The sequence below is a fragment of the Eubalaena glacialis genome, chromosome 4 (genome assembly GCF_028564815.1).
Source record: "Eubalaena glacialis isolate mEubGla1 chromosome 4, mEubGla1.1.hap2.+ XY, whole genome shotgun sequence".
Taxonomy (NCBI): domain Eukaryota; kingdom Metazoa; phylum Chordata; class Mammalia; order Artiodactyla; family Balaenidae; genus Eubalaena; species Eubalaena glacialis.
In genome coordinates, this window is record NC_083719.1 from 117,374,035 (window position 1) to 117,514,439 (window position 140,405).

General features: G+C 53.4%; 2 protein-coding genes and 1 long non-coding RNA gene across 5 annotated transcripts; 2 read left to right on the top strand and 1 right to left on the bottom strand.

Annotated features, from left to right (window-relative positions):
* Nucleotides 1-690: 690 nt before the first annotated feature.
* On the top strand, nucleotides 691-17,705 carry UBE2D2 (ubiquitin conjugating enzyme E2 D2). Of its 2 annotated transcripts, XM_061189670.1 has the most exons (7): nucleotides 792-831; nucleotides 1,874-1,958; nucleotides 7,017-7,048; nucleotides 7,128-7,205; nucleotides 7,290-7,395; nucleotides 14,539-14,632; nucleotides 16,054-17,705. In XM_061189670.1, exons 1-7 carry the CDS (start codon nucleotides 826-828, stop codon nucleotides 16,097-16,099), a joined length of 447 nt encoding a protein of 148 aa, XP_061045653.1. In that variant the 5' UTR covers nucleotides 792-825; the 3' UTR covers nucleotides 16,100-17,705. The 2 variants fall into 2 exon arrangements, with proteins under 2 accessions (XP_061045652.1, XP_061045653.1); XM_061189669.1 differs by lacking the exon at nucleotides 1,874-1,958 and having other exon boundaries at nucleotides 691-831.
* Nucleotides 17,706-20,255: 2,550 nt separating this feature from the next.
* Nucleotides 20,256-38,852, bottom strand: LOC133090967 (uncharacterized). Its single transcript, XR_009700835.1, has 3 exons — nucleotides 38,642-38,852; nucleotides 38,225-38,492; nucleotides 20,256-20,395 (listed from the first exon to the last, which is right to left on the bottom strand). It is a non-coding gene; the product is annotated as an uncharacterized LOC133090967 (long non-coding RNA).
* Nucleotides 37,607-71,735, top strand: CXXC5 (CXXC finger protein 5). 2 transcript variants are annotated; one of them, XM_061189671.1, is made up of 3 exons: nucleotides 37,607-38,151; nucleotides 68,053-69,131; nucleotides 70,690-71,735. In XM_061189671.1, the coding sequence occupies exons 2-3, from the start codon at nucleotides 68,214-68,216 to the stop codon at nucleotides 70,732-70,734; spliced, it is 963 nt and encodes a 320-aa protein (XP_061045654.1). In that variant the 5' UTR covers nucleotides 37,607-38,151; nucleotides 68,053-68,213; the 3' UTR covers nucleotides 70,735-71,735. The 2 variants fall into 2 exon arrangements, with proteins under 2 accessions (XP_061045654.1, XP_061045655.1); XM_061189672.1 differs by lacking the exon at nucleotides 37,607-38,151 and adding an exon at nucleotides 38,299-38,320.
* Nucleotides 71,736-140,405: the final 68,670 nt, after the last annotated feature.

Genomic DNA, 140,405 nt, shown 5'->3' on the forward strand with positions numbered 1-140,405 from the left:
CAGCATCTTGTCAGATGGTTACGTGTAATTTGGAACATTTATGACTTAAAGCGTTTGTCTCAAGTATAACCTAATGGTTTTGAGGTACAAAAACCAGCCTATGGGGACTTTCCCTGGTGGCGCAGTGGGTAAGACTCCGCCTGCCAATGCAGGGGACACGGGTTCCATCCCTGGTCCGGGAAGATCCCACATGCCGTGGAGCAACTAAGCCTGTGCGCCACAAGTACTGAGCCTGCGCTCCAGAGCCTGCGTGCCACAACTATTGAAACCTGCATGCCTAGAGCCCGTGCTCCGCAGCAAGAGAAGCCACCGCAGTGAGAAGCCCATGCACTGCCACGAAGAGTAGCCCCCACTCGCCACAACTAGAGAAAGCCCGCGCACAGCAACGAAGACCCACCGCAGCCAAAAAAATAAAATCTTTAAAAAAAAAAAAAGCCGTTGATCTTTTTTGAAAACTAATAAGTTTTTACTTAAAAACAGTTTTTGTGGTTCTTTAGTACGATACATGTTTACCTTCCTTATATTTAATACCTACTAAACTCCAAAGAAAGCAAAAATGATTATTTTATAAACATATATTTGCATTCAAGAATCCCAAATAATGAAATCCTAAAGATTTCGTTAATCTACCCTTCTCTGACTTTGAAGGAGTGCTCCTAAAAGAGCTTTACTGGTGGGACAGAGAATGTTGGTAACAGTGACAATTTTATTAATGGATAAAAGTTATATTTATGTTGAATACATTTCTTTTTTCTCTCCTTCTTAAGGAATTGAACGACCTGGCGCGGGACCCCCCAGCACAGTGTTCAGCAGGTCCCGTTGGAGATGATAGTAAGTATGTAAAAGGAATGATAGAGTGAAACATAAAACAGCATAACAGTCTGCCTCTGGGGAACTCTGGGACTGATAAATATACATCTCTTAAGGTTATTTTGTGTGAAGAGATAATTATGCAGTAGGGAAGAGGCAGTATTTACCTTTACTTGCCCATGAAAGGTGCAGTTTTACGTGTATCCCATCATCTTCTGTACTGTTTATTACATTTTGAACCTCTTCTGCCAGACATTGTCTGTGTAGTTGTCCTGGCTCCTTATCTGTCCTTCGTCCCTTCTGGGTATTTACTTGAGTCAAAATATTCGAGCTTTTACCTACAGCAAGCTACTGTTCTTTCAGTAAGCTAATACTAAAGATGATGGGGGGGGGGTATGTGTGTGTATATGTATATGTGTATGTATGTATGTGGGTCTGTGTCTGTCTTTCTATTGACTCATGAAGACAGCTACAATTTATTTTTAATGTCCAGTTTATCTCCTTAATCCTGTCTAAAATAATCTATACTTATCATACATGTTGGATAATAATTTTGCTTTTGTTCCAGTTTGTCTCAACACAGCTTTTTCCCCTTATACCATCTTTCATCCTTTTTAAAATGGAGGATATTTGAAGAGGCTGTGCCTTGTAACACAAAACTAATTCACACACAGAAAATGCAACATTTAGCAAATAGGGGAAAAAATGGAATATACTTGGAGTATACTTGGAAACATTTGTGTAAGAGAAGTATATAGATTAAGACAAAAAAATAAATGAGGTTATATTAGCTTGTGTGTAAATTAATTTTTTCCTTGTTTTTCTTAGATTGCTGTTTTGGTCTCCTAAATCCTTAAGAACCAAAGCAAAGCCCTTGTACAAGGACTGCTTTATAGATAAAACAGACGTTATAAATTATAAGACTAAGTACTTGTGATGAAAAATCCCATTTATGGTATGTTTAGACCTGTCCAGTATGAGTAACTATAGTATTTGATACCAAACAGGACAGGACAAGTACTTACACACACATTATCTCATTTACGCCTCACAATTCTTTTAGGTCATTGGGATAGAAATTGTAAACTATTTTAGAGAAGAATCTGGTGAGAGGCTTGTGGAGGTTCCGGAAGTGGACTCATTCTCAGGTTTTCTGATTCTACTTTTGTCACTCCACGGTTATCATATAATCCATCTGCATCAGTGTGGTCATTCAATTGAAAGAGTGTTTTTATTTCAGGTAAATTCCTCAAAGTTCAGAGTGGCTGATTTTTAATTAAAAGCATTAGAAGTCTGGGGATTAGATTTCATTTTTGAAGTTCTGTGGTGTGCTAAAGTAATTTGCCTTTGCTTCTACCATAGTTAGTACTATTACATTCCTTTCTCAGATTGAAAAAAATGGTTACCCTGGAGAGTTAAACTCCCCCAAAGCATAAGCAATAAAAGAAAAAGATAAATTAGACTTCATCAAAATTTAAAAATTAGGTGCAACAAATGATACTATTAAGAAAGTGAAAAGACACACAGAATGGGAGAAAAATTTTGTAGGTCATATATATCTAATAAGGCATATTTATCCAAAATATTAAAAAAAAGTCTTTATATCTCAGCAATATAAAGATAGATAACCCAATTTTAAAATGAACAGAGGATCTGAATAGCTGTTTCTCCAAATAAGATATACAAATGGCCAATAAACACATGGAAAGATGTTCAGCATCATTAATCATCAGGGAAAGGCATGTCAGAACCATAATGAGATGTCACTTTACACCCACTAGGATGGCTAGAATGAAAAAGTCAAATAATAACAAATGTTGATGAGGATGTGGAGAAATTTGAACCTTCATACATTGCTGGTAGAATGCAAAATGGTATAGCCAGCTTGGAAGACAGCCTGTCAGTTCCTCAAAAAGTTAAACATAGAGTTACCATATAACCCAGTGAGTTCATTCCTAGGTATGTGTCCAAGAGAAATGAAAACGTATTTCTGTACAAAAACTCATACATGATTGTTCATAGAAGCTTTATTTATAATAGCCAAAAAGTGAAAACAACCCAAATGTGCACCAGCTGATGAAGGGGTAAATAAAATGTGGTGTATCCATACAATGGAATATTATTTGACGATTAACAGGAATGAAATGATATATACTACAACATGGATGAGCATTACAAACATTATGCTGGGGCTTCCCTGGTGGCGCAGTGGTTGAGAATCTGCCTGCCAATGCAGGGGACATGGGTTCGAGCCCTGGTCTGGGAAGATCCCACATGCCGCGGAGCAACTAGGCCCGTGAGCCACAACTACTGAGCCTGCACATCTGGAGCTTGTGCTCTGCAAGAAGAGAGCCTGCCACAGTGAGAGGCCCGCGCACCGTGATGAAGAGTGGCCCCCGCTCGCCACAACTAGAGAAAGCCCTTGCACAGAAACGAAGACCCAACACAGCCCAAAAAATAAATAAAATAAATAAATAAACATTAAAAAAAAAACCATTATGCTGAAAAGACCTATACTCTGAAAACTGTAAGTTGCTGGTGAAAGAAATTGAAGACGACATAGACAGATATTGTTAAAATGACCATACTGCCCAAGGCAATCTACAGATTCAGTGCTATCCCTATCAAATTACCAATGGCATTTTTCACAGAACTAGAACAAAAAATTTTAAAATTTGTATGGAAACACAGAAGACCTCGAATAGCCAAAACAATCTTGAGAAAGAAGACTGGAGCTAGAGGAATCATGCTTCCTGACTTCAGAATGTACTACAAAGCTACAGTAATCAAAGGGGTATGGTGCGGAAAACAAGCATATAGATCAGTGGAACAGGATAGAAAGCCCAGAAATAAACCTACGCACTTATGGTCAATTAATCTACAACAAAAGAATCAAGAATATTCAATGGAGAAAAAGGTAGTCTCTTCAGTAAGTGGTCCTGGGAAAACTGGACAGCTACATGTAAAAGAATGAAATCAGAACATTTTCTCACACCATATACAAAAATAAACTCAAAATAAACACCTAAGTGTAAGACCAGATACTCTAAAACTCCTAGAGGAAAACATAAGGAGAATACTTTTTGACATAAATTGCAGCAGTATTTTTTTGGCTCCATCTCCTAGAGTAATGGAAATAAAAACAAAAATAAACAAATGGGACATAATTAAACTTAAAAGCTTTTGCACAGCAAAGGAAACTGTAAACAAAAAAAGACAACCTATGGAATAGGAGAAAATATTTGCAAACAATGCAACCAACAAGGAATTAATTTCCAAAATACACAAACAGCTCATACAGCTTAATAAAAGCTTTTTGATAAAAAACAAACAACCCAATCAAATAATGGGCAGAAGACCTTAAATAGACATTTCTCCAAAGAAGACATACAGGTGGCCAATAGGCACATGAAAAGATGCTCAATATTGCTAGTTATTAGAGAAAAGCAGATCAGAACTACAATGAGGTATCACCTCACACTAGTCAGAATGGCCATCGTCAAAAAATCTACAAACAGTAAACGCTGGAGGTGTAGAGAAAAGGGAACCCTCCTGCACTGTTGGTGGGAATGTAATTGGTGCAGCCACTATGGAGAACAGTATGGAGGTTCCTTAAAAAACTAAAAGTAGAGTTACCATATGATCCAGCAATCCCACTCCTGGGCATTTATCTGGAGAGAACTAATTGGAAAAGATATATGCACCCCAGTGTTCATAGTAGCACTGTTTACAATAGCCAAGACATGGAAACTAAATGTGCTCCAGAGGGAGACCTAAGTCAGTGATTCCAGTAGGTATTCTTATATTTAACCAGTGTGGCAGAATACTCAATTAAGATTTAAATAGTAGGTCTTCAAATGCTTTTGTTAATTAAATTAATGTGTTTTTATTTTGTCTTTCTCTGCCTTTTGTTGGTATTGTAGATTCTAGATCATTTTAACAAGAGACATAATTATTGTTGATCTCAGTTGCTACATCAGCAATTTCCTTATTCCTTTCCCCTCTCACTCTTAAAAGACAGCCCTGTGTATGCGCTTTTGCTCATTTTTCTGGTGACAGTATTTGACCCTTTATTTATAAAGACGAAAACAAATAAGTTAATAAAGGTTAGCATTTGAGTGTTAATGGGTTTTTATTTAGAACTAATGGTTTATATAAGTTTAGTTCTGTTGGGGAATGTTAAACAAACATGATTTACTAGCTAAATGGATATGAATTACATATGAAATAGCCTGTTGATGTTGCTTATAAGAGTTCTCAGTAATATAAGATTCTTGCTTAAATATACTAGAATATTTTCAGTTTTCCGGAGTGCCAGATATGAAAGAGATTGCATTATTACTTGAAAATATTGATCTTTTCACATCTTCTTCTAGGAGGGGTATCCTTTATGTAATTGTAAATGTTCTAGTTGCCAGCTTGTCTTGTCAGAATTTCTGCTCCAAGCCTTTTGGGTTTCTATGTTGTCTAATTTTTAGTCGATTTTAATCATAAAGCATAAAATGGGCTTTGTTTTCTGTAGAGGAAGAATAGGAAATCACCAAAAATAAATATTTTACCTTGAGCCAAGAATTTGTTCTGGTTTAAATTTTCCTAATAACTTCTTAAGTCTGGCAGTATTTTTAGCAAGAGAAAGATTGATCTTGAAAAGACTCAGAAGAAAAAGTTAGGACTTAGGTAGTTTAAAAGAAATTTAACTAAATTTTTTAGCATGTCTCGATATTTGTATATTTTATCATCTAAGTGCTTTAGTCCTCTCTTTTTATTCCTTATCTGATTCTTACAACCTTTAACAAGAATGCAGGTATAGATATATCTTCCCATTTACAGCCACAAATTTTAAAAATAGAAGGATTAAATGGAAGAATAAGATCTGCTTTAAAACAATTCCCTTGACATGTAGCTTGGTCATTTTTAATAGTGTTTTCAGCTTTGTCATTGGGATCGTTTACTCCAATTATCAGTGTGTTTTGTTTACTCGAATTGTAAGTATATTTATGATTAAAAACAGAATGAGACTTGTTTCTTTAAACAGGACCTTAGGGCTCTTTTAATAGGACCTTTGTTAAAGATATTGAGACTAATCTTAGTGACTCAAAGTGACTTTCTCCTTAGCTGCTTAATCCATAAAAAATTGGTTGGCAGAAGTTATGAGGAATTTTTCTCAGTACTAATGATGGGTAAGCTAAAAAGGAGAGCCTCAGCAGTACCTATCCTTTTTTTTTAATTCCTAATAAACAGACTGCTCTTTGTAGAATCAGGCCCCAGTGAGGGGCAGGCCAACCATAGGGTCAGTTCTCATGCAGGTGGTCAGAAGGAATTTAAGGATTTGGCCTGATATCCCAGTGGATTTTCGTGTGGTTTTTTAGTCTTCACATTTCCTCTTTGTGTCGAGGGTTAGGTGGTTTGGGTTGCTCATGTATAATCCCAGTGACAGCTTCCCTTAGTTTGCTCAAATCCTAGTGTAAATGTTAAGTGCTAAGTAGCTTGCTTAGAAGTGAAAACTGGCTTTTTGATCTTTGTGTTGTCCTTAGTGGCATCACCTTGGAAATGGAACAAGCACCATTTTTTGCAGTTTGAAGAGAAAATTTCCTTATTAAACAAGTATATAATTTATTGGGATTATCCCGAGTTTGTAATCAAGCTTGGGGCTTTCAGCTGATGTTTTCTTTATTTACTGAGGTACCAGCAATTCTAAAGACCTACACGTGAGAACTCTTGGAAATTTTTTTCTCGCTGGAAAAAAACCAGCATTTCCTAATTTGAGTATTGTCTACTTTAAGTTTACTGTTCTGCTCTATGCCAGTATTATAAAAGGAGTATATTATATATATTTGTGTTGGGGAAATGATACAACACATGAAAGAATTGAATATTGTGGTTCTTTTTTACCCTTTGAGGTGAGGAAATGCCTGTTTAAAAGTGAAATTTTGGACCTTCTCAAGAATTTTGTCTCCCTGACATGAATTTTCAAGATGTTTTAGCCCAAATACTTATTTGTTGAGCACCTTATCAGTGTTCTATACCATGCTAGTCATTTTTGTTTTCTCTGTTCAGACTCCAACTTAATTTAGATTCCTCATCCTGCTCAGGACTCATCATATTGCTAGTAAATGAACTGAGATTACATGGGGAATGATATGTTATTATGGTGTAGGTATACTGTGGATATGGCTTCATGGTGATTTTTTGTTGTTCTTTTTCAGTGTTCCATTGGCAAGCTACAATAATGGGGCCAGTAAGTATTCAGATTAATTTCAGAATAAATAGTTTATGTAATTCACTCATTTTAATCCACCTTTTCTTATTATCAACAGAATGACAGTCCCTATCAGGGTGGAGTATTTTTCTTGACAATTCATTTCCCAACAGATTACCCCTTCAAACCACCTAAGGTAATTGGGATATGGCAATTGTTTTGTATCTACTTTCGACAATACTATTGAAACAGTTTACAAAAAATTCTCCTTTTTTGATAGGTTGCGTTTACAACAAGAATTTATCATCCAAATATTAACAGTAATGGCAGCATTTGTCTTGATATTCTACGGTCACAGTGGTCTCCAGCACTAACTATTTCAAAAGGTAATAGAATGAGTATTTGATATCAATATAAAAAGCCTACTGTGTTTTTTGTCTTTTTAAGATTACTTATTCTTGGAAAGATTGCTCAGATTCCTTTTTTAAGAGGAGGTAGCAATCCCCCTTATTCTTAAAAAGACCTTTAGACCCACTGGAGAGAGCTGGATTTTCAAGCATAGGTATTCCTTGGTGTCGTGACTGCTCTCTGTCCATTGCTCTTGCTATTCAAGCATAGGTTGGAATATGGCTACTTGGTATGAATTTTTTTTAGAGCATAGTAGAAGTAGAAGACAAACAGCGTCTCTTCCAACCTTGAGATCCATGAATGGAAAGGATAGATATTGTTCCAGAATAAGAAAAAAAGAGCCATTGTAGAGGAATGCTTGTATACTATAAGCATAGACAGTAGTTTCTTGAAGAGCAAAGTATAGGTGAATTCATATTCACATTCTTTAAGGTTTTACCAGCTCTTTTTTTTTTTTTTTAATTTTATTTATTGTATTTTTTGCTGTGTTGGGTCTTTGTTGCTGCACGTGCGCTTTTCTCTGGTTGTGGCGAGCGGGGGCTACTCTTCATTGCGGTGCGCGGGCTTCTCATTGCGGTGCGCGGGCTTCTCATTGCGGTGGCTTCCCTTGTTGCAGAGCACGGGGTCTAGGTGCGTGGGCTTCAGTAGTTGTGGCAGGCGGGCTCAGTAGTTGTGGCACACGGGCTTAGTTGCTCTGTGGCATGTGGGATCTTCCCGGACCAGGACACGAACCTGTGTCCCCTGCATTGGCAGGCGGATTCTTAATCACTGCGCCGCCAGGGAAGCCCCTACCAGCTCTTATCTTTAGGTTTCTGTCAGGAACAGAATCACCCTCTAAGATAATCAATTTAATAAAAATTTTTATTTGAGCATCTTAATCTTTGGTATATTGTGTGTGTGTGTGTGTGTGTGTGAGAAAATGTGTAGAGAAAGTTAGTTACCAACTTTGTGATGGAAGATCCAGTAGTTCTTTCTTTCTTTACTTACTTACTTATTTGGCTGCGTTGGGTCTTCGTTGCTGCATGCGGGCTTTCTCTAGTTGTAGTGAGCAGGGGCTACTCTTCGTTGCAGTGCACGGGCCTCTCATTGTGGCGGCTTCTCTTGTTGCGGATCACAGGCTTTAGGTGCGCGGGCTTCAGTAGCTGTGGCACACAGGCTCAGTAGTTGTGGCTTGCGTGCTCTTGAGCGCAGGCTCAGTAGTTGTGGCACACGAGCTTAGTTGCTCCACAGCATGTGGGATATTCCCGGACCAGAGATCGAACCCGTGTCCCCTGCATTGGCAGGCGGATTCTTAACCACTGCACCACCAGGGAAGTCACAGGGTCCTTAGTTGTGGTACTCGAACTCTTAGTGGTGGCATGCATGTGGGATCTAGTTCCCAGACCAGGGAGCAAACCCAGGCCCCCTGCATTGGGAGCGCAGAATCTTAACCACTGCGCCATCAGGGAAGTCCCCCTCCAATAGTTCTTTAAAATAAGACCTAGTTATATGAATAGGTTGGGGATTTTTTTATATCCCTGAACTGAATATTATCTTATTTGTTGATTTAAGATTGTTCAACCCCTCAACATCATACCCAAATGAAATCACAAGTGGATTAAATGTTGTCAAAATACAGATACTAGAAATAGGCTGCAAGTATGATAATGGGCCAATATGTTTAACAGATATGAAGAACATATATAAATCAGTAAGGAAAAACCTAGATCCCAGTGGACAGAAAGGAACAGAATAATCAAGGAAATAAAAATTAAAATAAGTTCCCATTTTTCACCTTTTTAATTCACAAAGATCTTTACAAAAGAAAACTAAATGTTGGTGAACTACATTGAAATGAGTGCTTATATATGCTACAGATAGAAGTATAGATTTGTATAGTCCAGTCTGCCAGTATGTATTAAGAAATAAGAGATTTAATCATTAATACCCTTTGACCCAGTAACTCTAGGTTCATTCATTTGTACTAAAAAAATAAGCCCAACTGTTAAAAAAAGTTCTCTGTGCAAGTGCATTTGCAACAATGTTATTTCTGAAAAATAGAAATTACATATAGACTCAACAGTAGAGGAGAAAATATATTGGTTCTGGCAAATGCATTCAAAAGAGTATTGATCCTTGAAAATATTGTGGGAAATAGGAAAATACAATGTTTGAAAAAAGCAGAAAAGAGATAAAGTGTTACACACTGTAACTTGCGTTGTACAGAAAGTATATTAAATAGCTAGAAAGAAATAGTTTGGGTATTTGGGGATGAAATTTGGTACATGAAAATATTTTTCTTTTCTGTCTACTTAAATTTTATCATTTCTTTAATGCATACATTTAGACAAGAGGCAACATAGTTTCATGGTAAAGAACATAGATTCTGGATGCAACTGCCTGTATTAGGATCTCAGCTCTACCTCTTATTGGATGAGACATGAGACAGATTGGCTTCTGTATTCCACAGAGTTTTCATCTGTAGAATAGGGATGATAAAAACTATTTCACTGTTATTATGAAGATTAAAAAAGCAAAAATGCATAGTTAACTGGTTCCTTGTAAGCACCCATATAACTGGGATAAAGGCACTATTGCAAAAAGTATTGGAGGGGACTTCCCTGGTGGCGCAGTGGTTACGAATCTGCCTGCCAATGCAGGGGACACAGGTTTGATCCCTGGTCCGGGAAGATCCCACATGCCGCGGAGCAACTAAGCCCGTGCGCCACAGCTACTGAGGCCACGTGCCTCAACTACTGAAGCCCAAGTGCCTAGAATCCGTGCTCCGCAACAAGAGAAGCCACCTCAATGAGAAGCCCGCACACTGCAATGAAGAGTAGCCCCCGCTCGCTGCAACTAGAGAAAGCCCGCGCACCGCAACAAAGACCCAACGCAGCCAAAATAAATAAATTTATTTTTTTTAAAAAAAAGCAAAAAATGCATAGTTGACTGGTACCTTGTAAGCACCTAAGGATAAAGGCACTATTGTAAAAAGTATTGGAGGGGACTTCCCTGGTGGCGCAGTGGTTAAGAATCTGCCTGCCAATGCAGGGGACACGGTTTCGATCCCTGGTCCGGGAAGATCCCACATGCCATGGAGCAACTAAGCCCGTGCGCCACAACTATTGAGCCTGCGCTCTAGAGCCCACACGCCGCAACTACTGAAGCCCATGCTCCTAGAACCTGTACTCCACCACAAGAGAAGCCACCGCAGTGAGAAGCCCGTGCACCACAATGAAGAATAGCCCCCCACTCGCCGCAACTAGAGAAGGCCCACATGCAGCAACGAAGACCCAACACAACCCAGAAAAAGAAAAAAAGAAAGTACTGGATAGGACTTCCCTGGTGGCGCGGTGGTTAAGAATCCGCCTGCCAATGCAGGGGACTTGGTTTGAGCCCTGGTCCAGGAAGATCCCACATACTGCGGAGCAGCTAAGCCTGTGCGCCACAACTACTGAGCCTGCAGCCTAGAGCCCGTGCTCCACAACAAGAGAAGCCACCGCAGTGAGAAGCCCGCACCCTGCAATGAAGCATGGCCCCCCGCTCGCCGCAACTAGAGAAAGCTCATGCGCAGCAACAAAGACCCAGTGCAGCCAAAAATAAAGTAAATAATTAATTTTTAAAAAATTATTGGATATTTGTCATGTTATAATTACGGTAAGACTTGCGTACTTTTTTTTTTTTTTTTTTTAATTTATTTATTTATTTATTTATTTTTGGCTGTGTTGGGTCTTCGTTTCTGTGCAAGGGCTTTCTCTAGTTGTGGCAAGCGGAGGCCACTCTTCATCGCGGTGCGCGGGCCTCTCATTATCGTGGCCTCTTTTTTTGCAGAGCACAGGCTCCAGTCGCGCAGGCTCAGTAGTTGTGGCTCACGGGCCTAGTTGCTCCACGGCATGTGGGATCTTCCTAGACCAGGGCTCGAACCCGTGTCCCCTGCATTGGCAGGCAGATTCTCAACCACTGCGCCACCAGGGAAGCCCCTTGTGTACTCTTAAAAGTTAATTTTTTGAAGGAAACCGAAACTCTGGGGCATTAAATTAAGATTTCTGGGGTCCTAGGCAAAAATACAAACAAAAAATCAGAGGACCACATTTTTCAAAATTGTGACTGAAATAGTTTTCCAGATAAGTGGCCCCTTTTCTTTTTGTAGGCCTCCTTGCAATTCATGGGCTGCTTGTGAAAGTGTTCATATGCCTATTGTTCTTGTGATTTCCTGGCCTGGTTGTTCTTCTTTTACCAAGTAGCTGTAGAGATGGAAATCTAGATATAAATGGGGCCAAAGAAGTGGGACTGTGTGTGTGTGTGTGTGTGTGTGTGTCTGTGTGTCTGTGTGTCTGGGAGGAGGCCGGGGGGGGGGCGGGTCTAGATACCTGAAATTGTTACCATAGCTTTTGTTTTTTTTCTTTCCCTTCTGTGCCTGGTGTTGATTTTTGCAGTTGTAATAAATCATAAGGGATGTTAGTTTATTTGACTTGATATGTTCTGTCTAGATAGCTATCTTTGAAAATAACTGCAGTGCCAGTTTGTTGAATTTGGTTATATCAACATACCTGGGTTTAGTGTTTTAAAGAAGGCCTGAATCCTATGTGTGATATAATTATCCCTTTAACATAGTCCGTTTTTTTCTCTTTTTTAAAATTAATTAATTAATTAATTTTTGGCTGCATTGGGTCTTCATTGCTGCACGCAGGCTTTTCTCTAGTTACGGCAAGTGGGGGCTACTCTTCATTGCGGTGCGCGGGCTTCTCATTGAGGTGGCTTCTCTTGTTGCTGAGCACGGGCTCTAGGCACGCGGGCTTCAGTAGTTGCGGCACGCGGGCTCAGTAGTTGTGGCGCACGGGCTTAGTTGCTCCGCGGCATGTGGGGTCTTCCCAGACCAGGGCTCGAACCCATGTCCCCTGCATTGGCAGGCAGATTCTTAACCACTGTACCACCAGGGAAGTCCCCATAGTCTGTTTTTGAGGGCAGTAATCTTGACCCGAAATGCCCTCCACTTTGAGTATATAGGTAAGGGACCTAAATATACAGAAAACTTAAAGGAAGCAGATTAAGTGCATCATAAAGCCACTTGATTATATGTTTTTAGAATTGGAACTGACTGTGGGTTATGACACTAATGAAAATGGGTATGTACTGATGAGGAATATATATATTGGTGAAAATTTAGTTACTTCAGTGAAGAGTCTCTACACGCTGTAGAAATAGAAGTTATTCTCTTTATAGAGAAGGAAGGTATAGTATATTGTAAGCCAAAATCAATTTTCTACAAATTAAAGGATCTAAGTAGTGTACTAAGAACCCTTTCACCAGGTCCAGATAACCACCATCCTACCTTCCTTTCCTGGAAAGAAAGAAAAGTTACTTACTTAAAGCTTATCTTTTTAAAATGATACAAATGAACTTATTTATAAAACAGCAACAGACTCACAGACATAGAAGACAAATTTATGGTTGACAAAGGGGAAATGGGGCGGGGAGGGATAAATTAGGAGTTTGGAATTAATAGTTACACACTACTATATATAAAATAGGCAAACAAGGACCTACTGTATAGCACAGGAAACTATATTCAGTATCTTGTAATAACCTATAATGCGCAAGAATCTGAAAAAGAGTATATATGTATATGTATAGGTATAACTGAATCACTTTGCTGTATACCTGAAACTAACACAACATTGTAAATCAACTATACTTCAATTTTTTAAAAAATCTTGTCTTTTTAAAGTTGCCTTATTGAAATAGTTGGAAGAGTAAATAAAGGGAACTTATAACAAATACTAATTTGGTCGTTATGTCTAATTTTAGGTGAAGAATCAGTTGTATTCTTGCCAGCTTGATAGGCCAGATAAGTTTCTTCTTCTATAGTCAGTAATTTCATGAACATTCAAAGATCTATAACTCCCTGTTGTCATTTCCAGGAAATACATGAAATCTTTCCTAATTGCTGTTAGAATGTTCTGTGCTTGAAGAGGGCATCAGGTGATACACCTGACAATGGGAAAAGAAGATATTTTGGGAATGCCATCTGCCATTTGTGGGCAGCAGGAATGAAGAGTCAGAAAACATCTTGCCTGATGTTTTTTGTTTTCCATATACTCTTAAGGCAAGGAAATAGCTTTTTTTGTTAACAACTGAATGATAAAGGGCGTGTAAACTTTCTCATCTCTCAGAAGCCCTTGATCTCCATAGAACAGATTTGATAGGAAAAGGAATATTCCTTTTCCTGATGAATTTGATGTTTGGGGAGTAACGTGGGCTCTGAATCATTGTCTCTTGCTACAGAACATTAGAGAGAAATAAGGTAGCTGAGTTCTGGTAGCATCAGAATAGAAGGATTGGAATTTATTTCAGTATGTCAGAGACCACTGGATTTAATGTAATTAGTGGCCTTAGCCTCCTCTTTGCTTTCAATAAGGAATACGTAAGTTAATGAATTTGAACAGAGGAAATTGTACTGTTGAGATCTGTCTGCTACATTCCAGGTTGTCACTGAGGAAATGGCTTAGATGAGATTCTAAATCATTACTGAAAATAATTTGAGACTTTAGTTTGAGATATGTTGTATCCTCTGTAATAAGTGTGGCCAGCCCCATTTGGGAGCAAGTACTGGCCTTTATGTTCTTAGACTAAATCGTTTTCAACTAAAAATGAAACAAATCCATTGCATCTGAATATATAGTACCTGCCATGGAGAAAGCAGTGATTGTTGGATTTCATAGTTGTCATTTCTTACTAAGAGCATTCAGTAGTGTGGTTGTCTTTGAAATTTTGAAAGCCATTTATCCCTGAACATGGGCTTCTAAAAATTGAACTTCGTAAGCTGGGAAAAGTGTTATTGGTCTAGGATTTGGAAGATCTGGATTCTAATTCCACTCTAATTTTACTGACTAACCAGGGACATGAGGCAAGCAAGACACTTCACCAGCCTGGGCCAGCTTCCTCAGGGGTTCAAGCATAGAGAAATCTTCTTAGAATCTTTGTTGATTACTGTTACTGTAAACTTAGGTAGAGCTTACAAAGCTGTTAGGCACTACAATATAAATAGGGTCTTAGAATTTTCTCTTGTGTTGGCATCTCATGTTTCTTTCAACCTTTTTGCTTTTGTTCCTCTACTAATTTGTATGTTTTTTTCATTCTAGTACTTTTGTCCATCTGTTCTCTGTTGTGTGATCCCAATCCAGATGATCCTTTAGTGCCTGAGATTGCTCGGATCTACAAAACAGATAGAGAAAAGTAAGTATGGTCTCCAGACAGCAGAGTATCTGTGGTAGGGTGGAGATGTTTTTGTCTTAAGGGCTGAGTATGGGTCAGATACTTAAAATGAAGTCCTAATATACTCACCTGGGGACAGGAAAGAGGAGTATTTGCATCGAGTATCATTATAAGTAAATGATTTTATATCTGATTGTTTCATGACTCCTACTGCCTAGAAAAACTTTTCTATAGTATATTTTCCAACAGCTTTAGGTCTTCTGCTTGGCTTTTGACGTGTAAAGATTTTGCATCAAGAGCCCATTTGTCTTAGGTAGGTATTTATAAATTAATGGGAAAGAGAATTGATTTTCTACCATTTGGAATAGTGTAAAAAAGAAAGTGAATAAATGTTACAAGACACGAAAGCCCCAAGTTTCCTTTAAAACAAAACTTGTAGAATTTACATATTTTAGAATTGTATTGTGAATTATTGAAGACTGGTCAGGATATCAAAAGAGATAGTAACTGAAAGTGTTGTAATCTTTTTTTGTCTGTTTGTTTTGTGTCTTATTCAATAAGATTATGAAGGAAATAGATGGTAGGTAGTGGATAATTTTCTAAAGTTAAAATATAAAAGATTAAACAATTAATTGAATTATTGGTTAGAGAGGCATATAGATAGGATATTTTAAATGGAGCTGCATTGAGAATGGGGAATTCTAACAGCAATTGGTTCTTAGTTTAGTTTTTTTCTGTATTTAGGTCTGAATAGTATCTATAACTGTATTCTTGGCTGCATTCAGAATAAAATTAGATCATGCTTTTTTCAATTTGGGAATTTACTTAGAAATACATTTTTTGATTAGAGAACCATTTTGTCCAATATTTAGAATTATGGGCATTTTTCCCAAGTCATTGTGGCGGTAATGGTCAGCAGAACTTTTTAAATCAAAGAATTAAAGATCCTTTTGCCCGCTTATTTTACTACTAGAATGTTCTTCTGGAGCAATAAACCCATTCATTTTAGCAACCAAATTGTTAAAATAAGTCCTGCCAGAACTGGTTGTTTTATTGATGCAGGGGAAAGTATTGTGTCAATTTAATCATTATTATATGATTTCAAGAACCATATAATGTAGAATTATATTGTTCCAAGAACTCCAAATAAGTCAAACAGGGGTTGAAGATTGTCTGTTAGAAATACGTCGATCAAGTATAGACTGAGGGTATGCCAGCAAGTGCTAAAATTCAATTAGAATCCTGTATTAGTAGCATTTATAGGATATTTCCCACTATCATTGAATAAATGCTTGTTAGAAATTTGGAGTAGGAAGATGGCTTAGCTTGAATATACTATAAGTTATTCCCTTCAAGTTACTGGATAGGATAATGAATGAACTCTGTTGCTTTCTAACTGACTCCTCACCTATGTTAAGCTAAGCTTCTCTTTGTGTGTACAGGTACAACAGAATAGCTCGGGAATGGACTCAGAAGTATGCGATGTAATTAAAGAAATTATTGGATAACCTCTACAAATAAAGATAGGGGAACTCTGAAAGAGAAAGTCCTTTTGATTTCCATTTGACTGCTTTCTATGAGCCCACGCCTCATCTTCCCCTGTGCACATGTTTACCTGATACAGCAGTGCTGCGTGTTGTACATACTTGGAACAACAAACTAGAAATACTGTACTTCTGTACCAACATTGCCTCCTAGCAGAGAAGTGTGTGTGTGACAAGCCAGTTCTCCAGGCATAACCTAGGTGTGAGACTAAAAGCTTTCCTTATTGACTTAAATTTGGATAACGGCAGAGTGAGGGGTGGTGGGTATGGTGTGTGCTTGGATGGGGAAGAAAAGCTCCACTGACCTGTAGGAGATTGTTTTTTAAGTGAAATCCCATTAAACTCAAAACAGTTATGAAAAGCAAGGCGAAGAACATGAAGCTGTTTCTGTATTCATTTTATTCCGAAGGACTTAACGTCTTAGGTGAAAGTTATGACCAATCAGATTAAACTCTACCTACATCCTGTATTTTAAGGTCTAAGTTTAACTGGTCAACATTTAAATGGATTGGAGCTATTAGTAAAGTGTGATGGGCTTTGTTTCCAACTCTTTTACATCTCCCCACCCTTCAACCTTCGTCCTTCAGCCCCTCCTTCTCTCTTCCATATTCTTTGGTTTGTATGTGGTTTCTCAGTTAATACATAGCTAATAGCTCTTATTTTTCTTATGTTTTTAACTGCTTAGGTCTATCTGGATGTAAGGGTGAAAATTCATTCGATGGAAATACTTGTGTATATTTAAAGACCCAATTGCTCCTCTGGAGCCTGTACGTTCAAGAATGATTAATCTGTGTAATAAACTGATTACTACAGTCATTACATATAATTTTGTGTGAATAGGCTTTCTGATTTTAAGAATTTTGTCTAGCTGAGATTAGTGGTGGATTTTTTCCCACCCCTGAAATGTTTTCATTTATACTGGTTGCATTTCAAAATCATGAAACAATTCAGTTTACATAGTAAAAAGGATATCTTGAAAGTAATTTTACTGAACAAGATAAACGCATAAGCTTAAAAGAATTTTCATGAAACTTATATGTGCAGTATTCCAGGAACATGACTGTTAAACTAAATAAGAAATTTGTTTTATTATTGAAACTAAGCTGCATTTCACCGAAACCTTGTGACATTCCTTTGGTACATAGGACATAAAACAAAGGCATTGCTATTTGGTAAGTTAAGCTTCTGTGATTGTGATTGTAAAAACAACATTGACCAAACCTGGGAAACATGAGCACAATCTTGTATTGGAGAGTCTACATAATTACTTTGCACTAACATTGCAGGATGTTCATCCAATTTTAAATTGTACTGTATGTGGCTTTTTGGTCTTCCCTTGACGCTAGTAAAATGTAGTTTGAAACTTGTAAACAGCTGTGTTTGCCAGAAACATCGTTCCTGTGAACTAGGCAAGTTACTTTTTTTCCCCCTACTTCTCCTAATCTAATTGTAAACCAGGCCAGCCTGAAAGCAATGGCTGATGCTCTCTAGCTGTCAGCTTCTTTCAAATGCATCTTTACACTCTTGCACAAAAATTGAGGAATAAATGTCCACTGCTTTTGGTTTTAAACTTGTTTAACTTGTCTTATCTCTCAGTGTCACTATTCCATCTCAGAACTAAGGTGTGATACCTGAAACCTTTAAAGTGCTGCATTTTAGCTGCTGGCTACTTATTATTAGCATTTCTAGCATCCTTGACCTTGCAAAGAAGTTTGACTATTAATAGTTGTGGGTAAAGGAATTAGAATTGAGCTCTAACCTAAAATTACCCTCATTCTCAGTATCATGGGTAAGTGGGAATTCAGTTTTTGACTGTTGACCATGGGTTAGTTGCACAGATCCTGAAAGCCCCATTCTTTGTCATCTTAGACAGCAGCCAGCTTATTACCATTTATTAGGTCATAATGTAGATATTTTCACAAGAGTACTTTAAAGTGCTGAAGTAAAAGTCATCCTGGTGTTCATGAAACATTTGGCTTTTGAATGCAGTTTGGTCTTGCTCATTTGAGTTTGGAACATATTTGGTCCAGTCTGCTTACATATGCCTTGGCCAGAATGAAGGCTCAGTGAGGGAGACCACCTTCCCCACTCACAGAAAAAGTGTGTAACTCAGGATGGGTCTCATCTGGGATCACATTGCTTTTTACAGAAGTGTCTCTAGTTTTATCACATGTGAAAGCTTGTTTGCAGTAGATTTGATTATCTTGGTGAGGCAGTGGTTACAAAGCAATGTCAAGTGTATGGGTTCCCGTTGCTTCTTTTTTGTTTTTGTTTTTTTAAATTAATTAATTAATTTATTTATTTATGGCTGTGTTGGGTCTTCGTTTCTGTGCGAGGGCTTTCTCTAGTTGTGGCAAGCGGGGGCCACTCTTCATCGCGGTGCGCGGGCCTCTCACTATCACGGCCTCTCTTGTTGCGGAGCACAGGCTCCAGACGCGCAGGCTCAGTAATTTTGGCTCACGGGCCCAGCTGTTCTGCGGCATGTGGGATCTTCCCAGACCAGGGCTCGAACCCGTGTCCCCTGCATTGGCAGGCAGATTCTCAACCACTGCGCCACCAGGGAAGCCCTTCTTTTTTGTTTTTAATTGAAGTATAGTTGGTTTACAGTGTTGTGTTAGTTTCAGGTGTACAGCAAAGTGATTCAGTTACATATATATATATATATGTATATATGTGTGTGTGTGTGTGTATATATATATATAGATTCTTTTCCCTTATAGGTTATTACAAAATATTGAGTATAGTTCCCCATGCTATACAGTAGGTCCTTGTTGGTTATCTATTTTATATATAGTAGTGTGTATATGTTAATTGCTTTGCTTTTTTTTTTTTTAATTTATTTATTTTATTTATTTATTTTTGGCTGTGTTGGGTCTTCGTTGCTGCGCGCGGGCTTTCTCTAGTTGTGGCGAGCAGGGGCTACTCTTCGTTGAGGTGCACAGGCTTCTCATGGCAGTAGCTTCTCTTGTTCCGGAGCACGGGCTCTAGGCACGCACGGGCTCTAGGCACGCGCGGGCTTCAGTAGTTGTGGCTTGCGGGCTCTAGAGTGCAGGCTCAGTAGTTGTGGCGCACGGGCTTAGTTACTCTGCAGCATGTGGGATCTTCCCAGACCAGGACTCGAACCTGTGTCCCCTGCATTGGCAGGCAGATTCTTAACCACCGCGCCACCAGGGAAGCCCCTGCTTTGCTTCTTAACAACATGGAGTGCTTGATCAAGTTATAGTTGGAACAGTCTCTTTTGGTAAAGCTACATGATTTTGGATACTTGCATGCTCTGTTACTGGCCAGTGGTCAAAGGTAGCGTTGTCCTGCTAGTTTCTACACTTTGGGTAATATAAAGATTTGGAAAGAGGACTCTTGGGGTGGGGAGCAGCAGGGAGGTCTATAGAGAGAAGGATGTTGTGGTCAGAGAGAGGGGCCCATGTTCTCTACACTGACCTAGCAATTGAGGCATTCCTTTTCTACTTCCAACAGCTACAGTATTCCACTTTTCCAGTCATTCCTCTTTGCCTCAACAAGTAATTTGGAGCCCTAGGTAGGTTGTCAGGAGAAATGAATTATTTCTAAACTACAGTTGGAATGCCTGTAAACCGCCCCTTGCCTGCAATTAGAGTGAAACTGTGGCTTTTGTCTCAGTCTGCTGTACCATACCTATTAACAGCCAGTGGCTAGGTTTTAATAGAAGAACTTTCTTCAGTTCCTAGATCTTCTGAATTATGAGCACATCTTTCCTTCCTTCCTACTCAGGAATAGCATCTTTATTACACCTGCAGAAAATTGTCACTCATGTTAGGAACCCATCTCCATTTCATTCCCTTTGTGAAACAGTCTTTATTTCACATGATGGGTTATTCTGGTGATTGTGATGGTAGAGAAAGCAGATTTTTTTTTTCCCATTTAAGCAAAGCACAAATGCTGACTCAACGTAATATCACGTAAAACTTTTTCTCTTATGTTTATAACTCAACAGATTGGTAAATCCAGAGGAACTGTTATAATCACTATATGAGACATACTGTATTAGTATTTCAAAAGTTTATTCCAACCCATTTCTTCTTTTATATTCTAAAACATCTTCAAAACATCTTCATTATGTTTGATGAGATAGATCCACAAGAAGATGGAGGTAGCCAAGGCCAGTCCAGCTTTCAGCCAGTCAGGTTTGTCATCTGGTAGCTCCCAAATGTAGAACTTGGAGCGTGCTAAAAAGCCATTCAGGATCCTGGCCGGGGCCAGCAGCCTGGAGAGGGTGGAGAAAGCAGACTTTTAATATGAGAATAACTATGAAGGTAGCAAACTATCAGAATATACATTCATATCCATCCAGGAAGAGAAAATAGACTTCCTTTGGGACACTCCTGGAGCCTGTTTCCTGTTTCATCATTCCTTTGTTGTGCGTGCGCTTAGATGAAAAGTGGCTCTGAGTTCTCTGTACCAAACAAAAGCCTTCCTTAAAAGCCTTTTCCTAACCTTAGCCCCAGCTGGTATAAGTGGTTGGTATTCAGGCACCTCTGAATATTTCCAGGGATATTCAGAGGTACCTGAATACAGTTCCTGGGATGGGGTTAGAAATAATGAAAACCAGCCATGGGATCACTTTCTCAGGGTGATCCCGAAACACATACATTCCCCCATTGTTGCCATATTTTACCCTAGTCAATATAAGTGGCAAAGCTCAAAGCTTGGGACTGACTGTAAAGCCTTTAAGGCCTTTGGTCTCAGTGGCTGAATGTGTGACACAGTCACCAGCCAGCTTTGCCCTTTCTCAGTGCCTCCTCCTGGGCTGATTGACGAAGAGGCAGAGTCAGACATTTTTGTGACAATTGATTACTTTTCATCTTTGAATTTTTTGTGGAGCTGCACCTTAACTGGAGGCAAACTGTAGCCTGCCTCTTATCGGATGAAGAACTATATGAACGTCTTAGCACCAGGATAGCACTTAATAGTTTTCAATTGAGTGCGGGTTTTGTTTGCTTTTAACCTCCTGTGTGAGTTGTTATTAATAGAATGGCCTTTTCCAGGGCTGGGGTTCCTGATAACCCTACAGTGTATACACTGAAAGCAAATGGTTGATCACTTTTGGAAAGGCCAAGAAGAAGTTACTGAGTGCCCAGGCCTCTGGTGACCGATGTCCAGAGAAGAGCAGCACCAGCCTCAGTCAGTGTGCCATGTTCCTTTTCAGACTTCTCCTAAGGATATGAGGGGCGACAGCAGCCATTTTCCCAGGAACCTCGCTCCTTGCCCTGAGCCACTTGTTCTCCTGTTTGAATTTCTTCCTAAGTACTTAAAAATCTTGACTCTTAAAGGGTACACTCCCCTACCCTAAATTGTAGGGCCTCTAGAGAACGAGAGTGAGTAGGGAGGATTTGGCCAGCTTTCTCACCTTTGAAGTTTTCCATAGGAAGTGAGTAGCTTTGAAAGCTCTAAAACTGCTACTTAGGCTTTCTGACTTGGAGGTTTCTAGAAACAGTACACAAATACAACCTGACATTTGGGCTCCAGAGCCAGCTCAGGGGTGAGAAATGTTCCATGCTTGAGGTAGTTGGCAAATCTAGGCTACCTACCTGACAGGGGCATCTGGAGCTTCCCCCAGCTAATTAAGGGGCAATACTGGTTAGGTCCTTCTGGGCAGTCTCCCCCCACCTCCATTCCACATCTCTGCCGTCTTTGAAAGGTGTGGCTGCTTGCAGGGTGTTGCAGTAGAAGTTGAGGGGAGCTGGCCTTGTTTCAGAGGCGCCCAGGACTTCCAGTCACCTGCTGCAGTGTAACAGAAGGAACCAGGGGAACAAAGGCTTTCTCAGACCTGCCAGAGAAGTTGAGCTTTTTCAAAGGATGGTTCCAGATCATCTAAGCCTGGCCCTCCTTTGGGGGGGACAAAGAGAAGGCATAAGACAAGGGGTAAAGGAGAGGTTCTGGTGCATTGCAACAGGTTATGGGGCAGGCACTGTTTCCATGAGTGTGGGGTTTTAACCTCTAAGCTGGGGAGAAAGGACAGTTGAAGTTTTGGACGTAAATTTTGGGAAGAGGGGCAGAATTCCTTTGTGATTTCTCCTCTGACACACTGTGTCCCCTGGGTTCCTCCCTGCTAATCCTGCCACCTGGCACCTTCTGACTTAAGTAACAGTTGGGTAGGCTTAAGTTTCTATGCCCACAGATGGAGGAGGTGACTGAAGTGCATTTGCTTGGGTAGGGAGCGAGCTGGTATCTGAGTGGATGCTAGTGCCTGAGTTGCCAGCAGAGGGCAGTGGTGACCTATAGCTGTAACAACCATGAGGTAGGTGGTCAGTAAATAGGCTTGGACAGAACCTGGGAGGGGCTTTGGTTGGGGTGGGGAGGCCTGTTTGGGTTTGGCTTTGTTTACTGTTTATCCAGAACTGGATGGCCCAGTGTCTAGCTCATTATGCTCCATCATAGGCTTAATCACAATGAGGGAACAGATTAGTATTCTAGCCCAAGGCCTGCCAGAAGTGTCAAGCCACCAGCTCCCCATTCCCCTCACCATTGGTATAGTAGCCATATGCCTGTGTGTGGACAGGTTCGTAGGGACCAGGCCACGGCCTTTGCCCACCTAGCTGCAGGTTGCATGGGGACAAAGGCCTATCTGTTGCTTCATGTGAACAAGGGGATCTCATATTTCTGGCACTTCTCTGTCTGGTGCCCACTCTTACCTTTCCCCAAAGGCAGGCAATCTCTGCGACTCTAGCCAACTAGCCCTGTCTCCTTTGCCTGCCTACCTACTCTGGGCAACCAGGACATGACGTTTTATGCCTGAGCGGTGGAGGGCTGGGGACAGGAGGAACAGAGCTGGGGGCTGGTGATAGGGCCTAGGAGATGTTCTTCCCTTGTCCTTTTCAATCTTATCTTGTGTGTTGGGGCCCCAGACTCCCCAGTCTTCCAGCCCAACAGCTGTGAGCCTCCAGGGCCACTACCCGGAAGCCAGCTGCCTCTTCTTGGGGAATTCTTTGAAATTCCAGGCTCAGCCATCTGGGTATGCAAATATCTCCAGATTTGCTGAGCCCCACCAAGTGGCTGCACCCCAGGCAGAGCTGTAAGAATTAACTGCCACTACCCCCAGATGGGGAAAACTGCTAGGGGCTGTTGGTGCATGGAACCTGCGCTTTCACCTGCTGAGAGACTCTTTAAGAGTGGGAGAGAGAGGAGTCCTGGGGGCTCCCCAGGTCCTGCTCTAGTTACTAACTGTATAAGGGATTTTGCATATAAGGTGTATACTCACTGTATAAGGGTGAGTTGGGAGACCCTTGGGGGCCCTTCCTGGAGTGTGAATCTCTGAGCATAAGAAAGTCCCTGGAATATGGAGGGAAGCCTTGGGTCTAGCGTGGCTAGAAGGGTGGGGGCTATCTGCAGGGAAAGCTCCTAGCTTCCTACCATGCCAGATCCAGGCAGTAGAGCTGGCTTAGGCAGCCCAGAGTAGGCCCAGCAGTCTGGCCCCCAGAATGCCTTGCTTTCTCCCAGGCCTCCCCCTGGGGCTGGTTATCTGGCTGTAGCAGGAGGAATGTGTGCTTTGAGTGGGGAAGGGTGGGGGGGCAGGGTCAGGGCGGAAACCTGGGAATGTGGACTCCCTGCCTGTCCCTGTCCCTGTTGGAGGGAGGGAGCCATGGAGAATGTGGCTGACAGGCCCCAGGCGTGGGAGAGTGTAGGCCTGCTTGTATGTGTGAGTAGTGCGGGAGGGGGCTGCCCATGTGTGTAGGAACGTGTGAGAGAATTGTGAGCATGGACATTCCTTAGTGTTTATGCATATGGGTGTGAGCCTAAACTGTGTAGCCTTTGAGGAACAGAAGTCGAATCTGTATTTGAATCACAGGCCCATGACTTTTCAGTTGTATATTCTTGAGCAGCTAATTTCTCTCTCCTTTGCTTGGTTTTCTCATCTGGAAAATGGGCACTTGGCCCAGGCTGGCCCATAGGCAATGCTTGGTGGAAAATGGCCTTATCAAATTAAAGGGTTGCGGCTGTGGGTGCTTATGGATTCAGGGAAGTAGGCGTGGGTAGTTGGACATTTTTGCTGGACTCTTACACAAGCCAGATGATTTTGAGCAGGACCAGCTCCTGGGACACCCAGGGACTTGGGGCAGACTGTCTGGGCCCCTTTGGGGCCTATGCCTTTAATACCCACTTAGCAAGGCCTGCAAGAATGTGCCTAAAAACAGAATGGGTAGGCATTTAGATGGACATGCCTGGCCAGCCTGTGTGCCCCTGCACAGGGTTTGTGTCCCTCTGTTTCTCTTGGGGGACAAAAGGGGAGCTCGGCTACCCTTTCTGGTGAATAAAAGCCTGGAAGGGGATGCTGCGAAGAGCTGCCTCCAGCCATCTGGGAGTGGAGATGTTGTGGAAGGAGGCCAGACCTCCCCCAGCTGTTTCCCTGCCCTACCTGAAGGATGAGAGTAAGGGATGAGACATGGGTGATTGTAGCACTGCCCACAGCCCAGAATCCTTGCTTTCCCCCATTCTAGGGCACAGGCCACCAAGTGGTTCTACGCTCACTTAAAGAGTGTCTCTGTGTGCCTGTGTGTGCGTGCATGAGGTCTTGAAGGGGGGCAGCCATTGGAATCTTGGATCAACAGGCAGGATTTGGGATCCAGGCACAGAGAGGCTGGGGAATTAGGCAGTGTTACACAGCCAGGCAAAACTAGGAAATGTTTGAAGTCTTTCCGGGTGGAACCTTTAGGGGGAGCTCCCTGGCTGCAAGGGATTCCTGGAAGCCCCTGGGAGGTCCCAGGCCTTAACTGGAGGAAGTGAGGGCTACAGCCCAGCTGGCCCTACAACTGGAAGCACAGGAGTGGCCTGTAAGGGTGTGTGGAAGGAATGAGGGATCTTGGCCTTGTTCCTACACACATGTACCACTGAGAAATGATGGTGGTGAGGGGTGGGGTGGATTTCTGAGATCAGGGGCCAGCCCTCTTTCCTTCTTTAGATTTGGAATAGGGAGCGCTCTGGAACTGATGCCTCGGTTTCTGTACGAAAAATGGCGGAATGGAGAGAGAGACTGATTAGGGATGGTCCTTAAGGAGCTTGCGTGGGAGGTTCTGGACCTTGTTTTAACTGAGAGATCAGATCACTGCTGGGTGGGTGGTGCTTTGTGTTCTACAGCCTTGTGAGAGTGGCAGGAAATGGGGCCAGTAGCTATGTACTAGTTGAGTTGCACCTGATGAGAGATTGGGGGTGGTTTCCCCACGGAAGTCCCAAAGTGTGTGTGGCCAGTGTGGCAGTGTACTAGGGGAATTGATATGTGTGGCCACTGTGTGAGTGAGTGCAGCAGTGTGAGTGGTTTGTGACACTTGAATTGTGTTTCCCAGGTGTGTGTAATGGCTGAACTAATCTTGTTGTTGGGATGAATCAGGTTCCTGGAGAGGAATGGACCTATCTGGAGAGAGTGATGCTATTAAGTAGTTACAATCATTATATTGATATGACTTAACTAGTATACAGACATTAAAAATGATCCCACTACCCTCTGTGTTTTGAGTGCTTACCATGTGCTTGGCCCTGTGCTAAGTGCCTAACCTGCAGTAGCTCATTTGGTTCTGTCAGAACCCTGAGAGTTAATGCTGGTTTGCCTGTGCCACAATGTTTATTATGCCATGTTATATTCTCGTTGGCGGATGTGATACAGCCGCATCTCTGTCTTACTTGCTGAAGTGCAACTTGTGGCAGTGTGGGGTCCTGTTGTATACTTGGGCTCTCTGTCCTGTTTTGTGTTGCCAATATGGGGCTCCACTGTGTTGTTCCATAGTTTAAGACCCAATTTGACAATGTTTTTTGAGGTGATGGTGATGGTGTATAATTTGGCTGTGTGACTTTTTTGCTTTGTTGTGCATCCAGAGTATGTAACTCCCTTCTGTCCTGTAGTTGAGACCAGCTAGTAGAATGTATGACACATTTTGTGTCTTGGTGATGTGGGCGTCTAGTGTAGGGTCATCGGTTGTGGTGGTGTGAACTGGTTGTGTGATAGCGTGACTGGCTGTATTGTTATGTGTCTGTGACCCTATTGTGTGTGTCGGGGGAACCATTTGTTTGACCCCTTGACCTCCTGTCCTAACTTGTGTCAGAGACTGTTGTAGTGTGCTGTAACTCCGTGAGGTGAGTGGGGGCAGTGGTGGGGGCAGTGGCCCATAGTGGCCCATCCCTGTACAGATTGTGTGTCCGTGTGAGCCCATGTGCCGCTGTGCCCCTTTTCGGGTCTGTGTGTTGTCTGACCTCAGCCGCGTATGCCCCCACCCCTGCCAGCACCGCTGCCCCTCCCCCGCGCCGCCCGCCCGCGCGCCGCGCCGCGCAGCGATCGATCGCCATTGATTGTCCCTGACGAGCTGCTCCACTTTCCAGCCAATGTCAGGAGGGGGGATCTCCGCCGCCCTGGCGGTGTCATTTCCACACACTCCCTGGGCTGCCGCCAGCGCGGGCGCCACTAAGAGCCGGCCTGGATCGCCCAGAGCGCGGACCGGACCGCCCACGCCGCGCCAGGACGCCCGACGGAGAGGCCAGACCCCCGCCTGCCCGGCCTGCGGCCCTGCACCCAGACCTTCCTCCCTGGGTGGGTGGATGCTGTCGCTCCACCAGTTTGAGCTGGGCCCGAGGAGGGTGGGGGCACAGTCGGTGCGCCAGTGCGCTCGGGTGGGGGCGTGGGGGGCCGTTTCCGGCGGGCGGAGGCGCCTGCGGGCCAGCTTTGCCGTGGCCCAAACAGATGCTAATGATTTTCCGGGAGGCGCCGGTTATCTCTGGCCCCAGCCAGCCAGTGCTCGGGCTTGGGCCGGGCATAGACACCTTCCCACCCTCCCCCTCACCCCTATGAGCCTCGCCAAATGACCACCTGGCCCTGAGTGGACAGTGGGGGTCGCAGGCTCCCTGGGGTGCCCCCAGAACTCTGGCTGCAAGGGAATGTTTGCTCCTGTCCACCCAAGATGCTGCTGCATCCTCCTCTGAACCCTTCCCAAAGCACCCCCCCCTCCCATCTGAACAGGGGAAACTGAGGCTCAGAAAAGCCCAACCCAAGGTCATGCTGACCCACCACCTGCTGGGCTGAGTGGATCACACTCTCTCAAGGCCACCCCGTCGGGGACTCAGCCTTCCTGGTCCCCCCTTTGCCCAGGGGCCAGAGCCAGTTTCCAGGCTCCCCGGTGGAAGTGCTGACGTGGCTTTGGGCAGCTGTCTGGGGCCGGGAAGCGGGGCAGATGTCACAGAGCCCAGGGGAGGAGGCGGCTCCATGGGGAGGGCAGGCAGGGCCTCTTGCCTGGCGAGACACGCCTCCTCCCCCTAGGCCTGGCGGTGTCTGGGACTGGGGCATAGCTGCTGCCCAGGCTGACCCGCCTCCAATTCTAGCCCCAGCTCCTCTGTGTGCCTGCTGACAAGTGCTGTAACCTCACTGGTTCTCTTACTCCCCTGTGGAGGAATATAACAGCACCTGCTTTGGATGAGTGTGAGCCTCAGATGAAAGCAGAGGTGTGCAAAGCCCCCAATCCAGTGCTGGACATACTGTTCCTGCTCAACATGTGTTAGCAATTATTATTATTGTCTTTGCAAGTGGGAATTTGGTGTGTCCAGGAGCAAAACTGAGTCCTGAGAGTGCCTGCTGGCTTCAGAGGTCATTCCAGCCAGCCTCCTGCCTTGGTGCCCCTGGCCCTCTGCATTTCTCATGCCTGTCTAGCTTTGTTTCTTCTCACTGAAGTGTCAGCTCCCCTCAGCTCTGCCTGCTGCCAAGGTGCCCCCACCCCCTCTTATCGTTGTAGTTCCCTCCTATCTGGCCGCCACATTGGGTCCCTCGAGCAGCACAGCCCCCTGGGAACAGCAATCGATGGGGCGGAACAGCCTCCCTGACAGATGGACCCATGGAGGCTGGGCTGCTTCAGCAGAGCTCCCTAGGAAACCAGAGACAAGAGCCGAGCCACCATGGCTGCCTCCTAAATAGAAATGGGAGGAGGCAGAGAGATGAGGAGGAGGCCAGAGCTTCCAGCCAGCCCCATGCTGGGCCAACCCTCTGGGGATGGGTCTGGTGGGGCAGGGCAACCCCTATACTTTTCCACAGGCCCAGATCCTCTTGAGGGGAGGGCTCTGTAGAGCTCGCTTGGTAGGTAGGATGTGTCTGAATTCCCATCATGGGCAGGTGAAGTTTTGCCGTCCCCATCCCCCCATGGGCACTTTTTCTAACAAGCCCAGAGGCTGGTGGGTGGGTGGGCAGGCAGGCGGCTTACCACATTCCTCAGGCTATAAGGGGCCTTTGAAGCCAGAATGGCAGGAGGACCTTCTCTGCCTGTTGGGGGTGGGAAATGATGAGCCTCGGCCCCTGTGAGTGTGTGTGGAGAATACCTCCTATCTCCTACCAGGCTCCCAGATTAGTCAGGGTTCCCAGGGTTTCTCAACCTCAGCACTATTGACATTTTGGGCCATTTAATTCTTTGTCCTGTGCATTGTAAGATGCTTAGCAGCAGTTGTGACAACCAAAAATGTCTCCAGATATTGCCCAGTGCCCCCTGAGAGGCAAAATCAGCTCTAGTTGAGAATCACTGGTCTAACCTCAGGGCCAGCCCCCTGGGTTGGAAGGGGTGGCTGACCCCATGGGGATGCCATATATCCTCTTCAGTAGTGGAAAGGGAGGTTTCCAAAAAGGCTCTGTCCCCAGCTGTCTCAGGCCCAGGAGGGTGGGAGACACTCTCCCCCCTCCCCATGGCCCCTGCTAGGTTGGAGGGAACCATGCTTGCCTGAGATGGCAGAGCATTTGGCGTCACTGCTCAGCTGCACCAGGCTTGGTGCCAACACCTTACTGCTGAGACTACAGAGCATGGGGGCGGGGGAGCGGGGGCGTTCATGGGGGTACTCAGGCTGCCTGTGCGACCTTCTGTCCAGCCAGCTTGAGATGAGGGGAGCCAACATGGATGATCAGCCTCCTGCCTTCCCTTGGTGCCCTGGCAATGTCTCTGCTGCCTCCCTCTAGGCCAGTGTTGGGTTGGGAGTAGGTCTGGCAGGACTGAGAGCCAGTGGGGGCTACTGCCTGGAGCAGGAGGATTGTGGACACAAGTCCAGCGGGCCCAGCCAGCTGACAGCTGGGCCACCTGAATGCCGAGCTCTCCCCTCGAGGAAGGGGAGGAAAGAAGACACTGTGGGTTGGCTAAATGCTACCTGAGTCCCCCCCAACCCACAAGCCCTTGAGTCTGAGGACTGGGGAGGGAGCTCCCTCTGGAGTCATCTCCCTCTTCCTGCTCAAGCAGGTAGGCAGGCATTGAGGTAAGGGAAAGTTTTCTAGAGCATAGTGTCACTGCTGGGAAGTCCCTACTTATGTCTAACCTACTTCCTTTCTTCCTGTAGCATCTGCCCTATCCTGGGCTGTGTGGTTCTCTGGCCAGGGTGTGCCCTTATTCCTGGGGAAGAGAACCCCATGGGGGAATTTTCAGTCAAAATAAAGGTCAACGGGTCCTTGTGTGGGTAGAGGGATGAGGGTGCCTAACTGGGCTCAGCTAGGGGATGGAGAAGAGCACTGGTGCCAGTTGACAGACCAGGGCCTACAGAGAGCAGGGTTTCCCCGAGACACATTGAACCCAGCACCAGCCTAGGGGGTCCTAGGGTGGGGAGGAGGAAGTGGCTGGGAGGTGGGCAGTGGCTTTGTAACCAGAGATGGGCCAAGCGGTATGAGGCAGCAGCTTGGAGCTGGAGTTTAAAATAGCGCCTCGGCCTGGCCAGGATCGGGTTCAGGTCACCCACAAGGCAGTGTGGCCACGACCATCCGGTTTGGGTTTCTTGCCACCCTTGATGATTTAATGGAGGAGGGGGCTACCCGGGCAGATGGGCCTAAGAAAGGGGGTCCAGGCACTGCCACTTACAGTCCCCTGAGCAGGCTCTTGCCTGTCTCCTTTCTCCTCCACACCCACCCCCACGGGACAGATTGCCCCAGCTGCATCCTGATGCCCTCCCTCCTCTTCAGTAAATATTTGACACCAACTGAGGACCAGGTACTTGACAGAGCATGGAGATGAGTAAGACCTTGACCTTGTCTAAAGCCCAGGAGTTTTGGTCCCCAGGAGCGCACAGAAGGGGGAAGGTGATAAGTATTCAGCAGAGACCCTCCACTGATGTCCTAGCCTCAATCCTGAAAGTCCTAGGCATTGGGAAAGGAAGAGGCAGAAAAACCCCCACAGGCTGCAAGAGAGGAGGGTTAGACCTCAAATAAGCCTTCCAGTGAAGAAATGGATTATGGCTACAATGGAGAGGGGAGAATGTCTTCTCAAAAGCTAGTGATCATCCTTGAAAATTCCCCGGGGTGGTCCACTCCCCCAGTGTTCCCTGGCCTGCCCCTCCCCCAAGGCAAAGCCCTCAGACATAGATCTGAGAGCACGTTCTGGTCCTTCTCTGTCCAAGTAGAGTGATCACTTCCTCAGGCTGACCCAAGCAATAGGGCAAGGGGCCAGGGGATATGGGGGTGGGGGGTCCCCTCTTTAGTTTTTTGAGGGAAGTAGCTCTAGCTCTGCCACGTCCCATTTTGCTGTTAGAAAGTGGGAAAAAACTACTTCAATCAATAAAAAGTTCTAACCATAATCCCTTCTGCTCCACTCTCCCTTGCCAGAGAGTCTCTGGGCCCCTAGGGGCAGTAACAACCTCTGGGCAGTGGCCCTTGAGGCCTGGCAGGTAGGGTTTCTCCCCACTTTGCCCTCCTTCCCCAGCCATGAGTCCGAGGAGGTGACCCAGCAGGCCAAGCCAGCTCAGGGCCAGATCTCTCTCTAACTGGAGCAATGGCCATCTCTCCTGACGGAGCCCACATATATCTAAAAAAGCGTCCTGTATATCTTAATGATTTCTCAACAGCCCCTGATTGAAGCATGCTCAATTTAGCTGTGCCGTAAGTAACTTTTTATATTTCCTCGGGGAATCATTTCATTTATGAATCTTTTCTGAATCTGCAATTTCGATTAAAAGTTGATTTTTTTTTTTTTTGGTCTCTGTCTCCTCGGCTTCTGAGACGCCTCCCTAGCGAAAAGGGTGGTAGCACCATCAGTCCTCCCTCCTTAGCCTGTCTGGGTCAGGAGAGTTCTTCCTGAGGTGTGGGGGGAGCAGCAACCCAGCCTCCCCTGTGGTAGCACCTGGGGCTACGTGACCTGAGGGGGAGTCGCCCTGGAGGAGGGGCTTACAGAGAGGTTGGGGGCATTGCCAGTCTCCTGCCCACATACCCTCCCCTACCTGCCTCATATCAGCCCCACTACAACCAGTGTTACACTGGGGGGATTGTCCTGCCCATTCTGGCTTTAGGGTGTCTCCTCACCTGTAGTTTAAGAATTTAAGAAGGAGACAGAGAACACTTCAAGGGTTCAGCTTGAGAGCACACAACGGGTTCAAATCCTGGCCCTGCTCCTGTACAGCTGCCATAGCCTAGGTAAGTCACCTCTCCTCTCAGAGCCTCAGTTTCCTTATTTGCAAAATGAGAATGTGATTGTTAAACAGATTACCAAGGAGGTAAATGGTTTAGCACAATATCTTCAGAGAGGCAGCCTTTATTATTTCCCTTGGGGGACCCCAGCACCAGGAAGCAGGGTTGGAACAATGCTGAGGGTCCTATCCCAATTCTGAACAGTGTCTAATTCTTTTCCTCAACCCATTCATTATCTAGTCCTGGTGATACCCCTTGAGGTGAAGTGGGTGGGACTGGCATAGTTATCTCCCTGAGGATAAGGGTCTGGTGGGGTTGGGACTTGCCCAGGGGCTGCCCCAGGAGGCCCACCCAGAGCTCCTGACTCTCTCCTAAGAGGCAAAGGTCAGGGCTACAGTAGGAAGGCTGGAGGGCAAACTAGGGTGAGAAGCTCTGAACTCAGAGTGAAGGGCCTTCCCCATAGACACCGTCCCCATCTGCCCTCCCCCCACTCCCTCCAGATAGTCGGGGGAGGGATTTGTCCAGGTGCTGCGACCTCTGGCTCTGACCTCTAACCTCTGACTCTGGCCTCCGGGGGGCTGGTGGGCTCTCTAAGCGTCAGAGTCACAACTGGGGGTGGGGCTGAGGGGACCCGGCAGCAGAGGCTGCTCTGGGAGTTAACGATTTACGAGGGGCCCCTTCCTGAGGCCTCCCTCCTCACAGGCCCAGCAAGGCAAGCAACCCGTGACTGCCCAGGTGGCTAGACACAGAACCAGTCCCGCCAGTTCAAAGAGCAGTTCATCCTGGGCCTACCCCCAGGCAACTGCCTGAGTACCCCATTCTCTGGAAGAGGAAGGCAAAGTAGGGGTTGGTAGGTAGGGTCTGGTCTGAGGAGGGAGGCTGGGTCCTGTTTTCCAAAGTCTCAGTGTGAGGGGCATTTAAGACCCTGCTTTGCCTTCTGGAGTCACATCTGTGAGGGGAGGCCTAGCCCCACCTCTCCACCTCCAGCAACTTTTCTCCATATCACCCCACCCTAGCCTGCAGGTCTTGGGTAGAGCACTTTCTGGCCAGGCTTCTGGATGCCCAGGGCACACCACCACCGGCCCCCCCTCTTTGGGCCTGGTCTGTGGCCTCCAGGTTTGGGATGCTGTGTCCTCCCCTCCCCCAAGGCCCCTTTCTGTTACCTTGCGGCCCCTCCCTCTTCTTGACCCTGAGGCCATGGAGCCACAGCTTTGGCCTCTGGGAGCACACAGTCCCACTTCCTGTTGGAGAGACAGTTGAACCATGATTGTGTCTAGTGAAGTCAAGAGTTACTGTCAGGGGACTTCCTGGTGGCGTAGTGGTTAAGAATCCGCCTGCCAATGCAGGGGACATGGGTTTGATACCAGGTCCTGGAAGATCCCACATGCCGCGGAGCAACTAAGCCCATGCGTCACAACTACTGAGCCTGCGTGCCTAGAGCCCGTGCTCTGCAACAAGAGAAGCCACTGCAATGAGAAGCCCGTGCACCGCAACCAAGAGTAGCCCCTGCTCCCTGCAACAGAAAGCCCAAAGCCTGAGTGCAGCAACGAAGACCCAACACAGCCAGGGAGAGAGGGAGGGAGGGAGGGAGGGAGGAAGGAAGGAAGGAAGATCTTAAGAAAAAATGAGTTACTGTCAGGGGCATGACGGACGCCCCCACCTGTCCCCACTCCCCTTCCCTTACCACATAAGGGCTGAGTTCCCTGGGCCTGGCAGAGCATGGGGCTACTGCTGGTTGTCTGGCACATGTGTAGCTGTGCCTGGGTGCAAGCGGAAATACAAAGTGTGAGTGTATGTGTTGGCCTGGTCTCTGCTCCCTCCCAGCCTCACCCCAGAGTCATTTTATTCTGGGACTGGAGTACCCCTTCTGCCCGCCTCCCTTCCCCACTGTTTACACAGCTCAGGGCCAGGCTGGGCCACCAAACTGACTTCTTAGGGATGGCTGGACATTGGCCTCCTAAGAAACAAGATCTAGCTTTTCTGAAATTTCCTTCTAGTTTCACGGTTCTCTTGTCCCTTCGGAGGTCATGGGGGCAGGGGTGGGGCCGAAGGGCCAGTGGTCAGTATGTGAGGGCTGAGACCCCAGAGGCGTGGGCCCATGTCTAGGCAGTCAAGCTTCTCTCTTCCCCTGCCCATGTTTGCACCCCCAGCTCTGCTCTGGAATTTTGGCCAAGGTCACAGTCCAGTGTGACCCCACTGAGCATTATCCTGCACCCTGCCCTGAGGCAGGGCTCCAAATGCCCTGGCTCTCATTTTCTGTGATACAGATGCGGGAACTGGGGCCTCAGGAGAGGCGTAGGACAAGCTCTGGGTTGGCCGTCTTTATTGGAGACTAACTCCCACACTCCTCTCCATGCAGCCATTCCCAGTCACTGGATGTTTAATCAATGACTGACATTAGCTGATAGATGGTAGTCATGGAAAAGGTAGATCCCCACACAAGGCATGGGTTTAAATCTTGGCTTTGCTACTTTGTAACATTAAGCAGTTATCTTGAGTCCCGGGATTAAATAAGCATATTCACAGAAAGCAATTAGTGTGGTGCGAGACACATAGTAAGTGCTCAGAAAACTGTTGGCTACAATCCTTACTACTGGTACCTACTTAGTGCCAGGCTTCAGGCCCAAAGCAGGTAGGAGACTCTCCCTTACCCTCAACAAATTTTTGTGGATGGTAGTAGTGAGGGGACAGGGAGACCATGAGGAAATAAAAGCTATTTCTGTGCAGTGTGGTCACTGTGGCCACAGGAGGGGACAGATGAGGGCCCCCAAAGCCAGGCCGCAGAGTACAATTGTTCAGTGCATGCACTGCAAAAAAGGCACCTGGCCAAGGGGTCTAGGAAGACTGGAAGACAGTTTATGACCTGCTGCCAAATGGGGGTACCTATATCTGCCAAAAAGTGGTAGCTTTTTCTAATTTGCACAAAGGCTAGTGCTGGCTCTGTAGATATAAGCCAAACTGAGGCGGGGAGTAGAAGTCAAAGAAGGTTCCCAGTGGAGTGATACATGCTCTTGGGCTTCAGTGAGGACTTCAGGAGGTGAGCTTGATTAAGGCCCTTCTGGGCAGAGGGAACAGTGCATGCAAAGCCACAGATACTTGAAGGGAAGTTTTGGGGTGTCTGAGGGAACCACCAGTGTTGAGTGGTGTTGGTCAGCAGGGCTCAGGAATTGCAGGGAAGAATAGGACCAGTTAGGGAAGCCAGGCCAAGTTGGGGAAGGGGCTTGAGCTGAGCCCTATGGGCTCTGAGGAGTCACTACAGGATGAGGAACAGGTGAACCCCAGGCAGATCTGTATGTGAGAAGCCTCATGAGGATAGCAAATCTCTGAGGTTAGGAAAACAACTTTGGTGCCAGTCTCATGTCAGTTTCCTCATCTGAAAAATGGGGACAATACTACTACTGGGGCTGATGTAAAGATTAAATGAGATAAGTTACCTTAACTATTTAGCTTAATGCCCTGCTCAGGGTAAGGGTTTTGTAAATGCCAGCTATGGATATTATAACCAGGACCAGGAGAGCAGGATCCAGGGTACTGGACTGACACATTCCTACCCAGAAGACAGGGCAGGTGGGTGCAGGGCCCTTCTCTCCCCGACAGGTACTGGAGACTTATGGAATTTGCTTCCTGACTCTAAGCTGATTGATTGAATAGCAATATGAAACTCCAATACTCCTTTTTGGAGGGATTGTGAACCAGGATCCCTTTAGTTCTTCTTGTGGAAGGGGCCTGGGGTGGGGATAGTCTCTCCCAAGGCCAGAGACCTCCCGCCCAGTCCTTCCTGGGTGTCTCCCCCTTGTCTTACTTGTTATGGTAGAGAGTTCTATGTGGATGGTTTGCACATGGCATTTCCTGTTCATGTTGCATTTTCCATGTGGACAGTTCTGCCACTCTCCTCTCTGGTTCCTACCTGGGGTGGCTAAGTGAGGACCTGGGTCTCCCTCCACTTCTTAATTTCCAGGAGAAGGGGAAGACTCCAAGATCCACTATCTAGACTAGGCCAGGCACATGCCAACACCCCTTCCCTGAGAAAGTCACCATTGGTATCACCTGACTCATCTCCATTGCAGCCTGCAGCCCCTTGGGCTTTGCCCTCCTGCGATCGGGAGGGGACAGAGGTCTTGGGGAAAAAAGTGGATAATTAATAGTAATTCCCTAAGGTGGAGCTACTATCCCCGCCCCCCCCATGGATTTCAGCATGAAGCTTTTTTCAGGTATGCAGGGCCTGATTCTGCACTCACCCTAGGCTTCAGAAGCCCTGAGGACTGAGTTTCATTTCTTGGGTCCTAATCCTCTGAGGCCTGCTGCTGACTCCTGGGCAACAGGTCCCACCTCACAGTTTGGGCCTCAGCTTCCCCAGAAAAGGTAGATAGTGGTGGGCTAAGTGTTTGCAGATCCTTGAGCATCTAGGCCTGGGACCCTGCTTCCTTTCGCCTTGTATGGTCAGTGCCTAACACCGTACCGTACCTGACACTCAGGGTGGGGCCCAGAATGTCTATCTTTAAGCAGTTTAGGGGTGATAATCTGGAGGTGTTCGTTTGTCTTAAACTGTGTTCTCAGAACAAGTACCTTGCTTTACTCACATGGTACGTTTGGTGTGGCTTTGAGGAAGCTTGCTGGACAGGAGAGGAGAGGCTAAAGGCCTCCCCTAGGGAGCCATTCTTTGACACACAGTTAAAGGAGGACACTTCTCAGCTTTTGTGGAAGGGAGGGGGTGTCCAAGAGAGGGTCATTCCCTGTGGCCTGGGAGGTCAGGGCAGGTAGAGAGACAACACATTCCAGATGAACTCTGCCCTCTGACACCTCCCTCACACCCCTATCCGCTGGCAGGGTCGAAGTCCCAAAGCCAAATTTAGAAGGCTTGGAGGGTGGGCACCAGCGGCTGCTCCCATGAGACCCAGGCCCCAGGCCCTCCAACACCGAGGCAAGCGGCACAGAGGAGGAAACAGCGAGGTGGGAGCTAGTTCTGCTTCTTCCACTGAGACTGCTCCAGTGACTGGAGGCACCAGGTCGCCGCAGTTAACTCCCTGTTATCTGGGTCCCAATCATTCTCAGGCTGAGAACGATTAACCCTAGGCAGACTTCGCAAACCGTCCTGCCCCTTTCCTGTTAGGGTCTCTGGTCTGGGGGCTGTGTTTTCTCTGTCTTGTGGAGGCAGCACAAATCCACCCCCACGAATTCCACAGAATTGAAGAAACTTTCCACTTTGGGATTATACGAGTGAGCCTGGGGCTCGCTCTGTGAGTCCCTGAAGTGGCGAGAAGACGACATCTGCAGCTTTAGGATTAGCCCAAGCTGGGCAGATGGAGGGGGCACTGAATGACGGCGAGGCTATGCGGGCCCAAATCTGTACCCGCTGGGCTTTTGTTCTCTCTTTCAACCAGTGTCTATTGAGCGTTTCTCTGTGCTAGGCACTGTTTCGGGCTCAGAGTTCACAGGCCACGGTCTCAGGGCACCACAATGTAGTCGCTTTAGCTCCAGGACTCAGGGTTTCGGTTGGGGCCAGCGTAGGTAACAAAATATCCTTTCTCGGATCAGTTTCCTCATCTGTGTAATGGGGACAGGAACCTCCACCCCCTTTCTCCCGGGTAACTAGAGCCCACCGAGTACGGGAATGCGCTCTGGGAAGGCTGCAATCTTTGAACACGCGTCTAGCTCCAAGAGTGCTCGGCTATGAGTTCTCGGCCCTACGCGCACCTGAGCTGAGGGGCGCGGCCAAACCCTTCCTGCTGGTCCTTGTAGCTTCGCCGCCGGCTGGAGAGAGGGGGCAGAGGGATGGCGGATTTCCCCATAAGGTGCGTCTCCAAGCCCATGCACTCCTCACAGAACGGGAGAGGTCCTCTTATTTTTTGTAAAGTTGCAGAAAAAGAGGTTAAGACGGGGCGCGCTGGGGAGCTCAGCCTGGGCCGACCTCGTCAGAGCGCGGGGAGCTTGAGGCGCAGTGGCTGCGGCTCCGGCCTCAGAGCCTGCGGCGTCCAAGTGGCCAGAGCTGCGTCGGGAGGGAGGCGGAGGGAGGAGGGAGGGGAGCCGAGGTTGGGGGGGGGGGAGGAAGGAGGAGGGAGCTTTGAGTCCGGTCCGGGTTTTGCCGGCAGCCCCCGGGCAGCGTTCAGAGCTCCTGCCCGGGCGGGCGCGCGGCGGCGGCGGCAGAGGCGGCGGAGCCTGAGCGGGGATGTAGAGGCGGCGGCGGCGGCGAGAGCAGGCGGCCGAGCCGAGAGAGAAGAGCGGCCGAACCTTGTCCCCCGAAGCCGGGCCCCGCGTCCCTGCCCTGCCCAGCCCAGCCCAGCCCAGCGCCCAGCCATGCGCGTTGCCTGCTGAGTCCGGGCGCCTCACGCTGCGCCCTCCGCCAGCCGCTCAGCGCTACGCTTGGGGGTGATTAGTTGCTTTTTGTTGTTTTTTAATTTGGGCCGCGGGGAGGGGGAGGAGGGGCAGGTGCTGCAGGCTCCCCCCCCTCCCCGCCTCCGACCAGCCGCGGCGGCGTGACTCCGGCTCCGGACCCGGGCACGGCGGGCGGCGCGGCTGGAGCGGAGCGCACCGCGCCGGCGGTGCCCAGAGCGGAGCGCAGCTCCCCGCCCCTCCCCTCCCCCTCGGCCTCGCGGCGGCGGCGGCAGTGGCGGCTTGGACGACTCTGAGAGCCGGTAGGTGTCGGGCCACGGCCCTCCCCCGACCCCCCCCCCCCCGGAGGCCGGCCCCCTCCCCTTCCCCGCCTACCTCCCTCTCCTCCCCCGGGGCCCGGTGCGCGGCCGGGGCCGGAGTTCGCTGCAAGTCTGCGGAAAGTTTGGCGGCGCGGGCTCCCCCGAAGTTCAGGTGCGGAGAGCCAGGGACGGGAAAAGAGGGGTCCGTGTTTGGGTGTGGCGGGGGGCGCCCGTAGTCTGAGCCTCGGAGCCCCGGAGGCTGGGAGCCCTAGCTCCGGTGATCGCTCGATGGCCTCTTCTATACTCAAGCCTCCCCAAGCCGCAGTCAGCTCGGTCGCAGATCACTGAGTTCAGACAAAAAGAGGGGTTTTAGGGTCGGGGACGGCGGCTTGGGCGCCATGGATTGGGGTCGGGGCTCTCCCTGAGGGGTACGGACCCCTCCCCAAGTACTCGCGCTTGAGGGCACAGGGGCGGCGGGAGCCCGTGTCCTCACCTCTCGGTGTTGGGCGGGCGCTCCGCCTGCGGGGGCGGCTGATTGGAGATCTCCGGCGCGCACTCCCCCCAACAGACCCCATTCGCAGCCCTGTGTTTTGGGGGCATTACTGCTCTAATGCCCAGGACGACGCGTGGCTGAGTCTCCCCCTCCACTTGGAGGGGGCGGTGGCCACTTCTACATTTCCCCTGCGGCTCCTCGCCCCCGCTGTCCGCGGGGTGCCTGGCGGGCTGACCAAGTTTGACCTTTTTTTTTTTTTTCCGTCAAAGTATCACCCCCGACCACCACTGCTCCCCGCGGCCTCTTTCTCCCTTCCTCCCTAGCCTTAGGGAGTCTTTCAGGCTGTCTCCTGAGCCCCGCGTGGCCAAGCAGCATGCAAAGCCAGGGAGGGAGAATGGGGGTGTTCCTCTAGCTGCGGAGCTGTGGGAGGCGGGTGTTCCAGGCGCCTGCTTCGCTGCTCTGGCCCCAAATTTACCCGTGAAGTTTGGCCCCGAGCCCCCTCCTCTCTTCTTCCCCAGAGCGAGGGGCCGAACCGCAGCGAGAAGAATGTGTTAATTTTCTTGCTGGGGGAAGTTGTCCTCGCCCGTAATGGGCTGCTTTCCGGCGGGGAGTGCAGGGTGCGCCTGGCTTTGTTTATTTGTAGGATCAACAGAAAGTGAGTGACCCCAGTTTTTAAATGGGGGGCCGCCTCCGGGACCTGTCAGAAGAGCTGAAGCGCCCAATGAGGGAGCAAGATCGCTTTTTGGTCTCCCACCGGCCCCCCCTTCAGGAATCGGAAGGGGTGCGCGGAGTTGGGCTGGTGCCACGGGCTGCAAGGAGGAACCTTGCAGATTTGGGGGGTTCTGTAGGGACTCATCCGGGAAGACTTGCTCCCTCCTCTTGTCTCCTGCGACGGGGGTCTGAAGGGTTGGCAGCCGCGCCCTACTTTGCCCCCTGGACCCTGGGTGGTCTGAGAGTCGCGTCCTCGGATAGAAGGGGCTGAAGGGGGGGTTCTGGCGAGCCAGCCTCTTGACCTCCGCCTTTGCCTGCGCCGCGGGCGCTGTTCGGAGTCCTAGGTTTTGTGGTGGGCCCAGCCCCCCCCCACCCCCCCCCGCCTCTCCGCGTTTGCGCAGGAAGCGCTGGGGAGGGGGCGTGTACGTTGGTTCGGCCCTCGCCCCCGCCGGAGCCGCCCCAGGGCGGCCGGCAAACAGAGTCCCTTTCAAGTTTTCCGCTGAGGCCGCCTGGCGGGGGCTGCGTGCGCGGTCGCTGCGGACTTGTTTGGAGCGCTATTTGAACGCCCGGCGCCACCTCAGCTGCCCTGGCCCGCGGGGGCGGGAGGCGGGGGGGCTGGGGGATGGCTGTCCATGTAACTGAGAGCATTTAAATTAGATGTTTTTAGGGGGCGTGCTGGCCTAAGCTTGCCCTGATCCCCCTCCCGAAAGACCCTCGTACCGTAGGTGCCAACCGTCTTAGGAAACCCGGGAACTGAGACCCGAAGCCTCCTCCCAAACCCCTTTTTGAGAGCGATGCGGGGAGACTGAGGCCAGCGCTACCTACTACTGCGTAGTGTTGATTTAGCAGTTTCTCTGGATGAGACTCAAGCAAGAGCTTGGGGGGGGGGGAGCGGGTAATGGCCCGCTCTGCAGCTGTCACCCCCTTCCCAGAACGGAAATTGTCCTCTCTCCTTGGGGAGGAGGGAGAGGGGGTGGTTTTTGCCCTGGGAAGGGGTGGGAACAGCTGAGGGAGGTTGGCCTCTGAGTTTTCAGTCAGCCCTGGGGCTCTCGGTAGAAGCCCACCGCTCCCACATACCCACCTCCAATCCTGGCAGGACCTGGGGCTCTCCCAGGGAAGCAGGAGCTAGCCTTGCACCTCCCTCTCCCATGCCACCTCCCTTTCCAAGGTGGGGGCAGAGGTTCCTCTGCAGAAGACAGACCCTTGGCTGACTGGCTGTCCGTTGGCGCCTTATTTATGTGTGTATTTGGGCCCGGCTGTTTTCCCGGCTCAGCAGGTGACCCTGGCCAGGGCCTCCTATCTCTCCCCCGACAGAGCCTGTTGACTTACCCGTGGGCCAGCGGCCTCGTCTTTATCACGTGAGGCCTGGAATGTCCACCCGGCAGGGCTGGGCTGGGTGGGGGAAGGGAAGGGGAGGGGACGATTCTGCATCCAGGGCCCAGGCCAGCTCAAACCTGTGTTCTGTGGGTTCCTACTGTGGCCCCTAACTCTTGCTGCCTCTTTCCAGCTTCTTGCCTACCTTCTACCCATTTGGCAGATGTGAAGCTGAGGCTTATGGGAGTGTGGGGGGCAGGGTTGCATCTGGATAAAGGATCAAGTCTCTGGGAATTAAATACCCCACCTTCTTTAGGACCTCATCTAGTTATTCATGGGAGAGTGGAATGGAGATGGGGGTCTCTCTGGGAGGGAGGGATGTAGGCTGGGCTGAGGTCAGCTGACTTTCCAGGGTGCAGGATAGGGTGGAGGAATGGTGGGATACTGATGAGCCAGACCCAGGCCTACTTTCTTAGAGCCTCTGGTGGGGTGATCATGAAGTCAGAACTAGCTCCCCAAGCACGGTGTTCTGAAGCATGCCTTAATTGACCAAGGATGGGGTGGGGCTCACTTATTATTACTGTTGTTATTATTATTGCCCACTGTTTATATATAATTTACTTATTCATTCATTGGTCCAGTGTGTATTTATTGAGTACCTACTGTGTGTCAAGCCCCACCCTTCTGGGAGTGCAGAAGTGAATCACTGACTCTGCCCCTGCTCTGGAGGCAGGCCCAGGGTAGAAACTCCGCCCTCTTTCACTACCTCCTGGGGCCCTGAATGGGGCTTTCCCATTTTTTTTCCTGGGGCTCTACCTCTCTTACCCCCCACCACCTGGTTCCATCCTAGCCTGTGTGTGTGGTTGTATGGGTGTGCGTGTGTGTGTGTGTGAAGTGCCCTTGATTAAGTGTATTAATAGTTAAACTCTCGCTCATAGCTGGAACTCACCAGACCACAAAAAGCCTCCCCAGTTACTCACGCGCTACTGCCCAACAAGAATATCCCACTCAAGTTTTTTTTGCTTTCTCTTACTTCCCCCTTTATTCCCCCCAACTCTGAGCCCACCTCCCAGGCTGCGGGCAATAAGAAAGGACTGCCCCCTCAAAGACCCAGGAATCTCCAACCATTCCACCTGCCCCCTAAAGTCAAAGGCAGTGTCAGCTGCTGGATGAGGCTGTGTGGGTCTAGTCTGTTGGTATGAGATGTGGGAATCTGGGTGGTGAGTGTGCTAATGACTCAAGACGTTTATCTGTGACTCTGTGTGTTGAATGTGTGTCTGTCTATCTTGGGGTGTAGGAGTCTGAGCATATGTATATTTGTGAATCAGGACATGTGTCTGTGGATCTAGGAGTTTGTGTATGCATCGCATATATACCTGTGTGTTTGTGAACCTGAGAGCCTATATCTGAAAGTTGGATTTGTCCCTGTAAATCTAGGAATGTGTATATTCTGAGTTCTGTGTGCTTAGAATTTTGGAGAGGGTGTGTTCATGATTTGTGTATATCTGTGTGTTTTATATATGCTTGTAAATATCGGAGTGTGTAGCTCCCTGAGTGGTGTATCTGAATTGAGAAAGTGTGTGTGACTCTGGGAGTGGCATATCTGAGCTGTGCTGACAATGGTCTATGTCTGTCTTTGGTGGCTGGTGTCTATGTTCCTTTCTCTTTCTGAGTCTCTCCCTCCCTGATTGAGGCCCTGAGTGTGTGAGTGTGTGTAATGTTGAACCTCTCCCACCCAGTCTTTCCCCTCCCCTGCCCTCCCTGGCAGTAACTGGGCAGCCTCCCCATCTGCCTGCCTGCTGGGAGTTTTGGAAGCCATGGAGGGAGACAGGCTGGGGCCGGGGTGACAGCACGTATCCACGGCGATGGCAGCCTGTGATTATGGGAATAAAAGGATTTTAAGGTCATGGGTTTATTTTTCTGTTTTGTTTTGTGTTTTTCCCCCCTTTGCTGGAGCCATTGGCAGCAAAGGGCCATTGCTGTGTGTCTGCAGGTTGGGAGTCTGTCCCCCTGCAAGTGAACATGGATCTGCAGGGCTTTCCTGGGAGCATGAACACATGTGTGTACATGCATGAGTGGAGCCTGTGAGAGCGTGTGTTCCTATCTTCCTGCTCCCCATGGGAGAGTCCACAGGACTGTTCCCTGGGGGAGAATTCTCAGGAAAACTTCTTGTTTCTGGGTGTTTCATGGAGCTGGAACCCTGTAGTCCTGTGTGTGCTGAAGAGCGGTCTGGCCTCAATCTTTGCCCACCTGTCTCCCCCTCCCCGCCCACTCCCCCCATAGGGTGTCTCTGGCCAGAGACTGGCTAGGCCCAGTCACCTGGGCCAGGCCACATCTCGGGGTGTCAGTGCCCCTGGCCCTGCTCCAGCCCCTGTAATTGCATTCTGCCGCCTAATCCCCCGCCAGCTCAATTAGATCGCAAATTCTTCTTCATTTCCTGCCTCTGATGCTGGCCTCCCTCTGGGCTCACAGGGCCTGGGAGGGAGGGAGGGGATCTTGCCCCCTCTTCTGCCAGCACTGAGGGCTCTGGAGGTGGGGGTGATTAGTTCCTGGCACACTGGCCCTGGGGTGCTGGTTGCAGCCCTGGGGGCCAACAGGACAGGGCTTTTTGGACCAGCCTCAGTATCCCCATGCTGGGGGAAGGGGCTTGTGTAATCTGGTACATGAGCTCTGGGTAGACCAGGCAGATCACTCTGGCCAGGCCCCTAGGCAGTGCCCTCACTCTGGGTCCCCACAGGCTCTGCCCATCTCCTGTTCCCAGAGCAGTTGCTGACGACCCCTGGCATAGCAGTTGTGACCTTGTTTTTGACCTTTTCCTGTTGGCTGTTCCAGGCACCAATAGGATCACTGAGCTCCCCCCTACTGGGTCCTCCTAACCCCTTGCCTTGACCTTGCCTGGGCAAGTGTATTTGACCACTGGCTCAGGAGTCAGAGCTGGCTCCAAATCCTGGCCATGTCACTGCCTAGCTGGATATATGACCTTTGGTCCATATGTGTTCTTTCTATGATCCTCAGTTTCCTTATCCCTGAAATGGGATAATAAGAGTGCCTGCTTCACAAGGCTATTTTCAGATTAACACAGGGATGGCTGTGCAGTGCCCAGCACCAGTGGCTAACCCACAGTCAGCATTCAATAAAAGTTGGCTTTTATGGTGATGAGGACTTCGTATCCCCCAGTGAAAAGGAAAAAAGAACACATGGCTCATGGTTAGCATTTCTGTCTCCATTCTGCTAATTACCAGGTGTATGACCTTGGGTACATCACTTTGCCTCTCTGGATTTCTCTTCCCTATCTGTAAAATGGGACCGATAATGGGTCTGACCTCACAGGATTATCTGCATGCAGTTGCTTGGCCCCAGCTGCCCCTGCAGGTTTTCAAAGTATTACTTGTCCTCTTATTTCTTTCCTCACACCAAGCCTGGGTGGGGTGGAGCTGGTGAAGGCACAGGCTCAGAGACAAGGGGACTGGCCAAGGTCATGAGGCTGATAATGGGACCTGGGTGGGTAGGAGGGCTAGGGGATGACCTGCTGGCTTGCTTGCCCGTTTACTAGCTGGCTCAGCTGAGCTGTGAGGCATGGCCTTCCCTCCCACTTGTCTCTGTGGAAAGTGGTGGCTTGGCTGATTTTTTTTCTGTAAAGGGGAAGCTGGATGTCTACCCCCTTCTTCCCCAGGAGGCGCCTGTGGCAGCGGCTGTGCTGACAGGCCTCCTGGCCCTCTTACTAGGGTGGCTGGCAGCTCTGGAAGGCCGGCTGCGTGCAGATCAGCCAGAGGGAAGAGGGAACCGCAAAGGTCCCCTGCCATCACTAATCCCTACGGCCCCTCCCACCCTCAGCCTGTCCTCCGTCTGGATGGAAAGACAGAAAGCAGCCACAGCAGGAGGAGAGCTGGGGGAGACTGGCTCTGCTCAGGAGGTGATGGAGGGCGACAGGCACGGGTTTGGGAGGGGATCTGCTTCAGGGTCCCTGTATCTCCCTGGCTAGTCTCCTTATTTCTATGACCTCTGTCACTCATTGGCCTAGGGTCTTTAATATTTCATGGCCTTTGGAGCCGGCCCCCTGCCCCAGCGCACAGGCCCCCTTTGTCTGCCTGCTGCCCCCCGCCCCCGCCCGGGGCATCCGTGTCGCTGAATTGCGGAATTACTGACCCCAAGGCTGCCTCTGCCTTCCCCCAACCAGCCCTGACACCATCCCTGTCCCTCCTGACCTGCCTCCCCTGCACCTCTGCCTGTCACACCCTCCATCTCTCCTGCGCATTCTCTCCCCTCCTCTCCCGTCTCTTGACTATCTCCCTGCCCTTTCCCTCCATTTTCCTCTTTTGTTGGCCTCCTCCTTCCCAGCAGAACAGAAACCGCAGCAACTGGTGCGCCTGTCTGCCCCCCCTCCTGGGTCCACCCCTTCCTGCCCCCTCCCCCCAGCTGTGCTGGCCATGAGAGCTGGTTTTATTTATTTTTCTGTTTGTTTGGGAAGAGGGCAGTGGCAGTTCTGGGCCCTGGCTGCTGCGCTCTGCCTAGAGCAGCGGGCAGGCGGGCCGTACTGGCCTCCCAGGAATGTGGCCGGGACGCCCCACGCTATATTTACTTCCCTCCAGCTGCTGGCCCCAGCAGGGCAGAGCCAGGCCTGCCCGGTGGCCCCGGGGGAGCCCTGTACCCACCCTCCGCTGTCCAGCAGACCCCACATGGCCCTTGGGCCCACTGTTCCCTCTCTTCCCCATGACCTCCCTTGACCTCCTTGGACTTGCCCCGTCTGCCAGCAGGAACCCTCACGTGCCGTGCCAGGACAGGCATGAAGTGCGGGCGCTGGGGCCTGATTCGTGTGGGACAGCACCTGGCAGCCTCCACACCTCCACCTAGGGGCCTAGCCTAGGCCTGTAATCTGGTGGTCAGAACTATGCAAAGCATCTTTCCGGGCCTCTCCCTACTGGGCCTGGTCCTTGCTTTTGCCATGATCCCCTCGGCTCTGCTATGATCACTGGCAGGGGCTGGGTAGGGTAGGGTGGGGGGCCTGAGCCGGCGTCAGCAGCTGCGTTCTGTTCACTGCTACCCCGCTTCCCACGTAACCTGCTGGACCGCCCAGGTTTCCCATGTAGACGCATTCATATGCATAACTAAGTTCTTGCACATACATGTGCAGCATACATGAACACATGATGGAGTGTACCTTCCTTGGAGGCAGGGCCATGCCTTTTGTCATTGAGTCTCTCATTCATCAGATGCTTATGGGATTTACTGAGTCCGCTCCTTGCCAGCCTTGCAATGGGATGTGGCAGTGATTCCTTCCTGTACCCCCCAGTGCCTGGCACCAGCTAAGTGTTTGAAGAGCTTTAGCTGCTGCTCTAATCAACTGCTGTCCCCCAATTATTACTGTAATGATCATAATAGGTCGTAACAATGGTGATGACAATGGCTAACCCATCCTAAGCCCTTCCTGTGGGCAGGCACTGTGTGAACAGCTTTCTAGCCTTCACTTCCTTTAATCCTCACAGTAGGCCAGTGATTTGGGTGCTGTTAGCATTCCCATATACAAATGAGGAAACTGAGGCTGGAGAGTTTATGACTTGCCTCAGGACTTGCTGCTGACGAGTGGGATTGGGTCCTGGCTGAGCCCTTGACTGGCTATAAACACCAAGAGGACAGCCAGGGTTGGTCTCTGTGTGGTGGTCCACACTGCCTGGCACACAGCAGGCACTCCGTAAATGCCTACTGAATACAGGCCGTGCTCTCTTTCCTTCTTGAGGCCCCCAGACTCCTGGCAAGGGGCCTGGCATCTGGTGGGAAGATGGGCTGATTGGCTAGTTGGGTGAATGAAAGAATGAATTAATGAATGACCAGGTGATTGGCTGTGGAATTGAGTGTTCTCAAGGGACACCAGAATGGGAGATGTGCTTATGCTGGTGATCAGAATGGTCTGTGGAAACCCACTGGCCCTGTAGAGGATTCTGGAAAGTGAGCTTGGGGGGCAGGGCTGAGAGATGCAGCCAGAGACCAGTAGGCTGCTGAGGCTGAGCCCTTGGGGCAGGTCATGTCTTCTCCCTGGACCTCAGTTATTCCATCCATCAAATGGGCTTGGGAACCTTGCCCTGGCTGGCTGCCAGCTGGCCTGGGAGCCTGAGAGGTGAAGGGACTGTGGTGGGAAGGAGGAAGCAGTGGGTGGTAAAGACAGGAAGATGAAGCGTGGAGCTTGGCTTGGAACCTGAGAAGCAGGGAGACCAGCCCTGACCTGACGCCCGTCCTCCCTCTGAGCTACAGGGTGAGGGTGCAGGCTCACAAACCCCTACCCACCCACTTTTGCTCTGGCGAGGGCTGGGCTTCCTGACAGCTGCAGCGTCAGTGGCTGTGTGTGCCACGAGGTGGTGGCCTGTCCTCCAGGACTAGACCGGCTGTATCCCCAGGCTTATGACCCCCACGCCCACCCCACAGCCTCACGTCCATTTCCTGTTGACCCTGATGGGAGAGCCCAGACCCTCTCCTGCCTGAGCCACCTCCCCCAAAGCTAGATAGGAAATTGGTTAGCTGGGCGCATAGCAGCAGGTAGGAGCGGGCTTGGCCCCCTTTCTTCCAGGCAGCGTCCGTTCTTGGTGGCCTAGAATTTTAAGTCACAGGAGTCTAAAATCATAGAATGCTTGGAGCTGAGGGATTCTTGTCAGGATTCTTGTCGTGTTGGGATTCCAGAATCACAGAACCATGGGCTTTACTGCTGGAAGGATGCATGAATGGTCATGTTTCAATCTTGTTTGATGCTAGGAACGTTGAGGATCTGAGGGGAGGGGCTTCCCTGTGGTGCCCTCAAGTGACATGAGTACATACCTTAGACAGAAACCCAGTTCTGCCTTTGGTCTACCCCTCTTTGTAGATGAAGCCGGCTCGGGGAGTGGGCTGTGTGGGCCCAGTCAGGCAGCACGGGGATGCGGCTGGCCTGCAGGCGCAGGAGGGGTCCTCACGGCAGTGCCTGCCCGCCCGCTGCCCACGCTTCCCCAAGGCACCAGTGTGAGGAGGAAATGCAGGCTGTTGCTTCCAGCGACAGCCGGCAGGGCCGGGCGGCTTCCCAGCTCCCCCTCTGATTCACGGCTGCCTGCAGCTCCCCCCTCCCCTGGGGGCCTCAGCAGCCCCATCTGTGCAATGGGGAGAGGAGGCTTTACCCCACAGTCTAGCGTCACAAGGACAATACGGTTGGGATTCTTTTTAAGACCACCCTTACGCTGTGGGAGAGTTGGGCGAGTAGTACTGAATAGCCAGCTGGGCATTTGGACCCAGAGCACTGAGAAGTTCTGCTTGGAGTCGTCCTAATGCCTCCAGTAGCCTGGGAGGCTGAATGGGTTCCTGGGGCAGAAAGTGTGGCAGGTGGGAAATGATAGAGAAGGGCCCTGCAGACAGAGTCTCCTTCAGGAAGAACCCTGGATGGGAGACCTAGCTCACTGGGCTCTCTCCTGGCCTCGGTATACCCATCTGCAAAATGGAGCGTGTCATTCCATGAGGCCATTCATTCATTGTCTGCTCTGTGCCTGGATATGTGCTGGGTACTGGGGATGCTGAGGCAAGTAGTGGGGAGAGGAGGGGTGTCCTTGGCTGCGGGGTGGGCGTATGATTTGGCTAAAGGGGTGACTCTGGGAGAAGGAATGAGTGTGGTGCCGGTGGGGGGAGATAAGGGGCTGGCCAGCGAGGCGCAATGTCCAGCGGAAAATCCCAGCTGTTCTCAGGAAGTGTTTCCTCCACTGGTCCCCCGGGAGGGAGGCGAGGCAAGCAGGAAGGAGGATAGTTGGGGCAAACAAGGCCCCCAGCCAGTCGGATGGAGACGTCCCAGGCCTGGCAGTTGGGCAGGTGTGCCCCTCACACTGCAGGAGGGCTGGAACACAGCCCCCCACACTCTGGGGCTGGGCCTGTGGTGGCGGGCCGGGCTGCGAGGAGGGGCCGGGCCATAGTCCAGATTTCAAAGCCTTCCCCGGGGGCCTCACGGTGCCCTCCGCCCTGTCCTGAGCTGCCACCGCAGGAGCGGCAGATGCTGTTTCATCGGCTGAGGCGAGTGGGAGGCCTCCGGAAGGTCCTCCTGGGAGGTTCCGGGGGGCAGCGGGGGCGTCAGCAGCTGCCGCCCAGCCAGGGCTGGCTCATGGTGGCCTCCCAAGTCCCTCAGTTCCCCCAGGCCTGGGGGCCGGGGCTGGTGCTTCGGAATTGAGACCGGTTCCTCCCGCCTTCACTCCCCCTACTGCCCACCAAGCTTCTTGGCTCTGGCCCCCCTCCCATTCCTGGCTGCGTCTGCAGAGCCCCCGGGGGAAGGCAGGGGAGGAGGCGCAGCGGGCTCAGAACAGCGGGTGCCCGCGCAGCCAAGTATTTGCGCGAGCTGTCAGAGACAGACAGGCATGTGGGGAATTTGGTGCGTGTGGGGCTGGGGGAAGCAGCCGGGTGGGCAGGCAGGCAGGAGGAGGGAAGCTGGGGCTGCGTCCCCCGCCTGTTGAACCCTGCAGAGACCACCATTCTCCCCAGCCCAGGCCAGAAGGTGCATCCGGCACCTTCTTCCTGCCTGTATCAGTAGAGTGGGAGGAGTGGGACCGGGACCCCGGCTGATGACGGTGCTGACACTGGGGAAGGGGTGCCCTGTTGAGGGCCGGAGCCTGGGAGAGGCTGTCTGGTGGAGTGTGGAGCCAGGCAGGAATCCGGGTTGTGCCCAACTGTGGCCTGCAGGAAATAGCAGCTGTCATGCTCCTGCGTCTCCCCCCACCCAAAGCCTGGCACGACTTGTATCCTGGCCAGGGTCCGGCTGAGGCAGGTCAGAGGAGCCTGGTATTGCCCAGCCTGGGCAAGGAATAGGCAGGGTGAAGGGGGCCATGTTTATAAGCCTAAAGGTACTTGGGGTGCTGGGGAGGGCTCCCCCAGGCTTTCTTTTGCTGAAGCAGGCTGGGGTCATTTTGAAGGAGGGGACCTCAGCCCCTACCTCCCCGGACAAAGACCCCAATTTAGTCACCTTTGTCTTCTCTCCGATAGTTCCTGTTAGGCAGGTCAGGGCCTAGAGCTGAGTAATACTTGATGTTTCCTAGCTGAGAGCCCAGAGAGGGACATACACTGGCCCAGGGTCACACAGTGGGCTCCCCGGCTTTCTCCCTACCCTTGTGAGGGTGGGGTCATTGGGAAGAGGTGAACATTGGGGGTTGCTAGGGTGGGGGGCTATATTTAGTCAGTCCTGCAGAGCCAGGGGGCCCCTGGGAGCAGCTGTTGGTGGGGGGGCAGACAGAGGCCTAGAGCTGCATTTAGTCTGGACAGAAATATCCTCCCCCCACCCACCCACCCACCGGCTGGGCGGCCAGGCTGCGGGCTTGTCCCCTGAGGGGCAGCTTGCCTGGGCCTGGCGGCCGGCAGGACAGCAAGATGACCCGATAGGCTTTTCCCAGCTCAGGTTTCGATGAAACAGGAACCGGAGCCGTAGCCTGGGCTGTGGGGGCCAGGGCTGCCTCCCCCCGCTTCTCCCCTTCTCCCCATGATGCAGCCTCCCCTTCTCAGAGGCCTGGGGAAGCAGCAGGTTATTTATCAAGCTGGCCTCCCTGCCGCGTCTGCCTGAGCCTCCCCCCCACCCCCTCCCTTGCGCTGGCGGCATGAGCCCAGCAGAGCAGGGTGAGCTAGGCGGGCTGGCGGCGGGATGAGCTCAGGAGACGTGAGTCACCCCGTCCCCAGCAGCCCCACGAGGCCCTGCGGCCTGGCAGGCAGCGCGTACTCACGCACGCCCCGCGCGGCACCCCTGGGGGTGCACGCTTGGGACAGACGGTCACTCAGCACACGTCGTTTCACACGACCCAGCACACACGGCTGACCCCCACGGGCACGGCCCAGTCACATTCACTGTGCACACTCCAGAAGCACGCTCTCTGTCACACTCACGGCCCCAGCCTCTGGCGCACACGCACACTGGCATGCGCAGAGGCGAATGGATAAACAGAGTCACACGTGGGCGTGCTGGGGCCCTGGGACACGGCTCCATTAAGGCAGTTGTATGTCTGCTCCATCCTGTCACGGCCTCAGGCCATCGTCCTCCGGCCACAGCTCACCCAGATGGTGCGGAGAGTTGGGCCAGGGCCGCTGACCGCACCAAGCCTGGCACGCACACGCGCGCTCGCAGCGTGGTTGAGGCTCCATTCACTCAAAGGCCCCTGTGTAGGCTCACACAAAAGAGGCCCAGCCCTCGGCCATGTAGAGTCAGCTGAATTCTACAAGGTGGGCACGGGAAGGGAGGCGTTTTCCCACCCCTCAGGCTGGCTCTCTGGGGGAGGAGGCCCAAGTCTCAGGCGTGGAAGTGTTAAACCCACTTGCCCTCCAGTATGGGGATCCCTGGTCCAGGCAGAGCCGGTTGGGGGTCGATGGGGGAGGGATGCAGAGGAGCTAGGAAGAGGAAAGGCTGGAGAAGGAAAGCCGTGGAGAATTGATTTTCCTGGGAGCGCCAAGTGGCCAGCTGCTCCCCCCACTCAGGGAGCTGGATCCTTGGGAGATTGGGGGTGCCAGAGACTGGGGAGGAACGAGACTCCCTTGATCTAGGGGGCTGCGCCTCAGGAGTCTGTCAGCTCACACTCCCTGCTCACCCTGGCACCCGCTTTCCTCTGTCCTCTTGGTTCCCAAGCTCCTCATCATCCCCTCCTGCCCTGCAGCCAGCACCCTGAGACTTAGAATTCAGACTTAGCCCCTGGTTCTTAGTCCCTGGCCTGCAAAATGGATACAGATCTGGCCTGAGTACAAGGAAGGGCTGGGCTGCTGCGTTAGAGGGATGCCCTCAGGGAGTCTCTATGTTTCTGCTGCCTGTTGGGGCTGGTGCCTGCCTTCCCTGGAGTGAGCAGGACTGGGGGCATACCCATTTTTCATACACTGAAAAGTACATCATTTTTCAGATGAGAGAATTGAGTCTGATGGGGATGGCTTCATGGTCATGAAGGGCTTTGGACACAGTCACCTAACACTCAGACTGCAGATCATTCTGGGCCCACAGGATTGAGACAGCCTAGCAGAGGTCAAGGGGCAGGTGAACTCGGGCCCATGTTGGCTCCCATCTCCTGGCCACGTAGGTCTCCCCCATAAAGGCCTGGTCAGTGGTCGAGGAGAAGAGAGGGGCCTAGGCATCCTGAAGAAAACAAACAGCAGTGGCCAGTAAGGAGGACTGGATGTCTCCTGAGCCATTGACTCTGGAGTTGGACAGGGCTGGGCTCCACACCTGGCTTGGTTACTTGGAGCTTGATTACTGCCTGCTGTGTAAATCATGGCCCAGTGTGCCAACCTCTCTGACCTCACTTTTGCCACTTATAAAATGGGTATGACCCTTATCTCTGTGTCTTAAAACTGCAAGAGCTGAAGTAGGTGGTGGGGTGTGGTTCTCACCACGTCACAGTTGGATCTCCAGGTGAGTCCAGCCCTCCCTTCCACCTGTCTGCTCCACCAAAGCTGGCATTTTTCTGGGAGTAGTACCCCACAGCAAGGACTCCTTAATTAGAATGTCTTGGATTTACCCTTCTCTAGGACTGTTCTTAGATGACAATGCTGGGGTGTGGGAGTGGAGAGGCTGGGCTTGGGGCCACAGAGAAGGGGAGGGTTGGGAATAGATTGGACCCGGGGCAGAGGAACCCGGGGTCCTTGGGTGGACATTCCTGGGGGCTTCACAGTATGGGTGGAAACAGAGAGCCAACCATGGTTCCAAGACTTTTTCTGTCCCCTAACCCCCAACAGGTAGCAAGGCCACAAGTTAGACTCAAGCAGGGACTTCCAGGTGGCAAATGTGGCCTTGCAGGGCAGTGAGGGGCTTAGTATACACCTGTGGAAGGGCTGTTGGGACTGTGGGATCTTGAAGAAGTGCTGACATAGAGCAGGCAGGGCTGGGGGGCCAGGGAAGTAGGAGGAAAGGTTGGCAGGAAGTAGAGGTGGGTTATTCCTGTGGCCAGAAAAGGACAGCTGAGTGCTGCCCTCTTTGTAGCCTTCAGACCCCTACCGTGTGCTCACCTCCCCGTGTTCCTGCAGGTAAGAGGACAGGGCAGGGAATGTTCTGTTTCAGGCTGGGGAAACTGAGGCATAAGGGATTGGCTCAGACTCAAAGGCAAACAGTGGCAGAACTGGGGCTGCAACCTGGATTACCCAGCACTCCTGGCTTGAGCTGTCCTTGACACTCATTCTCGTGTTGGCTGATGATGACAGTAAAAATAACAACACAGCTCTCACTTATTGAGCGCCTGTGCATGCTGGCCCCGCACTGAGAACCTCACATACATCCTCTCTAAGACCCTGGTGGGGGTGGGGCTGTCATGGTGGGCATTTCACAGATCAGGGAATGGGCTCAGCAAGATCAAGCCCCTTGTCTGAGGTCACCTAGCTGGAGGCTGCAGAGTGGGAGAGGAACCCTGACTCCAAACCCCACTTGGACCCTTTCATGGCCTGAACCTGTGCCTCTGGGGGACTCCTACCCATCTCCCATAATCCACATGATGAGTAATGTTCTTAGTTGGGCCATCCCCTTCCCCACCTATGCCCAGCCCCATGACTCTCCTAGGGCCCTGTGTTATCTTGGACCCAAGAACCTTGGGACTGCTGACCCCTTAAGCCTGGGGAGGGTGAGCCCTGTTGCCCTTGTCTGCTGCAGACATGATTCACTGGGAGTGGGGTAGGAGTCAGGGCATGCCCCAGGGAGCAGATTGATGTTCCTTAGGGTTGCAGGGATCTCCTTGCAGACAAGTTCTGGGAAGGTCAATTGCTAGTCTTGTGAGAGCTGCTTAGGGGCCTGGTCAGCGTCACACCTCTCCCGTCCCCACCCCCCACCTTCCTGGGGACTCTTTTCCTCTCTCTGGAGAGCCCTACAGGGAGTAGTTAAGAAAGTGCCCTTGAGCTGGAGCTGTCTTCCTCTTCTGTACACAGGGGCCACAGTGACATCCCCCCACCGCCCCAATCAGTGTGTGCTGGTTAGCTAAAGAGAGCACCAGGCACAGCGTGGCCCTGGGTCAGGGCTCACTAAAGGTCACTGAGTTGGGTTTATATTGCTGGAAGTTGGTGCTGGCCTTAAACGGAGGGGCAGAAAGTCTGGGTTTGGGGCCCTGTGCTGTGTGGCAAGTTACTTCCCCTTTCTGGTCTCAGTTTCTGCATCTGTAAAATGACTGAGAGTCTGCCCTGCACATTCTCTGAGATGGAGGTAAGTCACAGTCAAGACAGACACACTCACAGGCCCTGCAACTGCAACTGGTCACCAGGTCCCCTAGGCTCAGGGCTCCTGCAGACCTCACGTCAGCATGGGATCCAGGGGGAGCAAGGTGGGCTCTAGAGATGGGCCAACTTGGATTTTAGTCTCACCATCAACAACTTGGGTGACTTTAACTCAGCTCTGAGCCTCAGTGTTCTCATCTGTGAAATGGGAAGACCATGGTGCCTACCTCTTTTGGCTGCTGGGAGAATAAAACAAGATGGTGTGGACAGAGCACCTGGCACAGACTCGATCTATGGTGACCTACCACACCCACCAGCTGTCCTCTTGGTTGCTGCACCACCACCGCCCCCCCCCACCCCCCGTCTTGGTCTCAGGGCTTCTGGGAAGGAGACAGTGCCAGTCTGCTGGCTCAGCCGGCTTGGCCACTGACCTTCAGAGCACCCAGGCTGTCAAGGCCACCTGACTGCCTGTCGGGCGGGTGGGGGGAGCGCCAGCCAGCTCCTCGCCTGACGCTACCCGCCCCAGCTCCCACTCTCCTCTCCTCTCTGCGCCTGTGTGTGAGCTAATTAATCTCAACCCCTTTGGGAAATTAGAACGCTGCAGTCGCGGCCTCCTCAGCCTTGCAGTGCCGGTGCTGCTACTGGGCCCTGCCAAGACCCACTGTAGTTTGGGGGCACCGGGTGGGGGGTGGGGGCAGCAGGATGAGCTGGGCAGGCATGGGTGTCCCTGAGCCCTCCACCTCCTGGCTGGGGGGCTCTGGCTTCTTGGCCCCCTCCCCTCTCATTCAGCATCCATAAGGAGGCCAGACAATCACCCTGCCAGGATGAAACCCAACCCCCAGTGCCTCTCTGACCTCTTCCTGGGGCTAGTATGGTCACCCCCTAGTATGGTCATGTTCCATCTCATTGCGGGGTCTTCTTGCCTGCCCAGCTCAGGCTGATGGAGACAGATGTAATTATGGAATTTTGCTTGGGAAATTAATTTGAAAAAGTTAACTAATTGGTGGTTCCGGAGGTGGCAGGCTCCACGCCCACCTGGTCCTACTGACGTCAGTGCTGACCCACCTGGGACGTGCAGCTTCTTGGGCAGGCTGGGGAGGGAGACCCTGGTGACCTGGCTGGGCAGACCAGTGTCCTGGCCCAGAGGGGACACCTGGGAAGGGTGTGTCACCTGGACTGGCTAAGCTGAACTCTGAACTCTGAACTCAGCCACTTGTTTGTGTGTTCACCAGGCCATTGTCAAGCTTCTACTATACACTGACCACAGTGTCTCAAGTGCCCCCAGCCAAAATAGACTACTGAGTGTTTTGTCCAGTTCTTCCGAATCCCTTTTCTCAAGGGAAACCTCTAAACCTATTCCCAAAGTCTTTTCCATAGAGCTCAAGGGACATTATTGGGCCCATTGTACAGATGAAGCAACTGAGGCTCAGAGGGTGTGACAAGGCATTCAGCTATATTCTCCAGCAGGATGGAGTAGTGGGTGTATAAAAGTTAGGCTTCTTCGCAAGGGATGAACACTTCCACAGGCAGCCCCCTCCCAAGTGTGTGTGATAGGAGCCTTAAAGTTGACTGTACCCCAAAGAGAGGGCCAGAGAACATGGCCAACCCCTTCCTCCCTGGCATCATTGTGCCGCCTCCTTCCCCTTCCTCAGACATTTGTGTTACCCTGTATGTGCATATGGGGACTTCTCCCACCACCCCACCCAATCCTCAGGATGACCCAGCTGGGCTGAGGCAGGAGGCCCCATACCCTAGGGCTCCCTGGGTTATGTAGGGAACCCTACTGCCTCCTGAGTCCCCTGCAGGGCCCCGGACCACAACAGCCTGACCAGGTTCTAGTGTCTGGAGGAGTGTGGACTCGGTACACAGTACCTCAGTACCCAGTCTTTGTCTAGACTGAGGATAGGTTGGGGCTGGGGCAAGAGGTGGCCAGGCCTGGGACAGGTCAGGGATATGACCTGTAGGAGGCCAGCAAGGTGAGGCACATGGGCTTTTAAGAGGTTTGGGTCTGGGTTCCCCTAAGCTGTGTGGCCTTGAGTAAGTCCCTTAGCTTCTCAGAGCCTCATTTTCTTCATCTGGGAAACAGGTGTGATCGTATATGCCACGCAGAGGGCTGTGGTGAGGCACAGGGAGGTATAACCACTTGAAGCATCTGACTTTGGCACCAGACTATTTCACTGCCTGGTGAGGCCGGATGGGTGGGAGAGCAGGGAGCCAATGGAACTGTGCAGGTGCCAGAGCCTGAGAAGGCCAAGATTTTGGAGGGGAATCTGGTGCATGTGGTTGGGACTGGAGCTGGAGGACACACGAGGAGGTGATACTTGTGAAGCACCCAAGAGCCAACAGCTAGCGGCCCAGAGCCCTGGGGCCTCTAGGGGGAGTCCATACAGCATCTACTCTTGGATTTGTTTAGTGCATTTCCTTAACCTCCAGGATGTCCCCAGGGACCAAGTGGGCCCTGCAGTTAATTGTGTAGGCCTCACCTCTCATAGTTGTTCAGAATAAAAGTGACTCTCATGGGCAGGCTGAGCTGGGCATTTTGCATCCCATAGCCCTCTGATGTAGTCTGTAGTTCTGGGTTTCTTCAAGGTCTGACCTCTAGCCTAAGGTTTAAATGGACCACACCCATTCCCTGAGCATCCTGTGTGGGCTGGGTATGGGCTTAAAGGGGAGAAACTTCCTCTGCCCACCTTACCTCCAAGAAGCTCCCAGCAGGCGACTGGCTAAGCGCTCGGAGTTCTATGCACAGACTCTTATTAAACCCTTCTCTGTGTGTGTCCATCCATGTTCCCCTAGACTGGGAGCTTCCTGAGGGTGGGGTCCATGACATCTCTCTAATCCCATGCCCAGCACAGAGTTAGCACTGGGTGGGGGTCATAGGGCTCCTGCTTGCCTATTTGACAGCTGGGCCAATTGACGCCCTCTGAGGACATTGCTCAGCCTTGTGAGGGGCAGAGCTAACCTGGCCCAGATGGGTGTGGGGTCTTCTGCAGGCTTCCTTGGGACCTGCAGCTCCTAACTCACCTGGCAGGCAGTGTTCCCAGTGTCCAGCCTTGAGTCCCAGGCTCCTGAGACCTTGGGGAGCGAGGAGTTCTGGTATCAGAGGGTCAGAGGAGAGACCTTAATCTCTCCAAGCCTCAGTTTCTTTATCTGTAAAATGGGGATACTGGTACCTCTTCCTGGTAGTGCTTGGGAGGTGTAGGGTGGGTGGTTAAAAGAGATGTTCTTAGCTTCATGTCTGAAACTTTGTGAGAACTCCTTCTTAAGTGTTCACCATCTTTATTATTACTATTAACACTGTTATTTTGTTATCATTACATTATTATTCACCCTCCCAGGGCCCCAGCAGCTGCGGTGGCTCTGGGCCTGGATGCAGAGCTCTGGTCTACAGAGAAGTTGCAGTTCCTAATTAGTCAGTGCCCCAAGGAGAGGGCCTGGGTTTTTATTTTTGCTGGAGGATCCCACCTGCCCAAGGCTTCCCCAGGCCCTGTCATCAACTGGGCTAAGGCTGCAGCCCCCTCTCCAGCCTCAGGTAGGGGGCCTGGCTCCCAGCAAAAGCCTCCCCAAATTTCCCCTGCCACTCTCTCTGCCTCCCAGACCTCCAGGGCCATGAATCATTTATGAGGCAAAAATGAAACCAATTAAGAACAAACTTTGAAAGCCTCTAATTGCTGCGCCTGGTGGCACCAAGGAATGAGGGAAGCCAGGCCTGTTCGGTGCGGAATCTCCGCCCGGGCCTTCCCAGGCTGCCTGTCCCACCGCGTCCCAGGGCGCCGCGGCCTCCCGGCTCCCCGGCTCCTCGCCGCCTCCTGGCCGCGGACGTGCCTGCGCGGCTCCGGCTTCTGCGTCTGCTGCCCCAGCGCCCGCCCGGGTCCCTGGCCGGCTAATTAGGGCCGGCTCCCCTCCCCGCGCCACCCGCCGCCCGCTCCAGGCCGGAGGTGATGGCTGCTGTTCCTGCCGTCCTGGGGCCTGTGCCCCAGACCTGGCCGCCTTGCCCGTGGCGGGAGCCAGCCCTGCTGGCCTAGCTTAACCCAGACGAGCCCAGGGCACCCTGTCCCTGAACTGGGAGGCTGGGGGTCCCGGCGTGGGTAAGCGCTGGGAGGTGCTGGGTCACCTGGCTTGAACAGTCCCGTTCAGTCTCGGGGAGAGATCTGCTCCTCCCAGCGGGAGTGGAAGGGGCTGGGGGATGACTGATGAGATAGGGAAGCTGGAGGGATACAGGGGAAGGGATGGGGATGGGGATGGGGATGGGGTTGAGTTCCTGAGCTGTTGCGTTGGTGAAGCGGGACCCGACTCTTCCTCTCAGCGTTGCCACAAACACAATAAGCGTATACAGATTCCTTAGCCTCAATTTCCCCATTTGTCCACTATCAGGACAGGCCAGTTTTCTCTTGGATTTGTAATTTGAGGAGCTGGGCTTTACATGTCCCCCGCCCGCCCACTTGGGGGCTGCTGACGGGGTGGAGGTAGGGGTCTGGAGTATGGACCCAGCAGGGCCTGCCTCACTGCCGGGAGCCTTGGGCACTGGTGACCAGCCTGCTCACTGTGCTGAGGGCCAGGCAGGCCCTGGGCACTCAACGCACGTTGTTTGCTGAAACCGAATTTCTGTGCTTGTGTTTTTCCATAATTATATTAGCAGGTGGGATTTTTCCTCGGGGAAGCGGTGGGAGGGGGAGCGCCATGGCAGTGTCCCCACCCGCTCTGAGTGCGAGCTCACACTCGGCTCTGCCCGCCCGCCTGCCGTAATGATTTTTTAATTATGCAGCCAGTGCTCAGAATTGTTAATCCGCCTCCAGCCCAGCATCCCCTCCAGCAGCTCATACCCCAGCCCCTCACTGGTGTCCCCAGAGTGGTGGTGTCCAAGCCCGAGCCCATCACTGTGCCCGGGAGCACCACCATGGTGTGAGAAAGGGGAGGCCCGGGCAGGCCACAGGGCCACCTCTCCTCCATCTGCAAGTGACAGAACTTGGTGGTGCGGGGCGCCTGTGGCTTTCTTCGCACCCCGCCACCCCTGACCCCAGCATGGCTCGCTCCCACCAGCATAGCTGTGGCTCTGGAAGGGGGCAGGGGAGTGATCAGTGACCCCAAGGACACGTGCACCCAAGTATGAGCTTCGTCTCTGTCACACCCGCACTCACTTGGCTTCTCTTGCACACACACCCTCAGCCTCATAGCTACACAAGCACAGTAGCATGCTCTGTGTGTCTCTCACACACATAGCCGCACCTGAGGGCCAGGGTGCCCTCAGGAGACCCCGGTTGCCGCCTCCGTGCCCTGCAGCGGCCCTGCCCCCACTCTCTTGCCTCCATACCCCCCCCCACCCCCCTGCCTGACTGGGTTGCACCCTGAGGTCTCCCTGCTCCCACCTGGTGGGGTGGCTGCCTGTGGCTGGGGCCTGCCTGAACCTCCGTCGGCCCAGCCTGGGGGAGGGGGCGGGTTGGGGGGGGCTGTTCGGCAGCACTGTGGCGGCGGCTCCTCTCCAGGCGCCCAGCTGTGGCATCTGTCAAGGTCAGATAGCGACTCTGGAACCAGCCGGCTTGGCCCCATGGCCCCTCTCGCCTCATTATTTTTGTGTTCCGGGGCTGCAGCGCCACCTCCCTCCCTCCTCCTCAGCCTCCCTCCTCTTGCCTGCCTCCCCCACGCCTCTGCAGGGAGGGCCTGCGGTCTGGGGGCTTTTGTTTTCCAGTTTTTTCCACGCTCAGGCCAGGCAGATGCTGGCCAGAGCCGTCGGGTCTTGAACGGCAGACAAGGCAGGTGCCTCCCTCGGGGCTGGGACAGGTTCTTGGCCATTGGAACCCTGGGTTGGTTTCTCAGGGGGACAAACTGAACCTGGACGGAGCCCAGCCTCCACCACAGCCCAGGCGTACCTGTGGGCAACTTCCTGTTTCCACAGGGGCCCCAGCACCTGGCGTCAGTTCCTGTCTGCACCATTCCCACGCCAGGTGGGCCCCAGACTCACATCCCAGAACCCTTCAGAGGCCCTGAGACAACTCACAGTGAGCGCATGCACGCCTGCACGCGCGCGCACACCCTCACAGGCCAGAAGAACCCACAAACATCCAGCCACCACGTAAACCACTCTACTTGGACACACGCACACTCGGTCATACGCATACGTCCACAGATGCAGGTAGCCACATTCCACTCGTACACACACGGGAGTCACACAAAGACCTCCACCTCCACTGGTATCTAAGCCCCATGTGTTCATCAGTGCTCAAACCCACAGAGTGACAGCTGAGACTGTACACACGCACACCCACACTCTCATGCATGAAGCGTGCACAGGTTTCTGACACACCTCCCAGGTGGGCACACACAGATATACTTGTCCCTAGTGCTGCTTTCACCATACACACTCCAATCCGAGTGTGCTCCTTGGGGCCCGGTGTTCCTTGAGCAGTTACAACACCCAAGGAGCTTTTGTCCCCTGAGATGCTGAAGTGAGCTTGAGGCTTCCCTTTTGATGCACCCTGTGTGTCCAGGGAGCCCCTGAAAAGTAGGAAATGGTGGTTGACAGATGGGCCACCCTACCCACCTGGCCGGCCTCCATGGATGTCCACCACCTTGGGCACAAGAGCACTGAGATGGAGTGGAATGGGAAGGTTCTGTGTGGGTCAGGATGGGCTTGATGGCGCTGGCTGGGAGGTCAGGCTCAGGGGAGTCTCTCAGGCTCTGTCTCTGGGTCCCTCTGTCCACCTCCAGCCCCTGATTAGGGTGTGTAAGTGTTGGGGGAGTGAGATGTGGACAGACTTCAGGCCCACCGGGGTCTCTGGGGTAGCCCTGGCCGTCACTCACTTCCTCCTCCAGCTGCGGACTGCTGTGACCGCCCCTGAGAGGGGGAGGTAGCTGGAGGTTTAGCAGTGGTGGGGGCCCCCACCCCCCAGGAAACTCAAAACCCTGGGCCAGCCGCGGGTGGCGGGTTGGGGCCGGCACAAAGAGGGCCTCTGTGCAGGCCGGCTGGGCTGCCCGCAGGATTCTGGGGGAGGAGCAGGAGCCGGTTTCCGTCCCATTCTGCTTCCTGCGGAGGCCGCCGGAATGCCCGGAGCTCTGGCCCAGCCTGGCCCGTCCGGCCCACCCGCAGCCCCTTCCCCTGTCTTCCTGGGCCCTAAGGTACAGCTGCAGACTTCTCTGCAACAGCATCCCGACGTGTTTTGCCCAGAGCCTGAGAACCACACCCCCAGGACCCTTGAGAAACCTAGAGGGTTCCCCTAGGCTGAGAGCTGAACTGGACCTCACCCTCCAGCCAAAACGTGCCTTAGAGCCCTTGGCCAGTGTTGGAGAGCCAGGCCCTGGAGTCATAGAGACCTGGTTTCAAATCCAGACTCTGCCGTTTATTGACCTTGTGACCTTAGGCAGGTGAGCCTCATCTGTAAATGGGGCTAATACTAGTTAGCAAGGTACAGAGAGAATTCAGTGAGAAAATGCATGTGAAATGCTTAGCACAATACCTGGCAGAGAGTGAGTGCTCATTATTAGGGTCTGCTATTATCGTGTCCTCTGGGAAGATAGGAAAGGGAGGGGTCTGAATGCTTACCCCAATAAGCCTCACATCATCTGGGGCTTGGTCCCAACCCTATGGCCTGCTCAAAACCCTTCTCTCCAGGCCTCAGTTCCCCCATCTGAAAATCACATCAAGAGCCAATTCTGGCCTCTCTGATGGGGGCGGGGGGGTGTTCACTATCTGGAGTCTTTTTTCTGTATCTCTCCACCTCCTTCCCCATGGGCCCCTCTGGGCTCATGGCTCCTGCAGTTTGGGGTGAGGAGCAAGAACCATTCTTCTCCATTTTACAGATGGAAACTGAGGCTCAGTGTGGGGCAGGGTGTCAAAGTCAACAGGAAGGGACAGGATGGAGCCACAAACCTGGGCCTGCAGACTCAGTCCCCTGGCCAGTCCTATGGATATGTGCCCTGTCCCCACCAATTCCTTGGCCCACATATCTCTGAGCTGGCTTTCCCTGGCTTGTCCTGTGCTGAGGCCCACCGGGAGGGAGGTCCTAAGTAAGTGTGTGGGCTCTGATCCCAGGCTAGTGTCAGCTCAGACATCTCCACTTTAGGAAACCTTAGTCTAAGATCCAGGAGCTCCCAAACAGGGAGGCCATCATTTTCTCCAGATCACAGTTGCTTATCAAACTGCCTGTTCTAAATGGGGCAATCATAGTACTTCCTTCAGAAAGTGGGTATGAGGATTCGATGAGACAAGCCATGTCCATTGTCTGGCACATAGGAAGGTCTCCATACACGTTAGCTGTTATCCTCGTGGTGCAATGTTACAGATGGGGAAACTGGCTCAGAGGCCATATGCCACGGTCACACAGCAAGGAGGGCCCTCCAGGTCCTTTGACTTTTCCAGAGAAGGAACCTGGCCCAAAGGAGGTACCTGTTGAGGCAGGCCTTGTCTTTATCAGAGGTGTCCCAGGACCCCTGTCTTGTTCCCCAGAGCCCCAGGTCAGGGAATACCTCCTGCCCGGGACCTCAGCGTTTTTTGTCCATGAAATGGGTTTATCCCCTCCTGCAGCTCCTTTTGGGAGCTCTGTAAGGGCGAACAGAGCCCCCTATACTCCTGGGTTTTCTCAGCAGCATGTTTCAGTTCTCAGGCAAGGGGGTTGAGCCTGCCTTGAGAAGAGGGGCATAAAAGGCCAGGGGGTATGGAGTCAGGGAAATAGGATTGCAGCCCTCACCCCCATTCTGTCCTTGGCAGTTGGTCTTGGGGTGTTAGTCTTAGGGAGGCCCTAGTGGTATTGAGGGCGTGTCCCACCCCAGGCCATCTGCTGGGTGCTAACAGTGGTCAATGTGTCCTTGTATGTGTGTGTCCATCCATAGCTGGATATGTGCCCTGTGCTCTCCAGTGGGGCCTGCATTTCTCCTGGCCTCCAAGACCAGTGTCCCTATGTGTGTCTCCCTGGGCCTGAGTAGGGCTTTTTTTTCCCTCTGGAAACTCCCCAGGCTGAATCATGGAAATCAGAGATGGAAACCCCCCCCACACACACCCAATTGCTCAGCTCAGTTCAACCACCGTAGCCTGTGGTCTGCCCTCCCCGCCACCACTGGCCTGCCCACCATCAGTCAGTCTGTCCATCTTGCCTCCGTTGGAGACCAAGGACACCAGCCCATCAAGGTGGCTGGAGGGGCGTGAAGGGGTGTAGCAGGGATGTCAGGAGTGGGCACGGAAGTGTGGGGAAGGGTGCGATGAGCCAGGGTGTGTGAGTCTGCAACCCGGGCCTACATAGACGATGGCGGGCTCTGCTGGGCCAGTGCCTGGCGTCCTGAAGGCCCTGATGAAATGCCACCTCTTCCAGGAAGCCTTCCTTCAGCAGGCAGGACGGCTGGGAGGCTATTCCAGCCAGCAGAGGAGTAGGGGAGGGATGGTGCCTTGTGCAAACTCTGCCGTTGGTATTGGTGATAGTTGCACAACTCTGTAAATTTACTAAAAACCATTGAATGGGTGAATTTTATAGTAAGTAAAAACTGTACCTCAGCAAATCTGTTAAAAAAAATCCTGCCCTTGACCTCAAGCCCCACCCCGTTGGGACCCTGCCAACCTCATAGCCACACCTCGCACCCACTTCCCCATTTCTTAGGAACGCTTTCAGGTTCATGTCTCCTTTGGTAACCTCTCCTTATCCTTAACTCACAGGCTAAGCAGCCCCTTCCTCCAGAAAGGTCCCCTTGCCCCACTCAGTCCCCTTCCCGCTCTCTCTTTTCACATCAGTTCATGTGACCATCAGCCCAGCTCCTGCATACCCCTCCAGAGCTGTGCGTCTGTATCCTGCACTGTCTCCCCAGGACCACAGGGCATGGGGCCGCTATCGGGTAGGTGGTGCAGGCTGTGTGCAGCTGAACATCTAGAACATCTCACTGTGGCCACCTGTGTGCATGTCTCCATGCAGACAGCACTATCCCACCCCACAGTGCCTGCCTGTCCTGCCTCCCTCCCCCATTGCTGTGTGGCCTGAAGGGCTCAGGACAGAGCCCTGCTGGGGATGAATCCTGGCTCCCCTGGCACTGAGGGTGGAGTGAGAGCTCTGCCACCACCTCTGGTGACCTCATTGCCAGCTGGCATTATGATGTCACTGGCCCAGCGTTCCGGGTTCCTGCTTGGGTATCTCCAAGCCCCGCAGGTGGGGACACTCCCCTGGGGTCTGTGACAGCTCATCCCCCCGACCATGTAAAGGTGACGGGCATGGTAACAACCCTGGGGGGGTGGGGGCAGCCTCGGGGTAGCTGGGTCACCTTTCCCTGGCAGAACAAAGGCAGTCACAGAGCAGGGTGACTAACACTTGGGCTCTGGGTTCAAGTTCTAGCCCTACTGGGCACCGGCTGTTTGACCTTGGCCTGACAGCTTGAACCTCCCTGAGCCTCAGTTTCCTCATCTCTGAAATTGGTTAATAGTTCCTTTTTCCCTGAGTACTGGGGAGGAGTCAAGGAGGGAGAGAAGACAGGTAAAGCATAAGAGTACAGGGCCTGGGACACAGTAGGTGCTCAATAAATGCTAGCGGATAGGGTCGGTTAGTTAAGGGAGCCTGAGAGTCGCTTGGTGAGAGCTGGTTAGGGAGGGACGGTGTCCCGTGTCTTTTGGGGCTGACCAGGGCCTGGGGGTAGAGGCAGAGGTGGCTCCACTGTCAGGAGAGGGGCCCCAGCTTTGACTGTCCCTCACTTCCCAGCTCAGCCAAGTGAGCTCTAGCCCATAGGAGGTGGGGCCCACAGCCTGGCCCTGAGACCAGGAACCCACTGACCCCCAGCCCTCCTTCCTTTCTCCTCCCAGGCTTTGGGCCAGAGTGGGCTGGGGCTCGAGACAAGCTGGGTCTCATCTGGCTTCCCCCGACCTCTGCCTCTGCCTGCCTCTCCTGTAGGCATGTCCACCTGCCTTCTCTTGGTCCCCAGGTCCTTGCATCTGGGACTGTCTCCTCAGGGCTCTGTTTCCATGTCTCTCAGATCCTCTAGTCTCTGAGCTGGGCCAGGTACCCTGCGTCTCTGAGCCCAGTTGCCTCAGTCTGTGTTCCCTATGATGCTCTGTCCTCTAACCTTGACCCTTTGCCCTGTCCTCTCTCAGTCCCTTTCTCTGACCCCACCCCTCGAGTTCTCTTGTCTCGTGATCCTCTGTCCCCACCACCTGTCTCTATTCTTCTGGTCCCATGTCCCCCTCTGCCCCCCAGCTCTCTATGCCTGGGTTCCCCCCCTCACCCCCGCCCCCTGGGCTCTGTCCCCGCCCGTCAGCCCCTGGTCCCAGCTCCCGGCCGGCCCGGCTCCTGCATGGACAAAGGGGTCCTTTGTGGGCTGACCGCGGCTGGCGGGGCGGCGGGGCGCTGGCTCCGCATTACTGATGAAACGGAGCCCTTTGTTGTCCCTCCTCAGGCGCAGTATTTCTTTTTGGGGGCTGGATGCGTTCCTGGCAGGGCCGATGATGGATGCGCCCGCCGCCGCCCGCCTGCCCGCCAGCTTTCCCTCCCGCTCATTCCCGCTCCGCTTCAACGCAGCCCCAGCTCCTCCCCTGCCGCCTGGGCACTGCCAGGCCCTTCCTGGCCTGGGAGGGGGTTGCTGTGTGCCCTGCAGTCGAGGCCGGGGCCTGGGAGAAGGTCTTTCTTCTCTTATGTCCTCCCCTTCCATGAGTAGGGCACGTGAGCCCTGTGGTCAGTGGTCCACTGGGACCAGGGCATCAGCTTTTCCCAGGGTCTGAAGGAGATGAGCCAGGTACAGGGACAGATCTGGAACAGGCTTGGTTGGGGACCAGGCTTTGGGGACTAGACGTTGGTATCTGTCCACTCTGGGGTTTGAGTTGCCCTGTGTGCCAGTCCCCCTCGTGTACCCCCCACCTTCACTTTCTGAGGCTGACAAACCAGTGTTCTGCCTGCAGCACCTGTTCAATGACATATCACGTCCTCTGGGCCCAAAGTCAGCATGTCCCAGGACCTGGGGTTGGGGGGAGTGGGGCGTGGCTGGGGGGAGTTGTCCCTGAGGAAGGACAGAAAAATGAAAGATCAGAGAGATTCAAAGAGGAGGCCAGAGATGAACAGAACATGAGATTAGGTCCCCACCAAGAGAGACTCGGGATGGAGACAGAAGCAGAGAGACTTAGCCAGGGTGCCAGCCCTGAAAGCAGGCCCGGCTGTGTCTGTGTCAGAGGGAGCTGACTTCTAATTGACCTGCCCGCCCCACACGCAGAGCCAGATCCTGGAGCTGGGAGGAGGGAGGGAGTAGAGCAAGAGCAGCGTTAATGCAGCTATCGATTTCTGCCACCAGCCAGCAGGCCGCAGAGGCGGGGGACACACACAGAGGGGCTAGGGCGCAGACTGCTTCCCTCCCCACATCTCCAGCCCGTGGGCATCTGCCTTCTTCTGTCTTCTCCCCTCAGCCTGTGTCTGGGGCTCCTGGGGCTGTGGTCCAGGGCAGAGCAGCTGAGCTCGGATGGGCAAGGGCTAGGTGACTTGGCATGACAGTCTCTGGCCCTGATCTCACTGGCCCTTGTCCCCAACACCTAGCCAGGGTCACTGATGCCTGGAGGGGTACTGATCTCTGAGGACAGGGGCCCAACAGCCAGCCTGGGCTTGGCCCTTAGGAGGTAGAACGGAGCACAGCAATCCTGGGGTATGTGTGACCCCCTTCCTCTTACTACGATCTGACCTCTGTGACACCCCCAGCCCAGTCTGGACACCCTGCCTGACCCTCCTGGGTTTGTCCTGGTGGAATCTGCCAGCTGGCCCAGCTCTTCCTCACCACCCATCCACCTTCACTAGGAAGGAGCTTAGGTGGGCCAGTGCCTGCTGGGGAGAGGCAGGGAGTGGCTGGCTGGCTGCTGATGCCTGCCGTTCACCTCACCCTGGAGACAGAGCTTTTCCCTCGCCTGCACTCACTCCTCCTCGTGGCCACTCCTTAGCAGTCCTGGGCCAGGGACCCTGCCTGCTCGGGGCCTTGATTTCCCCTTCTGTAAGTGTACAGGGTTGGACTAGATGACCTCCCGGGCCAGGCTGAGTCCTGTGACTGGGGGATGGTGGGGTTGCCTGGGGACAAAGATGCAGTGTGTGCCGCCCCTAAGCCCAGGGCCGGACAGGCCCAGCCAGATGTGCGCCTCCCCCTTGAGTCGCCAGCTGCTCGGGGCTGGGCCCCGTCCTCCCACCCCTCTCCTGGGGGTTGCTGGGCCGTGGCAGGCAGACGCTAGAGAGCCAGGGCTGATGAGGAAACTACCACTCGGCTCCATCTGGAACAATTCCTTCTAGAGCTCCTGGCCAAGGAGCCTGGCTGCTCACATGCCTTAGTCTTGGGGCCTGAGCAGAACAGGCTCTGTCCTGGGAAGGGGCACCTCAGACACGTGGGCGTGGCTGAAGAACAGGCTCCATTCCCTAGAGGGTCGCACCTACTCTCGGTCCCAGCTTGCAGCAGCCAGAGGTCCCTCGGGCCCACAGTCCTCTCTGCTCTCACTGGGACCTCCATCCAGACCCATCTGGGAGCCAGGCCGGCACATAGCAGTGAGGCCTGAGTAGAGACAAGAGTGGGTCCCGAGGTTAGAGAGAGAGAGGGAAGTGTGTGCTGATGTGTGCACGAGCCCCCCCCACCCCCGCCACCACCCTGCTCTTGCGGGAGAAGGCTTGTCCTCTGGCACACTGCTGCCTGCCCTCTAGCAGGAGGGTATGTGCTCCTTGAAATAAGGGTTCTGCGCTCTATTTGGCAAACTCTGTTAAACAAAGTCAGTTTCCTTTACCTGCAGAACTTGCCAGGGCCTTGAGATAATTAACGTGTATTAGCAATCTCTAATGAGCATCCATGTGCAGCTTCCCATACTTTTTGGTCTGCATCTCCAAGCTGTTCAGAGACTGTGCCCACCGTTCTTCTCCATAGTTGCGTCAGTGAAAGATGAGTAAGCAGAGGGTAACCTCTGAGGTTAATAAAGTTCTCCCGCTCTCTCCTACCCCCAGCACAGGAAGGACTGCCTGCCTCCATCGGGTCTTCCCAGACCCTGGCAGGGCAGAGGGAGACCCAGCTGAGCCTCCACCGTGCCACTTGGTGGCTGTGTATCCATGGGCTAGTCAGTTCTTCTCCCAAACCTTGTCTTCCTCACCTATGAAATAGGATATTACTAGCCACTACTTGTGGGTTTCTCGTGAGTCTTAACTGAGATAGTACAAATTAGAAATTCCTAACTGTGGCTGGCACTGAATGAATGCCTAGCCAGGCTGTGGTGGTTACAGTGGTGATACAGCTGGTGGTGGAGGAGGCCCTGACCCTGTATCCTCTTGTCCCGACAGAGTGAAGACACTTCCACGTGGACGCCTGACCATGTGCCTGCGCTGAGCAGCAAAGCCCACCAGGCATCTCTGTCGTGGGCGGCAGGACCCCGGTGCTCATCTGTGGACTCCCCGCAGTTGGCAGGTTCCCCCACCAGCGGGGTCTGGGCCTCGGCCCCACCATGTCGAGCCTCGGCAGTGGCCCCCAGGACACCGGCGGTAGCAGCAGCGGCAGCAACGCCAATGGCAGCAGTGGCAGCGGCCCAAAGGCGGGAGTGGCAGACAAGAGTGCAGCGGTGGCGGCTGCCGCGCCAGCCTCGGTGGCGGATGATGCACCACCCCCTGAGCGCCGGAACAAGAGCGGCATCATCAGCGAACCCCTCAACAAAAGCCTGCGCCGCTCCCGCCCTCTCTCCCACTACTCTTCCTTTGGGGGCAGCGGTGGCAGTGGCGGTGGCAGCATGATGGGCGGGGAGTCTGCCGAAAAGGCTGCCGCGGCCGCAGCCGCTGCCTCCCTGTTGGCCAATGGGCACGACCTGGCGGCGGCCATGGCTGTGGACAAAAGCAACCCTACCTCAAAGCACAAAAGTGGTGCTGTGGCCAGCCTGCTGAGCAAGGCAGAGCGGGCCACGGAGCTGGCAGCCGAGGGACAGCTGACGCTGCAGCAGTTCGCGCAGTCCACGGAGATGCTGAAGCGCGTGGTGCAGGAGCACCTACCGCTGATGAGCGAGGCGGGCGCTGGCCTGCCCGACATGGAGGCCGTGGCGGGCGCCGAAGCCCTCAACGGTCAGTCCGACTTCCCCTACCTGGGCGCCTTTCCCATCAACCCGGGCCTCTTCATCATGACCCCGGCGGGCGTGTTCCTGGCTGAGAGCGCGCTGCACATGGCCGGCCTGGCCGAGTACCCCATGCAGGGAGAGCTGGCCTCCGCCATCAGCTCGGGCAAGAAGAAAAGGAAACGCTGCGGCATGTGTGCGCCCTGCCGGCGGCGCATCAACTGCGAGCAGTGCAGCAGTTGTAGGAACCGAAAGACTGGCCATCAGATTTGCAAATTCAGAAAATGTGAGGAACTCAAAAAGAAGCCTTCCGCTGCTCTGGAGGTAACGGCGCCTTAGAGGGAGGTGTGTGGGCTCTTGGGTCTGTCTGGCAGTCCAAACCCACCCCCACCCCCATCCCCACCTTTCCTGCCTGGGCAAGTGTCTGGGGGATGCCCGGCCTGTCCCTGGGCTCTGGGGTCCTAGGCCAGGCTCTAAGACACCAGTTCACTGCCCCAAGAGTCAGAGCCACATCCCGAGATGCCCTTAGGTTGTAGTCTGCAACCTAGGCAAGCATGTAATTCCAGGCAGGGACCTAGCAGAATCCCGCCAGGCCCCGGGATTCTGAACCCCTCCTGGAGTTCTGGGTCAGGTATTGAGATTCCCACACAGGTCTTAAGTCTCTGACTTTCAAACGTGTCCTAAAGCTTCCAGTCTGTGACCTAAGATTCTGGGACTCTCCCCTGCTCCATATGAGGGGTTCTGTCCTGTAGACCCTCTGGCTTTGAGGGATAAGTCCTTCATTTGCCCCTTCAGAGCCCAGCCTTTCCCCCAAGGCCACCCAAGGATAGAGCAGCTCCAGTGCTGACTGCTGTGCTCTGAGGCCTGGAAGACCCTAGTGCTAGGTACCTAGCTGACCGATTTGGGGTGCCTGGAGGCCCCAAGTTCAGTCTGGCTGCATAGTTGATGGCCAGGGTTCCTATGGGCCTGGGGTTAGAGGGTGGCTTGAGCCTGGGATGTGGGTAAAGCCTGTCCACTATGGGATTGGCTTTGAGAAGGCAGAAGGGTTCCCATGCTGCTTTCTCTCCACCCCCATGGCAGGGCCTGTCCCCATGCCCCCAGCCATGAGAGCCTAGCTGTGGTGCCAGGCCTGGGTACAAAAGCATCTTTTCAGCCTGCTGTCCCTGCCCTGTCCCTGCCCCTCCACGAGTGGGCTTGACGCAAATGTACAGAATGGTTGGAAAACAATAATGGCATCCCAGCAATGGCTATCCCCCCCAACTCACCCCAGCCCCAAACCTCATATCTGTTCTCCTGCCCAGAAAACACACCTGTATGCACACAAAGGCACCCGCTCTCCTCTCATGTAGAGACAGACAGATACACACACACACACACACACACACACACACACACACACCCTGCCCTGTACACAGTCTTATTATAGATGCAGCCTTTTAATAAACACAGCAAGCATCCTTCCGTCTCACCACAGCTCCAAACACACTGCACACTGTAGCATAGCTCAAGGCACACATCCTTATATGCGTCCAGTGCACACGCATACACACTCATTCGACAGAAATGTGAACACAACTCCCAGATGCATCATGGCCACCTGCCGCTTGTAGCCTTTGGACCAGGGAAAGGGGTCTTGCTGTCTGGAAGGAGGGTTCCTGGGCACAGTGGCTCAGGAGGCCTCACGGTGCTCCAGGCTCTCCGGTGGCCCAGCGGGTCAGGCTTCTCTGGCCTGGCCAGGATGGCAGGAACTCCAAGGGGTGGCTGCTTTTACTCCATGCCCATTCCTCCGCCATGAGGCCATCCACGGGGGAACGTCTTTGCACCAGGCCCAGCCGGACCCTGACTGAACTCTCTCCTTGTTTTTGTCTCCCGCCCCCGCCAGAAGGTGATGCTTCCGACGGGAGCCGCCTTCCGGTGGTTTCAGTGACGGCGGCGGGAACCCAAAGCTGCCCTCTCCGTGCAATGTCACTGCTCGTGTGGTCTCCGGCAAGGGATTCGGGCGAAGACAAACGGATGCACCCGTCTTTAGAACCAAAAATATTCTCTCACAGATTTCATTCCTGTTTTTATATATATATTTTTTGTTGTCGTTTTAACATCTCCACGTCCCTAGTATAAAAAGAAAAAGAAAAGAAAAAAATTTAACTGCTTTTTTGGAAGAACAACAACAACAAAAAGAGGTAAAGACGAATCTGTAAAGTACCGAGACTTCCTGGGCAAAGAATGGACAATCAGTTTCCTTCCTGTGTCGATGTCGATGTTGTCTGTGCAGGAGATGCAGTTTTTGTGTAGAGAATGTAAATTTTCTGTAACCTTTTGAAATCTAGTTACTAATAAGCACTACTGTAATTTAGCACAGTTTAACTCCACCCTCATTTAAACTTTCTTTGATTCTTTCCAACCATGAAATAGTGCATAGTTTGCCTGGAGAATCCACTCACGTTTATAAAGAGAATGTTGATGGCGCCGTGTCGAAGCCCCTCTGTATCCATCCACGCGTGCGGAGCTGCCGCAAGGAGCTCACAGAGCGGGAGGGAGCAGCCCACCCACCCCCCGGGCCCAGGCCAGCCTCGCTGTACCCGCGGTCCCCAGAATGGGACCCCCCCAACCCTAACAGTGATGATTTTGCAAAAACAAAAGTTCTGTTCGTTTATCCATTGAGATCTGGGAAGCTCATGTCTCGATATTTCCGATCCTGGCTACTTCCCTTAGAGAAAATAAGCCCTTTTTTTCTGGCCTCACTGATGGCAACAGAAGAAAGGGCTTCTTTGCGTGGCCCCCTGCCGGTGGGGGTGGGTGCCCAGGGGCCCCCGGTGGCCTGGGCCCCCTTGCCCATGGCCAGCTTCCTGCTGATGAACATGCTGTTTGTATTGTTTTAGGAAACCAGGCTGTTTTGTGAATAAAACAAATGCATGTTTGTGTCACGAAGCACCACTGGCTTCTTGCTCTCCGGTTTTGGGGCCTGGCTTGGGGGCTGTTGCTGGACAGGGGTTGTCTGGGACTACCTTGGGAAGGAGGAAGGATGGCCCAGGGACATTTAGAGTAGGGATCTCCTGGGAAGTGAGGCCGTCTGGATCCAGAAGGGGGGCAAGTAGGAGCAGCCCTGGCTGACGGGATGGAAATGCTCTTCATCTGGAAGTAGCCGGTACTGGAGCACCTCACCTGCCTGATTGTACCCCCTACCTCAGGATCTGGACCTCCAGGGACCTTCACTTACCTGGGGCCACCTTCTCTGTTCACCTGAAGTCATCAGGTCCGATCAGTGCAAAGTAGCCAGCAGTACTGGCTGGGGGTGGGGACTGAGCTGCCTGTTCAGGTTCTTATTTGTTCTTCCTTGCAGGGATCTAGTAAGGTGAATCCCCAGGGATGTTTTAGCCCAGGTTCATGGGGACCTGGCTGTGCCTGGCACACACACACACAGTCACCCCCACGTACCCCCCTTCAGGCCTGGACGTGTCCCTGGCTTTGGCTCTTGGCATCCACCCTCCACCCCCCCCCAACCACATCCCCGCCGAAAGATTGTTGGCACAAGGTCGTCTGAGACCTCCAAGACTACATGTCTGGGGAAGTCACCACACAGCCGCGTGGTCTAGGCCAGGGCAACCTGAACAGGAAGGGGTGGCAGCTGCACGCCCCAGCCCTGGACATCACAGAGGCTGGACGTATGCAGGATGCGGCCTCTCATCCACTTGACCAGGAGGCGTTCTCCCCACCCAGCTGCTCTGAGCCTGGCTGAGATGAAGCTAGACTTGAGGAAGGACTTCCTGACCATGTTGGGGCCTGGCTTCAGGTGGGTGAGGGCTTTCAGGATGACGAAGGGGCAACTTCTAAAGCTGAGTGGGCGGTCAGGTGGGGGAAATGTCTCTGCCATTGTTCCTGGGAGGAAAGAAAGCAGCCATGTTGGGTGAGGGTTCTGACCCCAACCCCTTCCCAGGTGTCACAAGCTCCCTTCGAGCACCAGGAGCTCAGCAGCCTGGCCTGGCACAGCAGGGGCAGGCGGGGGTGGTGGGAGGCAGCTTTCAACTTCATCTCTGCCTGGGAAAAATTCCCTTTCATGTGGCTGCCTGTGATCTCTCCGGGCGGCTCTGCCGAAGGGGGGGGCGGTCCAGCGGGGAGTAGGGGGAGGTGTTGCAGCCTGGGGCACCCTCGCCCCCGCCAGCACAAGGCAAACTCCAGAGCCTCTTAGGGGCGGGGAGGGTCTTCCTTGGAGGAGTGGGGGTGGGAAGCCTGGCCAGCAGGGGGCACCTGGGCAGGAGGCCCCTGCCTGCCCCCGCCTGGCTGCTGGCAGCACACAGGCCGCAGATGGCCTGGGCCAGCCCTCATTGGCATGCCTACAGGTGTGGGGTGGACGGCTCCGGTGCCAGCCCCGAGGGGGGGATGCTGTGACTCAGTCAGCCTGTACCCTTCAGTGTGCCAACCCACAGCCCGGCCATGGCTCCTGGGCTCACCCCCCAACACAGAGAAGCCCTAAGCTTGAGGCCCCTCACCTCTTCCAGTTTTGGCCTCTTGTGCTGTGCTTTGTGGAAAGGGTAGGCCAGCCCCTCTGTCTGGAGGAGGCCCAGGTAGGGGTGGGGATAACTGTGAGGTTGAACACATGATGAGACCTCAGTTACCTCATCTGGGAAATGGGGACAGTGATATTCTCTCCCCTATAAAGTTGCCTGATGATGAAATGAGATCACTCTAGGGAAGGGCCTGGCTCATTGTAAGCACTCAGTCAATGGCAGCTGGCGCTGCTATTTTAAAACTATTATTCACCAAAATCTCACCAAGATGTCTCCCACCTTCCGCCCAGGGTGTGCATCCTCCCTGAAGCCCCAGCCACCCCATCTCTCCACAGAGTGGCCTAGCTGCTGCCCTAGCCCTGGGCTGGGCCCTGCTCTGGCATGTCTGTCTCTTACTGTTTCTTTCTTCTTCTTCTTCTTCTTCTTTTTTTTTTTTTAATTAATTAATTTATTTTTGGCTGCACTGCGCAGCTTGTGGGGATCTTAGTTCCCCGACCAGGGATCGATCCAAGGGCCCAGCAGTGAAAGCGCTGAGTCCTAACCACTGGAGCGCCAGGGAATTCCCTGTCTCTGCCTGTTTCTATCTGTTGCTCTGTCTTGACCGTCCCTGCTGGTCTCCGACTCTCTCTTCTGTGTTTCGTCACCTTTCCATGTATCTCAGTTTCTGTGTGCCTCTTGTGTCTCTACATCACTATCTCCCTGTATCTCTCACCTCTGTGTCTTTCTGTTTCGGGCTCACCCCTGCTGCTCTCCCGTCTGACAGAGAAGTACTTAGAGGCGGGCTCCCCTGTGGAGCTGAATGTCCAATTCCCCTCCCTGGGGGTGCCCTCAGCTCCCCTATGCTACAGTTGGGAGCCTGACCTCCTGGTGACCTGGGAGTCTTCACCTCAAGCACCCCATACCCCGGCTCGGGTGGCAGTGGGTGGTTGGAGAGGCTGGGAGTGAGTGCACCTGGGGCTGTGGAGCTGGAGACAAACCCAGCGTCCATGTAGCTTTGTGTGCCTCTGTCTGTGTGTGTGTGTGTGTGTGTGTGTGTGTGTGTGAGAGAGAGAGAGATGCTTCAAGGCCCTGACAACCACGTGAGGCCTTGTGCAGCAGCGTGGCTATGTGTGACACTGACTGTGACATTTTGAAAATGGGTCGGTGGCAGTGTGTGGTAGACTGATGTGAGACCTCGTGTAGCCATGGGTTATGTGATGTCAGCAGCCCCACACTTTGGGGTGTTCTGTGACATTGCATGTATAATCCTGTGACATTGTTCAATCCTGTAACAGACCCAGTATGATACCAGGTTGTACAGCTGAATGTGTGACACTGGATGTATAACACTGATGCTGTATGGCATGCATGACCCTGTGACAAGACACTGGTGGTCCTCTGTGGTCTGTGATGTTGTGTCTGTGTGACCATCGTGGGTGTGGCCCTGGGACTGATATCAGGGGTTCTATGTGAGTGTGCGATGCTGGCTTGTGATCATGCTGTGACCTTGTGACACTGCCTGGGTGTGTGCTTATGACATTGTGTGTCACTGTGCACCTGTGATCCCCTCAGTGATGCTGACATTATGCACCGTGGTCTTTGTCTACAGCATTTCCTGGGTCTCTGCCCCGACAGCCATGCAACTCTGGGGACAGAATGAGGGCCCTGGCAGCCCCTCTTACCCCCAGCCTGGCCCTGAGGCCCAGTCTGGGTGGAGGAGCTGGCATGGGGGCAGCAGGCACGGTTCCCACGGCCACCACGGCCCCTCTCCCAGCCCCACCACCGCCGGCTTCAGCTCCGCAGAATATCCTGGCAACCCCAGCTTCTTTGTTCTCTGTGGCCGCCAAAGGCCTCTCCCCACCCTGGCCTGCCCAGCGCCTGCCAGGCGCCCCCTCCCCCCAAAGCAGCAGGGTTTGGCCTGACCTAGTCCCTTGCTGCCCTTATCCTCCACTCGAACTGGGGCCCCTGTTTCATGCCCTGACCCTGACTCAGCACACCAGACTGGGCCTCTGACCCTCTGCTATGAGCTTACTGTCATCGTGTTGTGCAGGAAGAAGGAAGCAGGACAGCTCCTGTAGTGTACTGGGTGATTGTGGGCCAGGTACTAGGCTCTCTGTATGGGTACTTCTCCTTGGCCCAAGGCTAGTTGGAGGCTGTCTTCAGTCTGGGATGGTTTCAATTTGTTGAATAAATTTGCTTCTTTGATTCCAGGAAGTCATCAGTTTAGGGATTATTATCTACTTTACAGATGAGAAACTGAAGCCCAGAGAGAGTAGGGGACATGCCCAAGTCACAGAGCAAGATGGTAAGGGGAACTGATGAGAACTCGGGCTCCTGGCTGTCAGACCCCTGCACCAGGCTGCTTTGGGAGGACCAGTTGCCTCCATGGACAGGAAAGAGGGCAGAGCCTGGGAGTCTGAGTCTAGACACATTAGGCCTCCCCTCTTCTTGGCCACCGTGTGCCAAAGCCACGTTCTGCATGTGTGTGTGTGTGTGTGTGCCCTTGTGGATGACCTTGGCCAAATGCCCTTGCCTCTGTTCCCAGGAAAAAAGGGCAACATAACCAGGGACCGTAGGGTGGGGCACTTGGCGTGGTGCTTTGCAGAGCAACAAGGTCACCTCACAGTGCCAAAACCCACGGCACCTCCAATAAGGACATGGGGCTGCTGGCCCAGGGGGCAGATTCTGGCTTGGGGCCCCAGCCTCTATTCCCAGGTTCAGCCCAGCTCTGTGCTGTCACAGAGAAGGAGGTGGTGATGGCCACATGGCTCTGCTGCATTCAAGGCCGCTTAGGCTTGACCTGATTGCAGCGCCAGCTCCCACTCCCTCCCAGGTACTGGAGATGGATGGATGGAGGTCACTGTGCACCCGGCCCTGGCTCCCCACTGCCCACCCGCGACCCTGTGCTGACAGGCACTGCTGACGACAGCCAAGGTAGGGGAAGGACAGGCAGCCACCAGCATGTTAACAATACAGACCTTGGCCTAGGCACCCTGCAGGCAGGTAATTGGCACAGAGAGGCCCAGCTGCCCCCCAAGCTCACACAGCCCCGCAGGGAGTCCTGTCCCGAGAGGTTCACATTTCTCCTGAGGGCCCCTTGAGGGCTCTTCCTGCCACACCGAGTGGAGAATGGCTGGGGAAGATAGAGGGGGTATGGGAGGGTCCCCCGAGGCCACCGACCCAGCTGCCAGAGTGGACACTTTCATCTCTCTTTGCCTGTCGACCTGCCATCCCTCAGCGGCATTAAATTCCCCTCCTGCCAGAGAACAAGGGCTGCCTCAGATTCCAGGCAGCAGGGCGTGAAGATGGGGTGGGCCCAGGGGAGGAGAGCCAGGTCCTCCAGGGCTTCAGGCCTGGGCTGGGGGTAGGGCTTGGGCTGGGGGCTCTGGTGGCCAGCTACCCCAGCCGCTGTCCAGATGCAGGTCTGTTTCCTGCAGCCTTCTCCCTCCTGACTGATACCTTCCTCCCCTTTCAGGTGCTACCTCCTCAGGAGCTTTCTTAACCCCTGCAGGACAGGTCTAGTGTCCCCGTGCCACCCCCATCACTGCTGATCACTCTGGCTGACATCGCCTGACTTCAGGGCTGCGGTCTGCAGCTCAGTGAGGACAGCACTGGCACCAGAAAACCTCTGTGGGCTGAATAAACACATTATCTCCTCTTTCTGGGCAATTTTTTCCTCTCGTGTGTTTCCAACTCTAATTGGAGTGCTGTCCACAGGTGAGGGTAAACTTACTAGAAAGAGCCCCCTTTCCCCAGCCCCCTGGAAGCTGCATATTCTGCATCTCTGCCCTTGGTTAGAGGTGCTAATGATATCACCGCCCCACAAGTGGTAGAGCTTGTTGCCTGTGTGCCAGGCATTGGGCTAGTCCATTGTGCTTATTAGCTCACTTAATCCTCACCACAACCCCGTGAGGAGGGCGATGATCAGTGATCCCATTTTCCAGATCAGAAAGTTGAGGTTCAGAGAGGTAGAGGTAGAGAAACATACATAAGGTCACAAAGCCAAGTTCCTCTGGTTTCAGAAGCTGGCCCTTAAACACCTGGTCATGCTTCAGGCTTTGGCTGGAAGAAACCAAACCCCCCACCCCACATGCTGCCTGTGATCCTGCCCAGATGCAGGATTAGGGTCAAGCATTACTTACTTAAACTTTTCTGCACTTTTTGACTACTGTTTTTCTTTACTTTTATTTTTGCAGTAAATACATATTGCTTTTCAAATCAGAAAACCCAGGAAAGTTCTTTAACCAAATGTTCTTAAGCCCAAGAAGGTTTGGAAACAAAGAGCATAGTGTGGAGTGAGGGTGGGGGATGAGAAGGTAGCCCAGGATCACTGCCCCCTCCCCTGAAATGATAGGATTTGGGTATTTGGGGGGCCCAAAGTGGGTGCAGCCTGAATCTACAAAGGCCTCCGCCCCTCCACCTCCCTGGCACCTCCCTGGCATCTTCCCACCACCCTCCCAGCTGCTCACCCAGCTCTAAGGCCAGCCCAGGAAGGGGCACCACCTGTGGCTGAGTTGGCTCTGCCCCAGTGGGATCCACAGGCAGCTGCTGGGGTCCGGGGGGAGTGGCTGCGAGGGTGAGGGCAAGGGCAGTGCCCGCCGCCGTTGATAAGGCGACAGAGCCCTCGGGAGTCAGGACGCAGCGAAGCCATGGAAACGAGTCCGAGGTGTGAGGCTGGCTCAGCTGCTTCCCCCAGGTGGCCGCCTCCCAGGCCTGGCGGGGGCCCAGCAAGGCAGGTCCACCCACTCCCTGACCCGGGGGCCAGGCTTGGGTGGGCAGCTGGGTAGGCTTGATGTCACCCCAGCCCACTTTACCCAGGGCCTGGCTGGGGTCAAGCCTTGGGCCTGAGCGGGGAGGGCTGGGGACAGGGGCGAGGGTGCTTCAAACCCCCCTGACCCCTTCAGTCCCTCCTACCTTCTACCGCTCCCCTCCTTTCCTATAAATATGTGTGCATTATTTACCTTAAGCATTTTGATAAATCATAATAGGAGAGACATCTGCTGTCAAAACTGCAAACTGCATTTGGGGTGCAGCTGGCGGCTGAGGGCTAGAGGCTGGGGGGTGCAAGGGCTCTGATGGCCTGAGAGGGGATAATATAGACGCCCCCCACCTCTCAACTAGGGCTGGGCCTTGAAGGGGACCCAGGCCCCATCATTTGGAGCCCCTCCTCACCAGCTGCTGACCACAAAACCTTCCCAAGGAGTCTATGCACTGCCCCCCAGTCCTTGCCTGCCTCCCTCTGCTTCAGAATTGATGCAGCCGTGACAGCGGCTGAGAATTCCCCCGAGCAGCGGAGATTAACTCCCGGGGCAGCGCGGGCGGGGTTGACCATGGGCGGCTGAGGAGCGGGGGGGGGGCTGACGCACAGGCCTCAGAAGATTAATCGCCCTGCAGCCGGCCTCATCACGAGGGTGCCTGGTGCTCTAACCCCCACCCCCAGGAGGGGCGTTGGGTCCTGTGTCAGGAGCCTGCACTGCCTCCTGCAGCCCCCATGGCTCCGATGAGTGGGAGGATTTTGGAAGCCAAGGCTGAGTTCCTTTCTCATTTTCTCTTCCCTTCCTGGTGGCCTTCGGGGACCCTGAGGACCAAGCAGCAATCCTGGGGCCTCTTTCCCTCCCCTGTTCCCAGTGTGGCTCAGCCACCCAGGGAGGGATAGGCTCTGACCCTTGCCTGTCTACCTACCACCTGCCAGCCCCACAGACCCCAATGGCCTGCTAGTCCACCAAAGCAGAGCTGGGGCGGTGGGGGCTGGAAGAGGGGTGCAGTGGATTTATGGGCTCAAGGCCGGATGCTCCTGCTGTCCAGCCAGCCCCTCAAACCATCTCGGTGGGTCTGTGGAGACAGCGGAGGGAGGGGATCCCGGGCAGAAACAGAGTTGGATTGCTGATTGATAAAGCACTGGGGTCAGGGACCTGGGTTTTGGCCTTTCTCAGCCAGTTGTTCTTTAGGGGTTGCAGCTAGTGGGACTGAGGTTAGATATGGGAGTAAAGTTCCCTAGGCAGGCAGGACCTAAGGGAGGCTGAGCTGTGGTTGGAGTCTACCTTGACTCTGTAAGTCTGGCTGGAGAACTCTCTTCTGTGCACCCACTGCCCCCGGTGCACCCATCACAGCCCTGCTGGCATCAGACGGGGTGAACTCTCCGTTCACTTGCTGGTCTCCCCAGCTAGAAAGTGAGCTCCAAGGGGGAGGGGCTTGTCTACTGGCACATGTTAGGTACTCAATAATGTTGGGTAAATGGATGAATTGGAGGTAGAGGACATGGGGTGGCCCTCTGTATATAAGGAGCTGGAGAAAGAAACTTGGATCTGAGCTCGAGGATCCCAACTGCAGGGTCACAGGCCGGTGACTGCCAAGAGGGGGCCCCAAGAGAAAAGGGGACTTGCAGCTGGGTGCCAGGGTGACACTCACAGGCTGCATGACCTTCTACTAGAAGCTTTCCTCTCTGGGCTTTGCTTCTCAGAGGTACTATGAGGGTGGAATGATAAGTCCTGTGTGAAAGGTCCTTGTCAACTCTCAAGCCTTGTACCCCTTGGTGAACAAGAGATCTATGTGGATGGGAAGAGCCAAGAAGCCTTCTTGGAGGAGGTGTGAGTAGAGCTGAGCCTCGAAGGACCGTGCTGCTTACCTAGGAGACTTAGAGATTGGAGCAGTGAGGACACCATACTGGAGGGAGCCCAGGAGACTGTGGTGTCAACCTCAAGCTCCAGGATGAGTGAATTTTGTCTTGGGCACAGTGGGAGCCAATGATGGTTCTGGAAACTGGGCAGCCTTTGGAGGGACTTAAGTCTGGAGTGAAGCCTTCAGTCAACTGGGGTTTGTGGGGCAAATTCCCAACTCCACTCTGGGCCCCTGGGGCTGGGCTGGGGAGTCAGCAGGAGACCATGATCATGCTCCCTTCCATGTCCCCTTGCAAGGGAAAAAAAACATACCCTTTATTAGGAAGGAGGTGGCTAGCCTTGGCCAGAAGTGACCTATCAGTTCTGGGGCCTTGACCACTCATTACAGGGTGGGGAACCCAAGTTACAGAATGGCCAGGCTGGAGAGCTTCAGGACCTGTTCACCTCCTGGAGATGGGGATAAGGGGACATCTGGGTCCCACCTCTTATCCCCTAAGACCTTAGCCTAGAGGCAGCAGAGTCCTGGGCTAAGAGGCAAGAGACTAGGATTTCCATCCAAGCTGTAACCTGGTAGCTGGCTTTGTGATCACATGACCAAAGGTATAGCCAGCCCTTCCTGTCTAGCCTTCCCAATCTAGACTGCAAAGGAGTCCCTTCCAGCATCAGTCAGCCAAAGTTCTAGGCCTTCCCTAGGGGTTCAGACCTCAAGAAGGAGCTGTAATTTGGGGGTCCTTCACTCCAGCCCCCTCCCCCACCTCTGTGCTGGGCTTCCTCCCTTCTCCTGCTCCGACACCCACACCCCCCTCACCCCTGACCCTGTGGCCAGCAGCCTCTGCTGCTGTCATCCGTTGTCATGGGAACCTCACAGTTCTGACCTGGCCGCACAGGCAAGAGCTTGCCCAGAGCTCCTAGCAGGGGAAGCCGAGGGTAGCAGGGGGTGAGATGGGGGTGCCTATCTCTGCCAGCTTGGCTGAGTGCTGATGCACCCCACAGGAAGGGGGCACTGGAAAAATGACCCAGATGGGGGTGGGCTGGGGTGCAGGGTTTCAGGACCTGACTGCTCCCAGTCCCTGGGGTCTGTGCGCTTTCCCAGGCTGGCCCCCCTACCCAAACCCAGCTCCACTCTGGCGGTGGTAGGGAGGGGTGGCCAGGACCTTCCCATTTCCCTCACTGCCGATGGTTGCTCAGAGCCCTGAGCTCAGCTCATTCTCGAGGCTAAAAATACCAGGGAGGCGGCAGCGGCAGCTCCCCTGACACCCTGTCCGCCGCACCCCCCCCACCAGCAACACACACACACACACACACACGCACACAAACACACACACACACACACACACACATGCCCAGCCTGGACCAGGCACCAAGGTGCAGCTTAACTCACTATGATCCTTGGAGTTTCCTAAAGTCCCACCCCTGTGTGAGACTCAAATCTGGGTTCCACTTCCCAACTTGCTGTGTGATCTTGGGGTAGACCTTTGGCTTCTCTGGGCCTTGCTTTCCCTTGTCATGTAATGAAGGAGCTATAAAAGGAGAGACTTGGGAATGGAGTAGATGGTCAAGCCCTGGCTGCCCCAACTCATTTAATTACCATGGAGGTCCTGGCAGCACCCCCAACTGCGCACTGGGTCATAATCTCCGTTTTCTGGATAAGCACACTGAGGCTGGAAGGTAAGTGTGGCTCAAGGGTGTTAATCAGGGCTTTGGGTTCCAGGGTGGCCCCCTCTTGTCCTGCAGTGGTAAGGGGAGCTTCTGGGACCCCAGGCATTTGTTCAAAAATAAGTCTGCACCTGTATAGTAGGGGAGGGGTTAGCTCCCTCAAATCTCAGAGGAATTCCTGGTTCTGTGAGCATGACTGGGACTGAGGAGGAGTCCACACTGCTCTCCACCCAGGGTCTGGCTAAGGCTTGAGGCGAAGGTCCATACTCCCCACCCAAGGTGTGGCTGAAGTTCAGGTGATGGTCCATGCTACCCGTTTGCCCAAGGCCTAGCCAAGACATGGGCTCACTGTCCCCCCTGCTCACCCACTTAGGCCAGTCCAAGGATGGAGTGAGCATCCACGCTGCCTGTCTGCAGTCCTGGCTGAGCCAAGTCGAGGGTCCACACTGCCCACAACGAGCTGAAGTCAAAGTGAATATCCATGGGACTTCCCTGGTGGCGCAGTGGTTAAGAATCCACCTGCCAATGCAAGGGACCATGGGTTTGAGCCCTGGTCTGGGAAGATCCCACATGCTGCGGAGCGACTAAGCCTGTGCGCCACAACTACTGAGCATGCGCTCTAGAGCCCTCGAGCCACAACTACTGAGCCCATGTGCCACAACTACTGAAGCCCAGGCACCTAGAGCCCGTGCTCCGCAACAAGAGAAGCCACCACAATGAGAAGCCCGAGCACCGCAATTAAGGGTAGCCCCCGCTTGCCGCAACTAGAGAAAGCCTGCATGCAGCAACGAAGACCCAACACAGCCTAAATAAATAAATAAATAAATAAATAAGTGAGTATCCACCTTGCCCTTTTGCCCTGGGCCTGTGTCTTTTTTCCACCAGCCTTGGACTCAGGTTTCATTTTGAGTTTCATACTCTCTCTTCTCTCCTGGAAACCAAAATTTTTGCTCATCCACTATGCTTTAGAGGAGGCCCAGTTTCATATGGAGCAAAGCGGAAAAGAAAGATGGGTGCCCCTGCTATTTCCAGGACCCTCCGTGGAAGTCACAGCCATTGGGCACTGAGAGGTCTGGAAAACCATCCCCAGATCTCAGGGACCCCTGGGGGTCCACTGCTGTGAGACCTATGTCATTGAGTCCCACTCCTCCCCACTCATCCTGTCACCCAATTCCACTGACATCCTGAAAACCACAGGGCACACTTCACCATGGATCTAAGGTCTCAAAGGTTGGAGCTGGTGTCTGTAGGACCAGGGCATGGATTTTCTGAGTGGGCCACCCAATCCTGCAGTGCAGAGAGTAGGCTTCAAGTCATAGACCCTAAGTTTGCAATGCTGGCTCTTCCTGTTTGACCTGGGGTAGGATACTTCATCTTCCTGGGTTTGTCCATCTGTAGAACAGGTGTTTAATAGCACCAGTCTGCAAGGGTTGGTGCAAGGGTTAGAGGAGATATTCCCATAAAGTGCCTGGCAGAGTAAGCACTCAATAATCATTTTTTCTGGAGGCTGGAAGGGAAGGGGCATGCTCTGAAAGGCTTCTGGGACATCCGTTTATTAATTATTCCAGTGTCAAGAACTATGTTGGTTGCTGGTCATAGCACCTAAGGCCCTAGCTGGGGTCCCTGACTCTGAACTAGGGGCCTCCAAAAGGGAAGCGTTGCCCGTTAGTTTTGTGAACATATTTTTAGTCCATAAATAGATGCTCTTAGGTAAAACATTATAAACTGCATCACGTTGGTGGGGAAAATTAAATGTAAATTAGATAATTAAAAATGAAGCTGATGGGACTTCCCTGGTGGCGCCATGGTTAAGAATCCGCCTGCCAATGCAGGGGACACAGGTTTGAGCCCTGGTCCGGGAAGATCCCACATGCTGTGAAGCAACTAAGTCCAAGAGCCACAACTACTAAGCCTGTGCTCTAGAGCCCATGTGCCACAACTACTGAGCCCATGCACCGCAACTACTGAAGCCAGTGCACCTAGAGCTTGTGCTCTGCAACAAGAGAAGCGACTGCTTGCCACAACTAGAGAAAGCCCGCGTGCAGCAACGAAGACCCAACGCAGCCAAAAAAAAAAAAACTTAAAAAAAAAATTTAATTAATTAAAAAGAAATGAAGCTGATGCCTGCTGCTTGGTGCTATTACTTCTTATTAAAAGTTATGAGAGGTGGACCTGGGGGAGGTGGGAGGCTGGTTATCGGGTTCCAACGGAGGTGGTTGCTGCAAGGGATTACCTACTGGAGCTCAGTTTGGTGTTCGGAAGAGTCGGACCTAGGGGATGCTCCTGCATGGGCTCTCAAGAGCTCTGAGGGTGCTGGAACCAGAGCCCTGGGTGTGGGATTCCTGAGTCAGTGCCTTCCCCTCACCAAACCTCAATGTTTCCTTATTTGTAAAAGAAGAATAACAGGACCTACCCTCACAGGACTGAGGCAGGGGTGATGTGAGATAGTGTCTAGAAAGTACCTAGCCTAGGTCTGGCACATAGTAGGTGTTCATTAAATAACTGTGATTACTAGTAATGTCGTAACTACCATCATCGTGATTGGGTCCCTCCCAGCGGCAGACCCTGAGCTGAGGACATTACAGACAAAAGCTTCTGCACAGGCCACCCCTGCTAGCAAGCAGGATGGGTATTATTATCCTTATTGTATTAGATGGAGGAAAGCAAGGCTCAGACAAGGGGAATAAGGGATCCAGGGTCACATATCCTATGAGGTAGGTGGCACTGTTTACTATTCCAAGGTCACAGAGGGGAAGCTGGAGGAACACCACTCCCTTCGCAGTGCTCTGCTTCCCAAACTTAACAGGTTACATTGACTCCTTTCTTTTTTCTGCACCTGCTGTGTGCTTCAGGCTCTGTGATGGGTGTAGAGGCCCAGAGGTGAGTCATTCTGGAGCGAGGGAGACAGCCTGAGGGGCTAAGTCCCAAAAAAGTGTTTAACCAGAGCAAGACTCTAGAGAATAGACAGGCCTGGGGAGGGGGTCTGAGGTCTCCCCAGGAGGTGCGATCTGGTTCAGTATTATGAGATTGGTAGAGACTGGAGCACACGCTAGGCAGGTAGCGGGACCAGTTGGAGGAAAGGCAGGGAGGCTGGAAAGCCCGCGGCCAGGCCTGCGGTGGGCTGTGGAGGGCTGTGGAGGGTGCGCGATGAGGGGGTGGGAACACGAACACGCAGCGGGTGAGTCACCATTTCTGGGCCAGGCAGGCGGCGGCTGCGGAGCGGGGGGCGCATTCCTGGCTGGCAGGGCGGCCGGCACTAATGTCTTTCCCACATGGCCCCGAATTCCCGGCTCGGCACGATCACACGGGCAAGACGCTCCAGCGGCCACCCCCGCCCCAGCTGCCTCCTTCCCACGGAGAGGGGAAGAGGGGGAGGGAGTGTGGTGGAGGCACGCGGAACGGCCCCTCCCGGGGCGGGGTGGGGGTCTTAGGCATGGCTTCCCGGAGGCCGGCGCCCACGGCGCCCAGTGCACCTTGACGGAGTAACGCAGCAGTGTTAAAGAGCAAGGTCCAGCCTGTGAAGCGGAGGAAGGAAGGAAGGAGGCCCTAAAGGGCCATGGGTCCTTGGCCACGTCCCTCTGCTTCTCTGGCCCCATTCATCCACCCCCGCCCTGTGTAAGGCCCTGGCAGAGGGGGAGCTTTGTTTTTTTTGTTTTGTTTTTGTTTTTGTTTTTTGGAGCGCCTGGGCCGGATTGGCGGCAGGATCGTCGCAACTTCTGTGGCCTCAGATCCAGAGCCATCTGCCCCCTCCCCTCCTTCCTGCTCCTTCCTGACCCTTGGGCCCTCGTTGGGGTGGGGCTTGGGCAGGGGACTGGGGCTGGGGTTCCTGGAAGAGGCCACACCCAGTCCCCCATTCCGTGGGGTGGAGGACAGGCCCAGCTCAGACTAAGGTGACTATGAGCCACTGCTCTCCCACGCAGCCCCTGTCGCTTGGCCAGACCCCTGGGGGGAAACTGAGGCTGTGAGGGCGGCCCACCCGGAGCTCCCTGTCTGCTGGGGGAAGCTGGCGGTTGTCCCTCCCAGCTGGGCTCAGAGGCGCTAATGAGAGTTAAATGTGGGGCGTGAGTCACTTCAGAGCGGGGGGCTGGAACCACCTCCAGATGTGGATCCTGGGTGGAATGGAGGTTTGTACAGACAGCTCAGCCTTTCCCCCAGTCCTCTGTGCTTCATCCCCTACCCCTTGGCAAGGTGGGGATGGATTTCTGCCCAGCAGATCAGGCCCTGTCACCTGGGCCAACCTCCCCCAAATGGCTGGCTGCCTCAAGGGGAGGGGGGCTATGGAATCACAGGAGGATTCCAAATCCCAGGATGGGGCTCAGGTCCTCAGGACTTGTGGATAGACCAACACCTGGGGTTGTCTAGTGGTTATGAGTCCTGGGGTATGGTGATGTGTTTTGGGATAGGGGGTGGGCAAAGGGCCCAGGCCACCGGGAAGGATTCCCTCACCCCGTACAGCCCATCTGGTCTCATTCAGACCACCAGGCTCTGACCACACAGGGTGCCTGTCCCCCCACTCCCAGCCCTGACCTCAGGCCAGCACAGGGACTTCAGTCTGCAGTATTCATGGCAAGGCAGACTGTGTGTGTGTGTGTGTGTGTGTGTGTGTGTGTGCGCGCGCGCGTGAGCCCCTATGACCGGGTCTGTTTGTGTCACTGTGTGTATTTGTGACTGAATGTGCAATTGTGTATATTTATGTGTGATTGGCTGTCTGTGTGGGTCTCAGTGTTGCAGGGAACTTGGGAGGGAAAGGTGGGTTCCTGCATGTCTATATCTGTGTGTCCCATCTATGTCTTCATGGATCTTTCTGTGTGACTGTCTGTGTCAGCCTAGCCCCATCCACAGGTTCCCTGGCTCCTCCTTGAACACCCTATCACCACCACCAGGAGCCACAGGGTTAGGGAAGTAGATCTGGAAGGGGGCTCTGGGGGGAATGCAGTGCCCACTGTTCCCAGAATGTAATGGCCTGGTTGGGTGGGCAGCACCAGGGGGTGGGCAGGGGCGTGGGTAGCCACGGAGAGAGAGAAAGGGGGACAGGGGAGGGCCCCTGCTCAGCAGTCCCCTCCCTGCTCCCTCCGCTCCCAGCCCAGCGCCTCCTGGCAAGAGCTTATTTGCATGGTATTTACATTTCATTTGCATCGCGTTCAATTAAAAACCTGACCAGCTCCCGCCTGCCTGGCGCTGCCTGCCCAGCCTGGTGAAATCGTTGGTTGGGCATTGCCTGCCGCCTTCCCTCCTCCACGGCCCCCCACCCTAACACACAGGGACTGACTGATGTGGGAGGGGTCCTCTCCTCAGTGAGATCATCCAAGTCACCCACCCTAGGAGTGAGAGGGCTGGAAGTACAAATGGAGAAACTGAGGTCCAGAAAGAGTTGCCAGTGGCTCTAGGCTAAGGGCCAGTCTTGGACAGAGCTAGAATATTAGTAGTAACAGCTGCCCCTTTATGGAAGAGTCTCTGTGCGAGGAGTGGTGGCAGCACCTGGATGCAATATCTCATTTGAACTTAGCTACCTCTTGAGGGTAGGCCTTGCATTATCCCCATTTCACAGATGAGAAAACCAAGACTGGAGAGCGCAAGCTCAAAGTCACTCAGCTGACCCAGAATTCAAATCTCTGTCAGAATGACTTCCAAGTCCATGCTCCAAACACCAAGCATGACTGCCAAAAGTACAGTGCCTCCCCCATTCCTCCTGGTGAAAGGAGCTCATTACCTCCAGAGTCATTAGCTCTAGGATGAGCTATTACAGCTATCACTCTAACCTGGGGGGCTGGCCCAGCTGTTGCCTGTTCTCTTCCTTCCTAACTCTGACAGTCATGTCCATCCCTTGCTACAGGGTGGAACACTCTCTCCCTAGAAGTCCTTCCTGGAACTTGGCCATAGCCTTTCCTGTTGCAAGGCTGCTCTTCTTGGCAGTCAGAGCTGGTGACTTTGTAAAAGGCAACTGAAGACCCTGATAATGAAACAAACTCTAGGGGAAACAGCCGGACTAAGGGTGAAGGATGGGTGGAGAGATCAGGCAGGCCTATGGAGACATCCAAGCCATCGGAGCAAGCTTGGGCAGGGGGAACCATCAAGGCCCCTCCAGTCCTACATCAAGAGGCTTCCTGGAGCCCCCTCTCACCTGGCCAGAGCTGGGCTGGTAGATGTCATCTATACAGGTAGGAACTCTTGGAACTGGGGAGAGTGGAGGTCCTCAGGCTGCCCATGGAGGAGTCATCCAGGACCCAGAATCTAGCCCTGGAAATGGGGAGCCCTGGTGTTGACTGGCCCCAGGTGCCTCCCCACTCCAGGGACCACCTTTATCCTCCCCCCACCACCCTTAGGGCTCTAGAGGGACTCCACCCACCCCTGGTGCTGGAGGACCTGGCCAATCAGCAGACTCCTCTTCCCTGACCACAGTGATTAGTTCAGGGATGAGCCTGGCCAATCAGGCTGAATCCCAGGGCTTTGGTTAGAATTATGGGGTGGCGGTTGTCTAATATGTTGTGGGAATTTGAGGCTGCTACCACTTGGGGACAGCTATCCGTGAATGAAGCTCAGAAAGGGAAACTGATTCTTGGTCTTGAAGCCACATGCTCTTCTACTCGAGCCTCAGAATGAACCAATAGGTTCTAATTTTGCTTCAGCCAGTGTGTGTTGGGTTTCTGTCACTTGCAACCTGAAGTCCTGACCAGTTAATGCCTGCCTTGCCCAGTTCTGCCTTCAAGACTTTGCCTGTGCAATGCTCTGCCTGGAATACCTTCCTCTTGTCCTTTTCTGACTAGTCATACCTGTGTTAGAGGTCCAGCTCACCTTTTCTCCTCTAGGAAATTCACTTCCATTCTGTACCCATGTCTCCTGGCTCCACTCCCCTGGGAATGTTACCTGGAACTTCTGACCCCCAGCCTGGCACTCAGCATCTATGCCCAGAACTGCTGTGTTAATTCCCTTTTCCAGGGCTTGTGTCTCATTGCCCCATAGTGGATTGTAAATTCCTAAGTGGTAAGAGCTGTCTTTTCCTAGGGAGAGGAGTGATATTCTCCAGTGGTTAGACACTAGCTTTGGCATCAGGCAGCCTCAGTTCAAATTTTAGGCCATCTGTGTGATCCAGTCCCTCCACCTCTGAGCCTTAGTTTCCTGTTCTTTAAAATGGGGATGTTGTGAGGATTGAATGAGTCTGCATGAAAAAAATATACAGTCAGTCCATAAATGTTTACTGGGCACCCACTCTGTGCCCAGAACTGAGGGTTCAGCTGTGAAGCCCCACAGGCATGGCAAGGTCCCTGCCCTCAGAGCAGCTGAGGCTGGCGGTTGGGGCAGTGGCCCCAGCTGGAGCAGCCAATCAGCAGAGTGGGGCGGTCCTCCACAGCCTGCTAGCGCTCTTCTCTGAGAGCAGGGGCCCCCTCTAGCCCCCCTTCCTTCCAAGGCACTGGGGACTCTTGGTGGGGGGAGGCTTGGTCATCCCCTCCCCCTTCCTCTCCCCTCCCTGTCGTCGTCGTCGTCCCTTAGAGCCGGTGCCGCTCAGAGTTAATCTCCTCACCCGTCAGGGGGTGACAGGAGGTGTCTGTCATTCGGAGCCGAGGCCGTCAGCCTCGCTGGCTAATTGGGGCGCAGGCGCCGGGAGCACGGGAAATGGCCGGAGGGAAGGAGCGGGAATGAGGGGAGGGAGGCTGCCCTCACCTCCTTCCCACCAGGCTTGGGGCTGATCCACAGGGCTCCTTAGGGGAGGGGGAAGGCCAATCAAAGGAGGAAAGGGCTGTGGGATGGGGACTCTGTGACCTTGGGCATATTGCTATTCCTCTCTGGGCTTTATATGATTATTATTATTCATAATGACAACAGCCAGCCTTTATTGAGCAATTACTGTGTAAATCACTTCCTAGCACAGGCCTGCTGAAAACCTCCAGTGATTTTCTAAGGCCCTTGGAATTCAAGCCAGACTCCTTCCAAGGTCCTCGAGGGCCCCCAGTACCCACACCTCTGCCCTACCTGCTCCCCTTGCTCTCACCACACCAGCCTCCCCATAGGGCAAGCTCTTCCTGCCTCAGGGCCTTTGCACTTGCTGTTTCTGCTCCTTGGAACACCCTTCCTCTGCCTTTTAGCATGACTGACTCCTCATTATTCAGGTCTCAGCTCAAATGACACCTCAGAGATAAAATCCTTGACCACCTTATCGAAAACCACCCACTGCTACCTGCTGCGGTGCTGTTATGTCACCCTATTACATTATCCTATTTATACTTTCACAGCATTTGTCACAATGTGAAATACATATTTGTGGTTTATATTCATTCTCCCTCTCTAGAATGGAAACCCCTGAGAACTGGGGACCTCGTCTCTGTGATTTACTGCTGAAACCCCAGTATCTAAAACAATGCCTGGCACATGGAAGGCACTCAAATAGAGAATGATTAAATAAATGAAATTCAGGTATTCTGTTAGGGACTTCACCCAACTTAATTCTTACAAGAATCTTTGAAAGTTGGTATTATCTCCATTTGAGATGAGGAAACTGAGGCTCAAGGAGATTGTGTGACTGTAAGTTATGGTAGCTGGAATTACACCCAGGACTGTGTGACATCAGAAGTGTAAGGGATGTGAGGATGAACGTGAAGGTCTCAGCAGAGCATAGGCCACTGACAGGGGCACGCACAAGAAGAGGCCAGGGGTTGGGAGAGGCCACACCAGGTGGAAGCTTCCTCTGGGAGCTCAGCTGAGAGCACCCTATGGAGCCTCTCCTGGGTATGGGGGCTGACTCCATTTGGGCTGCTGTAACAAAAATCCGATAGACTGGGTGGCTTAAACCACAAACATCTATTTCTCACAGTTCTGGAGACTGGGAAGTCCAAGATCAAGGCACTGGCAAATTCAGTGTCCAGTGAAGACCTGCTTCCTAGTTCATAGACACCATCTTCTCACTGTGTCATCACGTGGTGGACAGGGCAAGGGATCTCTCTGGGCTCCCTTTCATAAGGGCACAAATCCCATTGACGAAGGCTCCACCCTCAGGACTTAATCACCTCCCAAAGCCCCCACCTCCTTATACTATCATATTGGGGGTTAGGATTTCAACATATGAATTTTGGGGGGACACAAACATTCAGTCTATCACAGAGGCAGAACCCAACATACTGTGCGGGGAGGTGGGTGCATGGAATTGATGCTGCACTGGGGGCCTTCACACAGGCCTGGCACTTTGCATACCCCAGGGCAGGGCTAAGATGTGAGCTATAAGCCAGGGTGGCAACCTCTTCCTCCAGTGTGCATCCACCTTTCATGTCCTCTCCTGCCCGTCAAGGTGCTGGCTACCCAGCCTGGCATTTTAGGCCTGACACTATCCAGCCCTCGTCTGCCTCCCTCTTCTCCTCTCCCCTTGCTGTACCTGACACCCTGAAGTGGTCCCTGCCCACAGTGCCTTCAGTCACATGTCTTATCATTTTCTCTACCCAGCCTTTGAAGACCAGCCCCTGCCCTGACCCAGAATTCCCCCAGGAAGGGATGGAGGGGAGGGTGGGGGGTGAGGGTAGACAGGAATCTTCCCATCTCTGTCTCTATAATGTTGGAAATAGATAAGGTTAGGTGGACCCTAAGTGAGTACTACCCAAAACCCTCACCCCCTGTTCTGGGTCAGCAGGTTGCAGGGGGTTGAGGGGGAATGCCAAGAGGAGGAATAGGGTACCAGGACCAGACCTTTGTGTATTTTGATGTTATGTGAACAGCATGCAAAGCAGATGCAAATATTATGCAAACTAGAACTTTTCTTTTTCTAGTCAACAGCACTGACAGGCTCTGAAATGGGATATAGGGGCCCGAGAACCCAAGGGGAGGTGTGGAGGTGAGGGCAGGCATCAACACTACTTTGTCAAGAGGAAGCTACATCCAAGCAGTACTTGAGTATCTATTGTATACCTGGCACCAGGCTGGGCTCCTGAGAGTTTAGATAAAGACTCAGGCATAGGGAAGTTGAGTGAAGTAAGGGCAAGATCCATCACCACAGGGATTTGGCTGAAGGCCTTTCAGAGACATCCTTGCATTTAATAGAATATGAGACCAGATAGTAGAATGTTTAAATTTTCCTGTTCCGGCCTCAGCCAGACCTGGGTTTTATTCTCAGTTCCACCACTTAATTGCCATGTGATCTTGGGCAAGGCACTTCACCTCTGGAAGTTTCTGTTTATTTGCTCATAAATTAAGGATTGTAATAGTATGGACCTCATTGGGTGGTTGTAAGAACTCAGTGACATGTATGTACCAGGGCATGGTGACTGGCCCTGGGTAAAGGCTCCATAGATGGGAGTTGTGACTGTAGTAACTGCTGCCCCAAAGGGGCCCCTCCAGCCTCTCTGGCCCTGCTCTAAGCTCCTAGAGCACAACATTCCCTAACTAACCACAATGGACTCTTCCAAGCATCTGCCTGAGGGCAGGGCCTGGGTGTGCTTTTCTCTGTCCCCACCTCAGCCTTGCCTGGAGGGTCACTCAACCGATTGAATGAATGATAACTGAATGCTCTCAACTCCTCTGGCAGGCACGGAGGGCAGGCCCCTATGGAGACCACTGAGGGGCTCAGAGGGTTACCCCAGGATGGTGAGCTGGGGTCCTGGATGAGGAGTGATCCCAGCAGTCAGTTTAGTGAACAAGGACTGGGTTAGTCCCTTCCCTATGATCCCCACCCAACTCCCCTCCAAACAAAGGTGTGGGGCAGGGGGGAGAGGAGGAAGAGTTTCTACCCTCAGCAAATGAAAACAAGGCCAGAGGTGGGGTAGGGAGGCCAGGGGATGGTCCTGATACAAAGAGGCAGGTGGTGGTGATGGGGGCAGGGGCGGGGGGTGGGGGGGCGGGTAGTAACCACAGTGCCCATAATAATAGCCCAAATTTATTGAGCACCTACTCTTTACCAGGCTCTGTGATAAACACTTTTCAGATGTCATATTCAAACCTTACAATGGCAATCTCCTTTTCCTTTTAAAATGCTTGACAATATTGATAGAGATGCCTGTCCAAGGTCACTCAGCTGGAAAATATCTGTACCGGCATTTGAACCCTGGCATTCCTGCTCCACAACTTTACCCTTCACCTCTAAGCAGCCCCTCCATGCTCCCAAAGGCTGACCTAGGTTCAAGTCCTGCCTCTCTCACCAAGCTTCTGTTGCTTCACCTCACCTCCACATCCACTTCATCAGCCCAAATATATCACTACTGCAGAAAGCGCCCCCCCTCCTCTCCACCCCCATCCTCTCCCCTCCTCCCTGGTCTCTCTCGTACCTTTGCCTTCCTCTGATCTATATAATAGCCAGAGGGATCTTTAAAAATTTAAGTCAGACCATGTCACTCCCAGTTTAGAACCCACCAAAGGCTCCCATTGCACTTTTCATAAACCCTGACCCCTCACCTGGTCTGCAAAGCCCTGTTCTATCTGCTTCCTCTTTGGGCCTAAGGTCACGTCCACAGTGGCATGCTCCACACCCTCTCCTTTGCTTGACTGGTTCCTCCTGGTCTTTCAGGCTTCAGTTCAGATGTTACCTCCTCAGAGAGGCCCTCCCTGACTACCATAGCTAACATGGTCCCCTACCTGAAATCGGTCTCACATGACCTATTTTAATATCTTCATGGCTCTTCAGACTCTCTGAAATGATCTTGTTCACCTATTTGTTTACTTGATTATGGTCTGTCTCCCTGAATTAGAATGTAAGCTCTATGAGGCTGATGTCCCCATAGTCTAAACAGCGCCTGGTACTTAGTAGGCACTCGATAAACATCGGAAAGAATGTTATGGTTGGTGTGACCTGAATCAAGAAGTCCAGTCCGTCTCTACCTCAGTTTCCTTTCTCTGTTGGGCTCTGTCTCCTTTTCCCAGCCTCCCAGGGAGTGCTCTGGATGAGATCAGCGATGGCAAAAGACTCCCTTCAGGGGAGGGAGGGCACGATGCCCGCCTGGAGATGAGGTCAGCGTGGCAGGCACCTCTCCGCTGTGCAGGAGGCAAGGCGAGTTGCAAAGATCGTTTTGACTAGACCACTGCCCCGGAATGAGATCCTAGACGGGCAGGGGAGTGTGCGCAACCCCTTCCTCCGGTGGCAAGCTCCTCCCGGCGGGGCCTCCAGTTCCCCCCTCCCCGGGGAGGCAGGTGGAGCTGCGTCCTCATCTTTGTTCCCATCTGGAGCGCGTTTGGCGCGGCGTGGCGGGGGCGGGGCTGCGCCCCCGCGGTGCCCGGAGAGGCTGGCCCGCCCGCTTATCTGATCTGCGGCTAATTGAAACTCCCTGCTCGCGAAGGTCAGCTCGGTCCCCTGACAGCTGCCGAGCCGAGCCGGGCCGGATGGAAAACCCGGGCTGTGCAGGGCCCGGCGGGGCGCGTGGGGGAGGGGTTGTGGGGGGCTGCCTCTGCGGCAAAGTAGACAAAGGCTGCCCCTCCCTCCTAGTGCGCGCTGCTGGGGGTCGGCAGAGGTAGCGGCCTTCGCCCTCACCCAGCAGGGCGCTCCGGCCGGGGTCACGTGGCCTAAGGCTAAAAGGGGGGGTGTGGGGGGAGCCCTTAATCCCTACGCGCCCGCCCACCCCGCTCCCACGCCGGGGCCCTGTCTGGGGTCTCTGGGAGAGTCACCCCCAACTTCCTGCCCCTACTCCGCCTCCACGCCCCGGCTCTGAGACTTCCTGCCTCCCCGGCTCCGGGCTGCTCAGGCTGTGGGAAGCTGGCGGGGCCGGGGCGGCCGGGTCCCCTCCCCCTGCGCGCTCGACGGGGCGCTGGGGGTCAGGGAGGAAGTGTGCGCGGTGGGGGGCACGGCCTGGCCCCGGGGCGGCCATCCGGTGGGGCAGGTGCGGCCTCAGCCCTGGGAGGGAGGACAGGCAGGCCCGTTGCTAATGGTGCTGGGGCAGGAGGGGGGTGGGGCGCACACCGCGGGGAGTCCCGTTTCCAGGGTTCCGGGTGCGGATGTGGCTAGCTCAGGAGGTCCCGCCCGTCGCGCCCCAGGCAGGCCCAGGCCCAGCAAAGCCGGCACGTGTCCCCTCAACCTCCTGCCTGAGTCTAGGCTGAGGTGTTGGGAAGCTCTCAAGGTGCAACTCTCAGCCTTCAGGCTGACCGCGCCCTTGAGCAATGCCTTTTGGGCCTTGGCTTTCCCAGTCCGTAAAAAATAACCCCAATGACAGCTACCATTTTTCAGAACCACGTGCCAAACATAGTGTTAAACGTTTTACGTACTTTGTCTCAAGCCACACGACAATTCCATTTTGCTGATGAGCAAGCCGAGACGCAGAGAGGTTGTGACTTGCCCGAAGTCACATAGCTAGTAAGATACCCAGGCGGGACTCCAGGTTCTTAACTATGGGTGGTCTTGCTTTAGCAGAGAGCTCTGGAGTTGTGCGCCTATATACGTCGATCCTGCAGGGCATTCACTAGTGCAGTGAGCCCCTTGGCGGCGTCTCGCTGCACGTGTTCTCGTCTTGGAGCTGGGCACGTGTATCTTGGAGCATTCCCGCGTGCCAGAGCCCGGGGACAGAGGTATAGCCTAGCGCACTGGTGCCCAGGTTCGCCCTTCCAGGTTGGGACCCGGCAGAGTCATATGGCTTGAGCCGCGGGCGGAGTGGAGCGGGGGCGGGGAACTCGGAGTAGAGTCCACGCGGGCCGCGGCGCCTGGGAGGCAGCAATCCCGGCGCCTGCAGCCGGCGAGGCGCGGGGTGACGCGCGGGGGCCCAGCTACCGTGACCTCCTCCGCGGTTTCCATGGAGACGGTGCACTATAAATAAAAAAAAAAAGAGAGAGAGAGGAGGAATTTCAAACCCGTTTTCTACCGCACTAGGCGGCAGCGGGGTGGGGGGGGGGGGGAGGAAAGCTCTCTTTGAATCGAGTTTCCCATTTCACCTTCCCAGGCGGTGGGAGTGCTTCCCCCGCAGCCCAGCCGGGAAATTGCCGCCCCTCACGCCGCGTGGCGCCCCCGGAGGAAGCTAATTAGCGCAGCCCGGGGAGCTGGGGACCGGGGACCCGGCCCCGGGGGACCGGGGCCCGCCTCTTGAGGGGGGAGCGCCTACAAATTGCCGCTCCCCCCCATCTCTCCAGGCGCGCACGCAGCCCGGCGCGGGCCGGGGCACAGGGCGCAGGCGGGAGGTCGCATCTGCAGCTTTGGCGCAATGAATCAGGCGCGGCCGCCGCCGCCGCCGCTGCGGAGCGCGTCTGGCATCCGGAGTCTCCCGGGATCGAAAATAATTTGGGCAAAGCGGTGGGAGGTGTGTGTGCGCGCGCGCTCCGAGGGTAGGGCGGGGGAGCCGGCGGGGCGGGGTGCGCGGGGCGGGGGGAGGTGCCATCCGACAGCCCCGCTGTGGTGAGAACAGAGTTGACACTTCTTTCCTTTCCACTTACTGCGGCAAGTACCGCGAGGAAGCTTAACCCTCTCACTGCTTGGACGATTAGAGTTGCCGCGAGCGCCCTCCTGAGGGCGCGCCAGTGTTGGGGGGCCAGGTGTGTAGGCTCTTTTGAGACTGGTCATTGCGGCCCGCTGGGTTCAGCTCTCTGGCTCCTCCGACTGGCGCTCCCACCTGAGCATTCCTTAAGGCACCCTCCTCGGGGCTTCTCTCCATCCCTCCTTTTACCTTCTCCAGATCTGGCTAGTGTCAGCGTTATGGCCTCAGTTTCCCCACCTGTACAAGAGGGTGAGAGTTCTGCAGCAGCTTCCTTGTCTGTCTGGTGACCCTAGTTTTGTGACCTTTTGGCTGGAGCACTAGGCAGAGGCAGGAGTGGGTGGTTAGGGCGGTGGATGCAGGAGTTGAAACCCCCCCCTCCTTCATCTCCCGCCCCGCACTCTGGGCGCCCTTCAACAAAATGGCCGAGTTCCTGTTTTTGCCTCTGACGGCAGAAATGTCACCGCCGCTGCATTAAGCACGCTTGGTGGGAACTCGGTTTGGATCGAGAAGCTGGTGCTCAGCTCTGCCAAGCTGCCTGCCGCAGGGGGGTGGGGATGAGCTGGCTGGCCAGTAGGCCTGGCTGGGGTCAGCCTTTGTCTGTGCGGTTTCCACCTTAACTGCCTGCCTCTCCAGCACCCCCAGGCTCCCCCTCCCTCAGCTATGCTGGTTGTTCCCACCCCACTCAAGTTTTTTACGGGGGCATGTATTCAGACCCTTGTGCCTGTCTGGCTCAGGGATGGCAAGGAGAGATGATTAGGGGGCAGAATCCACGTCTTCCTTCTCCCCACCCCCATGACAGGTAGCACCTCTAGAATTCACTAATCTTCTCCCCATTAGATGAGGAGTTGCCCTTTGGATGAGAAAGGAATGGTAGCCAGACCTCAGAGCATCCCCAGCCCCTGAAGTTCCCCTAGCAGGGCTTGAGTTGGGGGAGCTTTCCACTTTCCCCTACCTTCCTTCCTGCCAAGGGATCCCACCACCCCAGGAGTTCTCAAACCTTGGTGCACTGCAGATCGTCTGGCCCTGTGAGCTTGCAGATGTGGGGAGGGAGGGGGTGCGGTATCTGGAGAGTCTGATTCAGTGGGTCTAGGGTGGTCCTGTCATCTGCATGCTTCACAAGACCCTAGGGGTCGACGCCCTGGCTCCCACCCAGGAGTCAGAACTGGGAGTTCCACAGAGCTCCGTGGTCATGGCAATTAGCACCCGCACTGCACAGACTGGGAGATGGAGAGAGGAGAAGGGACTGTCTAGGGTCACTCTCTAAGGTAGGGGTTTCGTGGTTAAGAGTGTGGGCTCTCTTGGCTCTGCTACGAATCAGCTGCATGCTGAGCTAAAGCATGCCTTGGCATAGGGCAGGTGAGCTAAACTATACCTTGCTTTCCTCAGTTGTAAAACGGGGTAACACTGATAGTCCCTAACCTCACTGAAACAATGTGTGGCCTCAATGGGACAGTGTGTGGAAAGTGAGAGCGCAGGTCCAGGTACTTAGTGCGTGATAAATGTGAACCTTTATTATTGCTGTTATCACTATTAGAACCAGAACTGGAACTCAGGTCTGGGGTTCAGACACTAGTTTTGGGGGCAGAGAGTCTGCCCCAGCTGTTGTTGGTTCCCGAAGTTTGGTCCTTCAGGGCCTCACCAAGTCTTGGGCAGGGAAGAGTGGGTATGGGGTAGGAGTCAGTCCCCTGGGGGTGGTCTCATCTGTGGGTCTCCCCACCACAGGCCCTGGCGCTTTGGCCCTTTTTCAACCTTGGGAAATATCGCCCCTCCCACAGCTCCAACAGTTCCAGATGCCCGTTGGGCACTGGCCTGGTTAGTGTTTGAGGGCTATCCCCGCCCTAGACCCATGTCCACCCATGCTTCTTTGTCAAGCATCAGATTCTGTGATGGTGGGAAAGAGGCCAGGTAACTTAGCACCTCTTCCCTGCCAGGGGATGGTGGTGGGACAGGCAGTATTGACCTTGGGCATTCTGGGGGCAGAAATAGGATTGGAATAGGATACCCAAATTGGAGAGATCTTTGAGGATGGGGGAGCCCACCTCCCTCTTTGGAAAGGCAGGTTGGAGCTGAATGAGGACATACGACCAACATGTGCCTGGAATACATGGCTGATGTCTGTTTCATTCCGTGGCTTTGGGACTACTGGTTTCAGAAGTGTCACTCAGGGATTGTGGTTAGTATGCTGAAAGGACTTCCTGAAAACCAGGGCTAAGCACGGCGCAGGCTTCTGGGGTGGTCCCTGGGCACAAGAGCATTCAAGTCTGACGTGGGGAAGGGGTATGTGTCTACTTGAGGCTGGCTGGCAGATGGCTGAGAGGACCTCTCAGAGCTCCTTCTTGGCCTGTAGGCATTAGAGGGCATCAGCTTTGGGCCCTACTGTTCTCACACACACTTGCCTACACATCTATCCTTGCCACACGCATCCGGACTCACACTGACCCATATGTTCTCATGTTCCCACACGTACATTCATGTACCCATGAACATTTGTGTACACACATGCTAAAACACATGTGCAACACACATATGTACACTTCTGCATGAATTCACACTAGTATGCGCTTGTGCTCCCAGATGCACATGCATGTGCACACAGTATCCTGATGCATTCATGCACACGTTAACACCTGTGTACACACATATGTACACATTAACACTCATGTACGCACACATGGGCAAACCCCTAAGCATTTGCTCTCCCATCAGCTAATTTGTGTGTATGTGGATTTTCTGTTTTCCCTGAGGATAGGTCTATCTTTGGTCATTGCCAAGTACCCGGAGAACAGAGATTTGTTCGACTTCAGGGCCCACATGCCTGGTATTTGGAAGGTGTACAATACAGTATTGTGTGGAATAGATGAGTAAATGTGTAAGCGTATACAGGAATGTATGAGTGAGCAATAACCATAATGGTAAAGCAACTACCATTTATTGAGTACATGCTGAGTGTCTAATCCGGTGCTAAGTGCTGTCTTTAGAAGTAGCATCTCATCTAAGCCTCGTAGCAACCTATGACACAAGTACTATTATAACACCTGTTTAGGACTGTGAGAACGGAGACTCTGAGAAACAGTCACTACTTGTATTAGTTTCCTAGGGCTGCCCTAACAAAGTGCCACAGACTGGGTGGATTAAACAACAGAAGTTTATTGTCTCACAGTTCTGGAGACGAGAAGTCTAAAATCAAGGTACCGGCAGACTCCTTTTGAGGGCTGTGAGGGAAGGAACTGTTCTAGCCCTCTCTCCTTGACTTGTAGGTGACAGTCTTCTCTGTGTCTCTTTACATCATCTTCCTTCTATGTGTGTCTGTATCCATATTCCCCCTTCTTGTAAGGACACCAGTCATATTGGATTAGGGCCCACCCTAATGACCTCATTTTAACTTGATTATCTCTGTAAAGGCCCTATCTCCAAATAAGGTTGCATTCTCAGATTCTGGGGGTTAAGGAGTCAACATATGAATTTTGGGTGGAACATAATTCAACCCATAGTGCTACCCAAGTTTACACATCTAGGAAATAGGGGACGCAGGATTTGATCCCGGATCTGGAATGTCAGAGGCCACAGTATCATCCTACTATGTGGTACAGAGTGTGTGTACGTGTGTGTGTCCTAGTGGTCACTCCCCATGGCTCCCTCTCTCCCATCAGCACCTGGGTGTCCAGTGCCTGCTTGCATGAAGGAGTTGGCCTTTTACAGCCCTGGCTCACTGGCATGTTGGTAGCTTTAATGCTCCTTCGGCCATGATATGAGCACCCAAAGCCATCCCCCAGGATCCTCGTGGCCAACGCTGCCCGACAAGTCACCATTGACAGGAGTGCCTGGAGATACACACAGGGGACCGGGGGGGCTGCCTGACTCCCCCCCACCAGCTGCCATCTAAGATGCTGCAGCCTCATTTCAGAGGCTGCTGGCTTTGAAGCGCTCAGCCCAGTCAGGCGGGAAGCTGGAGCCGGCATGGGGGAAGGGGGGGCAGTCACGAGGCTTCCCTGCATCAGCTGGGGCAGCTAGGACCAGGCAGGCCCCGTGCCGACCTTTGTCCACAGCCTGAACCTCTCCTTGCTGCAAGGAGGCAGGGGGGCTGGACCTCACCCCTTCCTGCTCCTCTGAGCTTGGCTAGGGTGGGGGCTAAAAAAGAGACCTGGCCCCCGGGGCCAATGAGAGAGACAAAGTCTGAAGGGAGAGGCATGACCTCAATTCTATACGGAGCCCAGACTTTGGAGACATGGCCTCTGCCTTCAGGGAGTCTTCAGTCTGAAAAGTCCTAGCTTTTCTGAGCCTCACTTCGTCCATCCAGGAAGTGGGGATGGCAGTTTAGTTTGTTGTGAAGGTTCTGGAAGTTACTGTGGTAGAGGAGGACCAGGATTAACATGGGCATCATACCCCATGAGTAGCTATAGCATTTATGGGGATGATGATGGTGATGGTGATGGTGATGGTGACAGGCAACAGTTACCGAGCACTTACTAGCCCTCAAGTGCATTCTTTACCCAGTTATCCCATTTAATCCTTCTGAGACGTCTGGAGGCAGCTACCATCATCATTGCCATTTTTTTTTTTAACAGTTTATTCATTTACTTATTTATTTGGCCACGCCACGGGGCATGTAGGATCTTAGTTCCCCAACCAGGGATCGAACCTGTGCCCCCTGCAGTGGAAGCTCAGAGTCTTAACCACTGGACTGCCAGGGAAGTCCCATCATTGCCTTTTTTGTTTTTTTAATAAATTTATTTATTTATTTTTGGCTGCATTGGGTCTTCCTTGCTGCGTGTGGGCTTTCTCTAGTTGCGGCGAGCGGGGGCTACTCTTCGTTGTGGTGCACGGGCTTCTCATTGTGGTGGCTTCTCTTGTTGCGGAGCACGGGCTCCAGGCCTGCAGGCTTCAGTGGTTGTGGCTCGTGGGCTCTAGGGCACAGGCTCAGTAGTTACAGCGCAGGGGCTTAGTTGCACCGTGACATGTGGGATCTTCCCGGACCAGGGCTCGAACCCGTGTCCCCTGCATTGGCAGGTGGATTCTTAACCACTGCGCCACCAGGGAAGTTTCCCATCACTGCCATTTTTAAATGAAGAAACCGAGGTTCAGTGAGGTCGACTTGCCCGAGGTCACACAGCTAGAGAGTGAGGGCATGGAGGTTTGATGCTGCTCTTAAGGTTTCCCAGCAGGCCCTGAAGTTATATGAGGATGGGGTCTCAGGGTGGAGGCCTAGGGGTAAGACGCTACCATGGCTGGTAATGGCACAGATTCTGGGGTCCCCACACTCTGAGCCTACGCTGGCCTTGGTGACAGTGGCTGAGGCGTGTCCACGATGAGGATGATGAAGTGTATCCTTTGTCAAGGTGAGCCAAGCACCTGCCTCCACACTTTTGAATTTGGTCCTGACAGCAGTCCTGTGAGGTCAGCAGGGTGGGAATTATTCTTATTTTACAGATGAGGATACTGAGACTCAAGAGTGTTGGAGTCAGTCTCCTAAGCAAGTCAGAAGGTAGTGAGGTCTCGCTCAGGTGAGAATACCCATGGGGATATTCTTTCTGCTAGAGGCAGGTAAGTGTCTTCAGGTCACTTCAGAACAAAAGCCCTCCCTGGTTACCTTCCCCACCCCTGGGTTGCTGGCACTGTGACTGAGGGCAAGGGCGGGTAAGGAGAGGGTGCAGATTCCCAAGAACCAACTCCCAATAGCAACAGCAGTGTTAACAGTTGACATGTACTGGACCCTCACTTTGTGGTAGGCGTGGTGCTTATGTGTGTTTGTGTAGCCAGTGCTTCAGGCAGCTGCTGCCAGCCAGCACGAATAGGCACAGGAATTCAGTTCAAATAAGCCTGTATTAGTGAGCACCTGCCATGCGCCAGGCACTGGGCTGGGACAGAGCGATGCAGGTGAGAACAAGGGCAATAACTGAGAGGCAGGTGTGAGATAATGGTGATAACTGATAACGTACAGGAATGGCTAGACTGTGGGGACACAGGCACGGGGCCCCTAGTGTCTAACTGAGGCGCTAGGAAAGATTTCTCCGAGTAAGTAATGTCTAAGCCAAGGACTTAGAGTTCAGTAGGATTTAGCCAGACAAAGAAGAAAAGGTGTCAGGGAAGAGTTCTAGGCTTTGAGTACAGCCTAGAACCACAGAGGCCTGAAGGTAGAAGAACAGCCTATCTGAGGAACTTAAGGATGCTACAGGTGGCAGAGGGTGGAGGGGGAGAGGGGGCAGAGGGAGGGCAGATCATTGCTTAAGGACACTTCAGGCCAGGATAAGAGGTCTGGTCTTGACCCTGTGGCATAGGGGCCCACTTATCCTGCTTCCTGTCCCCTCTGCCACATGGTACTCTCCTATCTTTAAGACCCTTTTGCATCAATTGGATTCGTCCAATACCTCTGAGCAGTAGGTGGAGCAAGGGTCACCATACCCATCTTACAGATGAAGAAACTGAATCTCAGAGGTTATTGCGTTGGCCCATTTTACCTGGCTGGTGAGAGGGGGATTGGGCCTGGGCCCCAGACCTCTTCAGCCCAGCACTCAGCCAATGACCTGGACTATTTGCAGGACGTCAGTGTGGATTGGGATGGTGGTATGGTGTGGGGTAGGGGCACAGTCCGGTTTGGGGAAGCCCTGGGGATGGAGGGAGGGTGAGGATTCCCCCTCCCCAAAGCTCCAAGCTGGAGAGGACTGCTGCTGCCTCCCTTTTGCAGTCCCCAGTGGCTGGCTGGGGCTGAGTCAGCCTGGATGAAGTCACCTACTTCCGTGCAGCCTGTGCCCCCTGACCTGGGAGGCGCCTGCCAGGGGCACCAGCCGAGCAGGAGGACGGTCTGGGCAGCTCTCCAGGTCTTTCCGTCGCAGCTGATTTAGGGGGGCTGGAGGTGTCCGGAGCCGTCAGAAGCAGCTGGGTGTCTGGGGCTGCGAGGCCCATAACTCATGCCACCACCCGCTGTTCCCTGCAGTGCTCCCCAAGAGGTCTGTGATGAATCGCCAGGGACTGGGCTCATCAAAATCAGTTTATGCCAAAGGGAAATTAATTTCTGTCTCTCTGAGTTGGGGTGTGGGGATGGGAAGGACAGCTCCAGAGGCAAGCCAGTGACAACACTGCAGGGAGGGGAGGGATCCCACAGTGTGGCCATGGTGGTCCTTGGCTAGGGACCCTGCCCACTTCCACAGAGGGAATGACTGAGGCTTCAAAGGAGTCTCCTAATCTTGGGGAGAAGAACCCAGGTTTTGTTCTTTATTAATTTTTTCTCCCCTCCCTCCCTATTTCTGTATGTATTTATTGAGCACCTGCTATGTGCCAGGCACTGTTCCAAGGTGGGGACACAATAGTGCACAAGATAAAAATCCTGCTTTCACAGAACAGACTTTCTGGTCGGGTAAGACAGACAGACTGGTAATAGGTAAATAAGAAAATACTAGACGGCAAGAATACTAGGTGACTATTAAGATAGGGTGATATGGCCAACTTACCCAGCATGGTCAGGGAAGACCTCTCTGAAGAGGAGACAGTTAAGCTGACACTTGAGTTTCAGAAGAGGATAACCCATCAGTTGTGAAGCAAATTTTCTGAAAATCTAGTGCTGTTGGGGGCTGGGGTAGGAAGAGTGCATTTCAAGGGAAGGAACCAGCAGATGTAAAGGCAGGCAACCCCCAGCCAAGCACTCCCCTCATGAGGCTGGGCTGCTGACTGCTGCCACCTGAGCAGCTCAGCCTAGGCCTGGCTATGTGGGTGGCTGGGGGGCAGGCTCAGTAAATGGCTCTGTTGCCTGGACTGTCTCTCTTACTAGGGGGAGAGTTTAGAGAGTTTAGTAATTTAATATTACAATTTAATACGTTAGAAACAAGCCTGGATTGCTTATAGGGGAATTCACAAGACTCTTTTTATTTTTAATTTTATTTATTTTTGGCTGCGTTGGGTCTTGGTTGCTGTGCACGGACTTTCTCTAGTTGTGGCGAGCAGGGGCTACTCTTCGTCGCGGTACATGGGCTTCTCCTTGCAGTGGCTTCTCTTGTTGCGGAGCACGGGCTCTAGGCGCGTGGGCTTCAGTAGTTGTGGTGCAGGCTCAGTAGTTGTGGCATGTGGGCTCTAGAGCACAGGCTCAGTAGTTGTGGCATGTGGGATCATCCTGGACAAGGGCTCGAACCCGTGTCCCCTGCATTGGCAGGCGGATTCTTATCCACTGCGCCACCAGGGAAGCCCCCCACAAGACTCTTCTTTAAAAATAAAACAGGAGATGTCAAAGAAACCTTGGGTGGGGCAGCTGGCCCTGAGTCAAGGATCTGCTTTCTCTCTTTTGGAACCCTAGGGCTGCTTTGTGGTTAGGCAGGGGTGGCTGGGGGTCAGTCTTTTCCCAGCCCAGCTTGAATCTCTCTGCCAGGAGTTCCTCTGTGGCTCCCCATTGCCCAGTCACAAGAACCTCAGGCTGGGCATAGTGCCTGTCTGAATCCTCAGAGCAACACTGTTAAACAACTATTGTTATTTCCATGTTACAGATAAGGAAACTGAGACTTGGAGAGGGGAAGAGAATTTTCCAAGGTCTTACACCTGATTAGTGGCAAAGCCAGTATTCAAACTCACAGCCTGAGCCATTAATCTTCACTGCCTTCCCTATGGCCACATCGTCACACTTACCTGCTCTTGACCCACTTTCCATAATCCTGCGTTCCACAGACTGCATGCCGCACAGGTTCCTACCTCAGAACCTTTGCATGTGTGGTTCCCTCCACCTGGAGTCCCCTGCCTCCCCATCTCTGTTGAAACCCTAACCATTTTTCATGGTTTTGTTCAGCTTCTTCCTCTTCTGTGAGGTCATGTGCTTTTCCCCACAAGCAAGGGGGCTGCCCTTTATCTCTTATGCATCATAGTTCTATTTGCCCTACTCTCTGAGCCCTTATCACACATATTTTGTGTGCCCAGAGATTGGAGTGTGACAGACCAGGATTTAGGTTCACGTCTTATTTCTTCTTTTTATTTTTGTTGTGCCATGTGGCATGCGGCATCTTAGTTCCCCGACCAGGGATCGAACCCAGGTCCACAGCAGTGAAAGCACTGAGTCTTAACCACTGGACTGCCAGGGAAGTCCCCATGTCTCATATCTGTCACATATTGGCTCTGTGATCTTGGGAGGGCAACAACTTTGTCTCAGTTTCTTCATTAGTAAAGTGGGCCTACACCGGGGAGTCAATAGATGATGAATTAGAAACACTCAGTATAGGGTCTAGGTAGCACTGAAAAAATGGCAACAGCTGTCACAGAGCCTCTTCTAGCCTCAGTTTCTTCATCTGAGTAAAATGGGGGAAATACAGTTATTCAATGGTCCCTTGTAGGTGGTCATAAAAGATGGAAAGGGTGTCCGATGTGTCTGGCACACAGTGAGTTGGTGTTCAGCCAGAGAGGGCAGATCTAGGGATTCACCACATCTGTCTCCCTCACGGGTCCAGCCCAGGGCTTTGTGGCTCGGAGGATATTTTTTTCAGTTGAAGTTGAGGTGGATTTACATTTCCAAATGATGTGGGCTCATTCAGTCCAGGCAGCCCTCACACCCAGCCAAGAGGTTGAAATGGCTCCCACAAAGTCTCCATCATGATCATAACAGCAATTAATTTTTTGATATGGGCAGTTGGCATTTTCATTTTATGTAAAGCAGTTTTGGAAAACTTTGCTGTTTTTACTGATCTGTAACGTATTATTTAAGTACAAACAGCGGCTGCACAGGCAGCTTTAAGCAAAGCCCTCAGCTCCCTTGCAAACAGACTGCTGCCTGAAGTCCTTCCTGAGGAGAAATTTGGGAGCTCCCTCTATTCAGCCACCCCCCCACTCCCACCCTCCCTTGGTTATGAAGCAAATTCTCTGGAAACTCTGCCCTTTAGTGGCTGGGGGTGGGGTGGGGGTAGGTGAAGACCCCCAGCTCCTTTTACAGAGGGAGGCATTGTCTTCAGTTACCTTCACAGGGGGGAAGAGGTCTGAACAGCATTAACAGAAAGATGGGCTGGGGACTTCCCTGTTGGTCCAGTGGTAAAGAATCCGCCTTCCAATGCAGGGGAAGTGGGTACGATCCCTGGTCGGGGAACTAAGATCCCATATGCCACGGGGCAACTGAGCCCGTGAACCACAACTACAGAGCCCATGTGCCCTGAAGCCTGCGTGCCACAACTAGAGAGAGAAAACCCCGCACACCACAACTAGAGAGAAGCCCTCGAAGCCCTCACGCCAAGCCCACACATGCAACGAAGACCTGACACAGCCAAGAAAATAAATAAATATTTAAAAAAAAAAAAAAAGCATATGACACAATAAAATCATTTTAAAAAAACAAAAAGAAAGAAAGATGAGCTGACCCAGGGGCAGGCGGGAAATCTGCTTTCAGGTGGGGGAGGGGCTGTGCCCAGAAACCAATGGGGTCTCTGTCCCTAAAGACCTGTAACCTTTCCCACCCACTCTTCAGGCCGATTTCAGAGCTGGGAAGACTGAGACTGACATTCCAGTGGCACCCATCTTGGGGCTATTTCTCTGGGGAGTTGATCCCACTTTCAAAGTACAGAGACAGCCAACGGGAGGTGGGGGCTTGGTTGTGTGTCCTTTTGGGGCCACAGCTGATGGAAATGGAGCTTCTCAGAGGAAGAGGCTCTGTCCAGAGGGCAACCCTGAAATGTGACGTGCCTGCAGTCTGGCTTGTCTACTGGGTACACAGGTATCCCTCTCCAATGGTTGGGGTCTGAGCATCAGTTTGGCAACATTGAATGAGAGCTGGAGAAATTATCCAATAGTTTGGAAAATTGGATATAAGAAGAGAGAAATGGTGCAGCGGACTGTGAGAAGGCTTTATCTTTTTAGTTCATGGTACCTGAGGATTTCAAGAGACCTTTGCCTGGAGAGACACAGAGACCTGGGAGCAGCTGGGCCTCTGGGTGTTCCTGTGGGGCCTGGTGGCCCCTCTACCCTCCTCAGTTTTCCACAGCGCCATATACTCAGGGACAGCAGAGGCCTTGCTGTGAGTGACAAAGTAGATGGTGTGTGGCCTTGGGAGGGGAGAGAGCTCCTAGGGCCTGTCTGGGCAGCCCCTACCTCCTCTCCCCTTGGGTATTGGGAGTCTAGCCATCTTTATTGACCTTAAGGTTATTCAGTCAACAGTGTTTCTTGAGAGTCCCCATGGCCCGGGTTTGTGTTAGGAGCTGGGCCCCTGAGTGCCCCAAAAGTGTGTCCCCTCAAGGTACTCACCATCAAGAGAGGGGGGCCAAACCAGTGGACAGCTCATTCCATCCCAGACATCTGAGCTTGGGGATGCTCATAGCAAAGGCCCTTAATCTGGTCTGAGAGGCCAGGGAAGGCTGCGTGGAAGTAACTTGTTGGATTCCAATTATAGCTCCACCTCTTGCTAGCTGTGTGACCTTGGAAGAGTTTTTTTTTTTTACCTTGCTCTGCTTTACTTTCCTCATCTTTAAAATGGGAATAATAACACCTACTTCAAAAGACTGTTGTGAGGATTCAGTGAATTAATACATGTAAATATCCCTGAAAACAGTGCCTGCCACACAGTAAGTATTCTGTAATTTTTTTTTTTAAATTAATTAATTAATTTATTTTTGGCTGTGTTGGGTCTTCGTTTCTGTGCGAGGGCTTTCTCTAGTTGTGGCGAGTGGGGGCCACTCTTCATCGCGGTGCGTGGGCCTCTCACTGTCGTGGCCTCTTTTGTTGCGGAGCACAGGCTCCAGACGCCCAGGCTCAGTAGTTGTGGCTCAGGGGCCCAGTTGCTCCGCGGCATGTGGGATCTTCCCAGACCAGGGCTCGAACCCGTGTCCCCTGCATTGGCAGGCAGATTCTCAACCACTGCGCCACCAGGGAAGCCCCTAAATTTTTTTTTTTAAATAAATTTATTTATTTATTTGTGGCTGTGTTGGGTCTTTGTTGCTGTGCGCGGGCTTTTCTCTAGTTGAGGCGAGCGGGGGCTACTCTTCGTTGCGGTGCGCAGACTTCTCATTGTGGCGGCTTCTCTTGTTGTGGAGCACAGGCTCTAGGCGTGCGGGCTCTAGAGCGCAGGCTCAGTAGTTGTGGCGCACGGGCTTAGTGGCTCCGCGACATGTGGGATCATCCTGGACCAGGGCTCGAACCTGTGTCCCCTGCATTGGCAGGCGGATTCTCAACCACTGCGCCACCAGGGAAGCCCTCTGTAAATTTTAAATAAAGAATAAAAACAGGGAATTCCCTGGCGGTCCAGTGGTTAGGACTCTGCGCTTTCACTGTCGAGGGCTCCGGTTCGATCCCTGGTCAGGGAACTAAGGTCCCACAAGCCATGTGGCCAAAGAAATAAAAAAAAACACTACCACTTGGATGAGTAGGACTTGGCAAGCATATTGATAGGAAAGAGTGTCCTCGGCAAATAGAACAAGGGCTTAGATGTGGGGAAGCAGGTTCCTCCAAGGGTCTCCCTTCTGTGTCACCTGGTGGGGGTGACAGTGGCTGTCCTGCTCTATGATTTGGGCTGGTAACTTCACCCCCCTCCCCTCCACCACCACAGTGTGGTCTTGGGGCCTGAGATGCGACTGAGTCCGTGGGCTGTGACGTACCCACTCACCCAGTCCTCTGCTGGTCCTGCCAGTGTTTGTGAGCCCAGCCCTGGCTGGGCAGTGCTGGGCATTCTCATGTGGGCAACTGGAGCTCCCCGTTTGGTGGGAAGCCCAGGGGTCAGGAGGGCTTCTTGAAAGAGGTGCTCTCTGAACAGTGTCCTAAAGGAAAATGAACACTTTCCCAGACAAGGGGAGCAGGGAGTTCCAGGTAGAGGGCACAACCTGTGCAAAGGTTGGAGAGATCCCAACTCAGGAGAAACAAAAAGACCTTGGGTGGAGTTTAAGTGTGGGGCCTGGGGAGCCCCACTTTGGGTCGGTTTTATCAGGAGGTTTGGATTGTCCTCCCTTTGCCCTCTAGCCCCAGCAGGGTGGTGGCCTAAGAGGTTAAAGTCCCGTCCTGCTCCAGGGCCAGCCCAGGAGCTGGGGGTAGGGGCGCCAGTTGCCCTGTGCCTCCCTCCCACTCCAGAGCCGGGAGGGTTTGGCAAAGCAACAAGGCAGCCTTTGTGTGTCTCTGTGGGTCTAGGCACGTCTGGCCCAGCCTAGGCGGCTGCTGGTTTCAGTGCCCTGTGATCCCAGCCACGCGGGGTGGGGCAAGGCATCCTCAGGGTCCACACAATGTGGCTTCCTGGTGTCCCCAGCACCTCCACCAGGGCTCCCCAGGTGAGGATGCCTGTGCCACGGAGTACATGGCCACGTGTGGGGCTGGCAGTGAGGATATAGAGCAGGTAGAGGGAGGGTGGAGGTGTGCGGGGAGGTGGGGGATGGGAGCCGGGCACATCCCAAGCCTCCTGTGTGCCCCAGCATGTGCCTGAGGGGTACTCCTGGGTGAGTCTGTGAGTGTGCATTGGGGTGAGGACATGCTTCGGGGTGTGAGGGTTTGGGGTGGAGCACATGAGCAGCCCCCAGCCTGCTCAGAACAGAGCACTGCTGTCTCTCCCCTTAGCGCCAACAACGAGGCCTCTCTCTTGGCACATAATGTCCCCTCTGTATTGTCTGCTGCTCAGTGGTGACGATAATTTTAAGGCTCAAATCCTTTTCGCGGGTGCTGGGGGGAAGGATGGAGGCCGTCTGGGGAGGGCCAGTGCTCCCGGGCTAGGTTTCAGCCTGTTTTCAGGGGAGGTCTGTTGTGTGCTTGGGGTCTCCCCCTACACACTTACCACCCTCCCAGGGAGAGCAGAGGGAAGTCAGGTACTCCCAGAAGCCTCTGCGGGACCCCCCCTACAGCCCCCAAGTCACGTGGCCCCGCCCAGCTCCAAGCCCTCCCCCACTTAGACTTCAAGGCCTGGGGGCTGAGACCTCTTCAAAGGAACCAGCTCTCTTAACCCCTTTTAGTCAGTGCCTATCTCTGCTGCTTTAGATGTTTCTTCATGTTTACCCCTAGTCTTTCCTGCTGTGGAAGCACTAGACCAGCAGTTGTGAACCTTTTTGCTCTCAGGACTCCTTTACAGGCTTGATAATTATTGAGGACCTTGAAGAGCTTTTGTTTATGTGGGTTATATCCATCAAGACTTACCATATTAGAAATTAAAACAAAATTTAAAAACATGTGTTTGTTTTTTGAATTTGAATATTCATTTAAAAAATAACAGTAATGGGGACTTCCCTGGTGACACAGTGGTTAAGAATCCGCCTGCCAATGCAGGGGACACGGGTTAGAGCCCTGGTCCAGGAAGATCCCACATACTGCGGAGCAACTAAGCCCTTGCGCCACAACTACTGAGCCCACGTGCCACAACTACTGAAGCCCGCGCGCCTAGAGCCTGTGCTCCGCAACAAGAGAAGCCACCACAATGAGAAGCCCACGCACCATAACGAAGAGTAGCCCCCGCACGGTAACAAAGAGTAGCCCAGGTGCACAGAAACAAAGACCTGACGCAGCCAAAAAAAAAAAAAAACCAGTAATAATTCCATTACAAGTTAACATAGATAATATACTTTTATGAAAAATAACTTTATTTTCCGGAACAAAGTAAAATTAGCAAGAGGAGTGGTATTGTCTGTACATTTTTGCAAATCTCATTAATATCTGGCTTAATAGAGCAAAAGGCCCCCTTGGGGTTGGATTCTCACATCTGCTTTTGCTTTCAGTCTGTTGTGGTATGTTTTTGTTGTTGTTGTTGCAGTATATGAGGAAAACTTGGCCTCACACAGATTTCTGTTTGGAAAGTGAGTAGTATTTTCATAGCCTTTCCAGATAATTTGATACTACACCAAAACTTGACAAGTGGTAATTTCTTAAAGGTTAGTTGCCATGAAGAATCTGAAATCCTATCAGTGAGCCTTTTATATTCTGTTACATTAAAGTCCATTTGTCTATCTTGCCCTTTGAATAGATCTTTTGCCCATGCATAATTTTATAACATTATGCATTGATAATTGAGGAAACATTAGTTCACTGAGTTATGCAGATCTCTCAAATGTTAACACATTTCATTATATAATATTAAATAATCACACTGATATCACCATCAGTTTCATCAGAAATGTACCAGGGAGGGAGTTCCCTGATGGCGCAGTGGCTAAGAATCTGCCTGCCGATTCAGGGGACATGGGTTCGATCCCCGGTCTGGGAAGATCCCACATGCCGCGGAGCAACTAAGCCCATGCGCCACAGCTACTGAAGCCCGCGCACCTAGAGCTAGTGATCCACAAGAGAAGCCACTGGAATGAGAAGCCCACGCACCGCAACGAAGAGTAGTCCCTGCTCGCCGCCACTAGAGAAAGCCTGTGTACAGCAGCGAAGAACCAACGCAGCCAAAAATAAATAAATAAATAATAAAAATAAGATGATTTGTAAACATTAAAAAAAAAAAGAAATGTACCAGGGAGATTTCAAGCTTATGGTGACCTATACAAGTATTCCCAAATTCAAATTTTCACTTAAAAAATAGAATTTTATCATTGGCGATAAATACTGTAGTTGTTTCCCTTGAAGTGACAGGCTCACTTGATTGTTTCTGAGAGCATAGCTGCCAAATATCCAAGTCTAAAGTTTGTCTGTCTTTCTTGTCGAGTAAAAATGGTGCTCCATAAAAAAGCAGCTAGTTCAGCTTGTAACTCAAACAACTGCAGAAGTGCTTTCCCTTGAGGCAGAAATCATAATTTGGTATGTTACAGACTGTTTTGTGTGAATTTCCCATATCATCACACACAATGTTAAGTAGATGTGTATGCAAGGTTGAGATTTTTTTAAAAATTTATTTTATTATTTTATTAATTTTATTTTTGGCTGCATTGGGTCTTCAATGCTGCACGTGGGCTTCCTCTAGTTGCGGGGAGCAGGGGCTACTCTTCATTGCGGTGCGTGGGCTTCTCATTGCGGTGGCTTCTCTTGTTGCGGAGCACGAGCTCTAGGCTCATGGGCTTCAGTAGTTGTGGCACACAGTCTCAGTAGTTGTGACTCTTGGGCTCTAGAGTGCAGGCTCAGTAGTTGTGGCGCATGGGCTTAGTTGCTCCACGGCATGTGGGATCTTCCCGGACCAGGGCTCGAACCCGTGTCCCCTGCATTGGCATGTGGATTCTTAACCACTGTGCCACCAGGGAAGTCCCCAAGGTTGAGATTTAATAAAATTACTAATTTTACTGCTTCACTTCAACAAGGACATTCTTAAGTGAAACTAGCTTTTTTTTTTTTTTTTTTTTAATGGACTCTCCTGACAGTGATGTATACAATGACTTCTAGTACAGTTTGGTGTCACTGCCTTGATTTGTGCTAAGGCACAAACAATTTTAACCACTATTGCTTTTGTACCGTCATTGCAAATCTCAACACAGTAAAAAGTTTTAGTATTATTAGTAAAATAATTTTGACTTCACCTAGCCCTGAGAAAGTCTTGGATACTCCCAGGGTTCTATGGACCCTGCTTTGAGAACCACTGCACTAAGCTATTCTGCCTCTCATTCTGTTCTCATTCTGTGGTGATGGGCTGTGTTTTACATATTTCACTGATTAGGACACTGAGGTGCAGTGGAGCCTCACATGGGTCCTCATCTCTCATTCCAGCACTGAAAAGAGAATTTTTTTCCTGCAAGGATTGGGGAGGCTTCTTAGGGGAGGTGGCATTGATTTGGTGGATGGGCAGAATGCCAAAGGTGGGGGCCTGGGAGTACATTCTTAGTGGAAGGAACAGCATTAGCAAAGACCTAGGGAAAAGAACACATGATGAGGCCAGATAACTAAGGGTCTCAAATGCCGGCCCCAAGGCAATGGGCAACAGAGAGTGGTGTTGACAGGGGAAGCGATGGATGAGATGAACCCAGAGACAGAGAGAGCCAGAGATGGGGCCCTTGTCCTTCACCAGGAGGCCTTCCCATGCTGGCTGGCCTCAGGGCTGTGTCCTTAGGGCAGGGTGACATGTGGCTACTTACATGGACTCATCCTTCGTGACCATGGTTGGCAGTGTGTGGTCTGTTGCCCAGAATCCCCTAGTGAAAAGTGTCTCCACAGGTTTCTGCACTGACAGTCAGCTTCTCTTTTCCTTTGTATCGGCTTTTGTGGTGACAGCGACTAGCCTCACCCAGCTTCTTGTGTCATGCATGCACGTGAGGGGACCTGGGCAGAGGCGGCAGCTGAAGGGAGAGGTTGGTCGTGGTGCCATATCAGCGTGTGATAAGGGCCTGGGCCTGAGTGCTGTGAAAGTAGGGGCTGCAGCACTGACCCTGAGCAGGGACTGCCTCCCATCTCCACCCCGGGCCTGGCCTGCCCTCCCCTCCTCCAGTGGCTCCGTGTTCCTGCTCCAGCTTGTCCCTCTGAGCTACTGGGGCTCGGCTCCTGGCCAGGTCTGATATGGGGAGACAGACCTCAGTTTCTGTGCAAGACAGGCCTCTATATCCTGCTGTGCTCCCGGTCTGGGTACTGGGCCTATATGGCTGTTTGTGGCTGTGCCGTGTGACTGTGTGGGTACGTCCTATGCTACGTGTGATCGTGACTGTGGCACATGATGTGCTCTGCAGCACAGATGTTTGTGAGCTTGTGTACCCAGCCATGTACATTGAGTTGTGTGTATGTTTTTGTACATTTAGTTGGTTGGTGTATATTTTAGTATATAGTTTTGTATATCTTTTGGGGGTGTGAGTGTCACTGCGGTGGGTGTGTGTTTTTGTGTGATGGTTTGTCAGTGTATATCTTGGCCCAGGCCCAGAAGAAGGCCTGCTGAGGTGTTGCCGGTGGGGCCCATGCTGGGCTAGGGAGCCCACAGCCAGGCGGTCCGACTGGGAACAGACATGTCCTCACTGGCCCAGAGAGCATCGCAAACCCTCAAAGGGCCCCTGTCCAGCCAGCTTCGCCACCCCTGGCCAGTCAGGGTGGCTGGCTGGAAAGGAAGCATGAGGGAACCAAAACAACCTCGGCCCACCTCCCACACCTTGCTGGCGCTTGAGCCTAGTGGTGGTAGGCCAGGGTCCTGGGCCCATCCTCCTAAGGCTCCAAGCACTTTTTGTTGTGGGGTTGGGCAGGGACCACAGGCACAGCTCAGTGTGGCTCTTGTGGTCAACTTCAGCTCGTAGTGGACCACGGAGGCAGAGCTGGGCCCACACCTTGTTGGGTCAGGGCTGCAGGTAGGACCAGCCCTGCTGAGTCAGGACTGATGCTGAGTTCATTACATGTGTCACTCATTCAACAAATATTTATTGAGCATGTGCTCTGTTCCAGGCCCTGCTTTAGGTGCGAGGAATATAGCAGTTAACCTCACTGAATTGGGGGGAGGGGAGAGGGGCCTGCTGCTGTGCATTTTACAGATGAAGAGCCAGATCCTGAGGGGTTAAGTGATTTTCCCAAAGTCACGGCAAAGCTGAGATTGGAAACCAGGCCTGTCTCGTACCAGAGCTGCCCTCCGCCTGCTCTTGCTGCTCACAATTGCAGCCTACATGCTCACTGAGCTAGGACCGGCAGGGTGAGGGGATGGGCAGACAACGCTTGGCTAGCCTTGTGCCCTGGGCTATTGTTTGATGCTGGAGAGTGGGTACAGCAGCTAAATAGTGAGCTCCTAGTTGCTCTGCAGGGAAGGTGGGGGTGCCTGGGGTGGTCCCCAAAGGCTGTGCATAGAAGTGGTCAGGTGGAGATTCAGGTGTGGGGAGGGTGTGGAGGGTGTACCTTGTGTCTCCAGGGTGCAGTGGGACCCAAGGGAACACTTCCTTTCTGGCTATGTGACCTGGGATGGGGCCCTGCTTCACTCTGAGCCTCAGCTTCCTCATCTGTAAAGTGGGCACAATAATTGTCCCTCCCACCCTCAGTGGTACAATGCTCAGGGCATAGTGCCTGGTGCACAGTAGGGCAGCTGGGGGGATGGGGCAGAAGTGGAAGTAGGCAGGGCCTCCCCAGGGCTCTCTGTTCAGCCCCAGGAAATGGGTAGAGGGTAGGGAGGAGGAGGAGCAGATGTGCCCGCATCTCACAAGAGCAGCCGCATTTAGCCACTGAGTCAGGATTGAAATATTCCTGAGGGAGAAGAACCCTGAGGCTTCAGGGCGGCAACAGCTCGTCAGTGGGGAGTGGGGAAGGGATGTTGTCACCATCTGCCTCGTGTCTGTCTGCGACTAAAATAATACTGGGGTGAGACTCGCCGCAGGCACGGGCCCAGCCGCAAGGTTCCCCGGAAGAGGGAGGGGCCAGGGGGTGCGGCAAGGCTCATGGGGGGATCAGTCTCATGAGTGCAGGGCAAGGGGACCCTCCAGACCTGCCTGGGGTCTGCCCCAGAGGGGAGACGAAGCATGTGCTGAGATCCCAGTAAAGCAGAGGCTACAACAGAAACAAAACAAGGGGGACAGACAAATTGCCTGATTCAGCTTCCATGAGCTGATCCAGACTATTGAAACCAGAAAACGTAGCAAGAAGCTATTTTAATTTCAGCCAACGTATAAGTTTTGGGTGTATGGTTTACTGTGGTTTTTATTTTGAATCAAATATGGAGGATGCTCCATAATCTCACAGCTCAGGGCTCTGGGGATGGAGTCCCCACCTTTCTCATTGGGTACAGTAGTCACATCCCAGCTGCCTCCAACTGTTGGTACCCCTGGGCCTGGGCAGGTACCCCTTCAGATGGGGACCTGGCTGGGAGCCTGATGCTTGGCCTCTGGGCGGTGAAGCAGTCACGTCTGGTCTTTTGCTGTGGGTCTCACCAGACATGAGCAGTTGGGTATTTTTGTTTTTGCAGAGAGAACAGACCCATGACCTCAGCGGTTTATTTTAACTGCAGAAGCACCCTAACTGTTGATTGCTATGTGCTGACATGGTACAGTGCTATCGGTTCAGCAGGCAACACATGAGCACCTACTGTGTGCAGGCCCTGAGCTGGGCAGGTTGGGCCCACTCTCAGCATACAAGGCCAGCCACCTGGGTGCCAGGGAGGGTGCTGGATATGGCAGGAGACCACAGCTGTTGTCCTGAAGGAGGTGGCAGATGCACTCAGCCTTGAAGGGGAGACACGGAGACATGTGGCATCAGCAAGGGAGAGTGGGGAGGATGCTCCAGGCAGAGGGAACCGCATGTACACAGACCACAACTCTGTGGCTGCCTCTTTGTGGCAAAGGTATACGCATCACAATCTTAGCTGCACTGTGGAGCCCTTCTAGTAGGCCGGACCTCATGCTTACTGCTTACATGTGTTTTTCTGGTCGCTCCTTACCAACCCCCCAAGAGGTTGGTACACTTAGCGTCCATTTTACAGATGAGGAAACTGAGGCTCAGAGATGTCTAGTAACTTGTCCTGTGTGCTACCCCTGCACAATGCCCTCATTTGGCAGGCAGCAGCTGAGGTCCTGCTATGCGCAAGCCCTGAGTCAGGGTGCTTCCTGAAATCGGACCCAGCAGCACACTCCAGAGTGTTGTATGGCTGGGGTCTCTCATCTCCATCTGGGCATAGAAACCAGAGGAACCTCTCTCCAGGGTGTGTAAGTGTGTGTATATGGGGGAGAGAGATGCAGGAGCCTGCATGCAGCAGCCTAGGGAACCCCACTTTACAACCTTGAGTAAATTTCTCCTCTGAGCCTCAGTTTCCCCATCTATAAAATGGGGCTACAGTACCTGTGTGAAGTCTCCTTGTAAGGATTAAGAGTGAAAGCAGGTGTGAGAAGCCCTCTGTGAATTCAATGAGTCTCCGATCAGGGCTGATTCTCAAAACATGAGGAGTGATCTTCCCAGAACAATCCAGCCAGCAAGCTTTCCCTGCAGCTGACAGCCCCCGCCCCCCCCCCCCACCTGCAGCCACCACCCTGAATTATTCAGGAAGCTCCAGGCCTCTGTGGCCACCCTTCCCCTCCCCTGCACGCCAGGCTGTCAGCACCCACCTCCGAGCCTCTGCCAGGGTTTTGCCGACCTCAGGGCCCCCACACTTCAGCCTGTTCAGGTGGGCCGTGAGTGTGATGGGGTGATTGTGTGTGAGTTTGAGAGAGTGACAGGGAGTGTGTGAGAGCATGACAGTGTGTGTGACAGTGTGTGCAAGCATGTGCATGTGCGAGGGTAACTGAGTGTGCAAAGTGTGAGAGTGAGTGTGAGTGTGTGTGGACATGTGAGGGTGAGGATGAGCTTGTGTGTGAATGTGTGTGAGTTAGTATGAGGATGAGTGTGTGAGTGTGAGCGTATGTGTGAGTGTGCTATACTGTGTGTGAGTGAGGATGGAGGCTGGGTCCTCCTTAGGTGCAGGGAAGCCAGGCTCAGACAGGGGTGTCCCTCTGGCTCAAGAGTTCACAGTGATCTGGGAGTCATATTCCAGCCTGGAGAAGGAGGGGGTCAGCTCACCTCTGTTTCCATAGTCCCTTCTTAATTGCGAGCAGCAGGGAGAGGCGGGAAGAGGCAGAGGTTTGGGAAGAAGGGTATGTAGTGGTTAGATCATGGACAGGACCTGGAGTCCATGCCCCTGTGGTGGCTTAGACCGCTGCCAGACTATTCCTGGTATGTCTCATTTCCTGACAAACTGAGACCCTCAGAGGAGAGGCAGTTCCCTCCCACTGGTCCCCTTCTTTTCCCTGAGCCTGGGAGAGCTGAAAGCCCCAGTGGGTGAGAGGTGGGGGACTGTTCCCTTGCATCTGTACTGTAGCCAGGTGGCAGCCCCCCCAAGGTCTTAAGGGGGTGCTGAGGAAGGGGGCAGGAATCCACCGGTAGGCTTGGTGGAGGGCCCCCACCCACAGGCAGGAAGGGCAGAGCAGACCTCCCTCTTCTTGACCCACTCCTACCTACACCCTGGTCCTGCCTGGAGGCTTACCATCCAGTGTGTGGGAATTTGGAGTGCCGGCGTGGGGTGGGGTGGGCTTTAGGAACTGGGAGCCTGCCGTGTGTGGAGGTTGGGGGTGGGCTGTGTGACAGAGGTCTTTAGCATGAGAGAGGTCTATGTATTGGTGTGAGGATATTGGTGACTGAGTTTGCATTTGTATCTGTTAGTTTGTATGTGTGCAAGCAACATACGTGTGACTGTGCTTGTGTTTATCTGCAAGTTGTGTGTGAGTACCTGTTGGTGTGACCAGATGAGTGTGTGCGATCTATATTGGAGAGTGTGTGTTTGTGGAAGCATCTGTTTGGGTGAGCGGGTGAGAGATGATTGACAGGGAGGGGGTTGGGGGGCCACCCTCAGCTCCATGGCTTCAGCCTTCCTCAGGCCTCGCTTGGCATGGCCTGATATCCTGTCTGACTGTGCTGGGACCATGCTGCTGGGAGTGTGATTGCCTGGCTTTGGCTGACAGAACCTCATAGCCCCATGGGAGGGGAGCTACAGGTAGGGGAGGCGAGGCAGGGTGAGAGACTTGATTTTTGTGTGTGTGTATGAGAGACTTGATTTTTGTGGGAGACAGATAGAACTGGGTACAGAGCCAGAGCTGCTGGAGTCTGATGCCTGGGTCCAAGTCCCAGTTCCTCCACTCACTGGAGTGAGCTGGGTGAGTCGTTTCCCTCTCTGAGCCTCAGTTTCCTCATCAGAACAGTAGGGATTATGATGGTCAGGGGACCTTGGGGTATAGGGCCTGCACACTAAGTGTTACCCACCAAATATCCTATGAGACTGTTTTCCTCCAGACTCTGGGAAGTTGGCCAGTTGAAGGCCTGGACACTGGCCTCCAGAGGCGGGGGAGATGGCACCTCCTCCCCTTCCCTGGGCCCAGAAGGCCTGATTTGTCGCTACTGTACCTCTCCCATCAGAGGGATATGCGTGGAGGGCTCAGAGGAGTATAAGTCAGCAGTCATTCTGTCCATCCCCCTCCATTCTGGGAGGGTCAGCTCCCAGCCCCCAGACCAGCGAGCATTTTCCAGTCCTCTACTCCTTCCCATGGTCAGAAGCAGGAATGGAGCAAGTCCTGCCCATTCCCTCTCTGGCCTCACTTTCTCCCTCTGTAGAGCCAGGCAGGTGGGGTGTACTGGGGTGGGAGGCTTGAGTGTCCCTTCTGCGAGGTCCTCAGAGCTGGCTAGCTCCCTCAGTGCCCCGCACCCGCTAGCCTGCAGAGCTGTGGCCCAGGCAGCTGTCCGGCTGAGCGGGTTAGCAACACAAGACAGATGGTGAGGGATTATCTCAGCTTCTCAGAGTGCAATGGCGGCAGCGGTTGGAGGGAGGAGGAGGGGGCTCTCACACCCTCCCCATGTGTGTATCCATACACACACACAAATGTACATGCAGCTCCCCACTCCTGCCCCAGACCCAACCCAGGCTCATGATATTTATGAGGTGGGCAGGAAGGCAGGAGGAGAGAGGAGATTCTGAGAATTGTTGAGAACCGTGGGACTTGGCAATCTTGTCCCTGTCCCACTGGACTCCTGGACCACAGGCTGAACCAGCTGGGCTTCTGAGAAGGCCCTCCCTCTGCCTCCGCTTCCAGGGTTTCTCGGCAGCTGCCTCCACTGGGAATGGTGTGTTCAGGAGAGCATGGACTTACAGAGAAGCCTGAGGCTCAGAGATGTGTGAGCTGTGCCCAAAGCAAGTTTGGCACACGAGCCGGCTGAGCTCTGGGGCTTGGCAGGTGGTGGAGGGCACCGATGGTGGGGCTCCTGAATCTTCTGCAAACAAGGTGTGTTTGCCCCAGCACTTGATGCTGCTGCCCAAGATCCCACAGGGGTGTGTGTATAACCTGTTACAGGAGCAGCTGCATGCACACAAGGACTCAGGCACAGCCTCCCTTTCACATATACTTTGGGTTCTGCATGCAGGCTGTCTGGAGTTGAATGACAGAGCTCTGTCTCCAGGCTCTGTCACTGGGAAAGAATTGGGGTGGGGTTAGAGCCCCACTGAGTGAATTCGCCCAACTGTCCCCTAATGTGCCACAGGCAGACAGTGGAGGGGCTTTCTCTTCAGCTTCAGCTAGAGACTCAGCACTTGTCCCCCATTCTCCCTTAGACACCCTTCCCTCCCCCCAGGCCTGAGTCATCAGTGCTGGGCCCCAGGGAGGGGTGTGGGCTAGGAAGCTGGGCCAGATTTGCAAATGGCCACCCCAGGGGAACCTTTTCCCAGCAGGGGGTGGGAGTCAGGAAGGGAAGGGCAGGGTGGAAGCCTCAAGACAGAAACTGTTTCTCTACTCACAGCTACCAATGTCCAGACCTCTCCTCCCTCCCCAAGAGTGACTCGGCCTGCTGGACCCAGGAGTGTGGACTAGGGGCAGTGCTAGGCTGCTCGGGTAGCCTGGTGCCAGTCTCTGCCCAGAGCAAACCCACTCCTCTAGGCCCCTGAGGCTTCAGCCTGCCAGTGTGCTCCTAAGGGTTCATGTGTGGGCTGTCTAGGACTCAAGGTCAGGTTAGCCTGAGGGTCAGCCGGGGAGCCAACTGGGCCTACCTTTGAAGCTGCATTATTTGTGGGCTTGCAGAACTTGGTGACACCACCCCACTGCTTCTGTCACGGACAAGACTCTCTGCACCACAAGCTCCTCATTTGTAAGCCAGGCTAGCCCCTCTCTCTCCTCTCGGCCTCCAGTCTGAAATGACCCCTGACTACACATCTGGCTCTCTGAAGGTGGGCACCTGGCAGGGTGCTGGGCGGAACCTAGAACCTGAGTCCTGGTCAATCTCTACCTCTCTGACCCTCTGGCCTCAAGCTGGTGGTCTGTATCCTGCATCGTGAGGGTTGGGCGAGACCATGTATAAGCTCCCCACCTCCCCTCAGAGCTTGACCTGGGGAGGTCCTACATGAACTTGAGGGGTCTGAGCTCCCCCCTCTCGCTCATCAGCGAGACTTTTCTGGTCGTTTTCTTAAGGTTTCAAAGTAACATTCTAAAGAGGCACCGTGAGAGCCAATCAGAGAGCCCATGTAAATGAGGAGTCGCTGATTGGCTGTCTCTTTCACGCCCTTTACGAAACTTCAACTTCATCAACTCGGCAAAGATTTTTCGCTCTGGCCTCTCGCGCCCTGCAGGAGGCGGGGCTGGGGGTCACCCGGGCCATCCCCCTGCCGCTTGGTGCCTGGCCCGCCGAGTCGGGCCACTTAGGGACATGCGGGGGCGAGTGCGCCGGACTCTGGGGGTTTATTCTGGCTCAGAATCCCGGCGGGGGCGGCCCGAGGAGTAAGCCCCCTCCTCCTCTTCTTTGTAGGACCGCTGCAGAGCGGGCTGCAGACCGCGGGTATCGAGCTTGGCTGGGCCGGATCGATATCTGCCCACTGGACTGATGCGCCAGGGAGTCGGCTCGACAGGGGCTCAGCGGCAGAGTGATGGCCGTGCAGCTCCCCGCCCCACCCCCTTCAGCGGCACTCCCCGGGAAACCGAGGCGGGGGAGTGGTGTCGGGATCGAGGGCGCGGCGTGGGGCAGGCGACACTCTCTCGTTTTGGGCCAAGGCCCTCACGGTGGGGGCGGGGGTAGCCCGAGGCCGCTCCCTGCTCCCCAACCTACGCTCATCCCCACCCCCAACGACTGCCCGAAGCTCGAGGTCTTCCCCGCCTGTATCTCGTCCCCTCGTCCTATCCGTCGCCTTCCTCCCACTCTCTTTGTGTGTCTCCTCCCTGGCTCTGAGGTCCCTCCCTTACTTCTCCTCTCTCTGTGGGTGTCTATCTCTACATCTCCGTCTCCATTTCTTTCTCTGCCTGACTCTGTCTCTAGCTGTCCCTCGGTCTCTGCTTAGGTCTCTCCTCGCCTCTTGCTCATTTTCACTTCCTCTCTTTGTCTGGTTCTCTCTTCTCTCCCTCCCTTCAGCCGTTCCCCCCCCCACCACACACACACACCTCACAGCCCTGTTTACGATGTCCCCAGGGCTGGCAGGTGGGCGGGGCTGCAGCAGAGACGGGGTAGGGAGGGAGACGCAGCCTCCCCCCCAGCTGTTAACCTTCACGCTTCAGGCTTCTGCGGATGGCAGAGGAGGGGGAAAGCCCAGCTGCCAGCTTGGCGGAGGTGACCAGGCGGGGACTGGGGCTGCCCCTCCCTCTGGGCTTGTCTCTGGGGAGATCTGGGGCCGGAAGGAATGTGATGGAGGGCGCCTCCGGCGGAGAGAGGCTATTGGCCCCCCGAAGGCTTTTGCTGGCCGGGCGGGTGCCCAAAGGGGGCTCTGAGCGGCGCCGGCTCTGCCCGCGGCCGGGCCGGACGTGGGGGCCGGCGTGAGAATCCCGCCCATCTGTGAGCCGGCCTCACGCCGTCAGACCCAATTTATCTCGCCGCCAAAGTTTCACAGCCATCTGCTCGAGTGGAACGGCTTCCAGCGCTGGCCCCACCGGGCCCCCCAGCCAGCGCGGGGATGTTTTCCAATACGGCAGTATTGCAGCCCCCCCCACCTCAAAGCAAGGAGTGGGGGGGGGGAGGCGGCAGAGCGCGGTGCGTGGGGCTGGCAGGCAGCCCTCTCCCGCGAGCGAGCCGACCCTGAATTTTAAGCGATTGATCAGGAAGCGCAGGCCGTTCCCATCACTTAGAGCAGCCAAATGCGACGGCGCAGGGATTTCAAGGGGCCTTTGCGGAGGCGGTAAAGAGGTCACCGTCACCGCGCCAGCCGGCGGGCAAGAGGGGGCGAAGGCCTGCGGGTACACGTGTGTACACACGCCTGTATACAACCACACCTGTATCCACGTGACCCCCGGGGCCCCAGCACTGACCAGAACTCGGCATTTGGATGTGAGCCCATCACTGTTCCCCAACCCCCATCCCCCAACCCCTAGCGCTGTCTGAGAGACCTAGCTAGAATTCCGCCCCTGTCCCAACAATGATCACCTTAGACAGCTTCAGCACAGGAAGCCCAACCTTCCTCCCCTCCCCCTATGTGCCTAAAATGCAAACGTTTGGGCACCTGCCCCTTGCACTTCTGAACAAGCTTGCAGAGGCAGATGTACCCTGGGCCCCGGGTAATCACACAGGTGTGCACAATTCAATTACACACTTGACCTCAATGCTCATGCATCGGTATACTCCCAGTCACCACCAACACACCCCCACAAACATGCACACAGTAGCTCCACCATTCTCAGCCCAGCACCGAGGAACAGAGGGCCTCCACACCCCCTTCTCCAGGACGCACACACATGTGCACACTGCCTCCCAAGACTCTGAGCTGCTGCTGTGTCCTCGGGGTGGGCGCCTCCACTGCCCTCCAGGCAGTGCGGGTGCAGACCTCAAAGAGAACAAAGGCCGAGCGGATGGAGGGAGGGGGGCTGAGCCCCCGGCCTCATCCTCCTTGGCGATGCTCGTCTGTCTCGGCTCCACGGCCACCGCATCGAGCGGCTCTGATTGCCGAGTAAATCACAGTGATGATCTGAATAATTATCGTCTCCTGAAAAGAGAAAAAAACAGGGGAATAAATAAACAGAGGAGGGAGCAGCCACCCGATTTCTCACAGCCCTGGGTGGGGAGAATACCTTGGGGTGGGTGTCAGTGGTCTTCTGCAGATCCTAAGGGCTTCTTTGGGATGCAGTGCAGGTGGGGGGGGGGTGGGCCTCAGGGCTGAGAGTCCTTCCAGAGAGGTGTAATTATGATCTGGTCCTCTCTCTTCATTCATCTCCCCAGGTTAAGTCAGGCCAGCTCCCATACCCATTCCACCCCAGCTGGCCTGTCACTGCTTCTCACACAATCAGGCCCACCTGTCCTGTAGAGCTCCCTCCTGTCTCCAGTCCTTGGTTCAAGCCCATCTGCCCCCTGGGATGCCCTCTCCCTTCCTCTCCAGCTTGCCTGACTCTCCCATCTCTGAAGGACGAACCCCAGGCTACTTCCTTTGGGAGGTTCTTCCTGACTGTCCAGCCTTCCAGGATCCTCCCCTCCCAATAGTCCAGTGTCTGATTCCACATAGCCTGACTGATTTGGGGATGCTCACCTGGTCTCCTCAGCTGGATGGAGAGCTTTGGTGGGAAACAGCTTTGTTCTAAGCAAAATAATGATTATAACAACAATAACAGCTATTACCCCATCCTGAGCATTACTGATGTGCTGGCCCCATGCTAAAATATCCTCTCACATGGATCCTCCCCAGAATCCTGCGTGGGAAGTAATATTCTCATTTTACTAACGGGGAAACTGAGGATTAGCAAGAGTGAAGTTTGGCTCTGGCCATCCCTCCAGGATTAAAATGCTGGTCATCTTCTGGAGTCCTCCCCCCACTGCATCCTACAGGTTGGAGGAGCTGTTCCTCCCCCAGGTCTCAGCCCATTCCTGCTCTTCCCACCTCCCCCACCTCTGTTTTCCTATCCTCAGGAGGTGTGCCATCCATGCATGGTGACCCTCAACCCTCTAAAGGGCACGACCCTTCCCCACAGCCCCGGCATCAAAGGAGGGGCAGCTCAGTCCTGTGCTTCTCCTGCCTGAAATGGTTCCAGATGTGGGACCTGCAGGGGCCTGCGGAAAACGTAGGGTGATGTTTGGCATATGGATAGGTTTCCTCCTGGAGGCTGCCCTGAGGGAGACCCATCCACCTCCCACCCCTGGCACCTGGTCAGTAAATGGGAGCAGAACATGGTTCAGGGAGGGGGTCTCCCCAGAGGCTGAGGGAGGAGGACCCCTTGTGGAGCCTGGGTATCTGGGGCAGGAGAGAAGCTGAACCCAGTGTGGGTTAGCCTCCTACCCTCCATGGGGGGCAGGCTGTGGGATCTGGAGCCTGAGGGCTATACCCATGGCTGGGTTCTCTGGGCTGTGCAAGGAGGCCCAGGACTTAGTGGTTTAGATTCCCCCACACCTCCACAGAAAAATGCCATTGTAGATGGGGGAAACTGAGTCACAGGTCCCAAACTGACTCCTGGCTAATGGTACCTGTGCAGACCTCTCCCATGGGGATCCTGATTCAGGGCCTCATGTGTTTCTGGGGACATGGGTGGATCTGAAAGCTTTTGTCTGTGGCTTGGGTAGAAAAGGGACAGGTGAGACATTGTATTGGTCTAGAGACACATCGAGGTAGTCCCACCTCTGGATGTGGGTGAAGATGAGGCAGGGCCCAGCCTGGCTCTGGTAAACCCTCAACCCCTACTCGTCAGGCCCCTGCATGTAACAGTCACAAACATAAGCACTCACACCTGGGTACACATGGGCAAGAAGACATTCACACTAACATCCACACACACACAGGGGTACACACAGCACAAATACGTACAAACAGGTACATACAGACACGCTCTGTGACAAACACACAGGATATGCAAGCAGACTGCACACACAAGAATCCACAGGCCTACGTGCTCACCCCCATACACATGCTTATGGAGAACAGACAGGCACAAACAGGTACATACAGACACACGCACAAAGACACGCAAGCACATTTGCACAGTGAGGCAGACGCACACATGTGCACACACGTAGGCACACACCAGATCGCTCGCCCCCACCCCCCTTCAGGGAGCTGGCTGCCCGCCAAGCGCGGTGCTTTCTGCTGGGTGTGCACAACCTTTCACAGGCTCTAATTGAGTCGAGGGTGATTTATAACTCGGCGGCGCCCCTGCCTGAGTGGGCTGCCCCCTCCTACTGCAGCCCTGGCCAGAGCCTTCGACCACCTCTGCCCCATCCTCCTCACACCGGGTCACACACACAGGCCCTTAAGAGGGAGAAGGGGACCTTTCCCTCCTTGCCACCAGCTCCTTTCTTTATTCTTGCCTTTCTCCAGGGCCAGACGCTGGGTGCTGAGAGTTTTTGCCTCAGCCCACTCACCACCATCAAACCCAACACTACACAGCTCAGCCTCGCGGAGACCAGTCACAGCCTTTCTAACCTGCCTGTCTAGGGACAGCCAAGACTTTGACTGCAAACCTCATGTGCTTCCCGACCTGCAGCAGGAGAAATGAATTTAGACATGAGAAGGGACTTTCTCAGTGTGTTGGGACTGAGGGGTGCGTTCTGGTCAGCAGGGACTAGGAGAGCCTGGGTTCAGCGTGATGGGAGAGGGGGAGGCCACTGGGAATCTCGTTTCCTCCCCCTTCACTCTTTTGGGTAACTGAGCTGTCTGTGACCCTCCCTCCCAGCTGTCCCCATGGCCTGTGTGCCTGGGCCTGTGATTAATCACATTCATTAGGCCTGGAGGTTTGGCTCATAAAGTCCCCTTGTCCACCTAAGAAGGAGCTGCAGTGAGGGCCTTTGTCCTGGTGTGTGTGCGCGGGGAGTATGCACCCTGACCCCTCACCTCTGACCCTGACGTGGACTAGCAGCTTCAGCCATGGTCCATGAGCTCAGCCTGAGAGCTATTTCATCCTCCCAGTGTCAGATACGGATGCTGTTAACCCATTTGACAGTGAAGGCAACCCAGGCCCAGAGAGGCCAAGTCATTGCCCAAGTTATACACTTGGTTCATGGTGGAGCTGGGATTTGAAATCAGACAGCAGAGCAAAGCACGCCTAACCCAGAGCCTGACCCCATCATGGAGTCCCATCTGGTCCCCAGAACTCCTGGTGCTCAGGGTGCTGTGTTTTGGAGCAGGAGAGGTTCCTTGGAGGGGCTAGCCCTCTCTATTCCCAGAATGGGCTTAGTTTACAGCATGAGGGACTCAGATTAGATTTAAGAGGGACCTTCCTGGCAGTAAAAAGATCGAGAGCCAAGAGAAGTGTGTGTGTGTGTGTGTGTGTGTGTGTGTGTGTGTGCGCGCGCGCGCACGCGCGCTGGAGAGAGGTGCAGTGGAGAGTCTGGGCTGCCCCTAAGGGAGTCCACATGGTAATGGCAGCCAACATTTAGTACCTGCTTATTGCCTATTGACTCACATAATCCCATGGGAGAGGAGATGAACCCTATTTTAGAGATAAATACAACTGATATTCTGACAATTTAAAACCATCTGCCCCAGCCTCATGGATTCAATGCAGCTGCACCCCCATTCCTTCCCCCCTGCCATGTTCTCTGGCCTCTGTGGCTCAGTGACCCCACTTCATCTTTGCTTGGGTCAACCTGGCTCTTGGCCCTCTCGAATTTCCTTGGACACATGTGAGTGAGGGTGTGAAGTGGGTGGCCTCGAGGGCATGGGGTGTGTCCCAGACTCCGATGGGGTAGGGATTTGTGTGTGGATGCATGTGTCAGTGTGTGTGCTTTTGTGACCCAGGTCTGTTTGTGTGTGGAGGTATCTTTGGGAGTCTGTGTGGGTTTGTGTTTGTCTATAGATCTCAGTATGTATCAATCTACCTGTCTCTCTCTGCATGGCCTGTGTGATGTGTTTGTTCGTCTCTGAGTTTCCTCCTCATTTGTCTCAGTGTGTGTGTATTTTTGTATGTCTGTCTCTCTCCCAGCTTCTGGGTGTGTCTCTATGTGAGCATCTCTGCATGCCCTGCTGGGTGTGTGTGCCCCTGTAGCTCTGTTTCTGCAAGTGACTTTAGGTGTGACAGCGTGCGTGATGGTGTGTCGGTCCGTCCGTGTGTCAGTATCTGTGTGTGTGACTGCGGGTGAAGCTGTCTTAACTGTGTCTGTGTGCATGTGAGACACCATGTGTGCGTGTCACTGAATGGTGCTGTCTGTGACAGTGTTTCAGGGCTGGGACTTCTGTGGGCACAACATTTCTCAGTAATCAGGAAAATTCTTTTCGTGTAATATTTTTTCAAAAATCGCAATTAATGCAAAAACGGCATGATGGAAAAATATAAAAATAGTAAAGACAGGATGAGTATGTGTGCACGTCTGCGTGACTGTGTATGTCGCGGTGCCCGTGCGTCCTCCCTCCCGCGCCCGCCAGGTGAGCCCACCCCACTCCAGTCACGCTGCGCTGGGCTGAGCCGCGGTAATTTCCGAGTCGGCGGCGGCTTTGTGTGCACCGGCCACTGTCTTGGGGGCGGGGATGGAAGGGAGGGTTATTTCTCCCCCCTCTTCCTTTTTATTGGGTCATTAACAACGGCCCGGACTGCCGCTGCGCCCCCGCCCCCCCCTTTCATGTCTGCCGCGCCTCCCGCCATTATCTCCCTCCGCCGCGCAGCGTAATTCGATGCCAATCAGGTTTGGGGCGCTGAGGCAGCCGGATCAAAGACCGGGCCGCGGCGCTGGAGGGAGCTCGGTGGGGGAGGGGCTGTGTCCCCCCCCCCCCGATCCCCGACGTCGGGGCACCCACCGTATGTCCCTACCAAGCGCCCAGGGTCAGACTGGGAGGCCCCGCCCGACCCGGGAAGGGGTTCAGAAAACCACTTGGGGAGACGAGGTGGTCAGCGGCACCGGCGCCCCTCGTGGGCTGGAGCTCGCGGGTGGTTTCCTGGGAGGGCCTGGCCTTTAGGCGGAGCCTTGAAAGATTTTGGTAACAAAAGTGGAGCTAGCTGAGAAATGGCATTATAGGTAGAGGGACGAGCTTGGGCAAAGGCTGGGAGGCACGGACCAGCAGTGTTTTAGGAATAGAGAAGAAGCTGGCAGATTGTTCTGGCTGGGTGGTTGTGCTGTGTTCCACGGGCACGGAGCAGTGGAGGGTTCTTGGGAGGGGAGGGACAGTATCTCAGCCTGCCTTTAGGACCATTTATCTGATGGTGTCCTCTGCCTACTGGAAACCCTGCTGACTCAGTTTCCGTCTCTGGGAGATGGGGACCCTATCAGCTCTCTCCACCTCCTCCAGGAGACATTAGTAAGATGGTGAACATGATACAACAAGCAAAGACAAGCACAACTCACATTTATTGAGCCCTTACTGTTTGCCAGGCTAGGCCCCAGTCTTGTTTCATCCTCACAACAGCCCTACACAGTTGAAACTAATTTTACAGATGAGCAAATAGAGGCACAGAGAGGTAAAGTGACCTGCCCAAGGATCCGCAGCTGGTGAGGGCCATGGCTGGGATTTAAACCAGGCTTACAGATCCAGAGCTCACAGGAAGAGGGTCCTCTCCTGGGAGAGCCCCTGCCCCAGCTCTCTATCCTCTCCCACCCCACCTGGGCCTTGGGGAGGGATGGGGGTAAAGGTTTTGAAGCTGCCAGTGTGGGGAGGTGATGACTCCACAGAGTAGGCTGGGTGGGGAGTGGGACCAGCATCATCCTCCCCAGACTCACAGCCACCTCCATTGCTTACAACCCTCGGCCTTGGATATGTCACCTGCTACCTCCACCCAGTCTGCTCCTTCCTCTGTAAAATGGGGTTAACAAGTTTCTTTGGCTTGTCCCTGAAGAGTCAGTGAGTGAATGCAGCAAAGGGTATTTTAAAAGTAAGGTGTAATAGAAATGGTAGTTTTTATTACCGCCATCAGCCAAAGACTGGTGTGTGTGTGGGGGGGAGCAGGGTTGTCTGCCAGACAGTCCCAGCAGAGGATAGAAAGTCCCTTTCTCCCCAAAGAAAATGTCAGTGTTTAGTCCCAGTGATTTTGGGGAGAGCTGTTCCCCTACCCCCAACTCCTGAGAAGGAGAGAAATAGATTTTCTCTCCCAAATAGTGCTGGGTCTTACAACTCTAAATATCTCAGACCAGAGAATGTTCTGAGCAAACCACGGTATACATAATACATGTTTCTGTTCTCAGCTAAAAACAGGCCTCTGGACCTCGAGGGCGCCAGCCAGCAAGGGGCCCTGCCTCTGTCCTCTACCCTCAACCCTCAGATCTGGGCTCTAGTAAGCAGGGGTTGGGGATTGGGGGGAGTGGGGAGTGGAGGCCCCTGAGCACTTGGCATCTTCCACATGGTTTCCTGAGTACCTACTTGGGCTGGGTCTGTGCTGGCGCTGGGGAGATAGATGTAGGAGGCCCACAGAGAGTGCGCATTCTGGTGCGGGTGGCCAGTGAGAGAGCACAGTTCCTGCACAAGGGGATTTGTGCTCACATGGGCCGGGCTTCTAGTGGGCTGGGGGTGCCCTCTCTTCCTGGAGGGACAAATGGGTTGGATTGAGAAGAATGAAGAGAAGTTTACCAGTTGAGGGCTGGGGACAGGAAGCACATTTCAGGAACATGCAAAGCCTGGAGGCCTGAAAGAATAGTGCACAGTGAATGTTTCTGGAGATGGGGTGAGCAGGGGGGCTCTGAAAGGGCAGAGCCTGAAGGAGCTTGGAGGTGAGGGTGCTGGGCACCCAGGGTGGCTTCACAGCAGAAAGTCATCGTACCTCAGCCTTCTCATCTGTACCATGGGCACAAGACACCACCCCACCCCTCCCAAGCCAGACAGGCCTTGGTGGAAGGTAAGGGAAGGCACTTGTGCTTTCACACCGCCGCCCACCCCGCCGCCCCACTCAGGGAACTAAGTCATGGGCAGAGGCTGGGGTGAGGAGGCAGGGATGCAGGGCTCTGTCCCCACTGTTCTCCATGCACATGGAAACAGATCCGGAGCCCCCTCCCAGACCTGGTCTGGGGTGCCAGATGGAGGTGGCCATGATTTGCAGCCCCAGGTGACATGAGCCTGTGGCTTTGGCAGTGTTTCCTGCTGGGGAAATGGGATCTTGGTTCTAGCTCTCTGGTCAGGAAGGCTGCTCTCCGCTGGATGGCTCTGCAGGGCCTGGCCTCAGGCCTGACCAGCTTCTTTTTTGCTATCTGTTGGTTCTATACCTCCTACCTTCCCGAAGGAGGTCCATTGTCCCCCATGCTCCACCCCTCCTGGGGAGTCCCTGCCTGGCTGGAGCTGGGTGCCTGTGTGCGTTGGGGAAGGGGGTGGCAGCGCTGCACACCGCAGATCCCAGCTGCCTCTGGACGCTGAAAAATCCAATTTTCTTCCTAATTGCCACCGCCCGCGCGCACTCTCTCCCCTCTCAGTCTACTTCTGCTTGGCGGTGCCTCGTCCCCCCCACGCTCCCCCTACTCCTGCCTCCTCCTGCCCACCCCACGGCGGACGCTGCCCACCCCCCCATGGTCACCCGTGTCGGGACGCACCATATATCATGTCTGCAGCCGGGAGGGGCTCAGGGAGTGGACGGCCCCCGCCCTGGGCTCCCTGACGAAATCGTCCTTTTCTGTGGCGGATGACAGGTTGTGGGAACAACAGCTTGAATTACGGAAAGAAGTTTCCCCACTGAGTTAATCTGCAGTGGCTGGAGGTGACCTTCTGGAGACGGCGATTAATCACGGGCCGTGGCGGGCGCCATGCCACGCCGGGCCCTTTGGGGGAATACTAATTCCACTACAAGATAAATCATAATTTGACAATAATCATCTGCCCTAATCACTCCAGTTCTTCCGTTTAATTATTTGTATACACCGTGTTTCTTCATCGAGGACCCTGTGTGCCCATGGGTGGGGAAGAGATGGCCACCTGGGCACAGACCCCTCTCTGGCCCCCTCAGCCTCTTGGCACTGTGGGTGAGCCTGGGAAGACCTGACTCAGAACTGCTTGGGGGTACGCTGGCGCTCAGAGTTGCGATAGCATGACTGGGGAAACTGAGACGCAGAGAAAGGCCAGACCTTGCCCAAGGTCCCACGTCAAGCTTGGGGTGAGCCAGGCTGAAGACTAAAGCCTATGATGTTCATTCCTAGGCGGCACCCGCTGCACCGCCCTGCTGAAGAATTGGTCCAGAGCGCCTCACTTCCACTGCCCAGCTCCCTGACCTCTAGCCCCAATCACCTGGGATGCCTGGTCCCACTCTCTATCTGCCAGCATGGACAGGGTTGCTGGCTGCTTCCCCTCTCCTTACCTAAGCCCTGGGCCTGGCTGTCCACTCGGGAAATGAGGATCAGGGGTTGTGGGCATCTGAGTAGGCATGGCCTACTCCTGCCTACCAGGTGCTGTGTGATTGCTGGCAGTTGACAGGACCTCTCTGAGTCTGTAGCCTTTATCTGTAAATTGGGTGAGGCTCCCTCTCTTCCAGGGTGGTGGAGACCTGGCCTGGTGCCAGATCTACAAGGGTGCTCACAGATACCTCCCACTGCTACTTCTTGTTCTGTCAGGGCCCAACTACTAGGGCCCTGCATTTCCTACTTCCACCCCCCCACCCACAACTCTGGCTTCTGGTGCCGCCATGCTCAGCCCTGGGTTGGGCTGCTAGGACAGCTCCAGGGATCTAGCTCTGCCCCTGATGTCTCCCCTTGGAGGGGCTGGCTAGGCTGCTGCCAGCTCTGGTTCCCTGAAGCAGGAATCAGAATGACTCGGGGTCTTTCTTCTTCCAGGCCAGCTCCTGGCACCGCATGATAGGGAGTAGTGGTAAGGAAGGGGTCCAGTGGGGGCTGTTGGACCAAGCAAGGCCCCCCACACGGGGCTTTTGTGGGAACCTTGGTGTGCCTTTGTGGCACGTAAGGGGATGGCTTCCCCAAACAAGAGCCAAAAGCCTAGGTGAGTGCTGATAGGGCTTCAGCTGTAGAGAATGATATAGCAATGATAAGGAAAATAACAGCAGTGAATGTTCATTCCCAACAGCAGCCTGCCTGGGCATCTCCTGGTCCCAAGGATGCTCTATGGTAGGCTGATGGTAGAAATACAGCCCTTATCCTCAGGCTGCCCTAGGCTCAAGGAAGAGATGTGGCCCCTTTGCTCAGATCTGAGAGAGAAGAAAGAAGCGGGGTGGGGGTGGGGAATGTAAACAGCAGTATTACCTGCCAACATTTGTGGAGCTCCTGCTATGTGCCCGGCCCCGTGCTTAATACTCTGCCTTTTTCACATCTGAGTCCTCATGATCATGAGTGAAGTGTGATGTCAGCCCATTTTACAGATGGGGAAAGCAAGTCTCAGGGAGGCAAAGTAACTTGCTCTGTGTCACCAAACTTGTGAGTACAAGGTTGGGATATGAACTCAGCCTCCTTCTTCATTCCCTCCCATCTCCCAGAAATCTTGACAAAGCCACTTTGTCAGTGTTGATCAGTGTTGTGGAATTTCTGGTCAGAGGATCTGGGGAAAGCTGAGCCAGTCTCTTCACCTCTCAGGATCTCCGTCTTCCCACCTATGAAAAGGGGTCTGAGGCAGTTGTAAGACTGTGTATGTGAAAGGGCAGCTGGTCCCTGCCTCGGCCCTCCATACTTGTAAGTCCCTCATGGGGTCTGACTTCCCTCCCTTCTGTAGTTTCCCTTCCCTCATCCTCTGTGGACACAGGGCTCCCTTCTTGGTCTTTGGCTAGACCTGTGCCCTCCAACTGCAGCTCCTCAGTGACCCCTGCCTGGAAGAGGAGATATGCGTGGGACTGGCAGTGTCTTGTAGCCTAGTGGCCTCCATCTGATGCCATTACCTGACAACCCCTGGGCAGATCAACCATGGCTTGTGACCGGTGGGGACGATGCTGGCTCTGTGAGATGTGTTTTGGTCAGGCACCCCCCTGGCCATCCCCAAGTCCTTACGCCATCCAACCTGCCTTTTGGGGCCAGTATTCCCACACCCCAGGCAGGGGTCTGGAGGGTGGCTGTGCAGGAGTACCCAACCCCAGCTATAAAGACCCGAGGGGGGTCATTTGGTCTTTCTGAGCCTCAGTTTCCTTATCTGCAAACCAGAGGTAATAATAATAAGCACTTAATAATTCTTACCTATTGTTAGTATAATTATCAGACCGCATGGTGAGATCACAGAAGGGTGAGCCAATTGTCACCCGCCCCTAGCCTGACCCTTAAGTTGCCTATTTGGGGTGTTCAAGAGGGGATGGGCATCCCCCCCTGCAGACAGCACTCCAGTCAGAAAGGCCAGGCTGCTGGGTCAGGCCCCTCCCACCTGAGTTGCCTCTCTTCCTGCAAGGGGAATGGCAGGGCGGGGGGAAGCTGGCAGGGAGGTGGTGGAGCGGTGGCAGAAGAGAAGGGAGGCAAAGGCTGGCCGAGTGGGGGAGAGATGGCCTGGGGGGAGAGCAGCTGAGTCGCTGGGGAGGGAGGGAGGCTGTCGCTATAAATACCTCCCAGGTAACAGGACCTGTAAATGAAGGGAGGGAATTAGTCACATTCCGCGGCGCCTCGGAGAGAGGACGGGGAGCAATGACCTGAATCCATGGAAGGGAAAAAATTAGGCTAACCTTGGTGGGGGCTGGTTAGGGCTGGATACTGTGCCTCCTCAGAGAGGTGCCCTGGACGCGATCTGCTGGACAGGCAAGGGAGGAGCAACTGTGGCAGGAAGGGTCTGGGAGGGATGGCTTGTCTGCTCCATGCCCATATGTGTGAGGGTCTCTTTTCTTCTCAGGGATTCCCTCGCCTCTCTCAGAAACTCAGACCAGTTCCTCATGGAAGTCTTTCCAGAGGTCTAGCCCTGGGCTTTCCTCATGTCACTCTGAAGCACGTTCCCATTTGCTGCCCTCCTGAAGGTCTCGCTCTTCCTGAAACCCCCATGTTATCATGCATTCAGCTCTGCGGTCATTCCCTGGGTTCCTGGTTCAGGCAGAGAATCTGCTTGGGAAGTCAAGAAGGAGGTGTCCTGCTTCCTCTCTGGACCCCACTGCCAGGGGGTTGGATCCATTTGTCCCTCACCAGGATGAAGACCATGGCCTGCTCCCCAGTCTCCCAGCTTCACCCCGCTCTGGGCCCACCCCCCTCCCCATGGTTGCCAGAGCAACAGTCAGTGCACCCCTCCCTTACTTGTACCTTCCTACTCCTCTAGGGATGGAGTCAGGCCCCTTGGCCTGGCATACGGAGCCCCCCAGATCTGTCTCCAAGCAGCTTTCTAACCACATATTCTGCCCTTGCTCTCCCTCACACTCTAAATTCTCCAGGTCTTTGCTCTGGTTGTCATTTTAACCAAGGATGCTTCCTCTTGCTCTGGCTGGCAGATTTTCATTTTCTCCCAGGCCTCCAAGTCTGAGATTCTCCTGGCCACCTCCCCAGCTGAGTTGGGTCCTCCCTCATCTATGCTCTGGAAACCCTTCTGGCAGGGGTAGTGTGGGGAAGTGGTTAAGATCCATGCGATATGCCCTCTGGTGAATAAATAAGCTCTCCATGCCTCGGTTTCCTCAACCCCTCATAAAAAGGGGTTCTCACAGTGCTTCCCAAGGGTGGTACAATTTGGGTGAGACGCTGCCTGAGGAGGGCTTAGCGCAGTCGGCGGGTGGCAGTTCTTGGGGTCACAGTATCGATCGCACTGTTTCTGTGTCTGCTTCCTCTGTGGGCTGTGAGATGGGGGGTAGGGGTGGCGGCGGCGGCGCTGCGTCCCCGTGTGACTCGTCGCCGCAGCCGCAGTGGCCATCTCGCGCCTGGCACTGAGACGGTCGGCAAATGTTTGCTGAATTAATGAGTAGGGGCTGCAGGGCGGGTTTGGGCTGCAGTTCCGCCTGGGCTGCTGCAGCTGGGCCGCCTGTGTACTTGTGTGAGCCGTGGGAGTATGACTGAGGGGTATCTGTGGGTGGGGGATTCGTATCCGTGTCCCGGGGGTCTGGCGGCGCCGTGGGCAGCCTGGCGCGCCCGCTCCCTGGGGTCCCCGCCGAGCGCCTGCCTGGCTGCGGGACCCCGTTGCCAGGAGCAGTCAGGATGCGGCAGCGTCTCCATGGCAACGCGGCATCTCGAGCCTCGCGCCGCCCTCCCCCGGCGCCCCGCAGTGGGCAGGAGGCCGAGCCTGGCAGCCCCTCCCGGCCCAGCAGCCAGCAAGCTGGGCCAGGAGGCCGAAGCCTGGTGGGAGGGACTGAGGAGGGGGCTCCTTATTTTTCTAGAGATGAGGGGCTGACCTGTCTTTACTTCCCTCTCCATCTGGGGGAGGTGGACAATATGAGGGCTCTGTCCTGTCCATGTGCAGCACTCCCACCCCCCCAACTTCTGTCCAGGAAATCAGGAACAGGTTCTGGTCAGGGCAGGAGACCCTCACCGGCCAAGGGACATCTCTGATCTAAGTCCACGCTGTGAAAATGGCACAATGATCCAGCCTCGAGGGGCTGTTGGGAGGGGGCACTGAAGTACTGCTGGGGAAGTGCCATCCTGTCCAGGGTATGAGTGCAAGCCCAGTGACTTCCAGTACTCACCCAATGTCCACCAGTATCCCCACTTCTCACCACTATTGCCCATGTCCCCAGTACCCTGAAACAAACTCAGTGCTTCCCAGTGTGGGCTCAGTTCCCACCTAGTGCCTCTGGTACTCACCCAGTATCTTCCCAGGGCCTGCCAGTACTTCCAAGTACCCACTTGGCACCTCCAGTTGTTATCCACTAGCCCCCTATGCTTACTCAGTATTTTCAAATATCCACTCAGCACCCCACCCCGCAGTTCATACCCAGTAACTATCTGGTGCCCTCCTTTCAGTTTAGGCTTGGTGCCCCTTAATATCCCCCAGGGACGACCCACTTCGCCGGGTACCTGCCTGGTGGCCTCTAGTGCCCTCCTCTTATCCACCCAGTACCCTACAATCAGTACCTACCCAGTACTCCTGTTCACCCAGTGCTAACCACTACAACCCAGTATACTCCCACTATGCACCCCCTGCCCCACTCTCTACTTTCTGGTAAATCTCCCTTATCCTCCTGATCTGCGCCCCTCCCCACTCCATCCCCCCAGCCCGAGCTCCGCCAGACCGCAGTGCTCCAGATGGCCAGGAGGGGGCGCGCGAGCGGCCAACCGAAGACCGAAGCGCGGGGCGCGGCCCGGGAGGAGGTCGAGGGGCTGCGTCCGAGGCCTTTGTCTTACGAGTCTGAGTCCGCGCCCAGGATGGGGCTGCATTTCGGGGAATTCTGCCGGGAGTGACCGCACCCCCACCCTTATCCTCTGTTAGCCCCGCCGGGCCCGCCGCCGCCGCCGCGGCTTCGGCTCTGGGAGGGGGCGCGCGCCCTCTGGTGGCCATGGAGCTGCACAGCTCCCTGGGCTGCTGCACGGGGACAAGGTGGTGCGTTCCTTCCCTTCCTCTTCCAGCGTCCTAGTTTGCTGGGCCTGTCCTAGTGCTGGCTCGCGGAGGGTTGGGGCTGGGGGTGGGGGTGGGGTGCGGTGGGGTTGTTGGCAATCCAGGCCCCTCTCTGGTGGCAAGGCAGAGGGACTGGAGCCTGGGCTGAGGGAGAACATTGGTTAGGGAGCTTGGGACTGGTGGTGGAGGGAGTGCTAAATCCGCTAAGAAATGGATCTCTACTCAAGGATTCAGTGGTGGGATGAATTGGGAGATTGGGATTGACATATATACACTAATATGTATAAAATGGATAACTAGTAAGAACCTGCTGTATAAAAAAAATAAATAAAATAAAATTCCAAAAAAAAAAAAAAGGATTCAGCAATTAGGGTTTTTATCCGGGGTGTGCTGCCTGAAGAAGGGCTGGGGCATGGGTGGATGGGGCCAGAGTCGGGTGGTAGGGTGAGGCAGCTCTATTCCAGGCCTGGCAGCTCCTGCCTGGCCCCAAGCCCTTAGCAATGGGATCCCCATCGATCGGCCTACTCCTGAATGATGCCATTACTGCCTCTGCCCACCTGCCAGCCCTCAGTCCTCTGCCCGCCAGCCTGGACCAGTTCCCCAATCTTCAGCAGTCCTGGGGTGCCCTTTCTCTCTCCCACAGTGTGTATTCTCTCTTCTGTGTATTGGGGGAAATAGATGGAGCTACAGCAGGAAGGATCCAGGTTAGATTCCTGCAGTCTGTCCTTGATTTGGGTGACCTTGGCCTGTAGGACCAGCCAGGGTCAGATCTGTTATCTTGTGCCCACCTCTGGTCTGGCATCAGGACAGCACTCAGCTAGCCTCTGCTCAATGGAGTAGTGAGTGAGTTCCCTTAGACTTATAGGTCCTTAGAGATGCCGCCTCCATCTTCCTCCTCATTGTGTGGATGGGGAAACTGAGGCACCCAGCAGGTAAAGAATTATTCCAGAATCACCAAGAATGGACGGGTGGGCCGCAGAGCAGTGAAGTGATGACCACCGGTCTGGTCTGGGTTTGGGCTCAGTTCTTATACTTACTGAAGGAGCTTGGGCAAGTCATTTCCTTCTTTCTAAGCCTCAGTTTCCTCATTTATAAAATGAGGATTAAAAACTCTGTCTACTTCCCAGGATAGCTGTGAGGATTAAATCGGACGGTGATGGTGTTGGGGAGAATAATAACGATTAGAGGCATTGTCAGCCAAGCGCTCACTTTGTGCCAGGTGCTGTGTCAAGTGACTCAGCACATGAGATCCTAGAGGTGATTATACTAGGTTGACAAAGGCTCTGGGCCTTCCTGAAGAGGCCTTGGTAACGAGAGCAGCTCACAGGCAGAGTGACGAAGCCCCTACCAGGCCTGGTGCCCGACTCCAGGCCTCCAGGATGAGCTCCAGCGCTCCTCTGCCGGTGCTCTGGCTGGAGGCAGAGGGAGGGACGAGATGACCTTAAGCTGTCCCCTGTGCAGCGGCTCCATGTTCCCGAGGCCTGGATCCGATTTCCGGTCCCAGGGGAGGGCAGAGGGGGCTGGTGGATGGAGGAAGTATGTGTCCTGGCCCGGGCAGCTGGACCTGGGGGCCTTGCCCCGGATCCTGGGGCCTTTCCTGCAAAGGGAATGTCCAAGAGCAGGAAGGAAGGAAGTGGGGAGGGGGAGGAAGAGGGGGAGAGAGAAAGGATGGGACAGGCCCCAGCTGGGAGTGAGTTTTCTCTGGGACTGGCCCAGAAAAGAGGACATCTGGATTAGCCTGGCTGAGAGGCCATGGGTCTGGTGGCCCTGGCTGGGGCCTGGATGTGGGTGAGGTGGTGGGGGGCAAGAAAAGAGGATGAGTCCCACCCTCCGTCTCCTCATCTGTGTAGCACGTACAAGAACACCCCCTTCCTGGGCAGGATGGGAGTAAAGAATGAGGTCAAAAATGCAAAGCGCCACAGGGGCCTGGTAGGTGCGTCATGTTTGAGTTAGTCCCTCCTCCCCCGCCTGGAGGCCTGACCTGTGAGACAATACACAGCTCAGACCTAGGCAAGGGCCTGTGAACTCAGGCATTCGTTCAACAAGCGTTATTGGGCACCTACTGTGTGTTGGGGCCTGGGGCTATTGGCGTGCACAGGAGCCAGTCCTGCTCTCACAGAGCCGGTCTGTAGTGAGAGAGGAGGATGAGTCGCTAGGCAGTGAGGGAAGAGCACAGGGCCTGTGACAGTCCAAGTGAGATGCCTGACCCAGCCTGGGAGGTGAGGGAAGGTTTCTTGGAGGAGGTGATATTCATGTCAGGACTCAAAGGATGAGTATGCATTAGCCAGAAGAAGGGGCGTGGTGGGGAAGAGCGTTCTAGGTGGAGGGAAAGAAAAGCAGGTCCCAAGCCCAGGGTTCAGGGAGAGCACGACTATGGCCGCAGCAGAATGTGTGGCAATGAGCCGTAGCAGGAGGGGAGGCAGGGCCTTGGGGCTCAGGGATAGGGCTGTGGATTTTATCCTGAGGGCACTGGGGAGCCACAGAAAGTTATAGGCAGGGGTGGCATGATCAGAGCAGAATAAGGCCCAGTGGAGGGCACTCAGGGCCTCCACCTCCGTGCCCTCATCTCTCACCGGTCCTTGGTGAGGAGCAGCCCGGCCAGAGCCTCATAGCCCCCTAGTAACTTCTCAGGTTTTCCCACCCCATTTCTTTGTCAAGTCTTCTTCCCTATCTGGATATTATTTCCCTGGAGAAGCCAACATCTTCCCCTGACCATGAAAACACAGCACAAGGAAGGATGGAGCAGCCCTCAGTCCCTTTTCCTTTCTGTCCTTCCTTACTCATCAGTAAGCCAAAGGGAGAGAGTATTGGTAGAATGTGTGCGAACCAAGTGAAATAAAAACAGTTGACTTAATTTGTGCAGTCTTTCCACCACTCAGGTAAGAATGAAATACATGTGCATGCACAAGCTACAAAATACAAACTGTATAATTTTGATGATTCTGCATATGAGTGAAATGTCCTTATATTTGCATTTAAAACTGGCATTGCATAATGTAAAGATGAACAGTAGAAGTCATGCTAGTCATTAAAATTTTTAATTTTTCTTTACTTAGAATGATATTAAATAGCAAATACAAAAACATCATGACAAGTTGAGAGACCACCTAGGAAAGGAAAAAGCTTCATATATATTACTATTAGGCATTTTCTCCTTGCTTTTTGGACGAGGAAGGGGCCCTGCCTTTCCATTTTCTGATGGGTCCTGCTCTGGGTGGAAGACCCCTCCATGTCTGTTTTAGGGTGGGAGGTGTGAGGGGGAGGACCCAGGGCTGCCCCCACCCTGGGCATTCCTTCTGTGGTGCAGCCAGTGTGGTGAGTGAGGCTTACAATTCCCTGAGCCCAGGGGTGCCGGCAGAAGATGGAACCGCCTCCTTTTCTATTGTATCCCTCCCAGCTGGGGGAAGACCTAGCCCTCCCTGGGGGTCCTGCTCTCTCCCCATGTGCCACAGTCCAGGGTTTAGGGCAGGGCATCTGGGGGAAGCCAGCCCCTTCAGGCCTGAAGATGATGCTGTCCCTGGCCTTGGAGGACCTCTTCACTGACTACCAGGCTGCCATCCAGCCTTTGAGCTCCAGGGGCTTCCTGGTTCCCTCCCCTTAAGACGGGGCTCCCCAAGCGCGGGACCTGCAGAGAGGCCTCAGAAGCAGGCTGTTGTGAAGCTGGAGAGGGCTTCTGTCTCCCCTCTCTCAGCACTGCCCCCAGCTGGGTGAAGGAGAGGGGTGGGTTCTCTCTCCTTGGCTTGCTTTTGGGGGACAGTGAAGGGAGGGACCGAAACCCTTTGGCAGTGATCAGCCAGCAACCTGGCGGGCTGCCGGTAGGAGGCCCTCGCTGTTGAGGCAGAGGGAGGGTGAGTGGTAGTGCAGTTAGGTGAGAGGAAAGAGCCTCCTGAGACTGGGTCTCCGAGGGGCTGGGGGAAGGGCAGGCTGCCTGGGGTGGTTAAGACTCCCTCCCCACTGTTTGCCTCTGGCTCTAGTCCCACCGACTAGTCCAAGCTCTCTGACCCTATTTCCTCCTTGAAATC

Excerpts from the sequence above, each read along its gene's own strand:
- UBE2D2 (XM_061189669.1), top strand. The coding sequence starts at position 732 with ATGTTGAATACATTTCTTTTTTCTCTCCTTCTTAAGGAATTGAACGAC. Across the intron at positions 832-7,016 it reads AGGTCCCGTTGGAGATGATA|TGTTCCATTGGCAAGCTACA; the intron begins GTAAGTATGTAA and ends GTTCTTTTTCAG. Across the intron at positions 7,396-14,538 it reads AGCACTAACTATTTCAAAAG|TACTTTTGTCCATCTGTTCT; the intron begins GTAATAGAATGA and ends TTTTCATTCTAG.
- CXXC5 (XM_061189671.1), top strand. The coding sequence starts at position 68,214 with ATGTCGAGCCTCGGCAGTGGCCCCCAGGACACCGGCGGTAGCAGCAGC. Across the intron at positions 69,132-70,689 it reads AGCCTTCCGCTGCTCTGGAG|AAGGTGATGCTTCCGACGGG; the intron begins GTAACGGCGCCT and ends CGCCCCCGCCAG.